This window comes from Oncorhynchus gorbuscha, linkage group LG07 (assembly GCF_021184085.1).
Source record: "Oncorhynchus gorbuscha isolate QuinsamMale2020 ecotype Even-year linkage group LG07, OgorEven_v1.0, whole genome shotgun sequence".
NCBI lineage: Eukaryota > Metazoa > Chordata > Actinopteri > Salmoniformes > Salmonidae > Oncorhynchus > Oncorhynchus gorbuscha.
In genome coordinates, this window is record NC_060179.1 from 75553762 (window position 1) to 75697214 (window position 143453).

At 41.4% G+C, this 143453-nt stretch overlaps 8 protein-coding genes and 1 long non-coding RNA gene across 21 annotated transcripts; 4 read left to right on the forward strand and 5 right to left on the reverse strand.

Annotated features, from left to right (window-relative positions):
• The first annotated feature begins 3384 nt into the window (after positions 1-3384).
• elovl5 (ELOVL fatty acid elongase 5) lies at positions 3385-15942 on the forward strand. The gene is made up of 8 exons (XM_046357484.1): positions 3385-3543; positions 5144-5208; positions 5902-6089; positions 8437-8514; positions 9525-9696; positions 12490-12614; positions 13080-13214; positions 13354-15942. Exons 2-8 carry the CDS (start codon positions 5151-5153, stop codon positions 13483-13485), a joined length of 888 nt encoding a protein of 295 aa, XP_046213440.1. The 5' UTR covers positions 3385-3543; positions 5144-5150; the 3' UTR covers positions 13486-15942.
• Positions 15943-16985: 1043 nt separating this feature from the next.
• LOC124040356 (F-box only protein 9-like) lies at positions 16986-22972 on the reverse strand. Of its 2 annotated transcripts, none has more exons than XM_046357483.1 (13): positions 22808-22972; positions 21880-21960; positions 20873-21007; positions 20712-20769; positions 20073-20160; positions 19796-19923; positions 18999-19113; positions 18695-18813; positions 18412-18502; positions 18222-18317; positions 18001-18094; positions 17568-17725; positions 16986-17449 (listed from the first exon to the last, which is right to left on the reverse strand). In XM_046357483.1, exons 1-13 carry the CDS (start codon positions 22808-22810, stop codon positions 17341-17343), a joined length of 1275 nt encoding a protein of 424 aa, XP_046213439.1. In that variant the 5' UTR covers positions 22811-22972; the 3' UTR covers positions 16986-17340. The 2 variants fall into 2 exon arrangements, with proteins under 2 accessions (XP_046213439.1, XP_046213438.1); XM_046357482.1 differs by having other exon boundaries at positions 17568-17728; positions 22808-22971.
• A 2995-nt stretch (positions 22973-25967) lies between these two features.
• On the forward strand, positions 25968-36279 carry LOC124040358 (serine/threonine-protein kinase ICK-like). Of its 9 annotated transcripts, none has more exons than XM_046357487.1 (14): positions 25968-26110; positions 26627-26935; positions 27606-27660; positions 28683-28804; positions 28933-29012; positions 29098-29230; positions 30694-30865; positions 31117-31287; positions 31545-31922; positions 32104-32306; positions 32784-32944; positions 34605-34712; positions 34882-34989; positions 35330-36279. In XM_046357487.1, the coding sequence occupies exons 2-14, from the start codon at positions 26835-26837 to the stop codon at positions 35482-35484; spliced, it is 1947 nt and encodes a 648-aa protein (XP_046213443.1). In that variant the 5' UTR covers positions 25968-26110; positions 26627-26834; the 3' UTR covers positions 35485-36279. The 9 variants fall into 9 exon arrangements, 8 of the variants coding, with proteins under 8 accessions (XP_046213443.1, XP_046213442.1, XP_046213444.1 ...); XM_046357486.1 differs by having other exon boundaries at positions 25974-26110; positions 26784-26935; XM_046357488.1 differs by having other exon boundaries at positions 25975-26119.
• Positions 36280-39454: 3175 nt separating this feature from the next.
• Positions 39455-42123, forward strand: LOC124040360 (glutathione S-transferase 3-like). The gene is made up of 7 exons (XM_046357493.1): positions 39455-39559; positions 39820-39923; positions 40071-40122; positions 40213-40345; positions 40488-40629; positions 40882-41007; positions 41490-42123. Exons 2-7 carry the CDS (start codon positions 39837-39839, stop codon positions 41616-41618), a joined length of 669 nt encoding a protein of 222 aa, XP_046213449.1. The 5' UTR covers positions 39455-39559; positions 39820-39836; the 3' UTR covers positions 41619-42123.
• A 2287-nt stretch (positions 42124-44410) lies between these two features.
• Positions 44411-47108, reverse strand: LOC124039362 (transmembrane protein 14A-like). Its single transcript, XM_046355323.1, has 5 exons — positions 46904-47108; positions 46648-46730; positions 45397-45498; positions 45202-45289; positions 44411-44996 (listed from the first exon to the last, which is right to left on the reverse strand). The coding sequence occupies exons 1-5, from the start codon at positions 46981-46983 to the stop codon at positions 44948-44950; spliced, it is 402 nt and encodes a 133-aa protein (XP_046211279.1). The 5' UTR covers positions 46984-47108; the 3' UTR covers positions 44411-44947.
• A 1969-nt stretch (positions 47109-49077) lies between these two features.
• On the reverse strand, positions 49078-61483 carry LOC124040361 (1-acyl-sn-glycerol-3-phosphate acyltransferase epsilon-like). Its single transcript, XM_046357494.1, has 8 exons — positions 60719-61483; positions 59573-59642; positions 59295-59410; positions 56853-56942; positions 56083-56173; positions 53875-54036; positions 51604-51727; positions 49078-51098 (listed from the first exon to the last, which is right to left on the reverse strand). Exons 1-8 carry the CDS (start codon positions 60935-60937, stop codon positions 50873-50875), a joined length of 1098 nt encoding a protein of 365 aa, XP_046213450.1. The 5' UTR covers positions 60938-61483; the 3' UTR covers positions 49078-50872.
• A 7183-nt stretch (positions 61484-68666) lies between these two features.
• On the forward strand, positions 68667-84245 carry LOC124040363 (angiopoietin-2-like). The gene is made up of 9 exons (XM_046357499.1): positions 68667-69239; positions 73553-73708; positions 77238-77359; positions 77719-77951; positions 78077-78204; positions 80259-80360; positions 80492-80658; positions 81980-82110; positions 82856-84245. Exons 1-9 carry the CDS (start codon positions 68940-68942, stop codon positions 83014-83016), a joined length of 1500 nt encoding a protein of 499 aa, XP_046213455.1. The 5' UTR covers positions 68667-68939; the 3' UTR covers positions 83017-84245.
• Positions 84246-88529: 4284 nt separating this feature from the next.
• LOC124040364 lies at positions 88530-89419 on the reverse strand. The gene is made up of 2 exons (XR_006839706.1): positions 88965-89419; positions 88530-88820 (listed from the first exon to the last, which is right to left on the reverse strand). It is a non-coding gene; the product is annotated as an uncharacterized LOC124040364 (long non-coding RNA).
• A 295-nt stretch (positions 89420-89714) lies between these two features.
• Positions 89715-95904, reverse strand: LOC124040362 (microcephalin-like). 4 transcript variants are annotated; one of them, XM_046357498.1, is made up of 10 exons: positions 95710-95904; positions 95643-95661; positions 94269-94336; positions 94056-94147; positions 93055-93173; positions 91836-91917; positions 91486-91585; positions 91244-91372; positions 91042-91128; positions 89715-90948 (listed from the first exon to the last, which is right to left on the reverse strand). In XM_046357498.1, exons 3-10 carry the CDS (start codon positions 94309-94311, stop codon positions 89864-89866), a joined length of 1737 nt encoding a protein of 578 aa, XP_046213454.1. In that variant the 5' UTR covers positions 94312-94336; positions 95643-95661; positions 95710-95904; the 3' UTR covers positions 89715-89863. The 4 variants fall into 4 exon arrangements, with proteins under 4 accessions (XP_046213454.1, XP_046213453.1, XP_046213451.1 ...); XM_046357497.1 differs by having other exon boundaries at positions 91833-91917; XM_046357495.1 differs by having other exon boundaries at positions 91244-91375; positions 91833-91917; positions 95710-95903.
• Between the last annotated feature and the right edge of the window lie 47549 nt (positions 95905-143453).

Consider the following 143453-nt stretch of genomic DNA (forward strand, 5'->3'; position numbering starts at 1 on the left):
TGTCATTTACAAAATAGCCTCCAACACTCTACTCAGGAAACTGGATGTTGTCTATCACAGTGCCATCCATTTTGCCACCAAAGCCCCATATACTACCCACCACAGTGACCTGTATGCTCTCATTGACTGGCCCTCACTACATATTCGTCGCCAAACCCACTGGCTCCAGGTCATCAATAAGTCTTTGCTAGGTAAAGCCCTGCCTTATCTCAACCCACTGGTCACCATAGCAACACCCACCCGTAGCACGCGCTCCAGTAGGTATATTTCACTGGTCACCCCCAAAGCCAACACTTCCTTTGGCTGCCAATGACTAGAACGAATGGCAAAAATCACTGAAGCTGGAGTCATATCTCACTCTCTAAGCATCAGCTGTCAGAGCAGCTTACATATCACTGTACTTGTACGCAGCCAATCTGTAAATAGTACACCCAACTACCTCATCCCCATATTGTTATTTATCTTCTTGCTCTTTTGCACCCCAGTATCTCGACTTGCACATCATCTGCACATCTATCACTCCAGTGTTAATGCTACATTTGAATTATTTTGCCTCTGGCATATTTATTGCCTTTACCTCACTACTCTTCTACATTTGCACACACACTACATAGATTTGTCTATTGTGTTATTGACTGTACATTTGTTTGTGTAACTCTGTGTTGCATTACCTTGCTTTATCTTGGCCAGGTCGCAGTTGTAAATGAGAACTTGTTCTCAACTGGTCTACCTGGTTAAATAAAGGTGAAAAAAATTAAATAATCTCTGGATAATATGCTCAATGTGGAGTGAGACCTTTAGTCCACTACAGGCTGCTGGTGACATATACATAATGTACATGACTGTAATGTGGCCAAATGGACAATATGGGAAAGGAAAGTTGGACAGTTGTACAACTGAATGCCTTCAACTGATATGTGTCTTCCGCATTTAACCCAACCCCTCTGAATCAGAGAGGTGTGGGGATCGACTTATTAATCAACATCCACGTCTTTGGCGCACGGGGAACAGTGAGTTAACTGTCTTGCTCTGGGGCAAAACGACAGATTTTTACCTTGTCAGCTTGGGAATTCGATCCAGCAACCTTTCGGTTACTGGCCCAACGCTCTAACCACCTGCTGCCCCATTATGGAGATGTGTTCATGTGGAGCTTTATGGCAATCTTTTCAACGTAAACCTCTTTGATGATAGCTTAACATATTAAGGATGGATGCATTAACAATAGAGTCCATTTACACCAGGGTTGGAAAACACATTCCATGGAGGGCCTAGTGTCTGCGGGTTTTCCTTTTTCCTTTCAACCTGGTGGGGGCAGTTCCTTACTAATTAGTGACCATCAATTCAAATCAAGTACAAGAGTGGAGCATGAACCTGCAGACACTCGGCCCTCCATGGAATACATTTGACAGCTGGTGATTTACATAGTACCTCCAAGGGAACCTCACGTACATGACAAATCAGTGCGAATGTAAAGAACGGATGGTGTTCCAAGCTCTAAAAATGTAGGCCTACACTTGGCTAGTGTCAAAAATGCCAACCTATTAATTGGATTAGTCTTGTTCACCAAGTCATCCTAGCAAAGTGCCAATGTTCAACTTTATCACCATCTGACCAAGGCCATATTTTTCCTTGCCAAAATGTTCAAAGATGCTGACATGTATTGTAAGGCAAGCAGTTCAAACTGTTTTCAGGCATTGAAGTCTCCACCGAGTAGGCTAGCTAGGCTATGGTTTGTTGCAGCAATTGGACAGTTGTACATTTGATGTGTATAAGCCATATATATAAAACATGCAGTTTGAAAAGAAAAATGTATTTCTGTTTAGTTGCCTACATAGAGTTTTACATTCTGCCTCACTATAAGACAACACATACCGTGATGTGGTGATACTGATGGATTGCTGAGACTGGATGTCTGTTTACATAGTAGGTTAGGAGAATTAACATGGCAGGTTAAGATAATTAACGTAGCAGGTTAGGAGAATGAGGTTAAAGGTTAGCAAAAGGGTTAGGGTTAGGCCTAGCTAAAATGCCATGTTGTCAACAACTATTATCCCCGAAGCGACAACTAGATGGCGCTGTACTTAGTATCCACAACCGTACAGACCATCCGTCTCAAAAATCCATCAGTATCATAACACAGGTTACTGAGCTCTGCTCTGTGTAGCCATCTGAGTGATGCAGTGATTTGATTGGTCTCCACTGACGAGAAATGAATGGGGTGACATCGGCTTGCTAACTGATTTATTAACTGGTTGTGAGTAATGCACTGATTTGATTGGTCTCTCCACTGATGCGAAATGAATGGGGTGACATCCGCTTGCTTACGGACATGCTATCTGGGACGCGTTCAGCAGGGTTGAAGGTTTTGGAACGTTCAGATAGAAATAGGCTAAACTATAGCTCAAACATGCCTCTCGGGCGTATATAAGGAATCACATCGGCTCTAGTCATGGCATTTCTATCTGCAACGTTCGAGAACGTTTGGCAACTGAACATGGCCTAGGTTGAAGTTATACACGTGCCGCGTTCAAGCAGTTAGCAAGTCAGAAATTCCCGTGAACGCAGCATTGGGGCATAGGCCATTGGGCACGTTTTCTTGTCACTTTTTCTAAATCCAGCATGTCACCTATACTATAGGCTACGAATAAAACCTCACGAGTAACATTGTCTCGACTACAATGTACATCCCGGGTGTCTGTAGCCCAGGCAAAATGTAAAAGAGCGCACATTGGCTAAAAGAGAATAGCTCTTTGGCATATGTAAATGCGCAGTTGTGCTTTTAAAACTTGCCTCTACAACCAAGATTTTCACTACTCAGCAAACCATGCAGTTTATTATGCTACAGATGAAATAATGCTAAACTTTACAGGGTGGAGACACTGCACGGTGATGAGTTTGATGCTCTTTCCAATAAATGATGATCAATGCTTGACCGCTCTATAATAATCTCATCATACAGCTACCCGCACAGTTTACCAGCACTGTATCTACACGCTGTTGGCTAGAGCTCACATGACAAGACCAGAGTAGGCACATTTGCTATTTAATGCAACAGTTTTGTCACAAAACAATCGGTAGAGTTCAAAATGCCATAAACACATTGAATTTAAGAGAAACGGTACATGTTGTGTGCACTATGTCATCACGCACTGATTTTTATTTGCAACAAGTCGGTTTGGTGGAAAAACAATTGGTAGGAAAATGCCCATATTTTGTTTATGCCAGTTGTAAAATATTCACATGAAAATCTGTCGCCAATTGAATGGAAACCTATTTTAAGTGGGACGCCAACAACAGCAAACGGTCAAATCACATTCTGGATGATGATCACTGCCAATGAGGTAGGCCATTCGGGTGGCTGATAGCCAATTATCTACCATCTGAAGATGATAGCCTAATAGCTAGATCTCGTCACTTATGACGCTCAGGACAATTTGCCATATAGACAGAGTTTATGTGTTTCTCCCGCTGTTTCCACTGACCGACGAAGCTGCACGTTTGTGCTTTGGGACCTGGGCAGGCAAGATTACGCATCCTCCAGAGGTACGTTTTATGAGCTAGAATGTGGTTGGAAATAAGATAGTCTTAGTTTTTTTTGTGGAAATGCTATAACAGTATTTAGCATACATAATTTATATACTTAATACTTTTAGCAGCGATTTCATACGAGTTCATGTCTCGCTAGCTAGATCATGTATGTAGGCTATGTAAAACAATTGATCCTGAATCGGTGACCTCTGTGACGCGAACGATTGCGATTGTTGTTTGCAATGTGTGTGCGATAAGAGTTGGGCTAATGATTTAGACATTTTACTTTTCGCTAAAGACGTAATTATAATATAGGATTTGTCTACAAGACTAAACTTGGACAGTAGCCTAGTGTCGTAGCCTGCATCCTGATCCAGCACAGCAGCCATGAGCTATCTAACTTTCCTGCTATATATAATAAATTGTAGCGCTATTTGGCTATGATGCTCTCTCTCTTTTTTTTGCATTGTTTTTATTAGAAAACTTTAACGACATGTGTATGTGCTGGTTAGATCTGATCAAATGACACTATTTTGAGACAAGTCAGTTATAACTACAAGTCATCACTCACAATAAAGAGAAGTAATGGACCTCTATTGACCCAGAAATGATCTGGGTCAATAGAATAATGTAAATGTTTATGTTTGTATTTCTGTGCGTTTGGGACTGCTGAGCAGATACTTCATCTACTTAATAATTATAAAAGAAATATCTGAATAATAAAAACATATCAGCGTTCTTAACAGAGTTGGGGTCAATTCAATTTCAATTCAGGAAGTACACTGAAATTCTAATTCAAATTCTCTTCAATGCTTTTCCATAAGGAAAATTTGGAATTAGAAATTTGATTACATTCATAATTAACTGGAATGAACTATTGCATTGGGCCAATAGTCAGGATTATAGCTCAAGCCTTAACCTTCTGAATGAACTTTATAGCCTGCCTAAGCTGTAACAAGACCGGCATCCTTGCATGTTCCTTCAGTCCGAAAGTTGTTTTATTGTGAAGTCATCGTGACAATGATTGTACCTCTGCTACAATGAACCAAGCTTTGATTTCCCTTCAGCTGCTTTATGGAATTAAACAGACGTACATATTTTGTCAACACAGTTAAGCTGATTTGCGCCGTCATTCAACAACAGTGCTGCTTGAATATGGTATTTTTTAAAATATCTAAATCAGGGTTCCCCAGCAGGCCGATTTTGGGCCGCAGGTGATTTTATTTAGCCTCCCAAGTTTCTGAGCAAAGAAAAGATATAGATATTGTGAGTGATGACTTGTAATAATATATAAATTATTTTATTGTTGGACATAAAAGACTGTAAAAACACCAGCAAATCAGCTCCAAGTGATTTTAATTTTGGAAATATTATATCCGTTAGGGCTCCTTGCGGTCAATATGCTATTGACAAATTATTTGCAATTATGTTTTCTGACCCCCTGTCCATCCGCTCAAGAACAAATCGTCCCCCGGCTGAATCTAGTTGATGACCCCTTACCTAAGTGTTAGTAGTTTACCATACATTTCAGTCTATCAGAGTGTGTAATGTAACTATGGCTCTGGTGATAAGCTGCAATGTGTGACTGTATGTACTCTCTCATCTGTCTATTCAGGTTAGAAATGGAGGCTTTTAATCATAAACTAAACACGTACATAGACTCATGGATGGGTCCCAGAGGTAAGTGTTATTACTGTTGCATTACTGTAGATTAAATTACAGTATAATAATTATCATATGAATAAATGCTTAGTTATGGACTATTGATATAGAATGATTTATCACCATATATTTCCTCACAAAATGTTTGCCTTATGTGTTAATACATGGTCCTCCAGTGGAATGCACCAGGTCTTTTTGCATCTCCATGATTCTAGCATAACCTTTCCAGGAGTTAAACAAACATGCTTCGGTAGTCACTGCCAATTCTCACTCAAACTGTGTTGTGTTCTCTTGCCCTCTCCAAGCAATATGCCTGCCCTGCAGTGTAGCTACAGATGTAGGATCTTAATTTGATCACTTGTCTGTTGCAGATGAGCTTTGTGATTTACAGAATTTCACTGAAAACCCACACTAACACACGGTTATATAAACACTATTGTACTTTTCATGTAGCCTACTTATGGCCGGCTAATAGCCTAACCACCGATCAAGCAACATTATATACTAAATCTTGAAATCCTGTTAATGCAGGATTATTTTGCTGTGAACAACGTAGGTCAAATTAAGATCCTACCTATGTGCCCCTCTCTACGCTCAGTGCTATCGCACTGGTTCAGGGGATACAGTAAATATGGGAATAAGGTTCAGAAAAAAAGGGAACATTCTACTGTATGTTGTAATACCAGGCTGTTGTCTGTCTATGTATTTCAGATGAACGGGTACAGGGATGGCTGCTGCTAGACAACTACCCTCCAACCTTTGCACTAACACTCGTGTACTTGCTGATCGTATGGCTGGGGCCCAAGTACATGAGACACAGACAGCCGGTGTCTTGCCAGGGCCTCCTGGTGCTCTACAATCTGGCCCTCACTCTATTATCATTCTATATGTTCTATGAGGTAGGCAGGCTGCACCTGAAGGTGGTGTTGGTATCATTGCAGTGCAACACTGCTGGCAGATGAGGGGAAGTGAGAGGATCGGGTGACTGGTAGAAGTGGCTAAAGGACTCTGTGAGGATGAGGGAAACTGATCTTTGATTCGGATTAGACACAAATGGCGTCTTGCACTGATGCCACCCCGGGACACAGTGCTGTGGGGGAGTGAGTGGGGCACAGCTGGTCTCTGACAGGATCGTTGTTAAAACAAACAAATCTCTCACCCAACCTCAACACAACCCTCAATTGTTTTCTGAAAACCTGCTACTATTATTAGAATGTTTGAAGTTGCAACGTGTAATTCTGAAACTGTTGACAGTATATACTGATGAACTGTCTGTATCCTCAGTGGATATCTAGGCTAGTAGTTGATAGCATTATCCCTAATTATTGTATAGCGTAATGAGACTGGAGAGAGAGTGTGAGCTGCCAATGCTTTCTGTAGTGTAATCAGTTGTGGTAGTAAATATGTCAACATAGTGTAATATATATATACATATAGTGTAATATGACATTATCTAAATGTCATGAGCTAGTTATGCGGATCCCGAGGGACAAAGTCTTCTCCACGCACCTGTAAGTCTAAAGTCTTTTCTGTTCTCACCACCCTGGCCAAATGGGCTCAATTCGGTCTGCATTGCATAACCCCTCAAAAGATTGGCTGTGCCCATGCTGTGTAAATCATTAAACTCGCCCGTTCTGACTCTACCCTTGCTTTAGGGAGAACTTTTAGTCCTCATAAATCAATGCCACACGATTCCAATTCAAGTACAAAGCAGTTGCTTGCTGTTATCCCACACGGCACGTATATAAATTGTATATAAATTGCATTTTAAAAATGTCATTGGTGTGACATGTGTTTTAAATAGCCATACGGAAGAACAAAATAACCAAGGGCATAGGCCTGGGGTTTGTAGGTTCCTTAAGTTACTGTGGGATGCAAGCTGGCCACAATAAAGGCTTTAGGTTTAGAAACAGATCCTGAGCTCATTCTGCCTTTTAGATAGGCAATATCGATTGGAATGCGCTGGATCTTAAGCTAATTAAAACAGGTTTTTTTCTGCAGGAAACTGCATCTTCACTAATATCACGAATCAGCCCTGTTCCGCCCAAATCTATATGGACATTTGGATCTTGTGACACTTTGTTTTGAGTTACATAATATGAATAAAGACGATTTAGTAGTAGTGTATTAGTAATAAATAGTGTATTATAACTTAAGGGACATAGCCTAGCCTGCAGCATATTGTTGTTAATAATCGTGCTGTTAAAACACAGTAAAAATGTCAATGCAGCAGCACATTTAAAACAACCAAAGGCATGACAATGACAGTAGTATTGCTGAATGATTAGACACTCTCTCTGTAAGAGACTTTTGGGTTGTTTTTCAATGAGTCCTCTGCATGTTTCGGGATTACCCAGTTTAGTGGCACACAACATCTGCCAATCCCAGGCCTGTCCTTGTTCTGCTTTCATCCCCATGGGCACATGCAGGGCAGTCACTCTCCTGGTGCCACAATCATCGGATAATGACACTGTATGTCTCGAAGTCATCAACGTAATTAGATCCCTGCTTTGCACTGGTTTTTTACCATCCTGTTCTGGAATGGGTCCTGTCTCGAGCGAAATGCACTAAAATCATGTGGGAAAGCTTAATATTCCTCAGAATCATGTTTTCTTCAGTAGAACATAACCAGGGGGGCAATTCTGACCATGGGTTCTGCTCTGAGTTTGATGTCATATTGAGCACAAAACACTTGAAGCTGAACCTGAATCTTGTTATGTCTTTAGATGCTTTACATTTAACTCGTTGTTTTTGTCAGTTATTCAAGGCAGTGGTGGATAATGGCAGAGCTATTTCCATAGCTATCCCAAATTAGATGAAACGTGTGAACAAGGGCTCTATTTAAAACGGTGACATCACTGGCCTGCTCAATAACAAACAAATACAGGGACCCAATGTTGCAGTGGCAACAAAAATAATAATGATCTTATCGCTGGTTAAGGAGACTAAATGGAGAGGACAGACTCTGGGATATAATATTGTCCACTACTTCCACTCCTGCAGCAAGTATGTGAAGCTAGCATCCTAAATGCCAATGTAAACAGTTTTACAATCAGCTTTTGGGTGGGAGAAAGCAAATTGATGTTGCAGGTGATTTAAAATGTGGATCTTGTGACACTTGCAGTACAATAATGATATACATTTGATATTACAAAGGTAGTGCAGTATTTGGGTGATTCAAGTTGTTTGAAGATGTCAAAGACATGGCAGTCTGTGTTTCTACATCACCTTGCGGTCTGTCTCCAGATGGTGTCTGCTGTGTGGCAAGGGGGTTATAACTTCTACTGCCAAGACACACACAGTGCGGGAGAAACAGATACCAAGGTAAGACGGTCTTACTCAATATGTCACCCCTCTGTTCACTTATATAGAATTTTATATAAAACAATCTGTGTTAGGTTCAAAATATGGACTGTATATGGGGTAACAAATGCATCGTCACCAGACACCAGCTGGACTTCACCCTGTCACTCATTCCCTTTATGATATTTACAGATCAATATATACTTTGTTCTCTCCAGCTATTTTTGTCATGGTGGCTACCAATTCTATTGGTACAATTTATGTCAGACAGTACCTGCAAATCCTAACAGATAAGCCACAGAGTCAGACAGCCAGTCTATTTAATCTGTACTGCTGTGTCATCAGTAGTTACTCTCTGTAATGTCCCTTGGGAACATTGAACACTGAGAGGAAACTTGTTCTCACTGAAATGTGCGATTGGATTGCAGTTCTGCGCTGATTAAAACATGTATAAGAGTCCCTGCTGTTACAGAAGTGAATTAACTTATTTTTCACTTTATCCTTAATAGATATTTCATAGGCCTGTGTGTGCAGATTATTATCTTTGTCCTTAATAGATATTTCATAGGCCTGTATGTGCAGATGATCATCTTTGTCCTTAATAGATATTTCATAGGCCTGTATGTGCAGATGATCATCTTTGTCCTTAATAGATATTTCATAGGCCTGTATGTGCAGATGATCATCTTTGTCCTTAATATATATTTCATAGGCCTGTATGTGCAGATGATCATCTTTGTCCTTAATAGATATTTCATAGGCCTGTATGTGCAGATGATCATCTTTGTCCTTAATATATATTTCATATGCCTGTATGTGCAGATGATCATCTTTGTCTCTCAAAACATGTAACCTTTTTGGTCAAATTATTTGCACTGGCCAGTCCTCATTAGGTAAAATACAAATCTGTCGATGTATGCCTCTCAGGGGGAACATTGAGTATGTCCTTGCAGGAAAGGGAACTACTAGAAAATACATTGTATTGCTTGAAAGCTTGACTCTTCTTCTTATATTTTTTTCTCTCGTCTCAGATCATAAATGTGCTGTGGTGGTACTACTTCTCCAAGGTCATAGAGTTTATGGACACCTTCTTCTTCATCCTACGGAAGAACAACCACCAGATCACGTTTCTGCACATCTACCACCACGCTAGCATGCTCAACATCTGGTGGTTCGTCATGAACTGGGTGCCCTGTGGTCACTGTGAGTGTTTTAACTCAAAATTCCCTTTCTATCCTCAACACTGTGGTCACTGAGTGTTTTCAAATCAAATCAAATTTCATTGGTTACATACACATGTTTTTTTTTTACCTTTATTTTACTAGGCAAGTCAGTTAAGAACAAATTCTTATTTTCAATGACGGCCTAGGAACAGTGGGTTAACTGCCTGTTCAGGGGCAGAACGACAGATTTGTACGTTGTCAGCTCGGGGATTTGAACTTGCAACCTTCCGGTTACTAGTCCAACGCTCTAACCACTAGGCTACCCTGGTTAGCAGATGTTAATGCGAGTGTAGCGAAATGCTTGTGCTTCTAGTTGCGGCAGTGCAGTAATATCTAACAAGTAATCTAACAAATTTACAAGGACTACCTTATACACACAAATGTAAAGGGATGAATAAGAATATGTACATATAAATATATGGATGAGCAATGGCCGTGTGGCATAGGCAAGATGCAGTAGATGGTATAGAATATAGTATATACAGTTGAAGTCAGAAGTACACTTAGGTGGGAGTCATTAAAACTCATTTTTTCAACCACTCCACAAATTCCTTGTTAACAAACTACAGTTTTGGCAAGTCGGTTAAGACATCTACTTTGTGCATGACACAAGTCATTTTTCAGACAATTGTTTGCAGACACAGAGATTTATAAGTGAAATAATCTATCACAATTCCAGTGGGTCAGAAGTTTACATACACTAAGTTGACTGTGCCTTTAAACAGCTTGGAAAATTACAGAAAATGATGTCATGGCCTTAGAAGCTTCTGATAAGCTAATTGACGTAATTTGAGTCAATTGGAGGTGTACCTGTGGATGTATTTCAAGGCCTACCTTCAAACTCAGTGCCTCTTTGCTTGACATCGTGGGAAAGTCAAAAGAAATCAGCCAAGACCTCAGAAAAAATTGTAGGCCTTCCACAAGTCTGGTTCATCCTTGGGACAAACAATAGTACGCGAGTATAAACACCATGGGACCACGCAGCCGTCATACCGCTCAGGAAGGAGGCACGTTCTGTCTCCTAGAGATGAAGGTACTTTTGTGCGAAAAGTGCAAATCAATCCCAGAACAACAGCAAAGGACCTTGTGAAGATGCTGGAGGAAACAGGTACAAAGTATCTACAGTGGGGAGAACAAGTATTTGATACACTGCCGATTTTGCAGGTTTTCCTACTTACAAAGCATGTAGAGGTCTGTAATTTTTATCATAGGTACACTTCAACTGTGAGAGACGGAATCTAAAACAAAAATCCAGAAAATCACATTGTATGATTTTTAAGTAATTAAACAAAGGAGATGATCGTGGACTTCAGGAAACAGTGTCTCTTTGCTTGACATCGTGGGAAAGTCAAACGAAATCAGCCAAGACCTCAGAAAAAATTGTAGACCTCCACAAGTCTGGTTCATCCTTGGGACAAACAATAGTACGCGAGTATAAACACCATGGGACCACGCAGCCATCATATTTCCTGAGGTCTTGGCTGATTTCTTTTGACTTTCCCACGATGTCAAGCAAAGAGACACTGTTTCCTGAAGTCCACGATCATCTCCTCATTGACACCAGGCCCACCACAGGAGTTGCTGGTGCTTAATGAGACAAGGATATCCCTACTGTCCAAACCCAACGCGAGGCCAATTGTGCGTCGCCCCATGGACCTACCGGTCTAGGCCCGGCCGCGACAGAGCCTGGGCGCGAGCCCAGAGTCTCTGGTGGCACAGCTGGCGCTGCAACGCAGTGCCCTAGACCACTGCGCCACCCCGGAGGCCCTCCTTTGTTTTGTTGACGTTGCATGAGAGGTTATATTCCTGACACCACACCCCGAGGGCCCTCACCTCCTGCCTGTAGGCTGTCTCGTCGTGGTTGGTAATAAGGACTACCGCTATAGTGTCATCTGCAAACTTGATGATTGATTTGGAGGCTTGCATGGCCACACGGTCATGGGTGAACAGGGAGTACAGGAGGGGGCTGCGCCGAATACAACAGGCATTTCACCTTACTGTGAAATGCTTACTTACAAGCCCTTAACCAACAATGCAGTTGAATAAATATACTTTTATTTACTAAATAAACTAAAGTTTACAAAAAAAATCTAATCAAATCAAGAAGTAACACAAGAAAATGACATAACAATAACGAGGCTATATACAGGTGGTACCGGTACTGAGCCACAGAACCCTCTGGACAAGTTTTTCATGCAACCCAAAAGGGTTTTTACCTGGAACCAATAAGGGCTCTTCAAATGATTATCCTATGGGGACAGCCAAATAACCCTTTTAGGTTCTAGAAAGCACCTTTTTTCCCCCCCGAAGAGTGTACTGTATGTTATCTTTTTAAGTAGCTATACAGGTGTTATAGATGACATGTTTGTCTTGAATTGATTCTGTGACTGAGATACTTTCAAATCAATTTGATCCGTTGTTAAATGGTAAAGAAATGAAGTGTGAATTGAACCTACTGCTATTTCAGGACTGCACAGCATGCATTTTTTCGGTGATATACCATACACTCACCTCCTAATTGCTTTACACTGACAGTGTGGCACACTGTGTCCTAGAACAGGACACTGACCTATGTCTTACAGCTCGCTGTGTTTTACAGTGGACTCTCTGAGAATGAACACCTCAGCTGCTTTCCACTGTATGCCATTGACGTGGCTATTTCTTACTATTATAAAACAGCAAGAATTGTAATTTTGTATTTCACTGATGTCTCTGACCCTGCTACGGTACTCTAGATGATTCATCCACCCCCTCTCTCCTGTCTCTTCCTCAGCCTACTTTGGTGCCTCCCTCAACAGCTTCATCCATGTCCTGATGTACTCTTACTATGGGCTCTCTGCTGTCCCGGCCATACGGCCCTATCTATGGTGGAAGAGATATATCACACAAGGCCAGCTGGTGAGCCTGCATGTCCCTGTTTCAAACCTCAGAGATGTCATTTCACATCCATAGTTATTCACCATAGTGGAGGCTGCCGAGGGGAGAATGGCTCATAATGTCCGGAACGGAGCAAATGGAATGGCAAACACCTGGTAACCCTGTATTTGATACCATTCCACTCTGGTCATTCCCACAAGCCTGTTCTCCCCAATTAAGGTGCCACCAACCTCCTGTGTCATCCAGTGTATAGCTCAGCCAATCTCAGGGTTTTAGTGAATGTGACAAAGGCCCAATGAGATGAAACAAAAACATGAACCATTGGTATAGATTGAAAGTGCAATATTTCCCCCATCCATTTAAAGTATTCTGTAGGCCATGGATCAATGGTATTTATTTATGCATACTGTGTGTGCGTGCACGTGTGCATTGATGTTCACTTAGTTTACAAACAATTAATGACATTTTTGTCTCATTCCTCTGTAGATTCAATTCTTTTTGACCATGTCCCAGACCATCTGTGCAGTCATTTGGCCATGTGGTTTCCCCAGAAGCTGGCTGTTTTTCCAAATATTCTATATGGCCTCGCTTATTGCCCTTTTCTCAAACTTCTACATTCAGGTGAGCAAATATAAAACTCTTGCATTAATTAGACAGTATTTCAATTCATTATGGTGTTAAGTATTTTACACTGGTGGTGACGGGGTTAAATAAAACCGTGCATTGTCTACAGTAGTGACTTCTTCCCTCTGTTTTTTAGACTTACAAGAAACACCGTGTTTCACAAAAGAAGGCGTATCACCAGAATGGCTCTGTTGATTCGCTGAATGGCCATGCGAATGGGGTGACACCCACGGAAACCATTACACACAGGAAAGTGCGGGCGGACTGAAGCTTGAATAACCTCTCAATCCTAACTTTTGTGCATATCTACTATGTATGTAATATTGCTAGGAGCGATGTAGGATTTCTTATGAAAAAATACATTAGAAGAGCATAGCTAGTTTATTCACAATATAAGAAAAGCCATGTTAATCTGAAAGGGATTCCTAACGTTTTGCACACCGCTGTCTGTTACTATTCATATTGAATCTAAGTTATTTACAGTTAAGTAACAAGGATAGCAGAGGAAGCACAGTACAGAACAGCCCCAGATACCCACTTCCTTTTAATGCTGCACAAGATTTTCAACAATGTCTGGTGGGACATCGCTTTATTAAGCAACCTTGACCCATACAGAAATAACAATGTTTTTCCATGTTTTAATTCACAACATATGCACTTGTCTACATGCTAGATTGTGTCCTAATTGGACAAATCAGGACATCTATTTTGGGGTTTCCCTTGCATAGAGACAAGGCTGTCGGAGTCAAATGTGTCCACTGAGTAACTTTAGAGAGGTTCACCTTCATTGCTTGCATTGTAAAGTTTAGTTTAAAACCAGTTGCAATAATAGATTTGTCTATTGTCTGTATCAGTCAAACAGGTTTGAAAAGCATTTGTCCGTCAAATGGCACTGATCAGAACGATATTTTATGTGAACAAGAAATACTATAAATTCAGTTTTATTTTAGTTCTTGCTTTAGATAATGCTGTTGTTGTAGCAATAGTTTACATACAAGGACATTTTATGAGAGCCCTAATCTCTTGTGGACAGATGCAGGTAACATAAATCGAGCATCTGACGCAATTGTGCAATTTTAGTTCTGGGTGTCCGTGACTATTCCTCTACAGTAGCAATTTAGTTTCTATCTAATCTTTTCCCAGTTGGAATATTTATTTCCTACTTTATTGCAACACATTATACAACAAAGAGCTAAAATCACACTGATAGTGTCATGGATTGTGTTAAAAATAGATGAAGTGTGTTGAAATAGTTAAATGTGTCTACTCAACCCTCAGAATTCAGCCCCATATGATATTAATGTATGCATACATGACTGTAAATCACTTTGTATAACAGCGTCTGCTAAATGTCTTATTATTCTATGACATATATTCTCATTATCTCTCTGAACCCAAAGTCACCATTTTACTGTTATATGTGCTGAGAATGTCAACCTCATCTCCATGGAATGCAGAAAACAATTAATACAATTATAAACCAAACTTAAAACTCTGTATCATATTTAATATAGTTTACATATATGTGCTGTGTTTTAAACCCATTCCTCCCTCTTACACTAGTGTTTCCCTCATTAGATTGAATCAGGATAAAAGTTACATCAAGCCATGATGTGACTATTGTGTTTTCTCCAAAGCGTTGCCTTAATAGATGTTGCTACCTATATGTTTAACTTGTTCCCTTCGTTATGGAATTGTATTATAGTCCATGTATGCCTTAATTATGAAATACAGGGGCCAAATCGCCAACTTCTGTTGTAGAAATGTGTCTCCTTTGAAAGCCATTTAAAGCGCTTATCTATGGCTGGGTTTACACATACAGTCCAATGCAGATTTTTGTTCTTCACTAATTGGTCTTTTGACCAATCAGATCAGCTCAGAAGTAGATCTGATGTGAAAAGATCTGATATGATTGGTAAAAAGACCAATTAGTGAACAAACATATCAGAATTGGGTTGCCTGTTTAAACGCAACCTAAATCAGCTGAAGGATGTAATCTACTGTTGAAATATGGTGAGATGAATGGTGTAATAAACTGTTGTAAATGTGGCTGGATGAATGATGTAATCAACTTTTGAAATGTGGCTGGATGAATGATGTAGTTCTGGGTGTCCTTTGAAATGTGGTCAGATGAATGATGTCATCAACTGTTGAAATGTGGTCAGATGAATGATGTCATCAACTGTTGAAATGTGGTCAGATGAATGATGTAATCAACTGTTGAAATGTGGTCAGATGAATGATGTCATCAACTGTTGAAATGTGGTCAGATGAATGATGTAATCAACTGTTGAAATGTGGTCAGATGAATGATGTAGTTCTGGGTGTCCTTTGAAATGTGGTCAGATGAATGATGCCATCAACTGTTGAAATGTGGTCAGATGAATGATGTAAGCAACTGTTGAAATGTGGTCAGATGAATGATGTCATCAACTGTTGAAATGTGGTCAGATGAATGCCGTTTTGAGAGAGAAACAGCAGGACACCACATTATTATGTCCTCACAATCTGTGAATAGACTGCAAAATCAGATTTGTATCCACAGTAATCTGTAGAAATGTACTCCGCTTTCTAACAATGCAAGTGAAGCCAGCCTCGAAGCTGTTGCATTTGTAATGTCACTGAGATTGGAATTAATAAAAGCATTCATGCTTCATCTAGATCTCCCATGGTGTATTTCAGGCATCATTCTAGAATCTAGATGGAGCACTCTGATCAAGCCACAGCCATTACTGCTTCCTCATTAGCATCATCACCCTCAGGGCACATTGCAATTATCACTTAACCGGATATTCCCTAGCTACAATATCTCTCGCTTCTTATTATTAAGCCAGCTATTTTACAGTAAGCTTATTTATATTATAGATATAATTGTAAAGTGTGTGTTCAGTTATGCACCCCATAAGTAATCATTTCAAGCTTGTGGGGATTGTTATTTCACCAATCTCTCTGATGATTTCTTCCTCTGTTGTATGTTCATTTTCCCTGGTTGGTGAACAAAAGTATCACATGGGGAATACTCTGTTTTCAATCCAGACTTTGATCCATAGGTTATAATCATGACATTGAAGAGCATGAAAACATGACAGTATGACAGTGCTTATGAGGACACACCCTAACATGACACCTAGACAACTATCAAAGGTCATGTGAAAGATCAGATTTCACCATTATGAGAGGAAAGCTAATTTTAAATAGCATTTTTGCATTCAATTTCATTTAGATAAATTTTGCTAAATAGAACCTTTAATACGATAAGGTAGTGATGCAACGCAGCAAGCTTTCAATCATCATATTTTGTAATCCGATACAAATTGAATGTAGATCAAATATTTTTCTAATCCGTTTCATCTTTTCAGCCCTGGGTTCCTAGAATATGTAATAGGTGGATTATGTGTGCCTGGGATTTTTTTCTTGTGTTGGGTATGGGGCAGTGTTGTATTATGATTGGGGTTGTGTAAGAACTCTATCAGAGTTGTGTTTTGGTTGTTGGTGTGTGTGCATGCTTTATAGTCACAGATGACAGCAAGGTTTACATTTCAGTTTGCTGCACGGATTCCATTTCCTGGATTGTAAAAGCTAGTGAACTAATGTACCAAAGTAGGCCACATGTTTTCACTGCACCAGGCAGCTACAGCCACCGAAAAATGTAATTTAATTCAAAACTTAAATTTAGTGTAATATATTAGCCCAGATGCTTTGACCAGTCAAATGCAATGCTTTGTACACTACTCCCCTCTCATCCGAAATCTGACAAGAAAAACTACGTAGTTCCCACATGTGTTTATTCCAGTTGATCTCCCAGATGGGAGAAAATAGCTTACTACAGAATTAACAAAAGTGTGAAAACGTTAATTTTTGGGAACAGGTGAAAAACATCCTACTAATGCCATTTTATGTCATCATTCTGGACATCGATCCAGTCTTTAAAAGAAGGAATGATTTTTGTTTTCTGTGACAGCCAAAAACATAATGGCTGTGAGACCCACTCACACCATAAGATTAGAAGCAGATGCAGTTGATTTGTATACATACACTCATTAAAAAACATTTCAGCCACAAACCAACAGGAAGAGAGTTATGCATTTAGTCTAGGTGATGTGTAAACTCTGTCTCGGCTGCCCTACAATGGGCGTTCAGAAAATGCTGTGTAGCTCTTCACGCGTGCAAAGTAAAAGGATGCGTACATCTGGTCCAAGTCGAAGGCAGTGACAACTGTCTCGCCGGTGGATCTGCAGGAAAAAGTCTACATTAACATAACATTTTATGTCCCCAATAATTTCTCTTTTGCAATGACATTCATAGACTGAATGCTGTCAAAATCAAAACCCTGGATAACCAGTGTATTACCTGTAGGTGATGTGGCAGGAATGGTGGATCCAATTCAGCTTGTTGAAGCTCTGGCGCCCCCCGGAGGACAACTGCAGTCCCACATGAAAGCTGTGTTCTGTCTCGGGCGCCGCTGGGTTCCGCCGGCAGAACCGAGAGATTCTCTGGTACTCTGCCACCTTCTGTCAAGAGAACACACACAGGGAGTCAGAACTGGACAGCCAAATCACTTTTCAATCATCTGTGGACGATGACACGGGTCTAAGAAGTCTGAAGTGTTAACAATTTGGTCATTTGTAATTTTCTCCTTGTATTATGTGTCCTGCACTGCACCAGTTGACCCAGTTAATGTGTGAGGAAACTGCCTATCTTGTTGGGTTTAAGTTATAACAGGAATGGAAAATATGCTAATAACTTTCCACATCAAGTTATCCCTGTCCAATGCTGTTATCACCTCTTCTTTTCTCTTGGAGACAACAACAAAGACTTTGGTTTGATTGTCTGTGTCCTGCGACAGACGATAATGACCACACATAATGGACTCCACCCTGTGTAAAGGGAAAATTAAAGCCATTAATGTTACAAATCAAATCGTTTTGACAAAAAACAAACTATTATTGCCCTGAAATGTTACACTGTCGTCCAAGCCTGGAGTGTATGTTGTGTTCTAAAGACCTGGTGTTCCTGCTACGTAGACGGGGAACAGTGACCAGTGGGTCCTCAGGTGTGGTCAGCATCATGACTTGGCCATCAGGGAAGAAACGCAGATATCTGGGGACAAACAGTACACCTAGTCTTATCTGACTGCATGATAGATCATTAGCATATCACAACAAGGAAACTAGTGACTGACTGAGGGCCCTACCTGTAGTACTCCACTTGGTGCCAAGCCCTATAGAATCCATCAAGGGACTCCTCTCCCTGACGGATGTATGCCGTCTTGCTGATGTAAACACCTTCAAAATCAACATTGAAAACAACAGATAGATTGAATTTACCAAATAAAACAATTTTAGCTATGCAACTTATGCTAGACATGCCAACTGTGCATTGGTATTGAGGAAATAGACAAGTCTATGAAACAATCCCACATAAGGGATTTTCTTTCTCGAAGAAAGATAAATAACTAATGTTCCTTAAATGTTTACCATCAAAGCGCACACGTGGCCTCTCAAGAAACATCTCCCTCCAGGAGTTGAAGGGCACCAGTTTGGTACAGCTCCGGCCCCACGCTCTCAGACAGGCCGAACGCCAAATCTCTGGGTCCCTGAGGAAATATCAACACAGAGGGGAAATAATAATCTCTGTTCCATTTAAAAAACCAATATGTCATTTAGGAGCCTGTTTTGATCCAGTGTAAGGAAAAGTCATTCACAGCACTGGCATGAATTAAAATGAATCCAAACCATGTTCATTGAAAATATGATGGATTTGTATTGTCTATGGTCTGACCTAGCACAAATGTAGAAGCCTCTACAGACTAAGGAGAGCTGCTCCAGGGCACGCAGGTCCAGATCACGGGACACAACCCAACGGAAGATGTACATCAAGACCTCTGGGGGCAGGGCTGGGGACAGAAACCAGACTGTAAATACAGTATAATAATAGAGTAGTGCCAATCTAATATGCTTCCAGACAACGGTTTATTGAGACGTTTCCATCCTGACCCAAGATCCCAGTGGGATTGAAACACTGAAGACTTACCCGTGTGTCTTAATAAACCACTGTGGAAGCATATTATGGGAGTTGCCAACATGACTTTTTACGTTATTCATGTCTTCTGTCTAGGACCTGAATTGTGGTGGTCTTTGTAGCTCAGTTGGTAGAGCATGGCACTTGTAATGCCAGGGTAGTGGGTTCGATTCCCAGTACCATCCATTTGTAAAATGTATGCACGCATGACTAAGTTGCTTTGGATAAAGTCATCTGCTAAATGGCACATACAGTGCCTTGCGAAAGTATTCAGCCCCCTTGAACTGTGACCTTTTGCCACATTTCAGGCTTCAAACATAAAGATATAAAACTTAATTTTGCACGCCCAATTTTTCAGTTTTTGATTTGTTAAGTTTGAAATATCCAATAAATGTCGTTCCACTTCATGATTGTGTCCCACTTGTTGTTGATTCTTCACAAAAAAATACAGTTTTATATCTTTATGTTTGAAGCCTGAAATGTGGCAAAAGGTCGCAAAGTTCAAGGGGGCCGAATACTTTGGCAAGGCACTGTATTATTGCCTGAGCTCTCCCTACCTGAGATGTGCATCTGAGCCATATCCACCTCAGGAACACATATCTTCAGAGAGTTGTCTTGCAGAGTGAGCTGCTGATGGAAGTAGGCCAATAGATCCTCTATTTCACCATCCATGTCATTCTCATTGCTTAGGAAACAGATATGCAGTATCACACATGGTAGGACTTGTATGGAACAGAGGAGTGACAAGGAGTTCAGATGGCGCACACTTTCAATGTGTACGTTATTCAATGTAGTGTTACAAATTGCCAAAAGTATTAAGATAAAAAGACTTACCCGCCATCTGGATCAGGGGTACGACTGTAGTTGATTTTGAACTCAATGTCAGGCACAATCTGCATTGCCCTGCGATAGTACTTAATTGCTGTAAATTAGGGCAGGAAAAGGGTTTAGCTGTGCTTTTATGTAAAAATATTATTCCCAATCCCAACTACAGTCACACAAGAATCCCATTCAAGTCATGGTACTGATATTAGTATTTTTGCCGCATCATTTTATAAATCATCAATAAAATACTTTGTTGAGCTTCACAATCCATTTTAGATACATACTATGATCATTAGCACATCACATAGAAACCAGTGAGTGACTGAGGCCCCTACCTGTAGTCAAGCCCTATAGAATCAATCAAGGGACTCCTTTAGACATGACACACAAAAAAACGATATCAGTTCCATGACTTGAATGAGTTTTGCCACAAATGCAAAAACATTACTAAACTAAACCAAAGCATGGATTGCTGTCATACCTTGTCTATAGACTGTTTAGAGGGCAAGGAAACCAATGTGTCACTTTGTAATTGGGTGAACCATCCCTTTAAAAGGTCCATAATTTTAACCATACTGAGACAAAATACTAATTTTCAAAAGTGAGTGCTATTTTGCTTTTCCCAACTTGTCTCACAGACATGCATACCTTCATAAACAGCTCCATTCTCTTCTTCCTCAACAGCTTTAAGGAACAACTCTCTGGCCTAAGAGAAAGAAACAAAATATGGTAACGATAGTGAAGACAACTATTAGCATGCAGTCAAAAACTGCAAAACTACTGTAAAACTACTATTCTAAATGGCTGACTTTTTCCTCCCGGGCCAGTTCCTGTTTTCTTTTCAAGTCTGCAGCTCTCGACGACAGTCCTCGGTTCCCCCCATTGGACGCAGAGTTGGGCTTCAGTTCAGACATCCACTGGGCCCTGAACACATTGAGCTCCACCTAGACATATGGAGACATATGGACAATGATGTACAAGTGACTGACATGAAGCGTTTTCTCATTGCCTGGGTCAAGTAGTGAGTAGTCTAGTAAATGTAGCCTGCTCTGAGGTTACCACAGTGGGCAGGTGAAAACAAGAAAGCATTCCAGTGGCCTAAAACAGATCTTTCTAGTTCCTCCCCATTGTTTAAATAAAATACTGACAATTGATGGAAATCCGGCAAGTTAAGACCTGCTTTTTTTAAATACTGAGGCCAACCAAAACACAAAGAAATCCAGTACTGATCTTTCTGATTCCTCCCCTATGTGTAGGTGAATAGCAGCCAATATAATATAGTACTTCTGCATGTAAAAAGCTTGTAAAATTTCTCAGGGCAAGTGATCATAATCTTCAGCCAACCCCCAAAAAATACACCTGGTGCCTTTAAGACTTTAATGTGTACACACACAAAATGACAAAGCATGAGCTACAACACTCCATTGTGTCAGCTCTGTTAATCATAACTGAGTGCATGGCTGCTATCATGAAAAAAAAGAAAAGAAAAGGTCTATATGGATTTCTACATTTAAAGACATCATTATCATGCAATCCTGAGACGTAACAATAACTGTGTAGACTTTGTATTGTGGGGTTCCAAAGTGGCGCTGCAGTCTAGGGCACTGCATCTCAGCAGTGCCCAACCTGGTTCAATTCCGGTCTGTATCACAACCGGCCGTGGGAGTCCCATAGTGCAGCGCACAAATGGCCCAACATCATCCGGGTTAGGGTTTGGCCGGGGTAGCTCGTCATTGTAAATAATAAGTTGTTCTTAACTGACTTGCCTAGTTAAATAATGGCTAAATAAATAACAATTCAAAGTAAGTAATCTTACGTGGAGGTTTGCATCATCAGTACTTCCATTCTCTCCATCTTGATCTTCTACAATGCCAAGAGAGTTGATAACGCTTTCAGCCTGGGCAGAAAAAAAATGTTTTGTTAAAATAACTCGGCCTAAACATGGCAGAGAATCACAAACAAATGTCTAACAAATAGGGTTGAAATAAATCAGCAAATATTTAAGTCATTAACCAAATGCAAGCTTTGTTTATGGGAGTAATGTGGTTGGACAGAAAGACAAGCACAACAAATATTCAAGGAGGATGGGATCACGGTTAAAGTTTACTTTGAGGTGTAGCATGCACGATGTGCACACGTTAAGTAGAACACGTAGCTAACTGGAGACGAACTGCATTGGCTTTTGCCTCTGCCCGGCAAGGCACTAATTTAACGTTACCGAAACATGTGACAAACAGGAAGCAAGCATGGTTTAGCACGCCACATTGCCTGAATGTACTTTTCAGACAGTTAACTTGTCTATTCATCTTTAATGTATCAATACATTAACTACCAGTAGCTACCTAGTTAGCAAACGTTAACTAGTTCGTATCATTGTGGGACTCCCGAGTGGCGCAGCGGTCTAATGCACTGCATCTCAGTGCTCGAGGAGTCACTACAGACCCTGGTTAGATTCCAGGCTGTATCACAACCGGCCGTGATTGGGAGTCCTATTGGGCAGCGCACAATTGGCCCATCATCGTCCGTATTAGGCCGTCATTTTAAATAAGAAGTTGTTCTTAACGGACTTGCCTAGTTAAAAAGTGACATGTTTTACATGCATGTTTACGACTACGGGACACGTCATGCAACCACCAGCAGTAGGCGTGAGTGACCATACTTCCTAGCTAACGTTAGCTAGCTAGCTCGACAAACAAGTAGCCGTGTGCAAGGATTAGCCTAAAAAACAAACGACATTGAGCTACCATTATGGCTTATCTGTAAGCTCTTCTGTTGTCCGTAAACGTTTTCAGGAAAGGGTCTACAGATCACGGTCAGAAAAACGGACAACACAACGTGGAAATTTGAGGGATCGCAGAAATGCAGCCATTTCGACGACGTGCTGACGACTGTGTGTAGCGAGAAAGTCACTTACAACGGTGTGTGGGCGTGACGTCAATACACCACGTGACTAACTATTATGCACTATATCAGCACTCTTATCACAGAAGTTTTTACCTTTCTGCTTGTTGTAGGCTAATACATGTAGGCGAGTACATGGGCCACACAAACAAGTATCATCCTTCCTTGATTAGCATCTTTTGCTAAAATCGTTCAATCCTAGAGTGATCCTGATTCCCGACTGTACCATGTAGGGGGTGTTATTGTTATGAAAGAGAAAGTTAGGGTACATCTCAATATAGTCTGAATTGGCATCTTCTCTTCTCACAACTTGGAAAAACAGGACTGGTTAAAGCAATATGGTTAGGAATTAGCTTTACCTGTTCAGTGCAGATGAAGAAGCCACTTTATGCTATTTTTTAAACCTTTATTTAACCAGGCAAGTCAGTTAAGAACAAATTCTTATTTTCAATGACAGCCTAGGAACAGTGGATTAACTGCCTGTTCAGGGGCAGAACGACAGATTTATACTTTGTCAGCTCGGGGGTTTGAACTTGCAACCTTCCGGTTACTAGTCCAATGCTCTAATCACTAGGCTACCCTGCAAGATGTACCCAAATGTTTTGTTTGATTAAACTTCATAACATAAAAAAAAGTGGTACCCTCACCTCTGTCCCACCCTAAAAGCAGCCAATCACACACTCCCAGCATACAGCACAAGTCAAAAGTTTGGATACACATACTCATTCAAGGGTTTTTATTTAATTTGACTATTTTCTACATTAATAGAATAGTAGTGACGAAATCAAAACTACGAAATAACACATATGGAATCATGAAGTAACCAAAAAAGTATTAAACCAATCAAAATATATTTATATTTTAGATTCTTCCAAGTAGCTACCCTTTGCCTTGATGACAGCTTTGCACACTCTTGGCATTATCTCAACCAGCTTCACCTGGAATGCTTTTCTAACAGTCTTGAGGGACTGAGCACTTGTTAGCTGCTTTTCCTTCACTCTGCGGTCCAACTCATCCTAAACCATCTCAATTGGGTTGAGGTCGGTGGATTGTGGAAGCCAGGTCTTCTGATGCAGCACACCATCACTCTCGTTCTTGGTCAAATCGTCCCTTACACTACCTGAGGGTGTGTTGGGTCGTTGTCCTGTTGATAAACAAATTATAATCCCACTGAGCCCAAACCAGATGGGATGGCGTGTCGCTGCAGAATGCTGTGGTAGCCATGCTGGTTCAGTGTCCCTTGAATTGTAAATAAATCACTGACAGTGTCACCAGCAAAGCACTCCCACACCTTCTCATTCATGCTTCCTGGTGGGAACCATACATGCAGAGATCATCCTTTCACCTACTCTGCATCTCACAAAGACACGGAGGTTGAACAAAAAATCTCAAATTTGGACTCATCAGACCAAAGGATAGATTTCCACCAGTCTAATGTCCATTGTTCATGTCTCTTGGTCCAAGCAAGTCTCTTCATATTATTGGTGTCCTTTAGTAGTGGTTTCTTTGCAGAAATTCAACCATCAAGGCCTGATTCACGCAGTCTCCTCTGAACAGTTGATGTTGAGATGTGTCTGTTACCTGAACTCTGTGAAGCATTTATTTGGGCTGCAATTCCTGAGGCTTGTAACTCTAATGAACTTATCCTCTGCAGCAGAGGTAACTCTGAGTCTTCCTTTCCTGTGGCGGTCCTTTTGAGAGCCAGTTTCATCATAGTGCTTGATGGGTTTTTGCAACTGCACTTGAAGAGACTTTAAAAGTTCTTGAAATGTTCCGTATTGACTGACCGTCATGTCTTAAAGTAATGATGGATTGTAATTTCTCTTTGCTTATTTGAGCTGTTCTTGCAATAATATGGACTTGGTCTTTTACCAGATAGGGCTATCTTCTGTATACCCCCTACCTTTTCACAACACAACTGATTGGCTCAAACGCATTAAGATGGAAAGAAATTCCACAAATAAACTTTTAACAAGGCACACCTATTAATTGAAATGCATTTCAGCTGGTTGAGAAAATGACTGCCAAGAGTGTGCAAAGCTGTCATCAAGGCAAAGGGTGACTACTTTGAAGAATCTCAAATATAAAATATATTTTGATTAGTTTAGGGGGAGGGGGTAGAAAAAGGAAAGGTCACCTGGACCCAAGCAGGGAGGGTGGGTTGGCAGCTACAAAAGCTTGGTGAAGCTTGCTAACTGTGAAGCTGCTGAAGAGGCTAACGTTAGTCATCTCCAACTGACGCAACATAACAATATGACATGGCAATATGTGTTGAAGATTGGGTTGGTATCAGGTCAAATGATTTATGTATACACTAGATTGCACCCAGAGGGCACTGTTCTGAAGCCTCCACACCTCCATCTTGGCACTCCGTCACGGTGTAAAAAATATTTTGGAAGCTATATAAATGCATTTATTAATGTCTACATTTGTTTTTGCCACCTTGATTCTATTTCAGACACCTTAATGCATACTTTTAAAATATATTATGTGAAATAAACAGACAAATAAAAGATTGAAAAGTATATAAAACATTTTCTTTAAAGTATAGTTTTTTGAAAGTTCTGTTACTGTCCCCACTACAAGAAAATGTATCTTAAATATGTGTAATTTTGTTCTTGAAACATTTAATGAAATACCGTAGAATTCCATTTATTGCTATGGAGGACTGTTCCTTCTGGGGAGTGCCAAAATGGCCGAACAGTGGCTGGAATTCCAACTCGGGACTCTTTCTAGAGCTCCGGCTTTCAAACCACTGACGTCATGAATTGGCCATATATTTTTCCTAGTTCCCAGTTCTTTTGAACATGGCATAAACCCAGGTTTGCATATGCTATTGTCACGTTCAGATCGATTTCGCAGGCGTATTTTTCCCAGTTCCCAGTTGTTTTGAACGCACTGAAGTAGGACATTTCCCAGTTCCGAGTTCTTTTGAACGCGGCATTATATAAATCATTGGTCAAAGCAGAGATGATACACTTTGTACGCAGGCTTGGTCAGATGTGGTAAGAACACCAAGTCCAGTAGATGGCAGTAATGTGACATAACATTGGTTGCCAACCTCCGTCAAACACCACTGATGTAGAATACGCAAATCTGCGACGCCCTTGGTCGCGCAGCTGTGATTTATTGTGATGGGCCTGGAGGTAATGTGAGTGAGTGTGCTCGACTCTATACAAGTAGTTTATTGGTGTTGTCTTCAAATGTCCGTTATTCGAGTTGAAACGGATTGGGTGGGTGTCTTTTTAACTATTTTGACTTTGCTTTTTGTCATTATTATCAGCAGAAGTCAAAGATTGATCGTGTGTCTAGCTAACGTTAACCTTAGCTCGACTGCAACATCTGTTTCTCGTTGCAGCAGTAACCATAACATGACATTCTGGTCAGAAATCTTACCAGACAGTTTTTACTCTTAAAATCGTATGCATGCCTGCCCTGTAGGTAACGTTTGCTAGGTAGCTAGTAATGAAATAGGCTAAAACAGTCTGACTACTGTCTGTTGAAGGTCTAGTCAGAAGATCATTTGCATGAAATTAGAAACCATCTGTCTCAGATTCCTTGTATTGTCTGGAAACGGAAAAATAAGTGTATATTTCTCCCCTGTGATTGGTTCTATGGCTTCCTCTAATGACACCCCACCCCTTCCCATCCCTTTTCCTCAGGAGGAGGCAAGAAGCCCATGACAACATGAGTCCTCCAGCTGTGCCTGTGGTCCACTGTTGTTGTCACAGGAACATCTGGTTACACTCAACTGCTGCAGGAGGCTGCCAGCCTACCACCTCTGTTCCTTCAACCTACCACCTCTCTGTGTTCCTTCAGCACGTATTGATCTGATCTGCTCCTGGGCGATGGTGAGGAGAGGGCAGCACCATGAATAGATACACCACGCTCAGGCAACTCGGGGATGGCACCTACGGCTCAGTCATCCTCGGCCGCAGCCTGGAATCAGGAGAACTGGTCGCAATTAAGAAGTGAGTGGAGGTCACATTGTCATAGCATTGTTAGTATGAAAAAAAAGAAGGCTGTGATCTCTGTGGGCAATTGCAGTCCCACCTTTCGAAGGGTTGGTGTATAGTGTAGGTTACATATTATCCTCTGGTACCTAAATTGGAATGGCTTCAACTTACAAGTTGTTGTAGCTGCTAAGCCGTGTAGTAAAATTAGCTGCCAGTGCCTGTGGGATTCGCTAGGAATGGCATTAGCCGGTGGCCAATCCCACGCGTGGTTAAGCTGACAGCTGTCTAGGCAGATGTCGATGAATGAAAGTGCACGGATGACTGACAGGCCCACCTATTTGGCTGATTTGAAAAAAAGGCATCTGTTGGTGAGTACCTTTGGGCAGGATCATAAAAACGTCTGGCTTCTAGTTATAACTTTGACAGGAAGTATGTGGGGGGTTCGGCAGCCACAGACTAGTTGCATAAATGTATGATGTTGGTGGTGTCGCTCTCTTGAGATTGAAATGGACAGGGCCTCTGCCTGTTATAAACCTGCTCTTTTCAATCATACATTTTATACGTATTCATCAAACTTCTTATATCAATGAAAAGAGTCCCGATATGTTTTACAATAAAAAGTATGATCTATGATATGTTGGTCCTTTAATTCAGTTACGCTGAAATGATTACATATTTGTTTCAGAATGAAGAGAAAATTCTACTCATGGGAGGAATGCATGAATCTTCGTGAGGTCATAGTAAGTTCTCCTTAACAGATATGATGCTTGTGTGTAAAATGCTCCACCTAGTGCAGTGTTTCCCCTAGGATTTTGTCCAGCAGTGGTGGAAAGGGAGGCACTGCACCACACCGGTATAGGGCAGCCTAAAGAATACAGCCTATGCTTTCAGTTGTTCAGTTGTCTACTGTTTCACCTCTACTCAGAACCACAGAAACCAACACAAAGAATCTAGAAGGTGACTCTTGTGTGTACTGTCTTTGGATTTTAACTCTCTAGTTCCTCACTCAGAACCAGACATTCATTCTTTGCCGAGAGCTTGAATCCAAAGGAGTGTAGCAGCATTCTAGAAGAAAACCAGCCCTCCAGGGATCTTGGTTGGAATGTCAGCTGTAAATAGCATGTGCCACCACCAAGACCCATAACGACTTTCCCCTCTACTCAAAACTATGGCATGGTGCCTCCATTTACCTCCATCCTTTTCAGTGCATGGGAAAACTTCACCTGCATTTACTATGATCTGCTCTAGTTTTCTTTATTACACCTGAGTTATAAAGCATAAAGAAATCCCTAAAGGCTGCACCTTAAGAAATACCAGTTGTTCCCCACACTGTACCCAAGATGATATACAGTTTATTCATGCTTTGATTGTCAATCAATGTTTTTATTTTGAACTAAAGCGTATTTGTTGTATGCCGGTTTTAAGGGTCAGATCTTCTGTCTTACCTTTTTATGTTTCTAAGTCTGGAGGCCGACAGCAGCTTAATTGGGGAGAATGGGCTCGTGGTAATGGCTGGAGCGGAATTATTGGAATGGTATCAAATACATCAAACAAATGGTTTCCAGGTGGTTGATGCCATTCCATTTGCACCGTTTCAGCCATTGTTATGAGCTGTCCTCAGCTCAGCAGCATCCTGTGGTATCTAAGTCTGGCCATGATGGAGTGTTGCAGAGCTGTTTTTGATGATTTACAGATTGAGGTTATTTCCCTCATGCTTTGTCTTGATTGCTAAGGTACCATCTAATTTATTCACTCCTTTCAGTCCTTGAAGAAACTCAACCACGCGAATGTGGTCAAACTCAAGGAGGTTATACGGGAAAATGACCACTTGTACTTTGTGTTTGAATACATGAAGGAGAACTTGTATCAACTAATGAAAGACAGGTAAATATAGCTTTTTTTGATTCACATAGCCTAAATATAGGCTATTTGAAATGGGTTTAGTGCTTTGGGGATAATTGTCAGTAGGTCAAAATCATAGCTCATATATTGTTATCTGTATCATGTTACAGGTCTCGGCTGTTCCCTGAATCTGCCGTGCGAAATATTATGTTCCAGATACTGCAGGGATTAGCATTTATTCATAAGCATGGTATGATTAGAATGATACACTAGCACTTTTTGCTAATGCTTTTTACTTGTTACTTTGTATGCTCACTGTATGATTTTCCCCCTAGGATTCTTTCACAGGGATATGAAACCTGAGAATCTTCTGTGCATGGGACCAGAGCTTGTGAAAATAGCTGACTTTGGGCTTGCCCGTGAGATAAGATCTCGGCCGCCATACACAGATTATGTTTCAACGAGATGGTTAGTTTTGTTACCTCCATATGATGGGTTTATGTGTCACTAACCACATTTCTATCCACAGCTTTTATACGAGTGAAGTCATACCGTATATAAAAAATAAATTGCGCGATTTAAATGCTTACAGATCATTTGTTAATTCGACATGGTGGGATATATTTGTGTCGGTAAAGTTAATAATGCGAGAAATGGTGTTGGAAACACCTTTATGCACAAATATTGATATAATAACCATCATATGTCGTGGAATTTCAGTACTGAGAGAGACTTAGTCAGTTCTTCAAACAATCATCTTATTGCAATAATGAAACTGTCAACTCAACAGTCTTGACTGTTAGGCTGAGAACCTACCCTTTACAGACCATGCTGTTCCTTATATACCTCGTACCAAGATTGCTTAGTCATAGCTGGTTCAACCCACCCCCCCATATAGATAAGCCACTTTGGGTTCATCCTATGGTCATCTGCCTCTGGTGCTGTCTCCCAGATGCCAGGAAGATTGGGACTACTGAGGCCTTTGCTCTGTTCCTCCAGGCTCTCTCGATCTCGGTGACACCCACCGCATCTTTTATCTATGGAATGCCATCTGTAGGTTTTTACTTAGCCATCACTTAATCAGTTGCCAGCCCCAGCTTCAAAACACTCCTCTCAGTTCACTCAGGATGAAGGAAATATCTTACTACAATATTAGTTAAGTAAATCATTTTAAACTATTAATCTCATACAAATAAGGTGAAAACATAATTTTTCCCTCACACATATCAAAGTAAACTTTGAGTCACTCGATGATATGGTGTTTGGCGCTCCCACTACGACTTTGGAAACCATGCAGTTTATAAGGCTACAGATGAAATCAGTTATGTTGATCTTCACAGGGTGGTGAAAGTGCAGAGTGATGAGCTTGATGCTGCTTTCCAATAAATATTGAGGGTCTTATTCTGGTGACATGATGATCGATGCTTGAATGCCATTTGACAATTTATTTATTTTTTCTCACTCTTATCCATAATCTCATCATACACAGTAGGCCAGCCTACCCGTACTGTATCCGTGAGCTGTTGGCTAGAGCGCATGTGCCAAGCCCAGGGTAGACACATTTGCTATTTAATGTAACACTTTTTGTGACAAAACTATTCATAGAGTCGAAAGTCCGATGGCAACACTTTGGACTTTAGATTTTGATCCGGTACATAAAAACATAAGCATTGTGTGTGCACTACGCCATCACATACGTCTGTTTGGTGGAAACACCACTGGTGGAAAAATGTGCATATTTTCAATGCGAATTTTAGAATCTTCGCCAATTGGATGGAAACCTAACTACTGACACCATATTTAGTTATCTGAATTTATTTTTCTGATTTTCTGTCAATTTGTGACATTAAACCTCTTGTAGTATTTCTCTTATCATGGGGAGCATCAACCAGACTATAAATACCTTCTCCCTTCCCTGTGGTGTCTTCCAGGTACAGAGCTCCAGAGGTGTTGCTGAGGTCCACCTCGTACAGCTCTCCCATAGACCAGTGGGCTGTGGGCTGCATCATGGCAGAGCTTTACACCCTCAGGCCTCTGTTCCCTGGCTCCAGTGAAGTGGACACCATCTTCAAAATCTGCCAAGTCCTGGGAACTCCAATGAAGGTAGCCTTGTTCTCCGGGGCTGTTAGATCCAGAATGTCAGCCAAAAGCAAGCTATACTGTCCTCACATCATCATGTAAAATGTCTTGTGGTGGTGTTAAATAGAGAAATCACACCTCACTGAAGATGTGATCAGTCTTGTGTAATGTGCTTTTGAAATGACATTGTCATAACATCTAAAAAATGGTTACATCTATTTTATATGGTAAAATAAGCAGGTCAATAATCATTGTGTTGGATCCACTTCTTCTAGAATGACTGGCTGGAGGGCTTCCAGTTGTCAGCAGCCATGAATTTCCGCTGGCCCCAGTGTGTCCCCAGTAATCTGAGCAGTCTGATCCCCAACGCCAGTACTGAGGCCATTCAACTGATGAGAGACTTACTCCAGTGGGACCCTAAGAAGAGGCCAGCCTCTGCCCATGTAGCAAACCTTGGCTTGGGCATATCTCTGTTATAATCTATGCTAAAATAAATGTTTAGAATGGATCCTTAGAATAGTTATTTTACCATCCACTGATAGAATGGTGAATACTGAAATAATTATCAGATTTAAAGCTATGTTAGCTTGTACATTGCTAAACAGGTTAGATATTCTAACATTTTAATGGCATGTCAATTGATTAATATGTCCTGCTTTGGGATCCTTCAAAGCCAATCAAGTATTTTATTCTCCATTTGCAGGCCCTCAGGTACTCCTACTTCTACGTGGGTCAGGCGTTGGGCACTCCTCAGCAGATCCTGGAGCAGGGCAGGCCTCAGCCAGGTCCCCTACCTCCACAGCCACCACAACCATTACAGCAGCCCCTGCAACAACCACTGCTGCTGCTCAAGCCAGTGCCCCCTCCCCAGCCAGCGCCCCCAAATCAGCATTTCACCTCGTCCAGGCCCCTGCAACAGATCCATCCAGCCCCAGTCTCAGCCCCCACCCCAGTTCCATCGTACCAGAGGCACTCAAAGCTGTTGCGAGAGCAGCCCAACCGCATGGTGAAGCAGGAGGAGACTGAGATGGTCCCACAGACCCGCTTAACTTATGTTGTTGACAAGAGCTTGCAGAGCCAGGTGAGTTTTCAGTCACCAACCAGGGCTACTTGAGCACGGCAAGCATTCATCAGTGGAATGTCATTAAATAAATACAAAATTAAATGGAAAGTTGATGAATTCTTCATAAATGTAATTGAACTGTTTTTCTTCTTTCTCCCTCCATAGAGATTGTTAATACACCATTTCCTTTTTTTAACAGTTGACCCAGGAGGCTGAGAATGCCAACTTCTTAAGCTATCAGACGAAACCTAAGGGTGGAGGACGCCGGCGATGGGGCCATGGCACAGGCCTCCTAAAGGGTGACGAGTGGGATGACTTTGAGGACACTGAGCTGACCTCACTAAGTTTTCTGGGCAAAACAAACTTTCCTACAGAAAAGCGAAGAGAGGAGACGTTGAGCAGGTGAGATTGTCTGCCTGCGTTATCCCAGTGACCTGAGTAAACCTGCGTTATCCCAGTGACCTGAGTAAACCTGCGTTATCCCAGTGACCTGCTTTAACCTGCGTTATCCCAGTGACCTGAGTAAACCTGCGTTATCCCAGTGACCTGAGTAAACCTGCGTTATCCCAGTGACCTGCTTTAACCTGCGTTATCCCAGTGACCTGCTTTAACCTGCGTTTTCCCAGTGACCTGCTTTAACCTGCGTTATCCCAGTGACCTGCTTTAACCTGCGTTATCCCAGTGACCTGCTTTAACCTGCGTTATCCCAGTGACCTGCTTTAACCTGCGTTATCCCAGTGACCTGCTTTAACCTGCGTTATCCCAGTGACCTGCTTTAACCTGCGTTATCCCAGTGACCTGCATTATCCCAGTGACCTGTGCATTATCAGTCTGATCTTTTCAGATAAGGGCTTTATGTATTTCTGTTATGCCTTTCAGGTACGGAAATGTTTTGGATTTTAGCAGCCCCAAAGTTAAGGGGCAGGTGACGACAGGTGAGGATGCACCTTTGAATCTGAACAAGGCCATGTCCTACCAGGAGCCTTCAAGGACAGCCTCTGCCAAACAGTATTACTTGAAGCAGTCAAGATATCTACCAGGTAGAAAATACAAAAACCTTACCTTTCTTCCAAGTGGATATTTTTAACAAGGCACTTTCAGTTATTGCCAATGTACACTACTGTTCAAAGGTTTGGGGTCACTTAGAAATGTTCTTGTTTTTGAAAGAAGACACATTTTCTGTCCATTTAAAATAACATCAACTTGTATCTGGAGCATCAGCATTTGTGGATTCGATTACAGGCTCAAAATGGCCAGAAACAAAGACATTTCTTCTGAAACTAATCAGTCTATTTTTGTTCTGAGAAATGAAAGCTATTTCATGTGAGAAATTGCCAATAAAGAAGATCTCGTACAACGCTGTGTACTACTCCCTTCACAGAACAGCGTAAACGGTCTCTAACCAGAATAGAAAGAGTGGGAGGCCCCGGTGCACAACTGAGCAAGAGGACAAGTACATTAGATGGTCTAGTTTGAGAAACAGATGCCTCACAAGTCATCAACTGGCAGCTTCATTAAATAGTACTCGCAAAACACCAGTCTCAACGTCAACAGTGAAGAGGCGACTCCGGGATGCTGGCCTTCTAGGCAGAGTGGCAAAGAAACAGCCATATCCCAGACTGGCCAATAAAAATAAAAGATTAAGATGAGCAAAAGAACAGACTGGGAGATTGGAAAACAGTGTTATGGACAGATTCATTTAAATTTGAGGTTCACAAAGAAGAACATTCGTGAGACGCAAATGCTGGAGGAGTGCTTGACATCATCTGTCAAGCATGGTGGAGGCAATATGATGGTCTGGGGGTGCTTTGGTGGTGGTAAAGTGGGAGATTTGTACAGGGTAAAAGGGATCTTGAAGAGGAAAGGCTATCACTCCATTTTGCAATGCCATGCCATACCCTGTGGACGGTGCTTAATTGGAGACAATTTCCTCTTACAACAGAACAATGATCCAATGCACAGCTCCAAACTATGCAAGAACTATTTAGGGAAGAAGCCGTCAGCTGGTATTCTGTCTATAATGGAGTGGCCAGCACAGTCACCAGATCTCAACCCAATTAAGCTGTTGTGGGAGCAGCTTGACCGTATGGTAAGTGCCCATAAGGCCAAGCCAATCCAACTTGTTGGAGGTGCTTCAGGAAGCATGGAGTGAAATCTATTCAGATTACCTCAATGAATTGACAACTAGAATGCCAAAGATCTGCAAGGCTGTAATTGCTGCAAATGGAGGATTCTTTGACGAAAGCTGTTTGAAGGACACTATTAGTATTTCAATTAAGAATCATTATTTATAACCTTGTCAACATCCTGACTATATTTCTTATTCATTTTGCAACACATTTCATGTATGTTTCCATGGAAAACAAGGACATTTCTAAGTGACCCCAAACGTTCATAAAATGAGGTCACTAATCGGCATTGAGCCTTCTTTTTCAGTAAACTTTGAACTTGATGTAACTGCCATTTTTCTACCAAATCAGAGCCATAAGCATATGTACATGCTCTGATATAGAATGCCTAATGGTTTTCAAACCTGGATGAAACCACATTCTTTTCAGCACCTGATTATCAATGATCATCATCTCAGTGGCTATGTTGCTGAGTCATGATGTAGTCTTGTTGAACCACAAGGTGCAGCTTGTTGCAATGGAAATGACATATCAAACTCTATTTCCTAATCTATCCCATCTAACCCTGCAGGTTTAAGTACTAAAAAGAATATGGCAATAAATTCCAACTACAGTGAAAGCAACCTCTGGGGCAGCAAAATTCCTGTTGGAGGAACACTTCCTAACCGAGGCACTCATGGTAATGATTTGTGTTGGGACCAATGTCCTGCATGTTTATCACCTGTCATCCTACTACACTAGTGAGAGGGCTGTGTGGTATAAGCTAGGGTGATGTCTTATCTGTGGTGTGTGCTAACAGTATTACATGTAAGGTACATTTCCTGTTATCTTTGATGGCCCAATCACAGGTTCAAATACTCTTCCAAGCGGATATGTACCGAACTATTACAAAAAAGAGGTTGGCTCTGCTGGCCAAAGAGTGCAACTCGCACCTATAGGGGACTCGACAGCATCAAGTGAGTGATCTATAGGGGACTCGACAGCATCAAGTGAGTGATCTATAGGGGACTCGACAGCATCAAGTGAGTGATCTATAGGGGACTGGACAGGTCCCTCACTTGATGCTATCGGGGACTGGACAGCATCAAGTGAGGGACCTATAGGGGACTGGACAGCATCAAGTGAAGGACCTATAGGGGACTGGACAGCATCAAGTGAGGGACCTATAGGGGACTGGACAGCATCAAGTGAGGGATCTTTGTAGTCTCGATGCACAGTTGTCAATCCAGGCTAGGTGCTGTGTAGTAATGTAATTCTATTGTAAGGTAATAATGTGGCTTGTCTCTGCTGTCACAGATTATGCAACCTGGAGGTCGTCTAGCAGAAGTCAGATGGGTGCCTCGTCCTATGTGCCGTCGCCCACCAAGACTACGCCTGGCCTACGGTCTCGCCCCCCAGCACAGGCCATCCATGGGCGCACAGACTGGTCTGCCAAATATGGACACCGCTAGTGGCCTCTTTGGGACACTTGTGTTATTTCAGTACTTCAGATTTGTCTTTTCCTTATAAAAGGAAAAATGTATGTTTTCATATCAAAGTATGTACATGTTATACAGCAATAACCTTGGTTTTGTATTAATCTGTGTCTATTGTTCAATGTACAACTTTTTCAGTGTGTGTGTGTGTGTGTGTGTGTGTGTGTGTGTGCATTATATGGATAAATGACCTCTGCAAAATGTTGGTGTTGTCACATTTTGTTCAGTGACAAATTCCATACCATTTTTTTTTTTATTGCGTAGCATAACTTTCTCAACCCCTTCTTAAAATGTTTGTTCCATAGATTTTGTAAAACGGCCCCATGAAGTCCCCACGACCCAGTCTTTATGCATTTTATATTGCAAATATCACTGTGATATTTTGGCCAACACTGTTTTTCTGTTGCCAATTTGTCTTTATTTATTTTTTTACATGTTTTTCTTGGTGCTTTCTTTCATGAGACATTCTGGAATACAGGAAACACTTGTATCTTGATCATTTTTATATTTTATTCATTGTTTTTTTTCTCTAACTCAATAACTCTGTGCTTTATTTTAATCAGAATTGATGACAGAATTGGCTTTAGTCTTTCTTTGTAATGAATTGTGTGGCTCTCAAAAAAATGTATTGAGAGATTGTACGTTGACTTGGTTTATCTGCTGGGCCAAATTGTAAAAACATGTAATGCCATTGCTAACATTTTATGTGGTATTGTAATGACCATTTCATTAACAACAGTTAATAAACTCATTGGTGTGTATATCGTCTGATTTAGTAGTTAAGAAAAAAATCTTATTTACTGGGTTCTGGGTTAGCTGCCCAGGAGAAGAACAATAGATTTTTTTACATTTACATTACATTTAAGTCATTTAGCAGACGCTCTTATCCAGAGCGACTTACAAATTGGTGCATTCACCTTATGACATCCAGTGGGACAGTCACTTAACAATAGTGCATCTAAAACTTAGGGGGGGTGGGGTGAGAGGGATTACTTAACCTATCCTAGGTATTCCTTAAAGAGGTGGGGTTTCAGGTGTCTCCGGAAGGTGGTGATTGACTCCGCTGTCCTGGCGTCGTGAGGGAGTTTGTTCCACCATTGGGGGGCCAGGGCAGCGAACAGTTTTGACTGGGCTGAGCGGGAGCTGTACTTCCTCAGTGGTAGGGAGGCGAGCAGGCCAGAGGTGGATGAACGCAGTGCCCTTGTTTGGGTGTAGGGCCTGATCAGAGCCTGGAGGTACTGAGGTGCCGTTCCCCTCACAGCTCCGTAGGCAAGCACCATGGTCTTGTAGCGGATGCGAGCTTCAACTGGAAGCCAGTGGAGAGAACGGAGGAGCGGGGTGACGTGAGAGAACTTGGGAAGGTTGAACACCAGACGGGCTGCGGCGTTCTGGATGAGTTGAAGGGGTTTAATGGCACAGGCAGGGAGCCCAGCCAACAGCGAGTTGCAGTAATCCAGACGGGAGATGACAAGTGCCTGGATTAGGACCTGCGCCGCTTCCTGTGTGAGGCAGGGTCGTACTCTGCGGATGTTGTAGAGCATGAACCTACAGGAACGGGCCACCGCCTTGATGTTAGTTGAGAACGACAGGGTGTTGTCCAGGATCACGCCAAGGTTCTTGGCGCTCTGGGAGGAGGACACAATGGAGTTGTCAACCGTGATGGCGAGATCATGGAACGGGCAGTCCTTCCCCGGGAGGAAGAGCAGCTCCGTCTTGCCGAGGTTCAGCTTGAGGTGGTGATCCGTCATCCACACTGATATGTCTGCCAGACATGCAGAGATGCGATTCGCCACCTGGTCATCAGAAGGGGGAAAGGAGAAGATTAATTGTGTGTCGTCTGCATAGCAATGATAAGAGAGACCATGTGAGGTTATGACAGAGCCAAGTGACTTGGTGTATAGCGAGAATAGGAGAGGGCCAAGAACAGAGCCCTGGGGGACACCAGTGGTGAGAGCGCGTGGTGAGGAGACAGATTCTCGCCACGCCACCTGGTAGGAGCGACCTGTCAGGTAGGACGCAATCCAAGCGTGGGCCGCGCCGGAGATGCCCAACTCGGAGAGGGTGGAGAGGAGGATCTGATGGTTCACAGTATCGAAGGCAGCCGATAGATCTAGAAGGATGAGAGCAGAGGAGAGAGAGTTAGCTTTAGCAGTGCGGAGCGCCTCCGTGATACAGAGGAGAGCAGTCTCAGTTGAATGACTAGTCTTGAAACCTGACTGATTTGGATCAAGAAGGTCATTCTGAGAGAGATAGCGGGAGAGCTGGCCAAGGACGGCACGTTCAAGAGTTTTGGAGAGAAAAGAAAGAAGGGATACTGGTCTGTAATTGTTGACATCGGAGGGATCGAGTGTAGGTTTTTTCAGAAGGGGTGCAACTCTCGCTCTCTTGAAGACGGAAGGGACGTAGCCAACGGTCAGGGATGAGTTGATGAGCGAGGTGAGGTAAGGGAGAAGGTCTCCGGAAATGGTCTGGAGAAGAGAGGAGGGGATAGGGTCAAGCGGGCAGATTGTTGGGCGGCCGGCCGTCACAAGACGCGGGATTTCATCTGGAGAGAGAGGGGAGAAAGAGGTCAGAGCACAGGGTAGGGCAGTGTGAGCAGAACCAGCGGTGTCGTTTGACTTAGCAAACGAGGATCGGATGTCGTCGACCTTCTTTTCAAAATGGTTGACGAAGTCATCTGCAGAGAGGGAGGAGGGGGGAGGGGGCGGAGGATTCAGGAGGGAGGAGAAGGTGGCAAAGAGCTTCCTAGGGTTAGAGGCAGATGCTTGGAATTTAGTGTGGTAGAAAGTGGCTTTAGCAGCAGAGACAGAGGAGGAAAATGTAGAGAGGAGGGAGTGAAAGGATGCCAGGTCCGCAGGGAGGCGAGTTTTCCTCCATTTCCGCTCGGCTGCCCGGAGCCCTGTTCTGTGAGCTCGCAATGAGTCATCGAGCCACGGAGCGGGAGGGGAGGACCGAGCCGGCCTGGAGGATAGGGGACATAGAGAGTCAAGGGATGCAGAGAGGGAGGAGAGGAGGGTTGAGGAGGCAGAATCAGGAGATAGGTGGGAGAAGGTTTGAGCGGAGGGAAGAGATGATAGGATGGAAGAGGAGAGAGTAGCGGGGGAGAGAGAGCGAAGGTTGGGACGGCGCGATACCATCCGAGTAGGGGCAGTGTGGGAGGTGTTGGATGAGAGCGAGAGGGAAAAGGATACAAGGCAGTGGTCGGAGACTTGGAGGGGAGTTGCAATGAGGTTAGTGGAAGAACAGCATCTAGTAAAGATGAGGTCGAGCGTATTGCCTGCCTTGTGAGTAGGGGGGGAAGGTGAGAGGGTTTTGATCGGGTCCTTGGGTCCTTGGGTTTTGATGAGGTCCTTGGGTTTTGATTGGGTTTTGATCCAGAGCTGACAACTGCTGAAGTTACTGTTTTCAAAGTTTAAAAAAAATAATAATTCAAAAGAAGGCAGACTGCCACGTGCAGTGCCTCATTTGGATGTGTCTGAAGTCTTGGAGCTTGACTTCCCTACGTTTCTCCTACAAATGGGCCTTGAGCTTGTTTGGAGGTTCTAGCAGGGAGTGCAGCTACGCGTATACCAACGATGCTCGTCCGGGAAACTCGTCCTCTTCCACCGAGCGCGGGGCTTCGGGAGGGACGCACATGGAGCGGTGAGGGAGGAAGGGGACACCCGCCTAGCCAGCCAGATCAGCCGAATCAACCCTAGCGATCAATGGGGTGACAGATGTCGCAGCCAGATCGCCCTCACATCCGCAGTAAAGGATTGGCTCGTCGGTTTATATATCAAGAAAGAGTCATACGATTTGCAATTACGGTTTGTATTATTTTTGTGGGTCGTGTTTTAAAATACTGTTGTCTGTTATGACATCTTCTGTAAGAGGGAGTCGAAGAATATGTGATTTGCCTTCTAATATGTTTGTTTCACAATGCATTTGTTATTTTACCCATGATGCCTTGCAGACATGCAAATCTCCAACTCCACTCTCATGTCGGTCACACGACACAGTGCTTGAGGTTCACTTCTTCGTTAGAAGCGTTTCGTAACACTCGATATATAAGGTCAGTATTACTTCTTAGACTTATCTAGAAATTATTGGTTGATAATTACAGAGACAACCGCATGTTTTGTATGCTTTTGTTTTTCAGCTTTATTTTCGTGTATGTTTCAGTGTTCTAGTTTCAGAGTAGTCTGTTCACAATGTACAGTAATGTATTTGACAGACATGCATGCACCAAATCTATTGCAATGCATCTAGCGCAACAATGCTGAATTTGCACACGTGAAAGCGTAATGGAATGTGGTTATTTCTTTCCTACAGTAAACTTCAATTTCACCATGTCTGGAAAAGTGGTGTTGACTTATTTCAATGGGAGGGGGAGAATGGAGTCAATTCGATGGCTTTTAGCAGTTGCTGGAGTTGAGGTACGTAGGCTGAGCAAATAAAACACAATTTTACTGTAGGGCGTTTACATGAGTTGAAATAGTGGCTAGACAAACATGTGATGCCCACAGATAGATCACTGAACTGGATGTTCTGTCATAATTAACATGTACATTTTATGTCCACAGTTTGAAGAAGTGAATATAACAAAGCGTCAGGAATATGTAAAACTGTTGAGTGGTAAGTTTTGGTCACAATGGTAAATAGAAATATGATAACATGCTCATTGTTTTGAAGGGTGTTTCATTATTTAACCTTCTTTTTTTAAAGATGGAGCACTCATGTTTGAGCAGGTTCCCTTGGTGGAAATGGATGGAATGAAGCTGGTTCAAACCAAGGCTATCCTGAACTACATAGCAGGGAAATACAATCTCTATGGGAAAGACTTAAAAGAACGAGTCATGTATGACATTTTTTTATGATTGAATTCTAACATTTATTTACTTGTTTGGTTGTATTGCAGAGACATAAGTGAAGCTGTTTGTATAAATAAATGAGGGAAATCTGCTATGGTTTCAAAGGGTTTGGTTTTCATTTACTTTTAGGATTGACATGTATGCTGAGGGCGCGCAGGACTTGATGCAAATGATGATGGCGTTGCCCTTCATGCCGCCTGACACCAAGGAAACTAAACTGGAGGAGATAGAGAGGAAAGCAACAAGCCGTTACCTCCCTGTGTTCGAGAAGGTACTGTATCATTTGGGCCTTGGCCAGATGGGAAGAGTAGAGTTCACTAAGGGGAGGAAATCTAATCTAAGCTATTATATTAGCATAACAATTGCAACATACATTTACATTTACATTTAAGTCATTTAGCAGACGCTCTTATCCAGAGCGACTTACAAACATACCATGTTTGCTAAGGCAACAGAAAAGAAGGTTGGCACGTTTGTACAAGTTGTATTGTATAAAGAGGCTGTGCTTGTGATTTTCTCACAGGCGCTAATTGGCTCCCAGTACCTGGTGGGTTTTCAGTTGAGCTGTGCTGATGTCCAGCTACTTGAAACCACCTTGATGTTGGAGGAGAAATTTCCAACAATTCTTTCCAAATTCCCTGCTGTTACGGTAAAGTTGATTGCAAATGTATTTTGTTCTTGACAAAATAATCATTAGTCAAATCATCTTGTTTCATTTGAGTCTCATCCAAACATGTTAGAGGTTGACATAAACCCCAGTAGCATATGAATATCACATACCAGCTCCACAGCACATTTGTTAGATATCAGTATACAATATGACTGGCCATACTGGTTCAAATGTACTGCTACAAAACCCTGGGTGTGTTCCAATAATCTCTTCTCTCTCATGACGTCTACACTCTTTCAGTACTTTCCACAAATCTCAAATCATTGGATTAGTGGAGGCATATTTATTTTACCAGTAATTGCCTTTCAAATCAGTGAAGGGGAGAAAAACAAGTGCACACCCTGGGAGGAAGGATAGATGATTAGGACATATTACACAGCAGATTTAAAAGAAGGGTAAAAAGATCCATGGATACTTCAGTTGATTCATTCTTGATTGGGTGTGAATGGTTTTCTTTTCAGGCTTTTCAAGGGAAGATGAAAAGCCTACCAGCCATTCACAAGTTCCTGCAGCCAGGCAGCAAGAGGAAGCCTCAACCAGATGACGTATATGTAAAGACTGTGTGTGAGGTGTTAGACTTCAAGCTCTGATTCTCGTCTAAACATCAAGTAAAATTGACTTTAAAGAGTTGAAGCTAATAAATTACCTATACATTGTTCCATATTGTTATTCCAAGTCATAATTTCTTGTAAAATGCTGTGGAGAAATTATGACATAAGCTTATGAATTGTTTAACCCTGGCAATATGAGTGTGGTGTATTGTTTGCAAAATAGTTTTAGAACTAGTTCCCTTTGTGCTCACAAGAAGTTTCCGGCAATACCCAAGAGAGAACCTTGATTTACTTGGGTGAATGCCCAGAAATAGCCTCTGAGAATTTTATCAGGAGCAGGTGTCTTGTTACACATTCTCTTTTGTACCCAAAACTCCTCGTGCTGAGGATGAATCGTGTCTGTGTGAGTTGTGTGTATCCTAGTATAAAAGGTGCCCGGGGACAGTCCCCTCGTAGAGCTTCTGACCAACCTGTACTGAGTGTGCAGAGTTTGTTGTAACCTTTCAACTGGCGTGACTCTTAATAAAGTTAATTTACTAATTGACTTGAGTCCTTCATGGTAATTTCTATTACAATGTGTAAGGACAATTGTTTAACGAGCACAAGTATTTAATGTTTTCCAATAATGTGCACAAAGAAAAAGGCTGTTGAACAAACAAAATATTTGCTGTAACTAAACCCTCTGTCTGTTGTGAGTTTTCCATCATTAATAGAGGCTATTTACTGTCATGCAACTGAATATGATTATGTAAAACTACTGAAAGGTTAGTAGTCAAACCTGCAATGCTATAAAATGTATTTTGTACGAGTAGTAAATGTCATTGTATTTCTGTTCCCATATCCATTGAACAAATCATAGCCTGTGTGCTTATAACCAGTAGTAAATTTAATTGTTCAACAAAAAGTGTTCCTTTGTTCTTACAATGACTGAGTGAATAGTTATTGTAAGACTGTACTTCATTCAACTTAAACAATTTCCGATGAGACAACATAACTATTCAAGGAAGTACAGTGGCCTGCGAAAGTATTCATCCCCTTGGCATGTTTCCTATTTTGTTGCCTTACAACCTGGAATTCAAATGGACTTTTGGGGGGGGTTTGTATCATTTGATTTACACAATATGCCTACCACTTTGAAGATGCACCATTGTTTTTGTGAAACAAAACTTGAGCGTGCATAACTGTTCACCCCCCAAGTCAATACTTTGTATAGACACCTTTTGCAGCAATTACAGCTGCAAGTCTCTTGGGGTATGTCTCTATAAGCTTAGCACATCTAGCCACTGGGATTTTTGCCCAGTCTTCAAGGCAAAACTGCTCCAGCTCCTTCAAGTTGGATGGGTTCTGCTAGTGTACAGCAATCTGTCATGCAGGTGAAAGAGGACCCAAAAGCGACTTAACAGAAACAGAGTTTATTCAAGTCCAAACAGAAAACGACAAATCCTGAATCCTTAACAGGAAATGTCCAAACAGGGAATAACAGAAATCCTCTAGTCTGTAGAGGGGGAATAACAGGAGAAGCGGCCACAGACTGCCGGTCGCTTCGGGTAGGCGCAGGCCGTAGCTGACAGAGACACCTGCTCACACGCAGCATCTGATGAAGGCAAAAACACGACAGGACAGGGCGATACACAATCACAGCACGGTGAATTCTAAACAAGGAACCGACAGGACAGGAACGGAACACAAAGGAAGAAATAGGGACTCTAATCAGGGGAAAGGATCGGGAACAGGTGTGGGAAGACTAAATGATGATTAGGGGAATAGGAACAGCTGGGAGCAGGAACGGAACGATAGAGAGAAGAGAGAGCGAGAGAGTGAGAGAGGGAGGGGGAGAGAGAGGGGACAGAAAGAGGGAAAGAACCTAATAAGACCAGCAGAGGGAAACGAATAGAATGGGGAGCACAGGGACAAGACATGATAATAAATGACAAACATGACACAATCATTAAGTCATAGCACAGATTCTCAATTGGATTGAGGTCTGGGCTTTCCAAGACGTTTAAATGTTTCCCCTTAAACCACTCAAGTGTTGCTTTACCAGTATGCTTAGGGTCATTGTCCTGCTGGAAGGTGAACCTCCATCCCAGTCTAGTCTCTGGAAGACAAACAGGTTTCCCTCAATAATTTCCCTGTATTTAGAGCCATCCATCATTCCTTCAATTCTGACCAGTTTCCCCAGGCCCTGCTGATGAAAAACATCCCCACAGCACGATGCTGCCACCACCATGCTTCACTGTGAGGATGGTGTTCTCGGGGGTAATGAGAGGTGTTGGGTTTGCACCAGAGATAGCATTTTCCTTGATGGCCAAAAAGCTCAATTTTTAGTCTCATCTGACCAGAGTACCTTCTTCCATATGTTTGGGGAGTCTCCCAGATGCCTTTTGGCAAACACCAAACCTGTTTGCTTTTTTTCCCTTCTTTAAGCAATGGCTTTTTTTCTGTCCATTCTTTGGTAAAGCCCAGCTATGTGGAGTGTACCGCTTAAAGTGGTCCTATGGACAGATACTCCAATCTCCGCTGTGGAGCTTTGCAGCTCCTTCAGGGTTATCTTTGGTCTCTTTGTTGCCTCTCTGATTAATGCCCTCCTTGCCTGGTCTGTGAGTTTTGGTGGGCGGCCCTCTCTTGGCAGGTTTGTCATATTCTTTCTGATATTCTTTTATAACTCAACCCTGATCTGTACTTCTCCACAACTTTGTCCCTGACCTGTTTGTAGAGCTCAATGGTCTTCATGGTGCCCCTTGCTTAGTGGTGTTCCAGACTGGGGCCTTTCAGAACATGTTTATATATACTGAGATCATGTGACACTTAGATTGCACACAGGTGGAATTTATTTAACAAATGATATGACTTCTGAAGGTAATTGGTTGCACCAGATCTTATTTAGGGGCTGCATAGCAAAGGGGTGAATACATATGCATGCACCACTTTTCCATTTGTATTTTTTTTTAAACAAGTACCTTGTAAAATTTCACTTCATACAATTTGGACTATTTTATATATGTCCATTACATGAAATCCAAATAGAAATCTATTTAAATTAAAGGTTGTAATGCAACAAAATGGGGAAAGCGCCAAGGGGGATGAATACTTTTGCAAGGCACTGTAACACCCTTTTTACTCAACATTCACATAGCATTTAGTCATTGTGTATGTGCACTCACTGCCCCAGTGCTGCATACTTTAGGAATGACATAAAAGCAGCAATATGATCATAGGTTGCAGGATCAAGTTCTTTAAAGAATGTACAAACATTAAGGATGATTACAATAATACATATAGGCAAGCACAAACAATTTGTAAATGCAAATTCATCCCTTGTGATGACATTTTCCATCTTGCTTTAGTTGGTTGTTGTATTGTTGAAATCACATTACAATCACACTCATGAAGAGAAGTCGTAGGACCATCAGCACACTGAGTAAAGAAAACAGATATGATAACTTCATATTGATTGTGCACATTAAATATTTAATTAGAAACATTCCAATACAGGGTCAATTGTAACGGACATCAAAATACAATGAAAATCAGCAAAGAGTTTCATGAACACATTCACCTAACCTCCATATATTTCAAAACCATGCAATAATGGTTATAGTGGACTTTTGATGATTCTCACCTTAGTCCTGCCATGATACCACCTGGAATTATTTTTCCAGATTTCTTGAATCTCATTCCCATTACTATTGTCAGCGCTCCTGAGGCAACTGAGAGAAGAAAAAAAAGATGTATGAAATTCTATATCAAGACATGTCAAGACCTAAAATATACACATCCCAACACGTATACATTCCAGCATAGCAGACATACTAACCGAGAGAGTAGAAAGTCTTGGTTGGGTCATTTGAAATCATGAAGGCCCCATAGGCGGCTATGCTGCCAAACAATAGCCCAGCTATCAGTGACATGACACTACCTGTAGTAAAAATAAAAAAAATCTGTTACTTGCTATCAGCTTGTTAACAGGGTCAAAGTCAGTAAGACCAAGGAGCTGATTATACTGATTATATACTACAGGAACGGGGTCCAAAAACACGTGTGCAGTCGTAAAGAAGGCGCGACAGCGTCTCTTCTCCCTCAGGAGGTTGAAAAAGTTAGTCAAATCTTCAAAAAGTTCTACAGCGGTACCATTGAGAGCATTTTGACTGGCTGCATCACTGCCAGGTATGACAATAGCACCGCCCTCGATCGCATGGCGCTACAGAGGATGTTGCGGACAGCCCACCACATCACTGGGGCAGAGCTCCCTGCCATCCTGGACATCTATATCAGGCAGTGTGGAAGGAAGGCCCTGAAAATCGTTAGACTCCAACCCCTCAAGCCATAGACTATTTTGTCTGCTTCCGTACGGCAAGCGGTACCGGTGCATCAAGTCTGACACCAACAGGCTCTTGAACAGCTTCTATCTCCAAGCAATAAGACTGATAAAAAGCTAACAAAGTAGCTACACGGATTATCTTTATTTACCTTTTAGTTTTGCACAGGGCCCTTCACACACACACACACACACACACACACACACACACACACACACACACACACACACACACACACACACACACACACACACACACACACACACACACACACACACACACACACACACACACACACACACACACACACACACACACACACACACTCCATCATCTGCTCACTCACATTATATGCACATACATTTACACTGACTCTATGCACACTCACATACAAGCTGCTGCTGTCACTGTTTATCTTGTATCCTGTTGCCTAGTCACCTTAACCCTATACATATCTACCTCCTACCACTCCAGTATCCCTGCACATTGTTAATGTGGTATTGGAACTGACCATGTACACAGTATAATTACTTAGTTATTGTGTTCTTCATATTTATTCTTCTTTCTGGTGTTTTTTCTAGTATTACACTGTTATTGATTATTGCATTGTTGGGTTTTGAGTTTGCAAGAAAGGTATTTCACTGTACTTATGCAAGTGACATTCAAAACTTGAAACTTGAATGAAACTGTGATTATGACAAATGAATGTAGCTTTGTGCATTTTGAACTGCTTGACTAGAAACTCCTACCTTTTTTCTTGTATCCCATGAATCCCCCAAGGACTATGGCTGCAGCGTAGCCAAATCCAAGCCAGTCAATTGCCATTGCAGTGCTGTGGAGCAGGAGTATGGGTAAAGACCAATTCATCTTAGACTACATAGCTAAATGTTACAAGATACTGTAGCTAGATACAATTATGTAGCGAACGGAAACGGACACTTGACAAACACTGACCACTTGAAATATATGCATATAACTCAGATAGGAATATAATGAATTATTTACCTGGTATTTGCTAATTTAAACGTAAAATAAATGAGTAAAAATGTACGCCTGTTGTCCCAATGGGTTTGTTCGTTTTGCATGCCCCGGTGTCCAGGATGAGTGGAGGTAGTACATCTGCGACCATTCCATTGGTGCTTAGGTTACATTTTCATCCACCCGGGTACCGGTCCATGCAAAACGAACTCGCCCAGTGGCACTAGGAAGTGTTATGTGAAAGTGCGCATGCGCGTACAAATTACGCGCTCACAACTGCATCACTTCCCTTTCAACCTGTCTTCAATAACCCACTAAAAAAATATATAAAAAATAAATTAATGAACAAAAAGAAACCAACAAAGAAAATACCAAACGCTTTTGATTGTCATTCCGTTATTACAAGTCTCAAAAACACAAATGAACACAAGCATAATTTAATAATTGAACAAGTTTATGGTGTCAGATCAGGTTAAAATGTGGTATAGGGCAAGGTGAGTGGGTCAAAGTACATTAATGACTAAGGCACTTTTTCTGCACTGCATTAACAACTATTAAAGGATATGCATAAGAGCAGCACAATCTTCTGAACTTTCTTAGCAGTACATTAGATAATTTGAGAGGAATATTTAGGAAATGAACAAATACAAAATCAAATGTATTTCTTCAATCAACAAAGTAACATTTTCATTCTATATTCATAAGATTTTTTTGTATCTCTTAAGTGCTGCTGCATTTCAGGAAAGGCATGCACAACTGTTCAAGTAAAGTACAGGATGTCAACAAAACAGTCTGTCCATGTACATATACGACACCACCAGAAGTATGTGGACACCTGCTCGTCGAACATCTCATTTCAATTCATGGACATTAATATGGATTTGGACCCCCTTTTGCTGCTATAACAGCCTCCACTCTTCTGGGAAGGATTTCCACTGCGGGGATTTGCTTCCATTCAGCCACAAGCGTTAGTGAGATCGGGCACTGATGTTGGGCGATAAGGCCTGGCTCTCAGTCAGCATTCCAATTCATCCCAAAGGTGTTCGATGGTGTTGAGGTCAGGGATCTGTGTTCTTCCACACCGATCTCGACAAACCATTTCTGTATGGACCTCACTTTGTGCACGAGGTCCTTCCCCAAACTGTTCCCACAAAGTTGGAAGCTCAGAATCACCTAGAATGTCATTGTATGCTGTAGCGTTAAGATTTCCCTTCATTGGGCCTAGCCTGAACCATGAAAAATAGCCCCAGACCATTATTCCTCCCCCACCAAACGTTATAGTTCTCACTATGAAATTGGGTAGTTAACGTTCTCCTGGCATCCACCAAACCCAGATTAGTCCTTCGGACTGCCAGATGGTGAAGCGTGATTCGTCACACCAGAGAACCGTTTCCACTACTCCGGAGTCCAGTGGCGGCAAACTTTACTCCACTCCAGCCGACGCTTGGCATTGCGCATGGTGATAGGCTGCTTGGCCATGGAAGCTCCCGACGAAAAGTTATTGTGCTGATGTTGCTTCCAGAGGTAGTTTGGAACTCAGTGAGTGTTGGAACCGAGGACACAAGATTATTTTACACGCTACAGCACTCGGCGGTCCCGTTCTGTGAGCTTGCGTTACCTACCACCTCGCGGCTGAGCCGTTGTTGCTCGTAGACATTTCCACTTCACAATAACAGCACTTACAGTTGACTAGAGCAGCTCAAGCAGAGCTGAAATTTGACAAACTGACTTGATGGAAAGGTGGTGTCCTATGACGGTGCCACGTTGAAAGTCACTGAGCTCTTCAGTATGGGCCAATTCTACTTCCAATGTATGTCTATGGAGATTGGCTGTGTGCTTGATTTTATACACCTGTCAGCAATGGTGTGGCTGAAATAGCCAAATCCACTCATTTGAAGGGGCATCCACATACTTTTGTAGAGGTGTATGATAAAACAACTTCAAAGGAAACTGAATTTAAAAGTATACTTGAAACAAACTCCAAAGTGAATAATAAAATCCCTTTGGAACACAGTGGAATAGAAACATCTGTGATTATGAACATTTTATACCATGACATTGGGTAAACATTTTGCACTGTATATGGGTGTGTTTGGTAGCCACAATGTATTTTGACCAGTGACACAAAAGCATTACACATAATAACAGAATAAAAAGACTTGTAAGCATTGAGCCAGAGTATGAAAAAGACATGGACAATAAACTCTTACTTGATGAAACACCAAGAGGTACTTTATTTACAAAAGGAAATAACTAAAACATTACTTTTGTTTCTCAAAATCAAAAAAACAATATTCAACCACATACTACTGACACCAAAAGCTCATAACTGAAGACAATTACACCAATAAACTAAGCTGTGCAAAGCAGTTCCAGTGCTGTCCAGTAGATGGAGTCCCAGTGCAGTCCTCTGGGTGGAAGCTGAGGACTAACTCCTCTGGTAGAAGGCACACATTTCTGGGTTCAATTGGCACAATAGTGTCTACCAGAATTGTTTGATTATTTACAATCAGTTTTTTAAATCAAGTTGACAGAATTAAACAAAATAAATTGAATGAATGAAAGTTCTTAAACTATTGCCATTCCACATTGTTATTAAAGGAAGGATATGTAAATGAGACCTTGGTATGGCAGGTGTAATTACCATGGGCTAATTTAATCCATATTGGAAGACCACTTTAATTATTCAATAAAATAAGAATACCAACAAGTGACAACAGTTGAAAAAGTTGTTTTCATTATGAAAAATTATGGACATACAGTATATAACTGTTTTTAGAATAGTTTACGCATATTATACAGTTGACTTTGTAAACAAAGGAATATGAATTCTATATTGTGATACACTACAATTGGCCTTCTCAATATATAGCTATCTCTACCTTTTGTGTAATCTGTAACATGGCAAAGGCAGCATATACAAAAATGACTCTGTAACAAGCTCTTTAGGTCAATTAAAAAATACAATATTGGTTCCTCAGGTACAGCTTACCTGATTATAGATACATTCCTCCAACTAAAACACTTGTTTGATACCCCTGCACTTGTATAGAGTTTGGCAACAATTTGTGGAACTTTTGCAAAAACTCAAACGAAGCACATATACAGCAGATACGTTGTAACTGGGCAATAAAAAGGAGAACTTTAAACACATGGCTAAGTAACCATCACTTAGACCTAAACACTCCATCAACCTCAATTATGTATTCATTGGACAATTGAATAAACACTAATCACTCTTTTTTGCATTGAGTACTTTGTAATTAGTACTGAAAATGAAATCTGCTCTCTAATGCTGGGTTCACATGCTCCTCGGAATAAGAAACATTAAAGTATGTTACTGGAAAGATCAGAGGACGATGCATGTTATCTCCCCTCTCCTATTTCCTACTTGAATGTTCATAAATAACTTTTTGGACATTGTCAACTCAGAGTTATGAACATTCTGAGAGTTTCTCAGTCCCGAGTTGTTAATAATTCCAAGAGCACATGAACACAGCATATCATCTCAAACAGAGAGCTGAACCCTAACTCTGGTAAACTAATGTTGAAAAGGGATGCTGGACACTGGATATGCAAAAGCACAGAATTTAATTATGTAATAGGCTAAATGGTATAGGGAATAAAATCTGTCTATTCATACTTTATGGCTGAGATAAAAAGGGGAAATTCAAGGAAAGAAATACATACAATATCCCCATTTAAATTTCTCACCTTATCTGGTTGCAAGTTGATGCACACAACCATAGAGCAATGAAGCAGCAGCACAAGAAACAAAACCGCTTCTCTATCCATCTCCCTATCTCTCTTCTTACAGCTGTTAGGTAGGCAATGAGCAATGAGCAATCCATTTGGACAGAATTCTAGAAGAACCAAACCTTAACAGCAACAAGTGCTTTGTTTCGAAAAACATACGCCCCCTGCCTGATGGGTGAGTGAAAGGGAAAGGTCTTTCCATAGCCATAGCAGACGGCATTGATGACCACCATGAGCATCCTATGGACTAACATTCACCCAGAGCCATCCCAACAGAGTCCCATACACCCAGGTTCGGACATAGAGTTTCCTGCCAGACTCCGTCAACAGCATTGGCAGTGTTAGCCCGCCCAAAAACAGCAGCGATGGCAACGTCTTCGTAATGCTCAGATGGGACCTTTGACCTTCTCCCGGGAATCTGCCTTTTTTGTCTGGATCCTCAGACTCATAGAAAGTAGTCAACATCCTGTGGCAAAAAAAAAGAGAAGGATCCCTTTAGAGTTAAAGCATATCCCGAGCTCATGTCTAATCAGCCAATCATGAGAATTTATAACTGTGATTGTTAGTAAGTTGTAGGGTTGCAAAATTCCAGTAACCTTACCCAAAATTCCCAGGTTTTCCAGTAATTCTGGTGGAAAGATTCCCGTAATTAAGTGAGAATAACCACGAAATCCGGAATCCTCCAACCAGGATTTCTGGAATTATGTAACCCTAGTCAGTGCACACTTCATGTGCAGTGGGGGCATCAACACATTATTACATTAGTTATCAAAGCAGACTAGCTCCAGCATCCTTAAACCTGATATTGCAGTCCACCATCTGAGTAGTTGAAGTGCTGCCGGAATTTCAGATTAATTTCAGATACATTTTCTTAACATGAACTCAACCTTGGCCTAAATGTGGAATTGGTGCATCGGTCTGTGGCGTAATGTCAGACAGGGTTAGAAAGAGGGTGGTAAGAGGACACTCACTGGTCCTTGATCTCAAATCGCTCGTGCAGCCACCTGCGGAAAAACACAGACTCCGGGGGAATTTCCTTCACATCCACACGTTCAAAGTGGATGTGAACTTTGGGACATTCCTTACACAGGAATTCTGTCAAACAGAGAAAACATGAATGAGAGACAAAACAACATCAGGAAGACCATAGCAGCCAAAGACCACGTAGCAATCAAATTGTGTTTGTGAATGAGGCACTACGTAGGTCCAGATACAGTATCTTATGGATCTGAACTTCCGTCCTCTAACTCCAAAAACAGGAATTAAGTGACTACAGCTTCCACATAGGTCTGTTTACAAAACACTGTACAATCTGAGCAGGATTTGAATGACCAGCTTTAAAAACTATAGTTTAATCAAAAGCCCTGCCTGCTCTGTTTTTCTTACAGGCCCTCAGATTAGCCTATAGGCCTATTCTTAATCATAGTACCCATTTGGCATTTTCATATGACTCATCCAATCAGCCAGATCTACAAGGGTAAAGCAGTGATTAAAATCATTATCCCTCACACTACACTCGTGAGGGCAATTTGTAGAAATGGAGAAACAGCTGGATAGTTTGACAAAAGCTTCCTGAGATATAAGAAAGCCCAAAGACCGCATGTCACGTCACTTGAGCCTCCCCAGAGGGAGAGTACTTATGACAGAAGTCAGCCTTTCCTGTGACCCATTGGAAAACATCCATTACATGGTTGATTTACACTAACTCCTGCCTTGTAAAGAAGGCCAAGATGGCACAGTGATTCTAAAGCGTAGAGCTATTATCTCATGATAGACAAACGCATTACACACCAGCTCTGATTCATATGTCAAATTTCTCGAGAATTGATTTGACAAGAATGAATGCTCGGATAGTCTTCAATTCCTTGAGCCATTTTGTTCGAAAGTCATGGCGTCATCTGATAAATAGTAGAGGTCCTAACCACAGGTGACAGTTTAAAACCACTATATCAAACATCACTGACATGTTCTGATGCCATGATAATTCCATCAATGCAAGAGGGGTATTAGTCTTGAGGACTGGCAGCATTTTAAATCCTGCCACATGAAGGTTGAAAGCCAAGATAAGAGAAAAGTGGAATCCCTGCGCATGTTGTACATAACAAAACAATAACTCTGGTCAGACAGCTTAGCTGAAAGCTCCCATGGAAACATTGACGTTAAAAGTAAGCAAACAGCTGAATCTGGGGCCGTGCATCGAAACATTCCCATGGAATAATTTAAACCAAACCCCCATAACCACTGCATCAGTCATTCAATGGATATTACACTTTATTTCAGTTAATATCAACATGGGTTCACATGATACCTAGGTCAAAAATATGCAGGTTAAGACAAGGAACTGATCAATGTGGATCATTCGAAAAGAAACACATTCATTGGACCAGCGCTGTTGCGGATTTATTGAAAACGTGACCAGCATTGGCTGTAGATCATTTGAAAAACATTTAAATGAAGAGACAGTAAAACAGGTATGCTATCTGTTTGCTGAGTAGTTAGCTGAAATTCACTAAGACTGTGTTTATTTTCCACTTCGATGGCAAACTTTCTGTAGTGCAAACATTCACCTCCAGTCATTTTTGCTCTAAGACTGGTCCAATGAATTTGTTTATTTTCAAACGCTTCTGCATGGAATTATAACATTGTCTTAACCTTTTATTTCAACCTAGCTTGAAACCAGGAATAGCCTGGACACCAGCCAATCAGAGCAAATGCTTTTGTGTTTTATCAATGAAAGATTATGGGTGACAATATTTGCTTTCCAAATTATTTGATACCCATTGAGTTTGGTTGCAAAAAGGTTAACCGTTTCAGTGCGGAAAACATTCCTGGTTTCAGTTCAAACACGGTCCAATCATTTCTTCCCTCAATACAGTCATCTCAATAACATGTGAAATACTGGGAAATTAACAGGAGGTGTACTTAGACAAACATGCTTTTCTATTCTTCCCATGCTGTTTACTACCAGTACATCACTGTTTATTCCTGAAAGCAACAGGATGTTTTCACACCAAAGCTTTTCAAAAACACTTTGGGAACACAGAGGAATCAAAAACACCACAACATAACACGCACTGTTTACAGGAAGCCAACTTATTTTCTGTTTCAATTAGGAGAACAATGTTATACTGATAATGAACTGAGTAACTCCAGTTGCGTGTGGGAATAAAGAGGATTATTGCATGCATCAAAATCCCCCCTTAATACCTGACAAAACGAAATTATCTGGAACAACCTCATACCTGGCATTGATGGGGCAGGATGTCTTTCATTGCTTGTGCCCAGTGTTCCCTCATACACCACGGTGACATCATACACAGCATCCAGGTGCTCCCTCATGGTTTCTATGGCAACGTGCGAGGCTTTCATTCTTGGGGTCAGAACGTGGTCCAAGACAGCCAGTCCTGAAGGAAATTAATAGGAGAGCATTTGTTCATGTTTTTACATTTACATCTTATCCAAAGACACTTAGAGGAGCAATTAGGGTTCAGTGCCTTGCTCAAGGGCACAGACAGATTTTTCACAGAGTCAGCTCGGGATTCAAAACAGGGACCTTTCAGTTACTGGAGTTTGGTTGCAATGCTCTTAACCACTAGGCTACCTGCCGCTGTTAAATCTCTTGGTTGTGCCAAGTGACATGCAATGTTAATTATAGCAAGTTTCCAATAGCAGTGCTAAACAAGACACTGTTTCTAGTACCAGCATTTCACTTGGATCTTTCAATGAATGCCAAGAAAAAGTATAGTGTCTGGGGAATAAAGACCTCCATTCAAATGATCAGGTCACATAACCTTGACTTGTTCACATAACTGAATGGTAGACAACAGGGGGCAAATTGAATTAGCAACGGTCAAACTATCTCATAATGACGTCTTCCAAATGTCACCGGGTTGTTGTAATCGCTGATCAGAAAGATTGTTGGCTGCATTTGAGACCAGCAATTATCTAAAACCATATATACACGCAATTAATAGGTCATTTAAAAGGCCTGTTATTCTCCCCTGATTTAATCTTGATTGTACTCTGTCCAAAGTCCACAGGTTTTTCTTTGGGACCAACTACTACTGCATAACAAATGTGTTGTCCCATCCTGTTGTTGGTAGAATATACGTGGCACCATCACTAGGCGGCTTCCACCCAGTTACGTAACCCTGCACCTTCGAGGCTGCTGCCCTATATACATAGACTTGAAATCACTGGCCACTTTAATAATGTTTACATATTTTTGCTTTACATATATACACTGTATTCTTTTCTACTGTATTTTAGTCTATGCCACTCCGACATTGTTCATCCTAATATTTATATATTCCTTAATTCCATTCTTTTACTTTTAGGTTGTGTGTATTGTTGTGAATTGTTAGATATTACTGCACTGTTGGTGCTTGAAACACAAGCATTTCACTACACCTGCAATAACATCTGCTAAACATGTATATGACCAATAAAATTAGATTTGGTTCTCTTTTCTCTACTATACCCCCCACCTTACGGCGAGCAGATCATATAGTCATGTGCCAAGCCCAAATCCCTAGAGCGGTTTACTAGGACTTAGAGGGGCAGGTGATATTTCACATTTTGATTTCAGTGACAGATTTTTCAAGTTAAATCTGTAGCTACGCACGCAAAGGACTGCAGTTTTTCAAGTACCACACTGTGTATATGTTACGCTCCATAACATGGTAATATAGCTGTGAGGGCCAAAGCAATTCATTGGGAAATCTGAAATCTGATGGACAAATGTTATAAGTTCAGACAAGGAATTATTCATTTTTATTAATATTCCACTTTAAATATAAAAAAAGAAGTATCTTATAGTAAACTATAAGTCTGCTGCCAAACTAATAAATCCTACTTTATTAAACAAAGTGTCTGCCACCAAACTAATATATTCTAATTATTAAAACAAAATGTCATATGCACCAGCTTTTAAACCATTAAAATGTGCCCTTGCGAATTAGGTCTAGCAACATTATAAATCACTTATCAGCCAGCAGTAAAATACTTTTGTAATCACAAGTTAATCTTTTGCCCAATTTTTAAGCTACAGGCTCTGGGATATTTCATTAAAGCAGATCACTGGTTGGAGCTGCCAAGCTCTTGGCGCTGTACCAGCAATCCACTGACGATGAGAAAAATATAGAAACCAGCCAGGCGGCTTTTCATTTTGTCTAAGCTTCCACTCTAATGCAGTCAACAAATATTTGGGTCTTGACATTTTTACATAGATGGCAAAAAGTTAGTTGTGGGTAGAATGTATCTGCTGTTATAGTAAATGGATTTTGCTTTCATGCTGCGAATTGTATTAAAAACCTTTGTAGAAGCTGAAGTACCTGTTGCAATGCATTAACATACATACCCCTCATTCATTCTTCATCCCCAAAGCTTTGCTATTAGTCATGAAAGACTACACTCGCTCTAAATCAATAATACTACATTTGAAAGAGTACCTTCTTTAGCAGAAAAAGCCTGACTGTCGCTGATCATCTTCTTGAGTTCAGGATTGTATCGGGTTCCTTCTGGGAAGATGACAAGATACATCTGCACAGAAAACAAAACAAACAGGGATGGAGTTAGGATAAGAAGTCTTACAGGGCAGATCAGCACATCATTGCTCTTAAGATTAGTATACGAGTACAGTTTTACAACAAGTTTACTAGACATCAAGGTACTGACTGGTACCCCTTTCATACATCCCTGTCTATACTCTACATACCCATGGTTACACATCTGAAAACTCTGAAACTTGGGTGTCATGTAGACTAGACAAGTCATAAAAGCATGCCAAAACATTAGCCCAGAGACCAAACAACAAGCCGTGGATCTTAGTGTCCTGGGAAAAAGTTATTTGGCAACAGCTGTCCTTCCTGATATAGACTAGACACAGAAACATTTAGAAGGGACATGTCAGTGACCAAAAAGGCCATTATAAATATTTCAGTTGGTTTCATGTATTTTGTATCTTTTAGAATACCAATGCTCTTTAAAAAAAAGACAATTTGGATAATGTAAGAGCATGAACTGACAGCCCATCAATAGAATCCATTTGAATGAAGTGACAGTATTAAACATTTGTTTTGTTGGCAGCCATGTAAAAAGTTATAGGCTGCAATGCAAAAAAAACATGCAAATATAATTATTATATATATTTTTTTTTCAATGGTTTTTGGAAGGAAATAACATTCACAGACAGTTGTCAGTGTGCTCCATAAATACTTACTGGTGTTCCCAACACTGTCTGTGAAGAGAGCTTCTTTTTCATTGCCTTCTCGTCAAACTTTGCACTTCGCTTCACGTAGACACCTCCATGCTAAAAAAAAAGAATAAAAAAAATGCACACATAACAGGCTTAAATGAATCATACCAATAAGCACAGCACACATAACATATCTTTGACAGTGCAAAAATCATTCAGATATTTTGTGACCAAAGTGTAATAATTTATTGTTGTTGTTGGGAGGGGGTCGTTACAGGTATAGTATTTAAATTGATTTTATTTGATTTATTTAACCAGGTAGGCTAGTTGAGAACAAGTTCTCATTTACAATTACGACCTGGCCAAGATAAAGCAAAGCAGTTCGACACATACAACAACACACATGGAGTAAAACAAACAGGAATTGGCTTCGGGGGTGACCAGAGAGATATACCTGCTGGAGCGCATACTACAGATGGGTGCTGTTAGGGTGACCAGCGAGCTGAGATAAGGGGGGACTTTACCTAGCAGAGTCTTGTAGATGACCTGGAGCCAGTGGGTTTGGCGACGAGTATGAAGCGAGGGCCAGCCAACGAGAGTGTACAGGTCGCAGTGGTAGGTAGTGTATGGGACTTTGTTTGCAAAATGCATGGCACTGTGATAGACTGCATCCAATTTATTGAGTAGGGTATTGGAAGCTATTTTGTAAATGACATCGGCGAAGTCGAGGATCGGTAGGATGGTCAGTTTTACGAGGTTATGTTTGGCAGCACGAGTGAAGGATGCTTTGTTTGCGAATTAGGAAGCCATTCTAGATTTAACTTTGGATTGGAGATGTTTGATGTGAGTCTGGAAGGAGAATTTACAGTCTAACCAGACACCTAGGTATTTGTAGTTGTCCACATATTCTAAGTCAGAATCGTTCAGAGTAGTGATGCTGAAAGGTTGGGCAGGTGCAGGCAGCGATCGGTTGAAGAGCATGCATTTGGTTTTACTTGTATTTAAGAGCAGTTGGAGGCCACAGAAGGAGAGTTGTATGGCATTGACGCTCGTCTGGAGGGTTGTTAACACAGTGTCCAAAGAATGGCCAGAAGTATACAGAATGGTGTCGTCTGAGTAGAGGTGGATCAGAGACTCACCAGCAGCAAAAGCGACATCATTGATGCATACAGAGAAGAGAGTCAGCCCAAGAATTGAACCTTGTGGCACCCCCATGGAGACTTCCAGAGGCCCGGACAACAGGCCCTCTGATTTGACACACTGAACTCTATCAGAGAAGTAGTTGGTGAACCAGGCGAGGCAATCATTTGAGAAACCAAGGCTGTCGAGTCTGCCGATGAGGATGTGGTGATTGACAGAGTGGAAAGCCTTGGCCAGGTCAATGAATAAAGCTGCACAGTATTGTTTCTTATCGATGGCGGTTAAGATATTGTTTAGGACCTTGAGCGTGGCTGAGGTGCACCCATGACCAGCTCTGAAACCAGATTGGATAGCGGAGAAGGTGCGGTGGGATTCAAAATGGTCGGTAATCTGTTTGTTGACTTGGCTTTTGAAGACCTTAGAAATGCAGGGTAGGATATATATGTCTGCAGTTTGGGTCAAGAGTGTCCCCCCCTTCGAAGAGGGGGATGACCGCAGCTGCTTTCCAATCTTTGGGAATCTCAGACAACACGAAAGAGAGATTGAACAGACTAGTAATAGGGGTTGCAACAATTTCGGCAGATAATTTTAGAAAAAAAGGGTCCAGATTGTATAGCCCGGCTGATTTGTAGGGGTCCAGATTTTACAGCTCTTTCAGAACATCAGCTGACTGGATTTGGGAGAAGGAGAAATGGGGAAGGCATGGGCGAGTTGCTGTTTGGGGGGGGGGGGTGCAGTGCTGTTGACCGGGGTAGGGGTAGCCAGGTGGAAAAAAGGTTATTGAAATTCTCAATTATAGTGGATTTATCGGTGGTGACAGAGTTTCCTATCCTCCGTACAATGGGCAGCTGGGAGGAGGTGTTCTTATTCTCCATGGACTTTACAGTGTCCCAGAACTTTTCTGAGTTTGTGTTGCAGGAAGCAAATTTCTGCTTGAAAAAGCCTGCCTTGGCTTTTCTAACTGCCTGTGTATATTGGTTTCTAACCTCCCTGAAAAGTTGCATATCACGGGGGCTGTTCGATGAATCTAATTTCATATTCAGTTAATTTATTTTTCATTCATTATTTCACACACACACACACACACACACACACACACACACACACACACACACACACACACACACACACACACACACACACACACACACACACACACACACACACACACACACACACACACACACTACCTGGGGGCTGCCACTCAGATGAAGAGAAAAAAAAACATTAAAAAAGGTACATAACTAAAGTATTCATAAGAAGTAATAAATTCAGTACGTATAGAAAAAAAGACAAAGGCCTACAAATTTTACATAAATATATTACCTGAGAGAAATACCATCCGTACAATGGGAGCCACTTCAGACCATCTTTCAGGACATATCTCACATGGCCAAGTGCCTTCTGCCTAATGGCTAACATGTCAGCAATGATCCAGTCCGCTGTATGACAAGACAATAGAAAATAAGGGTTTTAGTCCAACTGCAGTGCAAACCGCAGCGTTCTGATGAAATCCTCCAATTTCACCACATCATATGCCACTTTTATCTCAAAATGAAGAGAGATGAGTTAGTATAACATCTTGTTGAATAGGAAAAGCTCACCTGTGCATTGATGGTTGGAAAGGTAGACCACATTCTCTTTATTCTTTGGTATGTTTCCATAAATAACAATCTAAAGGAGGAAGAATGAGCACTATTTTAGGCCTAAAAGACACCTTAATGGCATAATGAGGAACATCAGAAACAAAATGGAAGAAATTTGGGTGGTTGCCAAACTGATAGAATTTGTGCCAACCTTTGTAATTAGACTTTCACCCAGGATTTTGTCGTGGAAAATCCACTTGGCGCTGAGAAATCCAATGGCACACCAGCCATGTCTCAGTTTTTTTGTTCATAAACTGTTCTGATCATCTTAATAGCCTTATACAAGCTGTTAATAATGAATCAAGGGGGTGTCTAAAAACTTTGTCACCTGTTCAAACACCTGAGGCATTGCTGTGCTTCATAAGGTAACATGTTTGTAACAGTACAGGACTCCAGGTCTTCAATGGGTCTACTGGTATTCCTACTGTAGGCATATGTGCAATTATATCATTTTGAGAGCCATATTCAAGAACACCCACAATAAATCACCACCAGACTAGGCTCAAATAGAAAACACCAAGATGAACGACAAAAGGGTGGCTGTGAAGTTACCTATTTGACTGATCAGACAAACACTGATAAACCGAGTGGCGCAGTGGTCTAAGGCACTGCATCTCAGTGCTAGAGGCATCACTACATCTGGTCCGATTCCAGGCTGTATCACAACCGGCTGTGATTGGGAGTCCCATAGGGTGGTACACAATTGGCCCAGCGTCGTCCTGGTTAGGCCGGAGTAGGCCGTCATTGTAAATAAGAATTGGTTCTTAACTGACTTTCCCAGTTAAATTAAAACATTTTAAACTGATGAAAAAAAACAGCATACCACAGGTAAAACTGGATGCCTTATACAATGTTCCAGACTCGTATAGGCCTAATATATGCATACAGACCACATTCATTTCTCAGCTTTAAATTAGCCATTATTTTGAGCTCTAGAACTGGCCAAGTAGCCTGGCACTAATGACAACCACACTTACTACATACCATTAGACCTAATACGATCTTTCTCTGGTGACATCATGTAATAACATGTCACCATACAAGATACTTCACAAGCTGTAAGTCAGTGTATCCTTAAACTAAGTGAAATGTATGCCTACTCACCTCCACCCCGGTATAGTTTTCAAAGAAAAAGAGGACGAGGCTCTGGTAGATGTTATAGAGGTGGTCGTCCATCCTGCGGAATATTCTTGATGGTAGGAATGCCGAAATCAAGCGACAAGCACCCCATGACAGTATATAAGCCGGAGCTGTGCCTATCATAACCGCTGCAGGAAACCAGTACCGCAACGAGTACGTGTGCACAACAAGGGAGAGCAGCATTCTGTACTGCGTAATAGCTTGTTCAAGTAGCGATAACTAACGTTACAAGATATCGGATACCACTTTCACTTCTTCTCTGTTGACCGTTATTTGTACACTGTCAAAGCAAGAGATAGCTAACGCGGTTAGCGGAAGCTTGACAGCCACCCCAAATTATCGCAGTGAGAAGTTGCAAATGTAGAAAAAAAGCATAACGTTATAGTAATACCACATGTCAATGTTATGCATATCGCAAAAGTTCAACGTAACAACAACTAGCAAACGACCTCGAATCTCCAATAGCCACCTAACTTTACCTAGCTAAACGGCTAACGGTAGCTTACGCCACGGCTAGCTACAAGCTTCCGCTAAACACTGCTCAACGGGTCCATGAACCATATATATTAAACGCTGTCTTATAAAATAACGGTTTAAACTACATTGGTAAATCACAACATGCTCAGAATCTAAGTTCTCCTTGGCCCACAGTTAAGTTAACTTCGATTCAAAAACTGCCTCTACCATGGACTCCATGGTGGAATGGGGCGGAACTCGTAAGCCACTTACCAACATCTTGCAAGCTGATTGGTTTAAAGAAGAGTTCTGAAGTGGTGGTTGCTAAGAGTGGACAGTTGCTAACTTGCTGGTGTCAGTCTGAGGTATTAAACAGCAGTGCCAGGTGCTCGCTGCAGTAAAGCAAGGTCTGCTTAAAATGCTCTGAGTTTGCAAGCTATTTTTTGTAGTAGTGTGTGTCTGATATGTGATCTGCAATATATCTTGAAGGTAAATGACTGAGTGAATGTCAAATGAATGAAAGCACTCGTCAGGTCCCTGTATCAGTTTGTTGTTTAATTAACCATCTTTGATGCACAGCAAACTCCAAGTCCAACCTCATATTACTGGGATTTCCATACCAAGAAATATGGAAGTTGCTTTAGGTGTGAGATACAATCGAAAGGAAAAAGGAAGTAAAGTAATGCAGTTGTTTAAAAAGCATAATGAGACTTAGAGTAAAAACTTCACATTTCCCATAAATATTCTAAACCAAAGCTAAACGTTAATACCACACTGTCAAATACAAATCGTATCAAATATACTGTCAGTGGTGGGAAAAGTACCAAATTGTCATACTTGAGTAAAAGTAAAATACTATTTGAATAAAAGTCAAAGTATTTGGTTTTAAATATACTTAAGTATCAAATGTAACGAGTACTTTTGGGTGGTAGGGAAAATGTATGGAGTAAAAAGTACATTATTTTCTTTAGGAATGTAGTGAAGTAAAAGTAAAAGTTGTCAAAAATAAAAATAGTAAAGTACAGATACCCCAAAAATACTTCATAAGTAGTACTTTAAAGTATTTTTACCTAAGTACTTTACACCACTGTATACTGTATAGATGTATCTATTACAGCAGCACGAATCACAAGGATAAACTATGAATGTAACTTTTTCTTAACTTTTTATACTCAGGGGAATTACCCTATATGGACAGGGAGGGGTATGTTTAAATGTTTCTAACAGAAAAAAAATATGAGACGCATACAGTATGCATAACCATGGTAGCAATTGAAAAGGGAACAATTTTGAGATAATGGGGAAATTATCAGAACAAGTGTGAGGACAACAGTTCATCTGACAAGGCCAAATCCTAACACTACACTCTTGATTTTATGTGCATTCCACTTGTAGTCTACATGAGTTCTCGAACAGAAATGGGAAATTCACATTTTTACTCACAGGTGTGTGTCGTTTGCTTGTATGACATCACATCCTGCTTTTGATTTACAGCCCTCACCTTGACAACAGCACAATATGCAAAGGTAACCCATTTTGCGGGAAGGACGGGGGCAAATTGTTGCAGGTGCTACACCTGCTTAGAATGTCTGTCAGTTGAATCCCGCCGTAAAGCAGAGACCCAGAGCCCGCTCTCACATAATGTATAGTATGTTAGTGTTCAGCCACTGTGTTTCCATTGAAGCACTTACCAGTGACCAAATATGCCATTTTCAACCTGTATACGTGATGCAGTGTTAAGGGCTACATATTAATTAACACTAGGCTGACATCTTACCCAGCACTCACTGCTCAGAGAGAATCCTGCTCCCATCTGGTCTCTTGCCTTTGTACTTCCCCATGCAGAGGCCTGCCAGCCGGACCGTTTTGAAGACTGTGCCCCCAAACAGCTCGATAAGCTCCACCAGGCTGTGGTTTGGGGGCTGGGCGTCCCGGGCGTCCCGGGAGACAAACATTGCAGGCTGACCCAGGAACAGGTCCTGCTGGCACTCCCCTCAGACAGGAGCTGCTTCAGTTTACAGATTTGGGAGGAGAGACATGACAGGGTCTAAGGTGGTATGTAATTTCCCGGAAGGGAGAGTTGTTTGCAGCAAGTTCTTTTTTAAAGAGCCCTTAATATAGCTAAAAGAGTAGTTATTCAGCAATGTACATTTTGTATATGTATTGTGTGTTTGGCTGACCATTAGTTGTCACAACCAGTGTGTTGCAGTGTTCTCTTTTCACAAGGAGAGGGCAGAAAAACACCTTGAATTTGTAAACAAGTCTTCCTTTAGCCTATATAGGGATAACCACATTTCATACAAACAGAGCTGCTGTCATCACCTGTATAATCAAATACCCTCCAAAAGGCTTGACCCCGATCTGACCCCAAATCTCACCCAGTCTAGTATTTCTCCCCTTGAACAATCTACTAACTTGGTATCTTGACAAATGTTGAATTTAAATAAAACATATGTGAAATACAACACGATATGTGAAAGGGATTTGAGGTTTGAATTGAAAATGAACATCTGCCTGCCAGAGTGAACCATAAAACCTCTTAGCAGTAAAATAATGTTATAACAGGAGTCATGATGAATGATGATTACATGTGGTTTTTGTAATCTGGGGCCATGCTTATTGACTTGTAATGATTGAAAATATGAACAAGCTAACCACACAGGAAAAAAATATATCCACTCATTTTGTTTACTGCTTTCCATTGTGTCATTTGAACAATGGATTTAATGTCTTAGGTTTATAACGATGCACATTTTGGGGGTCCGACAAGGGGTAGAACAGGGTACATACATTAAGCGTATTCTAAAAGGTGATCCCCTACTCAGATCTGGTAGACATTTATATTTCACTATGAGGACACGTTGGTCACCCTGGACTCCAGTCCACATCTCTGTGTAAGCAACAGCCCTTATCCACAGCCTCTAGGGGTGGACAAATAGCCCTTCTCCACAGCCTCTAGGGGTGGATGACATTGGCTGACACAGCTCATAGCTTGCAGTTGCGCCGAGTAATACATCAAAGATTCAATAAAATGCCATTCTCTGCACCTGGTTTGACTTCCTTGGGCTGCTGTCCAGGCTGTCCATCGTCATTGCCCGAGAGCACTGAATGAAAACATACAGGCAGTCTTCGCTGACATTGTGCTCCGTCTTAAGACTACAGAGTAGGGTTCTAAGCTACAGAGGATGTTTGGAGTGCTGCTCCAATCTGCTGCTTTATGGATGAGTGCCAGAACAGGCTTTACCTTGAATTAGACCTATTGGAAGTTTTTTTTGGTAGGCCATTCTCAGACTTTAAAGCATGTTGGTCCTCCTCTCTACATAGCAGGAGCCTTTTTATCACTAATACCATATAATAACATTTTGGTCAAATCGTTCAAAGGGTGAGTGAACGGAGCATTAAAGCACATTGTTCACTTCATGGGGCGTGATACTTGGGGTGGATTAATAATGAAGACATGCGGATTATCAGTGAAAACTGTCTTTCATCAGGGAACACTGATTTGAATCAAGTGAAGCATTGATTCTCAAGAGATTTGTGACAAGAGACTTAGGCTACATCTCAAAAGGAGCATTGCAATTGGTTGAATATCAATCAGGAGACATCTCATATTATTTGAAGTAGGCTAACTGTGGCATATACAGCTGGCAAAAATTGACACTCAATATAACTTTAAACTCATTAGTCACGCCACAATATTTAGCATAAACCTCCACCCTAAACAAAGTCTGTCTGTGTAAAGTTATTACTCTGAACTAATGTATTGTCTTTACAGATTTAGGATCTTAGTTGTTTCACCCTGTTGTTGCAGGAAATCTCCTGAAAAGCAGAAAATGCTAACTTGTAGTGGATTCAAGGTTCAAAAGGGCTTCTAAAGTTTGTAATTTCCTATTGCTGTAGGGTTGTTTTTTTTATTTGAGAAACGGGTCAAATTAAGATGCTATATATATATATGTATCAATCTATATTGGAAAATATGGTGTGTGTTAGGGTGGGGGGGTTGGATTTCTTTCAAATTATGTTCCTTTGGAAATGTAATTCATCTTTACACTCTCCTTTTATGACATTTTAAGTTATTCCGTGGCTGTCAAAATTTTGGTTGTTGTTAACAAAAATTCAGAAAATGAAACACATCGAGTTTGTGGTTTTTCTAAAATTGGGTTCCAATCTAAAACAGCTGCTTGGCAGATTCTGCGTAGTCAAACGGGTCACAAAAAAAGGTGACGGTTGGGTTTACTTTATGAGAAGGTTAAGCTACAACAGCTGATCAAAATCACTGGTTTGCAGTAACTAGACATAAAATTACAGTTTTTTAAATCTCATGAGTCAAATAAATGAATGATTATTGAGAGACCAAGAATAATCTTAACAAGTTTAAGGTCTCTTCTTTCGTCAGCTGGGTCCAACAGAAATTCGAGTTACGATTGTCCCAACCCCTCCGAAAGACACACATACAGGTTGGAGAGGTTTATTTTTGATTTATTTGACCTTTATTTAACTAGGGAAGTCAGTTAAGAACAAATTCTTATTTTCAATGACGGCCTAGGAACAGTTCGTCAGCTCGGGGGTTTGAACTTGCAACCTTCCGGTTACCAGTCCAACGCTCTAACCACTAGGCTACCCTGCCGCCACAGGTGCAGGGGGCTGCCACACTGAGCGCCCGTGGAGCAGTTATGTGCGTCTTAAGTAAGTTCTCTTTAATTATCTTAAAATGTGTCCTAAGAACAAACTCCTATTTCATAAACAATAAAAACCTCTACATTATACACAACTACTATTGGTAGCCTATTGTGTTAATATAGCCTGTTAGCATCCACAAAGGAGCATGAGCGAATTGGGCTTTGGATCACAATTCCGGCATAAAATAGGCTAGGTCATTGTGTGAGTCACTTCCTTCCCCCTGATGAGCTTCCTCCAGACATGAAACGACTGACAGACAATCAGACGGCCACACATCTAATGACTTAGCGATTCAACTGGAACCCATGAACCAACTCCAGTTTTTCTGAAAACGGCCTTCCTCTGTGGTCATCTGCCTAAAACGTGCTGCATTTCCTTCACATCACTTCACTTCCTGTAATTCCGCTCCTTGTGTGTGCTGGGACTTGAGTATGAGTAGAATACAAATGCAATGCATTGTAACAGAAACTGATGCTTAAAAATACACACAGAATATACCTAAAAAGGTTATATGACCTTTGGAATATTTGTAAAACAGTTGTCTCAAAGTTTTAAAAAACTGTTAGTCAAATAGAGAGACTAGCTGTTTCACCCAGAGGTGAAATATGTAGAGCTTCAGTGTTAAGGGAAATGAAGAATGAAGCTAGTGGAGCAATAGGAAGATGACCATGATGGAGAAACATCCCTGGGGTTTAAGACAAAACATCCTCCAAGCGGATTCACTTCCTTTGTAGACCACCTGCATCGCCCCGTGTGTGATATCAGCGGTTTAATATAGCTCACATCATTAGAATAGACAGTGACTTGTAAAACATTTTTACTATACTTAACAGGCTGGCTCATCTTGAAAATAATAAACACAATACACCATAAGCCATGTTTAAATATTGCTAAATTATTTAAAAGTAATTATCAGCCTTGTGTATAAGCAAATCAGCCTCGCTATTAGTATTTTATGTTTTATGTCTGTCGTCAATAGAAGAGCTCAACTACTGAACTGAACTGCATAGAACTGAGAGGGGCTCTTGTCAGGTTTGTTAATGTGTGACCCTCACTTTGCACCGACCCAACTTGATCTCTCATCCATTCAAACCAAAGGTTAATGTAAACCAGCTATGTTTGCCATGTGTTTCAGTATATGCATGAACAGCATACATGTCAAACCACAGGACTTATTTATACATCTAGAACTCCTAAAATGTATCAAGCATGCAAATAGATGTAGCTGTCGAGATGTCAAAATGGTCATGGTTTTTATAGCGCTTATGCACCTCCCTTCATCATGCAGCATGTCGCGCTCTACTTTACCTGAAAGCCTTGAATAGCAGACCATGTAAGATCTCCCGAGGGTGACTGTACACACACACAACCAAAAATCAACCACTAAGTTAAAACAAAGCACACATTCCAGAGCTCATTGGCACCTTTGAAAATGAGCCAGCATAAAAACAAAAAAAATCCTTGTCCCTCCTTGGAAGACAGTTTTCCCGACAACATTTATTGTCTATGTCCCATCCCTATGGATAAATGCGTATCAAACCATGCTCCTGAATAAATCACAATATTTTATCAGTATGGACAACGTTTGTATTTTAATACTATTTGAACCTGTCTGGTTTCAACTGCCTAGGCTACTTGGGACCGTTTTCTCGTCATGATACTCCATGCCAGTCTAAGAAAGGCTTGAGACAGGATGCAGGGATCACAGCCGCCCTGATCTGAAACGCATCCTCTCAAATCAAAGGTGGGAAAATCAAGAGGAGAACGTGGTCTGGCGACAGCCAGGCACCTCTGAGGATTCTATGTTAACGACAGTACAATAAGCTAATAGTCAGGTAAATTACATTGACTTCAGACATCGCTACTGTGTAGTACTGTATATTATGGTAGTTTCCCAGCTGCCTGTCAACAGCAGCCAAGATCAGAGGTGATAAAGAAAAAAGAAGCGCCTTGAAAAAGGACTAGATGAAGAACCTTGACTACTTCATTCCCACACAGGAAAAACCCTGAGCCCTGTGAAGCCAAGATCAGTTTATTTTAAGTCACATTAATAGAGATTTAGCATCTTATTAAGATGACATGAAGTGGATGGATGAGCTTTATTAATGTCCCCAGAACTTCAGCCAGATACTCTTCTCCCTCTGTAAACATACTGGATCTCACCCCTTCATATGTAACCAAGACCCTGATACAGCCCAGAGTTGGAGAATGACAGGAAATAAGAGCCAATGTTTCTTAAGACGGAGCAAAGAGCTCGGAATGGGATGAGTGACGACAGAGAAATAGTCTCTCTTTCCCGCAACATTCTCATACTTAGACAAATGCTTTGTGCTTTTGTCGTCAACAGGGGAAAACATATTTACAGTGGGTAGGGATGGATATTGCAATTGCAGACTTTGCTGGAAGAAGGCAGCTGCATCCAGAATAGATGATCGGCCATCGTCTTGTGAGAACACGCAAATATAGTAATTACTTTATACTATCTGCCCATCTGTCTCCCTGACCTGTTCATAAAGCTCTCGATCTCATGCAAACAAGAGGATACGGCGGGAAGTGTTTAATTAGTGCATCTGCTCCTGTGTGTGTGTGTGTGTGTGTGTGTGTGTGTGTGTGTGTGTGTGTGTGTGTGTGTGTGTGTGTGTGTGTGTGTGTGTGTGTGTGTAAGAACGAGTCTCCACATTGCTGCTTCCAGCCCAGCGGCTCTTCACAGTGACTGGCCACAGGGATGTAGTGGGAGGGGCCTTGCTTTCACTCCAATATCTAGCTAATCAGAGGGCCAACTGCAGCTGAAACCAAGAGGCTGAGGACTTAATGAAAAAAGGGGAAGCGTGCAGTCTAGGACTGGGAACCTGCAGGAATGACACCATCTACCCGGTATACCCGCTGACCGTATCCCCTCCTGCCTATAAAAGAACCTGAAGAATTGAAAGAGGACTGTGTGCATTTGGATATTCCAGAGGAAAGAATTACAACAATATTTCCCTTCTAAAAACAAATCCATTGAAAGGCAGTGAGTGACCCAAAAGGAGAATTTTGGATAACAATACAAATGTTTGTTTTAATTCTTAAAATGTTTTATGTTGGCTTACTGGTCTTGAGTGGCTGCTTGGCCCTGGGGGCCGGCTACAGGAAAACTACAGACACGACAGCTGTTAAGAGACAATACCAGATCCAGAATGGCCCGTGCAGTTACACCTTTCTGCTGCCTGAGCAGGACAACTGCAGGACCCCTAGCAGCACCTACACCAACCTGGTCCAGAAGGACGATCCGGCAGAGTATGACGAGTCTGCCCAGAGGCTGGAGCAGCTGGAGAACATCATGGAGAACAACACGCAGTGGCTCCTCAAGGTACAGTGTTCTGCTTGACGTCACACAGCTTCTCTACTGGTAGTGCAGGTGTGTGTGTGTTCAACACAGTATCACACCCATTCGCATGATATACGTTTTTTTTATTCTGTCCCTCTATATCTTATGATCTGTTTCATCTCTCCAATTCATTTATGTTACAAATAGTTCCACAAAAAATATATGTTATTTGCACTCTTTGGATGAGTGCCCATATTTAAAACATAAGGGACTTGGTTCCGGATACCCCTTTGGGTGCTATGAGCCGTTTAGTGATTAAGCAGTAAATGAATGGTTCTGCTGCTCTGCCACTATGTTTAGGGCTGGCACAATTACCGTATAACTGACGGTCATGGATGAAGAGTCATGAAAATAACCATCATAACCATAACATGTTTAAATCAGCTGATTGAAGTTGGGACCGCTGAGCATTCCTGAGTCCATTTCAGCTGTACCCTTAACACGAAACTGTCATTCAAATTCTTTTAATGGATGTGGGTCATGCAATGGAATGTATTTGTTATGATATCGAGTTGAATCAACAAATCACAGCATATCATTTTACTTCCTGTTTGCGCCTATGGGTACATTCGCAATGGTCGCCAGTCCACCCATTATGCCATCGTTGACATGAAAAGGGACGCCCGTTATATTCAGTCTATTTCTATGGCAGGAAATGCATAGAAATAAAAAAATATTGCTATTCAAATGGCTATTACGGAGACTGCGGTCATTTGGCTGGCCAATTACAATCATCCAAAATTCCTTGATCGTCACAGCCCTAATTATGTTGTTACATAAATGTAAGATGATAAAGTTAAGAGACAGTAAGCTTTAGCAGCCTTCGGCATTGACCTCATTATGTATCTTACTGTGCAGAGGTGATGTTATGTAGTATCATGGACTCATTTCACCTCAGGGAAATATTCATATAGGCCAGCTACAGGTTCTGGTTTCCCACTCCGCTCAATATGGCTTACAACAGGGCTCTCCAAACCGGTTCCTGGAGAGCTACCCCTGTATAAGTTTTCAATTCAACCCTAGTTGCAACTAACCCAATTCAGCTTATCAACCAGCTAATTAATAGAATCCGGTGCCCTAGATTAGGGTTGGAGCGAAAACCTACAGGACAGTTGCGCTCCAGGAACAAGGTTGGAGAGCACCGTTTTACAAGTTACTTTCTATAGGACGGGTTCATTTCCCCCCGTGAGAGAATACAAGAGTATACACTAGGACCAGGACTATATCAGTATCATGATTCTCGTTAGTATCGTGGCAGGAAACTAAACACAAAGCCGATTTGACTTCTTTAGGAAAACAGCCCTAATGTTGGAAACAAACATTATATTGTCATCCAGAGTCACATTTATATTCCAAGCTATAGCACACAATATTTTACATATAGCAGGTTTTTAAAAGGAACAAATCATTTCGGCCCCCGAAAGATACCAGTATCTTCACAGCCCTAGTGTACACACCAACTTTTCAGTGATGTGCAGGCGCGTTGTACTCCAGTCACTTCCCTTACTGCCAAGATGGCTTTGAAAGACTTCCATTCAGATGCAAAGAATTCTCTGATTCTGATTGCGAGGACTGAACTTGACCTTGTAAAGATGTAGGCAAGTGAATTGTGACATTGTCCTACTATTCGAAGGGGGCATCTTGACATGGATTCAGTCTTGAGCAGTAAGAAATTGAATGTGAGCCGAAGTAGGAAGAAAGTATCCTGAAAGGCCATAAAACAAAGAAGCGTCCCAGAACAGAAGCAGGGCTGTGGTGGCTCTGTGAGTGGGTGAGAAGGGCCCGAGAAGTGACAAAGCCTCGACACAGGTGCCCAGATGAAGGGTGTGCGCATCCCTTTCAGCACTGCTGAGCCATCACTTGTGAAAGAAACAGAGTGCCTCTGCTTGGGCTGCCTCCATTCTTTCTTCTCTATAGAGTTTGATTAATGATGAGGTCTATAGAGCTCTGACAAGACAAGCACAACTTCAAAGTCTTATCACACAGCTCACACCTCTCCAAGGAAACAGAGCCTGACCTGAATCACTCCGCCAGCTAGGTCAGCTGCTGCGAAGCGTTAGGGTCCCCAGACCTTTTGTCATTGCCGTTACATCAGAGCCACTGCTTAAGAACACCTCAATTAGAAAAATGTAGTCTTTAAAGGATGATGTTTTGAATAGGGCACTCAACATAGCTTAAAAATACATTAAGGACAGTGATTGATCTGAAATGTCAGCTCTCACTCCACTAGAGTTTAAAAGCCTCGAAATGAAGCCATTACAATAGTGAATCTGTAGTCTTTAGACTCCGTGATAATGTGTCATTCAATTCATTAAGCATTCACTGCCTCACAGAATTCTATCCTCGAAGGACAGATTTGTTATGCGCAAACATGCATGTAACTCTGCTAAAATCTCCAATCCAATTGACATGCATGATTTATGCTACACAATAGTCAGAGTTATGTGTGTTCAAGGTTAGGATTTGGCCTAAAGTGACTACTCTGGATGGAAAGGATTAATAACATTGTCATTAATGTCTGTCATGGAAAGGAAGTCCAGTCTTTAACTGAAATGCAACACATTGGATATAAAACAAACAAGTGAGCGGAACTAATCTATGGGAAATCTGCAAAGGTTAAGAGACACCTGGTAAAAGTGAGGTCAGCTCAATGCGTCCAGAATTCTAGAGCTATTTTAAAGGAAAAAGTAGACTATGTAATAGGGTCATTTGAAGAGAATTACTAACACGTAAGAACAAAGCCTTATGCAAAATGTAAGTATCCATTTCCCAAATACATTACTAATAAAATTAAATGTAATTTTTCCTGACACGTCAATTTCACACACTACAGCTTGTGGGAATATTGGCATGATCTGTAATAACAGAGGAAAGGCTCTTCCTCTGTACTGCACCATGTAAGACCCTGAGTCAAGGACAAAGGAAATCACTGTACATCAACTGATGAAATGAACATTTATTGTGAGAGCAGAGGTAATACCTCAAATTATTGCACTGTCCCACTCTGGCGGAAGAAATAGGGAGTCCAGCAGATGGACATAAAAGATGTGTCAGTTTGCGGTCACGCTTTTCATGTTAGCGGGGAGGAACAACACGTAAACAGCTGATTAGATTGCCGTCATTGGGAACTTCCTGCTTGCAGTTCCGATGGCACACTCTTCCAGCCTCCACGTGTCTGTGTCCAAGAACACAGCCAATATGGAAGTGGAGAAAGGAAGACCAATTCAAAAATTAGCACTGACTGCTGCACTGTCATTCATTAACATGGGGAAAGGCTAAATATGCCTCCCAGTTTAAACTTGGTCACAATAGTTTAGCTTCTTGGTAGATGGGTATACAACCTAATTGTTTACGCAAACAAAGACCAGAAAAACTAGGTCTACAAGTGCCATGATATCATCTTGCAGTGGAAGACGCTGTGTCGTAGAGGATGCAACTCATCACTCATCATTTCCATCCTGTTTACAAGACTTTCAGGCCTAATTCCCACTCAGGAACTTGATGTAGAAAAGAGCTTTAGGATTGGGTTTGTTCTAAATCTGACAGGTGGATACTGAATAGGGGACATAACGCCCATCTAAAGCTTTTATTTTCTCTGAAGACAATGATACCATGTGGGATAGACACTAGAGAGGACAGCTTATTTAGAACTTTTCCACTAGTAGACATTTTACAATGTATTAGTTGTCGCCACGATGACTGAACCTAATTCATGAAAAGGCTCATTCAGAAGTACAATTTTACAAAAAGAACCTTAGCGGTTGAATATAGCATGTTGACAGGGAATTACAGTGCAGTCCTGATTGATTGTGATACAATTTGATGTAACCAAAAACAACCATATAAAAAATGTGTAGATTTTCAGTTATTAATCTCTAGTATAGTTCAAGTGATGGCATTAATATGAACCAGAAGGGATGCTGGGAAAATATTCTCAGTCTTCCATTTTTGACCCCAACAGAAGCAAGTGAACTTCCTGCAGCAATTTAAGGCTTCAATATAATGTAAATCTAAACATTAGTCAAACTACCTGGCCTGTCTCTGGATAATTGTCTACATCTACCTCTCAGTCAGACAAGGGGAAAGGCCATGAACTCTATGACAAGGCTGTACTGCTTAAAAGGAGTCATTCTAAAAGAGAAATAGGCTACACATTCACTGTGACATCCATATGGTAAACCACAGTATCATACCCAATTCATTTGACACCATCACAGTGAACCAATAATACTGATATATCACTTAAACCATCTCACTAACCTGCCTTTGTCAACTCTTATTGATCCTTACTGCAGCTGGAGAACTATATCCAGGAAAGCATGAAGCAGGAGATGGCCCAGATCCAGCAGAATGCTGTCCACAACCACACCGCAGCCATGATAGAGATTGGGGCTAACTTGCTGAGTCAGACCACTGAGCAAACACGGAAACTGACCAACGTAGAGGCGCAGGTGAGGACCTTTTACTTAACAATATTGGTTTTGTGTGTGTGATATATATACATACTGTATACAGGGCTGTGAAATTTATTTGCCGCCTTTCTAATTCTCTACTTCACAGCCCTTCAAACAAAACCTAATATTAGATAACTGGATCCTGAATTAACAAATAATACAATAATTGCATACTTATCTCATTTATTTCATTAAAAAAAAAAGTTGTCACACCCAATTTTTTATTTGATTTTACTTGGCAAGTCAGTTAAGAACAAATTCTTATTTTTAATGGCGTCCTAGGAACAGTGGGTTAACTGCCTTGTTCAGGGGCAGAACGACAGATTTTTTTTTACCTTGTCAGCTCGGGGATTCTATCTTACAACCTTTTGGTTACTAGTCCAACGCTCTAACCACTAGGCTACCTGCCGCCCAAATGCCCCCGTGTGAATGTCCCCTTACACTCAATCACTAGTTGTGCCTGCAATGACTCCAACCAAACGCTTCCTGTAGTTGTTGATCAGTCTCGCATCGCTAGAATTCATGATTCCTTCTATTAAGGCATGTCGTCCAAGTCCCGAGGCAGCAAAGCATCCCTAAAGTATACATTTTTGTTATTTGTAAAGTCATGTTCCCTTTATCTAATATTAGGTTTTGGTTGAAGATCTGATAACATTCAGTATAAAAAAATATATATGCAAAAATAGAGAAAATCAGAAATGGTGCAAATACTTTTTCACGGCACTGTATGCTAAATGACTCAACATTCATAACCCAGTAGCCTACATCAAACAATTCAGTGTTTCCCCTATATTCATTTAGCAGCAGCGGGGATAGCTAAATGTTTTCAGTGTAAACTTAAACGACTAAAACCAGACAAAGTATGTAGAAAAGATCATGGAGCTCTATATCACTAAAATAAAATCACCAAAACAATCACCAAAATAAATAAAAACTGGACAGTCAGGGAGAATGTACAATTCCAAAAATGTCATGGCATTGATTTTCTTATGTTTGAGACACTCCGATAGCATAAGAAAACTGCATAAGCCATGGAAAAGTGTAGAACTGCAGGAAATTAGCTTTAAAACTGCCATTTTTCATCTGCCCCATGGTTAAAATGTGTAGAAATGCAGGAAATTAGCTCTGTGGCCAAGAGGGGGCCTCTAAAATGTTTGGTCAGAGACACTGCCGTTAGCCCCCCCATGCTAACTTTGCTACCACAGCAGAAACAAATCCTAGGGGAAACACTGCAATTAATGACAAAAGTAATCAAATTGCCAATGTAGATATATATAGTTTTTAAATTGAATGCTGTCCAACAGGGCCAGGATTATGATTTGCTTTAGAAGGCCATTGACCTTTTGTGAACGAACTACACAGCATTTCCTGTTACTAACGTCATTGTATTCCCACAAGAAAGGGTCTATCAATTTGTCACAATCAGGCATCCGTGTGTTCAAAGTCTCCAACACCAGCTCCAATGGTAGACAGACACATACCCAACATTCATGTAAACAACAAATTGGCCCAGCTTTTTGCGGAGTTCAGTTCCTCAAACTGGAAAATCAGATGGGGTTTTCTGGACCTAGGATTTCAAAACGCCTAAAGAAATTAATTACATTATACAGCCACTCTTTCACAGTAGCCTCTACACCCACTGCCCCCTTTCCAATATATTTGTCCTTTATTGGAATTCGATTGTTCAGTTTTTTCCTGTTACGAAACAGATTTCCACAGCCATCTACACCCATGCTAATTGTGCTCTAAGAACGTGAAGCGAACCACAAAGGGTTTGCACTTGAAGTGAGATAGGACTGTTACAAATTGAGTTTGCACTCCTAGAATTTTTATCAAGTAAAGTGCTACATTTACAAAATACAAATGTCTTGAGGGTGCTGTATTGTAAATGTTTTCAGTCTACTGTGAGTGTGGATAAAAACTAAACTCATGGCAGGGTGTGCACAATTTATTTTCAACTGTAGCTGTTCCAAAAGAATTGCAGTGAACTATGGAGCCGTTTATGAAACAGACTACTCTAGAGAATACAGGGAGATATCAGAATCCATTACATATGACTCATTTGAGATATTTTTCTAGCCAGGAAAAGACCAATGTTTCATTTAGTCATACCACATCCCCAATTGAGAGATTGCCACTTTAAAGTAATCAGTAGTTGAAACAATAACGAGTCCTCACCATTGTTTCGGTAAAAAGCTAAGGGATGGGGGTGGAGAATTGGAACCACTCAAATTCAGAGATCGACTATCCATGATTTCAAAATTTGTTATATCGAGGGTTTTTGAATATACAGTGTTTGTTTACATTGACTTTGTTTACACCTTTGTAGTAAACACAAGCTTATATTTTGGGCTCTGATGAGGAATTTACAAGTTCAGTTCTTCAAGAATCAATGGGTACATTTCATTAATGTATAAGTCCAAAAATGTATCTACAGTGAAAAGTATTTGCCCCTTTTGTCATTCTCTATTTTGCACATAACTGACACTGAATGTTATCAGATCTTCAACCAAAACCTAATATTGATGTGATCAAATAACAGATACTTTCGAGTATCACATGCTTGTTTCAGATCCTGCCACAACATCTCAAATTGGGTTTAGGTCTCGTCTTTGACTAGGCCATTCCAGAACTTTAAATTTGTTGCTTTTCATCCATTCTGATGCAGACTGACTTGTGTGTTTTGGATCATTGTCTTGCTCCATGACCCAGCTGTGCTCCAGCTTCAGCTCATGGATGTATGGCCTGACATGGATGTATGGCCTTTAGAACTATTTGATACAGAGGAGAATTCATGGTTCCTTCAAGGAAGGCAAGTCATCCAGGTCCTGAGGCAGCAAAGCATCCCCAAACTATTACACCACTCGATTGAGAGGTTGTGGCAGGACCTGAAAATAGCAGTTCATGCTCAAAACCCCACTAATGTTGCCAAGTTACAGCAGTTCTGGATGGAAGAGTGGGCCAAAATGTATCCACAGGGATGGGAAAGACTGCAAGAAGCATTTGGTTTCAGTCATTGCAGCTAAAGGTGGCACAACCAGTCATTGCAGCTAAAGGTGGCACAACCAGTCATTGAGTGTAAGGGGACTATTACTTTTTCACACAGGGACATTGGGTGTGGCATAACTTTGTTAATTAAATAAGTATCAACATTGTAATTTGTTCACTCAGGTATATTTGATATAATATTAGGTCAAGGTTGAAGATCTGATAACATTCAGTGTCCGAAATATTTGTCAAAAATAGAGAAAATCAGAAAGGGGGCAACTACTTTTTCATGGCAAGTTAGCAACTGCTGATTGCCCCTTTAAGGGCAGATTCTGAAAATACAAAACTAAAATTATTTGCGGGAAAACAAAAGCAAATCCCTCAAGATCCTGTGTTCTTAATTTGATTCTTGCCAAATATCTGACATAATGACAACAAGATGATGTTTACTTAATTTAATCTGTAAAGGGCTTGCAGCAATTAATAGCGCAATCTCATCTAACATTTTCTGTGGGAAGTAATTGTCTCTCATCTTTAGGTAATAAATAATACAACTCGGCTAGAACGTCAGCTTCTTGAGAACTTTCTGTCAACGAATAAGTTGGAAAAACAGCTCATTTTCCAAATAAATGAAATAAGCAAGCTGAATGACAAAAACAGGTAAGGATGTTTTGTTGTTTGTAGTAAACTGCACAGTCATGCAGGTGCCCAATCTCTAAATCATGCTTTAACTAAAAAGGCTACAAACACCAGATAGTAAATATTTAGTAAATATTTAGTCTAATGTTTCCTATATTCTGTGTGAAACAGTTTTGTAAAACAAACTTCTTGATTAGATAGCTAGTTGCTTGGATTGGAAACCAGGGAAGTTGAGTTGCCATATGTATTGTACAACAGTCCACAACAGTAATAATTGATGGGACAACACCAACATACTAAGTAGTGCTATAAGACCAGTAATGCCCTGCCAGCTCTGTTGCAAGTTGCTGAGCGTGTACCCTGCCCTTCCTCCTCCCCAGCTACCTGGAGAAGAGGGTGGGGGAGATGGAGGTGCAGATGCAGGTGGAGCTGGAGCAGCTGAAGGAGAAGAAGGAGCAGCTCTCTACACTTGTACTGAGACAGACTGCAGTCATTGAGGAGCTGGAGAAACAGCTTCTCCGGGCCACCACCAACAGCTCTGCCCTGCAGCGGCAGCAACAGGAGCTACTGGAGACCGTCAACAACCTAATCTACACCATCTCCGTCCCCGCAGGTGGAGGAGGGTGACAGACTCGGGGGAGGGGGAGATCAAAACCACTGTTGAAAAGTAAATATATATTTTTATGGAAAAGTAAACTTGATGCAGTATAAATTTGATGTGCTCTCAACTTTCTGCAGTGAACAAGCCTACCATGATGCAGGATACACCGACCACATACCCAGACTGTGCTGCACTCTACAAGTCGGGGAACACAGACAGTGGAGTCTACTCACTGGCCCTTCCCAACACTACACATGAGATTAAGGTACAATTAAACTCTTATGTGAATATCCATTTGTCCTATGCAATTTATAAGCTGCCTACATTCAGAATAAATGTACAATTACAGTTGAGGTCAGAAGTTGACATACACCTTAAGCCAAATACATTTAAACTCAGTTTCACAATTCCTGACATTTAATCCTAGTAAAAATTCCCTGTCTTATGTTAGTTAGGATCACCACTTTATTTTAAGAATGTGAAATGTCAGAATAATAGTAGAGAGAATTATTCATTTCAGCTTTCATTTCTTTCATCCCATTCCCAGTGGGTTAGAAGTTTACATACACTCAATTAGTATTTGATAGCATTGCCTTTAAATTGTTTAACTTGGGTCAAACATTTCAGATAGCCTTCCACAAGCTTCCCACAAAAAGTTGGGTGAATTCTGGCCCATTCCTCCTGACAGAGTTGGTGTAACTGAGTCAGGTTTGTAGGCCTCCTTGCTCGCACACACTTTTTCAGTTCTGCCCGCAACTTTACTATAGGATTGAGGTCAGGGCTTTGTGATGGCCACTCCAATACCTTGACTTTGTTGTCCTTAAGCCATTTTGCCACAACTTTGGAAGTATGCTTGGAGTCATTGTCCATTTGGAAGAACCATTTGCAACCAAGCTTTTAACTTCCTGACTGATGTCTTGAGATGTTGCTTGAATATATACACAATATTCCTGCCTCATGATGCCATCTATTTTGTGAAGTGCACCAATCCCTCCTGCAGCAAAGTACCCCCACAACATGATGCTGCAACCCCCATGCGTCACGGTTGAGATGGCGTTCTTCGGCTTGCAAGCCTCACCCTTTTTCCTCCAAACATAACGATGGTCATTATGGCCAAACAGTTTCATCAGACCTGAGGACATTTCTCCAAAAAGTACAATCTTTGTCCCTGTGTGCAGTTGCAAACCGTAGTCTGGCCTGTTTATGGCGGATTTGGAGCAGTGGCTTCCTCCTTGCTGAGCGACCTTTCAGGTTATGTCGATATAGGACTCGTTTTACTTTTATAGATACTTTTGTACCGGTTTCCTCCAGCATCTTCGCAAGGTCCTTTGCTGTTGTTCTGGGATTGATTTGGACTTTTCGCACCAAAGTAAATTCATCTCTAGGAGACAGAACACGTCTCCTTCCTGAGCGGTATGGCAGCTGCGTGGTCCCATGGTGTTTATACTTGTGTACTATTGTTTGTACAGATGAACGTGGTACCTTCAGGCGTTTGGAAATTGCCTCCAGGGATGAACCAGACTTGAGGAGGTCTAAACATTTTTTTCTGAGGTCTTGGATGATTTCTTTTGATTTCCCCATGATGTCAACCAAGGAGGCACCGAGTTTGAAGGTAGGCCTTGATATACATCCACAGGTACACCTCCAATTGACTCAAATGATGATGATGTCAATTAGCTTATCAGAAGCTTCTAAGGCCATGACATCATTTTCTGGAATTTTCCAAGCTGTTTAAAAAGGCACAGTCAACTTCGTGTATGTAAACTTCTGACCCACTGGGAATTGTGATAGTGAAATAATCTGCCTGTAAACAATTGTTGGAAAAATGACTTGTGTCATGCAAAGTAGATGTCTTAAAACACTATAGTTTATGCCAACACTATAGTTTGTTAACAAGAAATTGGTGGAGTGGTTGAAAAACGAGTTAATGACTCCAACCTAAGTGTACGTAAACTTTCGACCTCAACTGTACAATAACACCACCACAGCCAATTGTCTTGCAAGTCGGGAATCAAATGTAGCCAATGACGGCACAGCTTTCCTTTAATTCAGAGTCAGTTAAAATGGTCTCGGCCTTTGGTTTGTTTTGTGCATGCCTAAACTTGAGTAGGGGTTCTCCTTAGATACTTTTCATTGGTGAGTTACAACCTGGTAATTACACATCGCTTGTGCTCACAAAACTACCATTGCTTTTAAACTACTGATATGGAACTGTTTTTATTGTTATGTTTGTTGCTGCAGTCTAAACTCCCTCACTGTACTGAAACATCTGAACTTAATATCATTGATACCTGGAGAAAATGGTTGTTTTGTTTGAAGGCTTACTGTGACATGGAGATGGAGGGGGGTGGATGGACAGTACTACAAAAACGATTTGATGGTCATGTTGACTTTCACCGTACGTGGAAAGAGTACAAAATGGTGAGCGCTAGAGGAAATGATCCCAGTCCCACAGCACAAAGCTTAGACAACGCTGGCCAGTAGCAAAAAACAGAACAAACATTATGATCATATTAAAAGTCAAATAATTATGTTGTTATATTCCTTCAAAGGGCTTTGGAAAGCCTTCAGGTGAATACTGGTTGGGAAATGAATTTGTTTCGATACTGACCAATCAGCAACCATACGTCTTGAGAATACAGATGATGGATTGGGAGGATAACTCAGGATTCTCACTATATGACCAGTTCTCTCTCGGCAGTGAAGCAGAAAACTACAGGTATGCCTATATTTCCCAGGTGTGGTGTTCCAATGCTAGGCTACTTATGTGACGGAAACTATGTTGGGGGAGTCTGTGTGTGGAGGACCTTTAAATATAGGTGATCACTTTTAGTACTTTGCGATGCGGACTGAAACACATTATCATAACTTTTTGACAGAGACAGATTTAGTCTGTTACTCAAGATGTTTTGATGTAGTAATGTTAAAGTAAGCTCTAACAAAATGGTGCATACAAAATGTTCTTTAAAATCAACAAATGACAAACAAAATATTTACCTTGTCTGAAAATATAAATATGTTGGGTGGGCGGTGGGAGGATCAAACACTTGTCACCAGTCCAAAATAAATATTTTGTCATCTGGAAAATGGTCAGGATCTGTGAAACAGAAGACTAAAATGCTTCTGTCTTCTAAACATTCATTCTGCACCCCTAGACATCACCAGTACCTGCCATTTTCTTTGCTGAACATAAGCTGATTTTAAGGAGACAACTGATACTTCCTCTCTGTTTGAGCATTAGACCTCTACTCAAGCACACTCCTATTAATTCCTTAAGTCTCAAAGTATGACCCTTGACTATTCTAGAACCAGAAATATAAATGATTCCATGTAACTTATCTTCATACTGAAATTCAAAGGCCACAAAACAACAGAGGTTAGCAATGACATCAATACCTCATCACCAGCATTGACATTTTCGACAGAATGAATGGGCGGAAGGTAGGCCTAGCGGTTAGAGCATTGAACCAGGAACCGAAATATCACTGGTTCAAATCCCAGAGCCAACTAGGTGTAAAATCTGTCAATGTGCCCTTGAGCAAGGCACTTAACACTAATTGCTCCTGTAAGTCACTCTGGAAAAGAGCATCTGCTAAATGACTAAAATGTCAAATGTAATGAACAACCAAACCATAACAGGGCCCTTCTGTCAGCAAACCCTACTGCAGCTGTCATGCTTCACTTAACTTGCAAATGACTAGTGTGTAGACATAGCCTATAGTAGGGTTAAACTCTTACCCTACAAGGTACAGAGCCTGCTGGTTCTGTTCTATCTGATAGTTCATTGCACACTAAATCAGTCCCTCATTAGAAGGGACCAATGAAAAAATGCAGTGGCACTGGTTTCGTGGTCCATAGTTGAGTTTGGGTGCCGATAGCTTGTCATGGAGCACAAGAAAGGTTCAGAAGTAGTCACGGAAAACCAAGGGATATTCAAACACAGCATCTTGTAAGTTAGTGCTAGCAGAGTAAGGAATCCTTGGCGAATGGCAATCATGTACTTCCTCCTCACATTGTATTCCTCTGTTTTCTTTACACAGGATACACCTTAAAGGCTACAGTGGAACAGCAGGCAAAATTAGTAGCCTTGGTCAACCAGGAAGTGATTTCAGCACAAAAGATGCCGACAATGACAGATGTGTTTGCAAATGCTCACAACTGACAACAGGAGGTAAGGAACAGGTTAATATGCCAATCTCCTCGACTTTTCCAGCAGCCTTCATTAAGATCAATTATTTCCTCCATTTTCACATTAACCCCACCCCCCAAGAAGCGTTTGGCACTACCCCCAGAAAAAAAAGTTAAAAGACATCTTGCCTTTTCTTTCTGTCGTGGGGTCAAGGCTCTCAAGCAAAATTAGATATGAGCTGATCAGTGATTAACTCAGTTGGGAATTCAGCCCCTGCAACAGCTGACATTAATAGTCTGGGAACTACGGATTTCCCCCTCCCCCTCTCTCTGAGCTCAGAAGAGAGGTCCTCCTCCATGCCTCTGATTTGTAGACTGCTTTGGGCGCTAGACTTGGAATTGTTCCGTGTATCGGGGTCTGCCTACTCTACATGTAAGCTGCTCTCCAAATGATTTCCCCTCCCGAGGTCTCGCATAGAGGAATCCCTATACCTCAGGGAATTGTTGGGGATAACCAGCTGCATATGAACAAAAATAGGACTAAGATGACAGACACAGGGGGAATGAGCTGCACAACTTGCAGTCCATGTGATATAGCAATCCAGACTTTCCCCTTGGAACTCAACGAAACTGAGGGTATAAAACTGTGGGAGTTAATCGTAATATGATAATACAACACTTCAGTGTTAGAAGGAGAAGCACAACTCCTCATTGGGCTCGTTGTCTTATAGACCATGTACATCATGAAAAACCTCAGACTGACAATCTCTTGTTTTCTGCTTTTCAAGGCTGGTGGTTTGACGCATGCGGCCCCTCTAACTTGAACGGAATATTTTTCCAGCACGGCCAGAACTCTAATCGATTCAATGGAATCAAATGGTACTACTGGAAGGGCTCAGGCTACTCACTGAAGTCTACCACAATGATGATCAGACCAGTAGACTTCTGAGGCTGTCCCAGAGACATGCCTCTCACAGATGGACATAGAAAGGAGAGCATTGTCACTCTGGGAAACTACAGACAAGACAGACTGAACTGCTCCATAACAGCAACCTCACCACTTCCAAGCATTCCACAAGGAAGGGAACAAATTAACTCCCTCCAACATGTCAGCAAAGAGTTTACTGTTTTGTACAAAATTGACAGGTGAAAACGAGCAGAAGTCTATGAACTGTGTATTTTTAGAAACATATGGGCTTTGGACTGCATAACCAACCAGGACAAGGCAGTCAAAGGATGAAATAGGTATTTATAGCTAACTGGAACTGTGGTAGAGATAACAGTATTGTTTTCTATAACAAGCAATACCAGGGGAAATGTTAGTGTGTGACACAATGCAAGGTTGACAAAGTACATTCTGTAATAACAATATTTCACCCCATTACATTTGATACAATGATACAATTTGAAAATGGTTACATTTTATTTTATATTAAAATTTAAAAATAGGCCTAATACTAAAAGCAAAGAAAACTAAAGTACAAATACAAGATCAAATATGAACATAACGCGCTACAGTCATCAGTAATGAATCTACTGGTTTGCTTTCTTAGAGCTTGTACATACTTACATGATTTAATTTAAAATGTATAGAAGGTTCACAAAATGTATTAAAATCAGATGTGCTAACTTTGATTGGGATGTTACTCAAAACATGTAATCAATGTCAATTAACCTAGTTATGCACTTGTGTGAATCTATTGCAAGTGTTCAACTTTTTCCAGGATTACACAATTGACTGAGTAATTAAACTTCCACATCCTTTGCCTGACTTAGACTACGTACTCTGTCGTGATTCTAATCTGTATCCAAGGTATCCAGAGAAAGTGGAGCATATCTGCATATATTTATCAATCTAATTTAATTGTTGTACTGTAGAAATGTGATTTATGGTGATAATAATTTATGTAATACATTTTACCCATGCTTCTGTGAACATTTGGGACCAAAACTTTTTCACTTAATTATTCTAAGCGACTGGCGCTATGATTAGGATTAGTGTATTTAGGAATTTCTGTGTGGAGTACAATGTCTTGTCAGATTCTGTCACTCCTACGTGACGCTCGTCCCTCAACCGACAGCTGTCGCTCAATCTGATGTGAAACAATGATGTCGACTATGGATAATGGTTGTCAGAAAGGCAAAGAAATAGATTTCAGAACATCATTCAAATTAAAATTTAAATTCAAGCTACAGTTCTTATGTCTTCATTCTGCTTTAACACAAAACATAAAAAAATGTGTTTTAATGTCTGATGTGTCATGCCTATGATGTTTAAAAAATGCCTTCAACTTTCAATTCAGTTAGATTCTTGGACAACGTCAGGCTTTTGCAGGAAGCTATTTACCTCAGCACTACCCACTACTGCACAAGACAGAAATCAGCACAGATTGAGCGTGTCAGGTAAAAATGCTGAAGGCCCCATTCAAATCAAATGACCTGGCTCATCAAGAGCCTTCAGGGAGTGTGGAGATTGTTTTGGCCACCACAACAGAACTGTGTGCGATTTCAAAAGGAAATGTGATGAGACAGTATTCTATAGAAAAACACCCCTTCCCCTTCACAGATGCAGGCCAAAGATTAATGAATGGAGGAGGACAGGAAGAAGCAACATCCACATCTGACACAGGATGCTGGAGTGAAAAAAACACTTTGAAAATTAATTAATGGCAATAAAAGTAGGTGTCCTACCCACTTCCTACTGTTTGGAATTCCAGCTCTTAGAGACAGTTGCATCATATGATAGTAAACTGACCAGGCAATTTCATTATAAAAGCATAGACTTTTATAAAACCAATATGACCCCAAGGGCTATGTTTGAATAAGAACAGTATACAATATTAGTAGAATATTCAGTTATTTACAGGTGCTGCTGAAAACTGATCTGAAAGTTCACATGGTTCTTCTGGAATTGTCTTGGTTCCAAACACCACAAAACCTGTTTAGGGGAATATTACCAGCAGTCACAGGCGATGCCCAGGAGAATGTTGAGGGTCCGCAGTGGCCCACCGACACCACGTGGGTTGTGTTCTCACACACCTGGTCCACCACTGGGAACCCACCCAGAGTTTGGACCACCTGGGTCAATATGTGCTGCTTTCTGAGGGGCCAGAGGTGTAAAGAAGAAAACCTTTCTAAATATCGAGGTTAGTAGGTTGAGAAGGCAAAGTATCGCCAAGAAGTTCAACAAGACATAATCAAATGTTAATCTGTCTAAGATCCTAAATGTTGCTGTAACAAATATGTTTTGAAATCTACTTACTCTGTGGGCATGCTTGTCATAACTAATGTCCTTAGAGAGTCTGGATTGAAAAATTAACAAATGATATGCACTTTAGAGTACATTCGCACACAGTGAGTTCAATACACCTAAATAATGACTAAGGGGTAATAGCAGCCATAAAGTCTCAGTTTCAATAGTTTGCATATTGCTTTCCTTTGTTGATATTGAGCGGCAACACAGTGGTACAGCTCTGGATAGGTAAACAGTGAACACCACATGCCAGATATCTGCAGAATTTGATGTGTGAAGAGGAAATCAACATCCCAAGGCCATGAAACAATTAAAAACAGGTTGGAGCGCACCGCCGGTATTATTATTCTGGATCATCCATCTCATATACAGACACCGTAGTACCACCGCCCCCTCACGGGCAATCAACACTGAACACCTGAGCGACAGTTAGTGACAGGGCGAACAGGCTCTTTCCCGTCAGGAACCGCTCTCCAGTCCCCCAGTCGGAAGTCTGGGGTGAAAGCGTCCTGAGCAGAGGGCATCCACCAGTACATGGCCCCATACATGACTGCTTTACATGCATAACAGGGCGTCCGTGACATAAATGTGGCCCAGGTGTGATAAAAAGGTTGCTCGTTGCATATTAGTAATGCCGGGTTTGGAAACAGTCAGCATACAGCAAAGATTGAGAAAAGTTTAACAGGCCTTTTGTTGAGAAGGTAGCCCAGTATATCGACTGAGCTGAGGATTGCTTGACATTTCATCTGAGGGCTGTTGTGACAAAGTGCGTTAGCAATCGACAATAATTCAACAATTCACCCTGTCCAACCACACTTTAGACATGATCTTGTTTTTCATTTTAAGGTTTTACAACACCTAGATCCTCCGTGACAACAGAACCCTTTTAAATCTGCCATACTCAAAAGAAAACACACCCAAAACCCCTATACAAATGGACATGAAAGGATTCATTGATAAAAAAAAGTTTAAAAAGGTTTCAGCTTTCTTTAGTAAAGCGTGGCATGGTTTGGTCATCCTTCATCGCAAAGGATTGTCCTTAGCGCAGTGCTGAAATAAGTTCCACAATGAACTTTAAGATGGACATCAACCATCATCACTATGATGGAAGCTTAATATGGGATGGAAATAAATGCTGCCGTTGATATTACCAAAGAAATGTGTTCATTAGGGAGGCAACAATGTTTTCAGTAGCAATGCAAGAGACTGGCTGCCCATTGCTGACACTGATCTGGGAATGTTTTTCTGACATCAAACAAGCCAGCTAGGAGGATTTTCTGTTCGAGGGTAAAAAGCCTAAAGAGCTATTATTCATTTTTCACTGCTTTGCCAAGAAACAAAACGAGGAATTTCAACAACTACGTTTTTTGGAGGTTCCTCAAAGGGGATTTTTGGCTTCACTTATGCAATGTTCTGGCAGCAGCACAAGAGGGCAGGCGTTGAACAAAGAGTCTGCACTAAATAAACCTAAGACAGAGTTGGTGTGAACTGTTGCACCAGGCTCCATTTCAATGTGCCTCTCACAAATGAAGGAAATTATTTTGGGTATGACGAGGTCCCGTTGATGGCTGGTCTATGAAACCCGAAATGACTCAGGCTCGATCCATACAGTCAACTTCCATTGGCCCTCGTTCTAATCTATCTGGGGTCAGGGGGGCTGGAATGGCCAATTTTAACTGAAAAGCACACAAGGGTACAAAGATCTGATTACCGATTGAACATGTGCAACAGCCGTGCATAGAAAACATCAACAATCACAGTTAGGCTGCATGAAGCAAAAAAAGTGGTTACGGCATCATGTTTCCTGAAGTTCTTTAAGAGCACATGCACAATGGCATCTTATAAAGCCAAGTACTCAAGATAAAAATCAACTTCTACATTAGGGGGTCATACAAATAAATGCTCAATGATACACATACAGGACAACTCCCCTTACTGCTAAGGGTACAAAAATCACATCAGATGTCATGCTTCATCAAAACATTTTATTCATACTCTACAAAATCATAGATGACCTAACTTTGATAATGCTGATAGTGTCAGAAGAACAAAGAGGATAAGTGGTTTATGTCATGACTTGTACATGACTTCATTCCACTCTTGGTGAATGGTAAGACTACCTTTGTCAAGATGCGGAGGGGATTGAAGCCAAATCCAAACACTTCACTCCATATCTTATGAGTGCTCCCAGGACTTTTGGACAAGACCCTCCTTTGGAGCTTTTTGCATTTTTTAAACACCTGTAACTGCCAGTTCCTGCAACATATCACAAAAAAATGGCCTTATATGAAAAAAAGAAAGGAAAAACGTTTCTTCTGTAGCTCAGTTGGTAGAGCATGGCGCTTGTAACGCCAGGGTAGTGGGTTCGATTCCCGGGACCACCCATACGTAGAATGTATGCACACATGACTGTAAGTCGCTTTGGATAAAAGCGTCTGCTAAATGGCATATATTATTATTATTATATATATATTTTTTTAAATGAACACATTCCATGAAGTGGCGAAGCACCTCTTACAAGCTTACAAGCTTACATTAATTGGGGAGAACCCTCGCTCCTATTACACTGGCTCTTCTGTGAAGGTTGAAATCTCTTCCACAGTTGTAAATAAAGGGGCTAGTTCTCCTGATATGTACCCAGATTCTTTATTTCCTCCATCAGATTTTGGGGTGGAAGTTACATGACACATTCTATTCAAATCACTCTATTAAATGTAAACTAAAATATAGATGAACTAGCTCATGTAAATGATGAAAATAATGTGTATTCTGCGATACAGTTCACATGGGAATTCAAACAAGATCTCTCCATAGTGTTAAGCGCTGAAGTTGTTCAGGTTGAGCGAACACAGAAGAGTGTCAGGTACATGTTCACAGGAGAGGATGTTATCCTACCAACATGCAGGTATCACACAGAGAGCCCCTGTGGACACAGCTTCAAAGACCATCACTACTACTCATTCACCCACTGCAGTTTGAGCAGCTGTGTTCAAAAGGAATGGAATACAAAAGGCAAACCATATGCCACTGTTCCTCCACAGGTTGGCTTTACCAAGAGATCATAGAGAACAAGTAGACCAACTCTAGGTGTCGGGCCTAAGTCGTATTCAAGTCACAAACTGTCAGGTTAAATAAATATCTAAGAAAATCAAAACCATGACAGTTTAAAATGATTGGCTATAAAAAAAATAAGAGTCCTACACGATATAGAAGCTTCAGGTAATTTATTGGGTAAACCAATGCTGGGCTATAACAATTACAGCCACCACCACAGAAGCAACTTAGATGATCAATTTGGTTACCTTTATATTTTTGTTCGTGCTCTTGCCCAACACATTGACTTGTCTTTTCCGTTTGCTTAAATTTAAATGGTCAAAAATTGTGTCCGTGTCACCAGCTGCTGCAGCATAGGCAGTTCCTCTGCATACAACTGCTGAATGCTTATTCGCTTGTTTTTGTGTGATGGTATCAAGCAAACACAAATTGTCAGTAAGGTTCTTCTAGAAAGAAAGGTTAACATTTGTTTATTAGAAAACTTATCACCCCATCAGTAAATACATTAATTTAATATTGTTTTTCCATCATTTCAGGGGAATCCTCAATAGGCTATATTAAAACCTCAAATCACAAAATGATAAACTTACATGGGCCATAGTGTTTTTCAGCCTTTGCATCACTGGAATACTGATCATGGTAGTATGATATGGTTAATTAATGCCATTCTGCTGCTGTAAAATGGTATCACATTTGGGACACTGGCAGAGAAAAGATTGCAAACATTCATGTGGATAATGAAACTCAACCACTGTGCCAAATCTACAGCATACCTGAGAGGCAAAAGTGTTTGATGTTGATCAGTTACATTTAAATATAGCAAACATTGAGAATACTTTCCTAATATTGTGTTGCACACCCCCCCCTTTTGCCCTCAGAACAGCCTCAATTCATTGGGTCATGGACTCAACTAGGTATCGAAAGCGTTCCAGAGATGCTGGCCCATGTTGACGCCAATGCTTCCCACAGTTGTGTCAAGTTGGCTGTATGTCCTTTGGGTGGTGGACCATTATTGATATAAAACCCAGCAGTGTTGCAGTTTTTGGCACAAACCGGTATGCCTGGCACCTACTATTATACCCTGTTCAAAGGCACTTAAATATTTTGCCTTGCCAATTCACCCACTAAATGGCACACATACACAAATCCATGTCTCAATTGTCTATAGGCTTAAATCCTTTTTCAAACAATCTCCTCCCCTTCAGCTAAACTGATTGAAGTGGATTTAACAGGTGACATAGCTTTCACCTGGATTCACCTCGTCAGTCTGTCATGCAAAGAGCAGGTGTTCTTACTGTTTTGTATTCTCCATGTATATTGATTAGTAAAACATGCTAATGTCTTGAATACCATTGCATTTATTATATTCATGACATGGTAACATCCCAACACTTAGTATATTTGGTTTGGAATTCACATACTTTTGAAATGTCGGCTACTTTTTACTTGTTTGTCCTCGTGTCGAGTTAAGAGAATCAAACTTTTTTGCTTATCTAGTGCTTTTATTTGCTGCTGCCAAACTTGGTTTTGAAAGGTGTGTGGGATCTGTTGAAGCGCTCTGCTGGTCAGGGGCACTAGTCAGCTCATCAGTGAAGTCTTTAGACACTCTAGAGAATGGAAATGCGCTACGCCTACTTTTTCTAGTCAGAGTTTGTTTTGTATCATTGTCCTCGGAGGATGGACATCCCTTTGTATCCTGGTGTGGATGCGCATGTTGATCCAACATGCTGTTTACACTGCTGGTTTCTCTTACACTGGGCACCCCATGTGTTCTCTTTTTGGCACTGGCCGACTCAGACCCTGTGGTTTCACTCTTGCCCCTCTTCCTCTTCCCAGGGCTAGGCTGAGGCTCCAGTTGAAAGGGGATCTGAACCTTGGACTCTAAGGGAAAGCTGGGTAAAAGGCAGCTTCGCTGTCTCCTAGGGTTGTTAGCTGGAGAGAAGAAGTCCACAAATACCCCATCATCATCGTCTGCACAGGAGGAGGCACGGAAGCCATTTGAGACAGTGCAAGATCTTTCTAAAGCAGGAAGCGAGGATTTTCTACATTCGCTTACTTTTGATTTCGGTGTGGTAATCTTTCGGGACATTCGATGAGGCACACTGGGTTTTTCGGGTAAAAATCTTGAAGAACGGCGACCAGAAATCTCCAGATTAGTAGATGGCTTACTTTCCGGAAGGGACTGTGGTGTTCTGCTTTTCCTGACAGGTGGTGTGACTTTTGCCATATTACTTCTGCTGGATACAAAACTGTTAAACGTAAACACTGATTGCACACTCTTGCTACCCTCCGGGCAGTCATCCAGACAGGGACTCTCTAAGGAGATGTGCTTTTTGATGATATTACATTTAATTGAGGTCCTCTTAGGATTTGCGTCTTGTTTACTCTCTTTAGCCGGTGAAATGGGCAAAGGACTTTGAACCAATGCATTTTGTCTGGGCAAATCACTGCACGTTGACTTCCAAGGTTTCTGAAAGTCTTTGTGCTGTGGTTCACAGGTGGCTTCATGTTGCTCCTCTCCATCAGTTTTATTTGAGCAAGAATATGCATTAAAATCCTGATCAAATTCTTCTTCTGCAGGAGAAAGATATGCCATTATGAGAAGAAAATATACTGATAAACTTCTAGCATGGTAAAATTGACAGTCAACACATTTTATGTACTTACCCAGGTTTTTCAAGAAAGAGTGGGATGGTGTATTCCCAAGAGAAGGCTTAAACTCAGGTGATAATCTAGATTGTCCCACCTGTGAAGCTGAGAAAAAGCATTAACTAGAGTCAGCAAATATTTCTCAACTCAATCGTTTAACACCCCAGCCCATGTTTTGCAGATTCTACACATAAAACCATTGGCCAGTCACAAAAGATACCTGCGGGGGATAGATTTTCCCTAGCTTCTCTCATCTCCTTCAGCCTCTGTGCCATGAAGTCACACCGTTTCATAGAAGGACTGTAAACTATTCCTTTCTCTTCGTCGATAATGTAAGGGGACACATCTGCTACTACACGGAAATATATTTACATATTAAACCACAACCACACAAAAAAACATTTATTTATATTAAATAATATATTCTGAATATGATGTATGACATGAGGAGAGATTCTTTACTAAAAGGTGATTTTGGTACTAGGTCTTCGATCATCTTGTCCAGTTTCTTCTTCATGCGCCTGTCATTCTCAGGGGTGTCTCTCGGCTGCATACAACGATGCTGTATAAAAAACAACTCATTTGGATAAGAACACTTCAATAGACCCTTTCAATAAAAAACAATCCCCAATGCCTAATAATTTAAAGAAATGAGGTAAATATGCAGCAATGGATGAATTGCAGAAAGCTAAGTAGTTAATGACACTGATTAATTATTGCCCACTGGTATATGTTTTCTTGATAGTGAAACCCAAGAGAAGTTATGCACTGAGAATCATTAAACCTAACTGAGAATTAAATTTGCCTACCACCTTTTTCTTGAGTGCTGAATTGACGTCATCATTTAATGCCGGATACAACTCCTCATCAACATGTACACCATCATCTTTACATCTGCATTAATAAAACAAACAATATGAGTGATAGGGTAACAGGGGCAGAAGGTAGCCTACGGTTAAGAGCGTTGGGCCCTGAGCTGACTGGCACTTAACACACATTTTTGTTTTCACTGTTGCTACTCACTGTTGTCTATAGTCACTGTACCCCTACCTACATGTACAAATTACCTCGACTAACCTGTACACCCGCACATTGACTCTGTACCACCTGTATATAGCCTCAATATTGTTATTTTATTGAGTGACTTTAAATCTCTTTATATTTGTTTTGTTTTTTCAATCTTAAAAGTGCATGGTTTTGTAAGGGCTTGTAAGTAAGCATTTCCTGGTAAAGTCTACACCTGCTCTATTCTGCACATGTGAAAAATAATGTAAGTCACTCTGGATAAGTGTGTGTGCTAAATGACTAAAATATAAACACAACATGTAAAGCGTTGGTCCCTGAGCTTAAAATATCCCTGATATTTTCCATACGCACAAAAAGCTTATTTAGCTAAAATGTTATGCACAAATTTGTTCCTGTGGAAACATCTGAGACCAACCACCCAGACAGCTGATGAATATTTATGTCATCAATAAAGCCTGTGTGTGGAAAAACTGATTGGCTGGGCCTGACTACCAAGTGGGTGGGCCCCTGCCCTCCCAGGCCCAGCTATGGTTGGGCCTCTGCACGGCCATGTGAAATCCATAGATTAGGGCCTAATTCATTTATTTCAATTGATTGATTTCATTATATGAACTGTAATTCAGTAAAATCATTGAAATGTTCACGTTTATATTTTGTTCAGTATAAATAACAGAGCTCACAGCTATTTTATTTGTCAGTCAGTGACACCTTGTGGTTGATGAAAGAATTGCAAAAACAACAAAATGGTTACCGACTTGTCATCACGCAATAGATATTGACGACTCATCGTTGTCATTGCTATGATATTGCACTTTAAGGCCGAAAAGCGTTTACACTGTAGTCCTGTGTAGCTCAGTTGGTAAAGCATGGCACTTGCAACACCAGGGTAGTGGGTTCAATTCCCACTGGGGACCAGTATATAAATGTATGCACTCACTACTGCAAGTCGCTCTAAATAAGAGCGTCTGCTAAATTATGAAAATGGAAATGAAGCTTGAGGCTTACCTGGCCACCCAGAGGACAGACACAAGTCTCACACCAGTCTTCTTGGCTTTATTCCAGGTTGCTTGATGGCCATTTTTAAAGACTATGTGGGTGACTTGTTTATTGAAGGTTTTAGATACCTGGAATGATACAGGTAAATATCACAATGTGAAATGTGTACATATTAATAACCTTCCAAACTGCTTAAAGGAAAATACCACTCAAAAACAATGTTAGTGTTTTGATACAGTCCCCAAAATGGTTTGCATGTCAGTCACATTTTCAAGAGATAGAAAATATAAAATAAAAAGCTGTCACAGTATGATGCGTTTTGCATAATACCAAAAGATAGCGGATTTGAGTGGATTTTTCCCTTTAATAATGGTAGTTTTAAGAACCCCACAGGATGTCATTAAAAACAAATGTAGTTAGCCAATAGCTCTCGAAAAACCTTCTCCGTACATAGGGTTTTCAGCAGTTCCATTCACCCACGGTTGGCTCCATGTGAACTACAATTCCAACACTGTTTTACCGTTTAGACACATCAATAATCACTTTCAAACTGTTTTTTCCCCCCAAACATATGCTCCTTATCTTTCATAAGAGCAAGAATGAATCTTCCAAATAAAAAAAGATACTTACTGTAGCAGTTTGGCACAGATCCACAAGCTGTGTGTCCCCTCCAGTTGACAAACTTTCTCTCTAGTTACGCTTACATACAGGAGTTAGGAGCATGCTAGATAGGTGGCCAGCTGTGCTAATTAGCTATGTCTAAACATGAGCTGTAACATGGAAATATATGGCCATGTGGGAACACTAACCCCATAAGATGTAATTGACCCTTTTTCCCCTCCTCCTCGCCAATATGAAAGATACGTTCCTTGTGTTTCCAAAAACGTTCAGAAAAAGAGTCTGGGATCTTAACAGAACTCCCCCAACCAGAATACACTATAGTTAATAGGCGCTAATGTAGTTAGCATCTATGAAAGGGTTAGTTATCCATGTACAAAAGGGTAACTCACCACACCTCCCATATCCTGCAGCTGCTGGATGAACGGTTTCGAGTAATTCTCTGTTTTACTTGATGACCACACGTCAACGTAGGCAACAACATCTAGAGAAATGATCAAACACCACCCCCCATCCTTTATTCAAAGACAAATGAGAAAATACAAGAAAAAGCTGTAGCTAGTTAGGCAAGCTATCCAAAACATGATGTTAGTTTACACATTTACCTTTCAGAATAGAAGCAGATTTAGGTGTACTGGTTGTGGTCATTTGAGTCTCTTACTGAAGGATTTCCCTAAAAAAATTGTAGAAAGAAGTAACCAAGTTCAATTTGAGGAAGGAAAGTGCAGGCAGTGTGCTAGTACAATGGGGAAGCATGTTTGATGACATGTTACAGATACATTTGTATTTGTCACATGCACCAAATACAACGGGTGTAGAATTTACAGTGAAATGTTTGCTTACGAGCCCTTCTCAATAATGCAAAGTTTAAAAATAAAATAGTAACATAAGTGGAATAAAACAAAACACAACAATGGAGCACCAACCAGTACCATATCAAAGTGCAGAAGTAAGAGGTAGATATTTACATGATGGCAGGGTAAAATGACTAGGCAGCAGGTTCGAAAATATTAAGAGTAAAATAAAGAACAGAGCACCAGCAGCAAATGATGCGTAAAAGTGTGTGTGTGCATGAAATTGAATTGTTGTATCGGTCTGCGTGTATATGAAGCGTAAGTGAATGTGTGGTAGTGTATGTGCAGATATTTTGGGTACCATTAATAAGCTGCAATGTGTAGCTTTTTGGGGGACATGACCAAATTCACATCGAGGTGGTATAGATCTGTCATTCTCATTTAAAAAGTATAAGAAGCAGTAGATCTGTTCTATGTGCATTATTTATATGCTTACATTTCTTAAGTTATTTTTTCGCCTTTTACTTTCGGTTTTGTACACCAACTTAAGACAGCTGAAAATAAAATATTTTTGGTTATGTAAAATATATTGCACAGCTGTATAGATGGCACATTGTCTACACTATATAACCAGTTGCTTGTTTTGTCACAAACTAAAAATAGGCGAACAAATAACGTTAGAATTCTAGCAACCAGGAAATGGCGGAGAGATTTCTGCATAGCGCATCTTTAACTGACTATTTAAGTCTGGCTTGGGGGTAAAGAAGCTCTCGGGGCCTGTTGGTCCGAGAGCCGATGCTCCGGTACCGTTTACCGAACGGTAACTACACCCACTTGCAAACTCGTAACCATCTAGTTTAGCTAGGCAGCTAACTAGAACTACAAAAGTGTATGTATACTACAAGCAAATTCACAAAACATTGGTTCTGAAGACATCTAGAAAAGTAGCTAACTTATGAATGCAAATCGTACACGCTTTAATTTTACTGCAAACTGTGACCATGACTACTTGCCATTGAGTAAGGAGTGCTAACTTTAGCTAGCTAGAACATTTCGTCTGAATTAAGACCATTTCAAACAGTAGGTACTGTCATTTTGCTACTAATTGTATAAAGTGCGTAATCTGTTGACTAAACTGTGTGGTTAAAAAAATAAGGTTTTATATACACATTTTTCGCTACTTACAGTCGCGCGCTGGACAAATCCTTTCCAAAATCTTGACTTTCCGCGCGTGTATTTTTTTTAGGACAAGGCTTGCTGGGAAGTAGATGACGTGTAAAGTGTCGTTGGTTGGTGAGTGTTGCCATGTTGTAGTTTTCCTGGTAATTGGCCTATTTGAAAACGACCTCGCGGAAGAAAATGACACACAGACAGGATGCCGCGCGGTGAAACACCGCTTCACATTCATTTCAATCGGAGGGGCGGTGCGAAGGTGGTATAGGACGCGGTGAAAAATATAAACTTACCCAACTTTATGCAAATCACCAGTGGCGACGGTTGGGTGATGACCAATCATATCGAGTGGTTCCTATGACGAATATGACGCTATGCGACCCGAGGCTGGAGACTTTCTTCAACAAAGATGGCTGACAAGAAAGCTAGGATGGAAGCACATGTAAGTGATTATAACGTCATAACGAATCACGCAAGAAATGTACAGTTGACATGAATATGTTAATTAATGTAGAGACAAACGATTATCCATATATATTTCTTTATCATAAAGTTAATTTACGAAAATCGCGATGTTGCCAGCTAGCTGACTAGCAAACATTAGCCAGCTAGCTGGCTAGCTTTATGGGTGATGTGACATGAGTATGACATTGTAATGTTTTAGGGACTCCTGAAACAACCAGCAAACTAGGCTGTCGTCTTGTAAAACAGTGGCTTTAAATAATCTAGCTAGCTAATGCATTTACTGCAAATTGAATATACAATTATGTAAGCTTGTCTTGCTGATATTTGCCATGCAATGCAGATAGGTTAAATAACGTAGCTAGCTATGTTCTTTCTTATTGTGCAGTGGAGAATAAAAACACCTGTATGTCTATGGATGTGTAGCTAGCTATGTAGCCGATCTGTGCATGGACCCAAACGTTTGGTATACATATTAGTTCAGAACCTAGCTTTGAACCTCAGCAATCATAGCCAGTTGTATCAACTTCAAAACCGTCTGAATGACATTAATGAAACCTGCGGATTGAGTAGAATATAATATAACTTTTGTGTCAAGAATGCAAGTCGTGTATACATGTAGTTATTACCATGCTTGAGATCCCCACATTGTAGCCTGTACATATCATGTACTCTACCTTGTCAAATAAAGGTGCAGTTCAGGTATGAATGTCTTTGAGATTATTTTTGTCATATCCAATACCAAGAGTATCACATTCCAGTCTTTGTATGATGCTGTGTCTGCATGTATGTATTACAATTGTACGCTTTAACAGTGTTTACCAATCTTGGTCCTGGGAGATCAATGGTTACACACTGTAACTAATAGACTACAAACAGGATTTAACTCGTGAAAGGCTGATTTGTAATTCATATATAGATCATTTAATATATAGAATTTAAAAAAACAGTACACTACACTTCCTATGCATCATGTACAGTTGAAGTCGGAAGTTTACATACACTTAGGTTGGAGTCATTGAAACTCGTTTTTCAACCACTCTTCTTGTCAACAAACTAGTTTTGGCAAGTCGGTTAGGACATCTACTTTGTGCATGACACAAGTAATTTTTCCAACAATTGTTTACAGACAGATTATTTCATTTATAATTCACTGTATCACAATTCCAGTGGGTCAGACGTTTACATACACTAAGTTGACTGTTCCTTTAAACAGCTTGGAAAATTCCAGAGAATGATGTCATGGCTTTAGAAGCTTCTGATAGGTTAATTGACATAATTTGAGTCAATTGGAGGTGTACCTGTGGATGTATTTCAAGGCCTACCTTCAAACTCACTGCCTCTTTGCTTGACATCATGGGAAAATCAAAAGAAAACAGCCAAGACCTCAGAAAAAAAATTGTAGACCTCCACAAGTCTGGTTAATCCTTGGGAGCAATTTCCAAACACCTAAAGATACCACGTTCATCTGTGCAAACAATAGTACGCAAGTATAAACATCATGGGACCACGCAGCTGTCATACTGCTCAGGAAGGAGACGCGTTCTGTCTCCTAGAGATGAAGATACTTTGGTGCGAGAAGTGCAAATCCTTCCCAGAAGAACAGCAAAAGACCTTGTGAAGATGCTGGAGGAAATAGATACAAATGATCTATATCCACAGTAAAACAAGTCCTATATCGACATAACCTGAAAGGCCGCTCCGCAAGGAAGAAGCCACTGCTCCAAAACCGCAATAAAAAGCCAGACTACAGTTTGCAACTGCACATGAGGACAAATATCAAATGTCCTCTGGTCTGATGCAACAAAAATAGAAATGTTTGGCCATAATGACCATTTCTCAGTTTGGAGGAAAAAGGGGGAGGCTTGCAAGCCGAAGAACACCATCCCAACCGTGAAGCACGGGGGAGGCAGCATCATGTTGTGGGGGTCCTTTGCTGCAGGAGGGACTGGTGAACTTCACAAAATAGGTGGCATATTGAGGAAGGGAAATGATGTGGCTATATTGAAGCAACATCTCAAGACATCAGTCAGGAAGTTAAAGCTTTGTCGCAAATGGGCCTTCCAAATGGGCAATGGACAAGCATACTTCCAAAGTTGTGGCAAAATGGCTTAAGGACAACAAAGTCAAGCTATTGGAGTGACCATCACAAAGCCCTGACCTCAATCCGATAGAAAATGTGTGTGCAGAACTGAAAAAGCTTGTGTGAGCAAGGAGGCCTACAAACATGACTCAGTTACACCAGCTCTGTCAGGACGAATGGACCAAAATTCACCCAACTTACTGTGGGAAGCTTGTGGAAGGCTACCCGACACGTTTGACCCAAGTTTAACAATTTAAAGACAATGCTACCAAATACTAATTGAGTGTATGTAAACTTCTGACCCACTGGGAATGGGATGAAAGCTGAAATAAATAATTCTCTCTACTATTATTTTGACATTTCACATTCTTAAAATAAAGTGGTGATCCTAACTGACCTAAACAGGGAATTCTTACTTGGATTAAATGTCAGGAATTGTGAAAAACTGAGTTTAAATGTATTTAAACTTCTGACTTCAACTGTAAATACTCTAAAACTGGTTAATCTCAATATCTAATGCTCTTCATCTGCATTGATCTGATAAACAGGATAGGTGTAGTATTTCAACAAAGAGACTTAATTTCAACCAGTGGAAAATGCAAAACACTTTATTGAAATCATTTAATTATCCAAGAGTTTTCAATACAAGCATTATAAATGTTATAATTGTAATATTATAAATACAAGTTCAATCTGTACTTCAATGCACATCTGTTGTGCATTATAAAAACAGAGGAAGAAAGAGGAGGTGGCGAGAGAGGTGTAAAATACAGACAGAAAGGGAAAGAGGTAAGAACATAGGAGCAGGGAAGGCAGCATATGATTAATGAATCCTAGTGCAACCCAAATATTCTCTCAGTTCATCACAATTACATAAGTGTCTAGTTGGCCCGAAGGTTATCTTAGAAGCGGGTGAGGTGGCGATGATGGCACTGGGGGTTGGCACATCAAAACATATCTGCAGATGAGAGACAGATAGCATGTTTAATCCTTTTTTTTATTCTAGCATTGTTAGTCATCATAATAATCAGGAGGTGAAATGCAAAACTGACCTTGGATCATAAACTCTGGGACTACTGCATCTCTATCTGTATTTCAACGTAAAGCATCTCTTTATAATACTTCCGGTTGACCTGACCAGCCCACCTCTCACCTCTGAACATATTTTGGCCTCTATGTAACCAGTTCAAAAGCGGGAAGGGTTCACAGACACAGCTGATATAACCTAGAGGATTTAGGGAGAAGAGAGTGGGATCGAGTGAAGGAGAGACTTATTGAGAAAATAAGGTAGTTAAACAGACAGTGTTCAACAGGAATCTGTATGCGTGGTGTCCACACTACACAAAGTAGCTTCAGAGTACTTTATGCTGAAAAACAATAAACGAACACATGAGGACAAACAATATAGCGTAGTTATAGAAAGAGTGATGTGTCTTGCTATTCTCCATGGTTGGCCCTCTTGCCTATTCTTTGAAGGTGGAAGGAGCCACAGTTATACACCTGAGCCTGCTTACTGCACAACACAATCCATCAATCAGATTGTTACATGAGTGTGTGGGTTATAGGGTGTGTAATTGTTCTACATTTTTTCAATATGGGTGATTTAAAATAGCCTGTCTTTTGTTTTTTACCTAAACAGCCTGAGAAGTAGAAATCAAAGGGAGATAAATTGGGAATTGAATAACTGCAGTTGACATAGCTAAGTTAATGGAAGAATACTCTTATTGCAATGTGAATGGCTCTTTAAAGAGCCTTTGGTTGTGCATAGTGTAGTCTATGGTGTTGCCAGGGAACAGCACCCTCTTCGAAGAAGTAGGAGGTGAAGATCTCCCGCACACGGATTTCCTGTCTTGCTGCGTTGTTGGACCCCATCCTGGAAACATCCTGCAGAGCAGCAGACTACGACTCTGGCACACGGCAGTGAGCTGCACATCCCCTCCTGCTCCTCGTGTCCATCCTCATGAAGTTATGCAGGACACAGGTAGCCTTCACACACCTGAATTCCTCCAGGAGGCAGTCCCAGATGGACCTTGTCACCCAACCTTGCAGTGCCCTACAAGTTATCCGTAAGCAATCGTTATGAAGGAATTTCCAGTTACAAGGTATCTGTAGGAATATGGAAGACAATGCGATTAGACTTTTACATCACCAGGTCATTGTGGATTACTAAAGTATAATATCCCTGATAACAAATCATGATAACATTGGATTGATATATGCATGGGCACACATATGTGCATGTCTAGCATGTGACAATAACAGGATCCTAACAAGGATAGCATCACAAGGTATACCACCCTGCATACCACTGCTGGCTTGCTTCTGAAGCTAAGCAGGGTTTGTCCTGGTCAGTTCCTGGATGGGAGACCAGATGCTGCTGGAAGTGGTGTTGGAGGGCCAGTAGGAGGCACTCTTTCCTCTGGTATAAAAAATATCCCAATTCCCCAGGGTGCCGTCTTTCAGATGGGACGTTAAACGGGTGTCCTGACTCTCTGAGGTCATTAAAGATCCCATGGCACTTATCGTAAGAGTAGGGGTGTTAACCCCGGTGTCCTGGTTAAATTCCCAATCTGGCCCTCAAACCATCATGGTCACCTAATAATCCCTAGTTTACAATTGGCTCATTAATCCCCCTCCTCTCCCCTGTAACTATTCCCCAGGTTGTTGCTGCAAATGAGAACATGTTCTCAGTCAACTTACCTGGTAAAATAACGGATAAATAAAAATAAATAAAACAAATTAATACATAGTTACCACTTGAAGCTTGACAATGAGTTGATCATTTGAAACAGCTCTGCAGCGCTAAGGAAAAAAAACAAAATGTGCACCTCTTTGAGTTCCCAAGACCAGGACTGAGAACGCAGGACCAGGACTGAGAACCACTGCTCTTCATTGGGACCTCTTCATATGTAGACATGCTTTCGGAGCACAGAAAACATCACAAGAAACATACTTCATTATAGTCAAAGTACACCGCACTGGATATTATGTTACTATTATCTCCATCCTCGCTTCTAGGGACAGGAACTACACAAAAGTACCTGCCCTATCCAGAATAGCTTACTCTCTTACTGACAGTTGGGGCTACTATCCTTTCACCATCCTCCATGGCTGTTAGCTAGCTACCTACAAATGCATTTAGAGTTTGTTTTTTACAGTGATAAAAAACATCAAGACAGCTAGCTAATATGAAGTTAAGCAGATGGTGATTTTTCATTCACTTAGCTATCTATACAGTATGTGAAGTTGGCTAGCTAGTTGGCAGCTCAGTACATCGTTTTTTTTTTTACATTTTTGAAATGTAAACTCGGCAACAAAAAAAAAAATCATTTTTCCGGATCCTGTCTTTCAAAGATAATTCGAAAAAATCAAAATAACTTCACAGATCTTCATTGTAAAGGGTTTAAACACTGTTTCCCATGCTTGTTCAATGAACCATAAACAATTAATGAACATGCAGCTGTGAAACGGTCGTTAAGACACACAGCTTACAGACGGCAGGCAATTAAGGTCACAGTTATGAAAACTTAGGACACTAAAGAGGCCTTTCTACGGACTCTGAAAAACACCAAAAGAAAGATGCCCAGGGTCCCTGCTCATCTGCGCGAACGTGCTTAGGCATGCTGCAAGGAAACATGAGGACGGCAGATGTGGCCAGGGCAATAAATTACATGTCCGTACTGTGAGACGCCTAAGACAGCGCTACAGGGAGAGAGGACAGACAGTTGATCGTCCTCGCAGTGGCAGACCATGTGTAACAACACCTGCACAGGATCGGTACATCTGAATGTCACACCTGCAGGATAGGTACAGGATGGCAACAACAACTGCCCGAGTTACACCAGCAATGCACAATCCCTCCATCAGTGCTCAGACTGTACGCAATAGGCTGAGAGAGGCTGTATTTAGGGCTTGTAGACCTGTTGTAAGGCGGGTCCTCACCAGACATCACCAGCAACAATGTCACCAATAGGCACAAACCCACCGTCGCTGGACCAGACAGGACTAGCAAAAAGTGCTCTTCGCTGACGAGTTGCGGTTTTGTCTCACCAGGGGTGATGGTCGGGTTCACATTTATCGTCAAAGCATTGAGCGTTACACCGAGGCATTTACTCTGGAGCGGGATCGATTTGGAGGTGGAGGGTCCGTCATGGTCTGGGGCGGTGTGTCACAGCATAATCGGCCTGAGCTTGTTGTCATTGCAGGCAATCTCAAAGCTGTGCGTTACAGGGAAGACATCCTCCTCCCTCATGTGGTACCCTTCCTGCAGGCTCATCCTGACATTACCCTCCAGCATGACAATGCCACCAACCATACTGCTCGTTCTGTGTGTGATTTCCTGCAAGATGGGAATGTCAGTGTTCTGCCATGGCCAGCTAAGAGCCCGGATCTCAATCCCATTGAGCACATCTGGGACCTGTTGGATCGGAGGGTGAGGGCTAGGGCCACCCCCCCCCCAGAAATGTCCGGGAACTTGCAGGTGCCTTGGTGAGAGAGTGGGGTAACCTCTCACAGCAAGAACTGGCACATCTGGTGCAGTCCATGAGGAGGAGATACACTGTAGTACTTATTGCAGCTGGTGGTCACACCAGATGCTGACTGTTACTTTTGATTTTGTTCAGGGATACATTATTCCATTTCTGTTTGTCACATGTCTGTGGAACTTATAACTTGTGCAATTTATGTCTCAGTTGTTGAATCATGTTATATTCATACAAATATTTACACGTTAAGTTTGCTGAAAATAAACGCAGTTGACAGTGAGAGGACGTTTCTTTTTTTGCTGAGTTTATTTACTTTACTTTCTCCCAGGCATGTGGACAATTGGAAACAGGGCAGCAATGTTTGTATGTCACCAGAGCTTTTTAGAGGATATTCCTATTGAACTATGTACCCATTTAATAACCAGAACTTCATACAAACTTGTTATGCTGAATTCTTGACGCACAATTGAACATGCTGCCATATGCTGCCAGCATACCCACAAGCGACTCACAATGGGCGGCCTAAGCAGCACACTGCAATTTACTGCTATTTAGTGTACATTCACCGTGACTTAGCTTATAACTGTACTGCTCTCAACACACAGTCACACACACCCTCCCACCAATCAATCACTGAGCAACAGCCTGCCTCACTACCTGACAGTCAGCAGCAGGTCACAGTGAAATATATTTGAAAGAAAAATGCCATGGTGGACGCCATTTCTCTTCAAAATATATAGAGGAGAGAGAGCAGGTTGTGACATTATATTTCACTGTGACCTGCTGCTTTCCAAACCTTTTTCCGTAACACATTAATGTGCTAGAACTGATGCACATCAAGAAATAGTGCAGACAAAGCACTGGAAAAAGACTTTGGGCGCACGAGAGCGCATTACACAAATCCGCTAGGAGGTGGTTTAAACTACATTCTAATGTTGACTGCTTAAAGAAAATGGTTATCACGCCAAGTGCTTTATGCATGCTCAGTTCTTGAGTCTCAGGGGCTGCCCTTGTGGAAATTTGAAATTGAAGTGGAAGTTATGGAACCTAGCATGGTTCTTTCTATGGGGAAAAGTCCTCAATGAAGCTGACGTTAGGCTAAATGTGGAGAATTATACATTTGCCTCTGTTGGTCGTCAAGTAGCCTATTTAATGTCTATGCCACTGTAGGCTACTATTTGATACCATACATATGTTGAAATAACGATATCACTGGAGTCATTGCAAATCAATTTGTGTCACTTGCGTAGCCTATAGGAGCTGGAAAACCAATTGATTAAATAGCCTATAACTTCAGTTTATTGTTGTTGTAGCCTTGTGTTATTATGAACTCATTAGACTGACAGTAACAGTAGTCCGATTAGGCTACAGGTAAAACAAATTATAAAAAATAAACACGGGCTGTTGTTGACAAGCATATTCAGTTCATGTACATATTATTAATATTTTATTCAGTGATTGAAATTATGACCACATCCTCAGTAGCCTATTCCAGCAGGCTCCTGGGAAACACAAGCACTTCTTATTGCGAAATCGCCTCGCTATTCATGTTGAAAAAATTATTCTGTTCATTTGAACTAAGCGTGAGATGTAGGCCTATCAGGGGCTATAGGCTACCTGCCTTTATTTAAGCAAACTATGGCAAAAATGTAATTACAAACATAAACACAGATTTTAGTCTGTAGCCTATATCTATTGAAATGCAAAATCAAAATCAATTGCATATGGGCCATTTATAACAGTTTGTAGTCTTGACATCTGGTACATAATAACAGGGGGAGGCAGGTAGCCTAGTGGTTAGAGTGATGGACTTGTAACCGAAAGGTTGCAAGATCGAATCCCTGAGCTGACACGGTAATCTTTGTCGCTCTGCCCCTGAACAAGGCAGTTAACCCACTGTTCCTAGGCCGTCATTGAATATAAGAATTTGTTCTTAACTGACTTGCCTACTTAAATAAAGGTTAAAAAACCAGCACAACATTAGTATTTTTTAATGTACATCCAAGCATTTCTTGCTCAGAGAAACTCTCCTGTCAGATTTATCTATAGTTATGCACAAAGGGGATTTATTTACAATTATATACCGAGGGTCCCCAGTCCAGTCCAGGGCCCGCTACGAGGGTCCCCAGTCCGGGGACGGCGGCGAGGGTCCCCGCACCAGAGGCGCCTCCAAAGTGGGGGGAGCCAGAGGCGGAGGGGGGTCTACGTCCCGCACCAGAGCCGCCGCCATAAAGGAAGCCCACCCGGACCCTCCCCTTTAGAGTCAGGTTTTTTTGCGGCCGGGGTGTACTGTCACGCCCTGGCCATAGAGAGGCTTTTATTCTCTATTTTGGTTAAGCCAGGGTGTGATCAGGGTGGGCATTCTAGTTTCTTTATTTCTATGTTTTCTATTTCTTTGTGTTTGGCCGGGTGTGGTTCTCAATCAGAGGCAGCTGTCTATCGTTGTTTCTGATTGAGAATCATACATAGGTAGCCTTTTTCCCCACCTGGGTTTGTGGGTAGTTGTAGAGATCGGTTGAATAGCATGCATTTAGTTTTGATGCGGAAAATGCTTTTGACCTCGTTGAGTGGGACTACCTAACAGTGGCCCTTTATAGATTTGGCTTTGGCCCCAAATTCAATGCGTGGATAAAGATTCTTTATTTTTCTCCTATGTCTTCGGTACGGACTAATAACTTGTCCTCTGACTATTTTCCCCTGCACTACAGATCCAGACAGGGTTGTCCATTGTCCCCCTTGTTGTTTGCTTTGGCAATCGAGTCCCTCGCCATCGCACTAGGCTCTAATGAGGCCATTCAAGGTATAATCAGGACGGGCTTAGAGCAGAAAGTCTTGCTGTATGCTGACGACCTCATTCTGTTTATCTCCAACTCTGATACCTCATTGCCATGCGCCTTATCTGTTCTTAAAAAGTTTGGATCAGTCTCAGGGTACAAGTTGAATCTAGGCAAGAGTGAGCTTTTTCCTGTAAATAAGGCTGCTTTAAAGTGTTATTTTACAAGTTTTCAGTTTAGGATTGTCCGGGATCAATTCACCTACTTGGGAGTTACAAGGAAATATTCAAATTTGTTTCAGGAAAACATTGTTGCTCTAGCAGACAGTTTTTGGAATTTGCTACCTCTTTCTCCTATTGGAAGGATTAATGTCATTAAAATGAATGTGTTGCCCAAATGTTTATATTTATTTCAATGTTTATCCATTTTTATTTCAAAATCTTTTTTAAATTCACTGGATCGAACATTAATGTATTTTATTTCGGATGGCATAGCTTGGTAGAAAACATTTACAGAAGCCTAAGGCATTAGCTCTACCAAATTTTCAGACATACTATTGGGCTGCAAATTTCAGAGCCCTTTTGTACTGGCTGTAGACTGATCCTACTGGCCCTAGACCACTCAGGGTCCAGATGGAGTCTGAATCGTGTAAACATGATGCACTTTCTGTGTTGTGCTCGTCTCTCCCAGTGTCCCTAGGCAAAAGGTGTGTCAACCCAATTGTAAAGCAGTCTCTTAAAATGTGAAATCAGTTCCGTTTATCATTTAGCCTCCATGGCTTTTCTCTATCAGGCCCAATCAATCAGAACATTTGATTTCCTCCATCTTTAAATGATGGGGCTTTTGGCATCTGGCACTCACTAGGCCGCTCCTCACGAGCCCAATTATTCTTTGTTGATACATTTGCCTCTTTTGCTCAGCTACAGGAAAAGTTCAACCTCCCCCAATCCCACTTTGTCAGAGCTAACACACCTGAATTTCCACATAGGCCTGTGAATACAGCTATAGAGAGCATATTTGAGCTGGACAAGCTTCCTCGGGGTGCAATTTCAGATGAATATGCAATCATTAAGGACTTACAGAACCCTTCTTTGGTATCTTTAAAGACTCGATGGGAAAGGGATTTAGGGTAGGAACTTGGGGAAGACGCCTGGGAATCTGTGCTGCACAGGCTGCATTCGTCCTCTTTTAGCACTAGACACAGCCTCATTCAAGGTGGTTCACCGTATCCACTGGTCCAGGGCCAAACTTAGAAGAATATTCTCTGATTTTGATCCTGCCTGTGTCCGATGTAAAACAGAACCAGCCACACTGTATCATATGTTTTGGGACTGTCACAAACTGTTAGGTTTGTGGGAATTAATATTTAAATGTTTCTCTGATATATATGACACTGTTATAGATCCGTCTCCCCTTACAGCCCTTTTTGGAGTACTGTCCATAGATACCTCCCTGTCAAGAATTTAATTGGACACTGTTGCTTATACAACTCTTTTAGCTAGACGGCTAATATTACAGAACTGGAAGATGGCAGTTCCCCCATCTTATAAGGGTGTTGGAGGGGTGTGGGCGGACTGCTCCTGGAGAAGATGTTTAGGCACGCACCGAACAGTGTGTTGGAAGCAGTGTTAGGGTTGTATAATAAGGTGTGGAGGACTGGGGTGATACCTGCTGGGTGGAAATGTGCGGTGGTGTTGCCGTTCGTAAAACCTGGGAAAGATCCCGCTACGGCGGGCAGTTATAGGCCTATCGCACTGACATCCAACATGAAAGTTGATGGAATAGATGTTAGTGAGTAGGATGATGTATTTCTTGGAAGTTAGGGGTTTAATGAGCATAGCACAGAGTGGGTTCAGGAGAAGGTCTGCTATGGATGCCCTGGTGACAGTAAGTACAGAGACAGCCAAGGCCCTGACAATAAAATATGTGATGAGTGTTGTGTATTTTGACATTGAGAAAGTTTACAATAACATGTGGAGGGAAGTTGTTGATCAAGTTGAGTGCATTGGGCATTGGGGGACGTGTTTTTAACTGGATCATTGACTTCCTGTTCAATCGAGTCATACGGGTGAGGATGGGGTCAGAATTGTCAATGTGGTTTGAAGTGGAGAATGGTACTCCTCAGGGAAGTGTGGTTAGTCCGGTGTTGTTCACCCTGATGATAGATTACATATTTAAGGAGGTAGGACATGGAGTGGGTGTGGCCTTGTATGCTGATGATGTATGCAAGAGAGGTGGGAATGTAAAATATGTGATAAGGAAGCTGTGGCAGTTGTGAAAGATTGGTCTCTAACATAGGGATTTAGGATGTCTGGCAGGTCCTGCTTCATGGTGTTTTCTAGGAGGAAGGTTAAAGATGTCAGACTGCAAATATACGGTCAGGATATAGGTAGGGTGGCTGAGTTTAAGTAGTTATGTATGTGGTTTGATGAGAGGCTTACGTAGAGGAGACATGTTGAGTATATTGAAATGAAGTGTAGGAAGGTGATGAACCTCATGAGGCGGTGGCAGGATATGATTGGGAGTCAGATAGACAAACACTGTTGATCATTGATCAGGTCATCCTTGGATTATGGGTGCTTTGTATATGGAAGCCAAAATGGTACTCCAGCACCTGGGTAGGATACAGTCAAGGGTCCTGAGATTGTGTGTGGGTGCCTTCAGGATGACACCTACTTCAGGTGGATAGTGGGGAACTGCCACTGAGGATAAGGCGGGACAAAATTGCATTAGCGTACTGGGCAAGGTTGAAAGGGGAGTTCAGAAGAACATCCTGCGGTCACAGCAACTGAGGAATGTTGGGAGCAAGGAGTGGGTAAGCAGAGGGCGTACGGATGGACGATTGGGCAGAAAGCGGTAGAATATGGACTGGGTGAGAGAGATAGGGCCGACAAATTCATTGTGGAACGTTCCTCCGTGATTGTTTCCAAAACCAAGTGTAGATATGGAAGTGATTGAGGGCAGGAGAGAATGGGGTGATGACATGAGACTGGGTGTGGAGCGATATATAGATAATCGGTTTTATTGTTTTTTAAGGATATATAGAGATGGTTCAAATGATCCAGTGAGAGGTAGGGTGGGGGTAGGGGTGTATATCCCAGATTTCAATGTTAGAGTATGTTAGCGGTTAACTGATTATGTGTCAGTGTATGCGGCCGAGTTGATGGCCATGATTATAGGTGGAGGTGAGTTGAAACCACTCAGAGTGGTGATCTGCTCTGATTCGGCTGCAGTGTTGAGTAGCGTGAAGACGGGCATGTCTGATAGGGGAGACTTGTTTGTGGAGATGATGGTGCTGTTAATGGGATTGGAGAGGATGGGATTGATGGTAAGCTTTGGCTGGGTTCCCGCCCATGTGGGTGTGGAGGATAATGAAAAGGCTGATGTGGTGGCTAAGAGTGCTGTGAGGAGAGAGGGGGTAGATATTCAGGTCTCGCTGGGCTGCAGGGAAGTCAAGTCCTTGATCCGGGCCAAAGGACTTGATCTTTGGCAATGGGAGTCGGATGCTAGTAGTAGGGGGAGGCAATTATATTGCGTGCACCGGTCCGTAAAGGAAGAGGTGTGCAGTAGACTACGATTTGAGAACAGGTCTCCCTATCATGCACGCACGCACACAGACAGAAATCAGTACCAAGGACAGCCACATGATATTTAGCAACATTGATTGAACTAAATAGTTATTTGGTATCTTTAAGTTTGCTTTCAGTGTACTACACTAAGCATAATGTAGATTGTAATATGGCGTTTTTTACTGGCTTGGTTTGGCTTCCTCAGTGATTTTTACCCACACACCGCTATTGACTGCACTTTTGGTGAAATCTTCATCAGTTCCGACTGACCATATATTGAGTAGAACGTTCATTCTGGTTTCTGTCCTCAAGTGAACGCTCAAACCAATATTGTGACGAAACGTGTAACCTATGTATTTGTGGCCAAAGCATACATTGGAGAAAAGAACCCTTTAAAAACCCCACCACAAACATGCTTGCTATTTCCTCATAGAGGATGATCTCATCCTTCTGAAGAGGATGAGCTGGCCAATCAGTGATCTACTCGCATTAATATTTTTAATGGCTGTTATACACTGACACCATTCTGTTGTTGGGTTACGTTCACACCAATCCAACATAGAAAAGCTGCTCTTTAGCATACTTAATAAAACACATTTGTAAGGAAAGCTATTTTACTCATATTGTAACTAATGATAGGTCATATTTCATTGAAATCTGGAAAAACTGGACAGTTACTTTCAGGTAAAAAATGTGCAAGGGACACAACCATCAGAGGTTGACTGGTAACCCAACAATCGTTATAACATTTTAATTTCCATACAACAACAAAAAAGTTGCGCTAAGGGCCATAGAAAAAAGTTTCAGAAAAAGAGACAAATGCATTAACTCAGATTGGTTGATCATTTAGATGTGCAATTCAATCCCAGGTGCATGGCACTGAGAAGCTTTCCAACTCATTAGCAGGGGTAATGCTGAATTGATTTTTAACTACTCTGTTGGATTCATAGACCCTGACATAGATTGGAAAACAGCAAGACAGTACATACAAAAAAACTTAACTAGAACAGCTATAACATACAACTATTTTATTTTATACAGTTCTATGATTCTTTTTTTATTAATATATTTTTAATGCTTTTTTAAGGCCCTTCAATATGACGGTTGACAAACCTAATGCTGTACTGCAACCTCTTGCCAGTAGAGGTCACTATGTCTCCAGCTTACCTCAACTTTCTGCAGTTGAATGCTTTCTGTGTATGTATTTTTATCCTCTGTGTTCATTCTATTTAGCAGTTAATTAAGGTGATACCATACATTGTAAGGGCACCGAAGACACATACTGTTTCTCATAAATATAGAATAAAAACAATAGCGTAACTGCTAAACAACATGAATTGTTCAAAGACTTTTAAGGTCTCCTTGATTTAGCTCTTGCACTTTAGGGACTATTCTATTAGTTCCAGAATACCAGGCAAATTCAATCAGAAGCACGTTAAGTATTTGAAAGTGTAACGTATTTGACCCACGTCTGGAGTCTTTTTTGAGTAGAAATAATAATAATTTATTTAACTTGCATAGTACTTTTCATTACAGAAAAGAATCTCAAAGTGCATAAAAAGCAAAACAAACAAATAACACATTTAAATTGAGATGGAAATTGAATGTCTCTATTTGGCTTGAGATGAAAAGCTCGGAGTGGAGGCAGTTTGGATTGGAAAGGCAGTGTAGCTTCAGTGGAGGGAGGGGGCATTAATGGTACAGCCAGGGAGAAACAAAGACGGTCTGATGAACAGGCCCGGAGCGTTTCATCAGTGCACCAAATCTGCTTCTCTGACGGTCCATAGGACCCACTCCTCCGTAGGTATTGGATTCTCCATTGTCGGACATGTAGCACCCACCCGGGTTATAAGTGCATGAACAGCAACCACACCTTGGCAGTCGTTAAGACCATACACCATCTGAAATACACTCTGGTATTGTGCTTAGGCCAACATCTACCTGTTCCCTGGAGAGAGGAATGACATTATTTAAGTAAACATCTAAAATTGGCAGTGTATAAAAGAGAGGGTTGGCTCCTGTTTGGCTGGATGTGCTACCACCACAAGCGTGCTGTGCCCTGCTCATGCACAATTCACCTTGACATGGTGAAAACACAACCCATTTTTAAATCAAATAGTAGGTATGATGTAAATATTTTGAGCCATTTGAGAATTAAATCTAATTGACATACCCCATAGTGTGTGGTAAAGATTTGCCACATGTCAGGCTTGCAATCTGCAAGGGGAAATTTATTTTCAGCACCCGTCTGTCTGTTGGTCTATCTGTCTCAAAAATAGTTATCTACCTTTATAAACAGCCTGGTCTCATATACCAGATGTAACATAGTAAACGTAAATCTGGGACACTCAAATTAGCATTATATATTATGTTCAGTATGGTTACATAAGACAGATGGTTACTTGGATGGGTGGGCGAGTTTGAATCTCATTACGGACAATTGTAGCTAATTAGCAACTTTTCAACTACTTACTATATTTTAGCTACTTGGCAAATATTTAGCATGTTAGCTAGCCCTTCCCCTAACCCCAACCTTAACCCTTTTAGTTAACCGTTCCCCTAACCCTAACTCCAAAACTTAACCTTAACCCCTAGCCTAGCTAACGTTAGCCAGCTAGCTAAAATTTGTAACATATCATACGTTTAGCAAATTCCTAACATATTGTACATTTTACAAATGTGTAACATAAACTCAGCAAAAAAAGAAACGTCCTCTCACTGTCAACTTATTTTTAGCAGACTTAACATGTGTAAATATGAACACGAACATAATAAGATTAAACAACTGAGACATAAAGTGAACAAGTTCCACAGACATGTGACTAACAGAAAAGGAATAATGTGTCCCTGAACAAAGGGGGGGTCAAAATCAAAAGTTACAGTCAGTATCTTGCGTGGCCACCAGCTGCACTAAGTACTGCAGTGCATCTTCCCCTCATGGACTGCACCAGATTTGCCGGTTCTTGCAGTGAGATGTTACCCCACTCTTCCATCAAGGCACCTGCAAGTTCCCGGACATTTCTGGGGGGAGTTACCCTAGCCCCCACCCTCCGATCCAACAGGTCCCAGATGTGCTCAATGGGAGATTGCGTGCAATGAAAACAAGCTCAGTCCGATGATGCTGTGACACACCGCCCCAGACCATGACGGACCCTCCAAATAAATCCCGCTCCAAAGTACAGGCCTCGGTGTAACGCTCGTTCCTTCGACAATAAACACGAATCCAACTCGTCAGTGAAGGGCACTTTTTGCCAGTCCTGTCTGTCCAGCGACGGTGGGTTTGTGCCCATAGTCGACGTTGTTGTCAGTGATGTCTTGTGAAGCCCTCAGTCCAGCCTCTCTGTCTATTGTGGACAGCCTGAGCACTGATGGAGGGATTGTGCGTTCCTGGTGTAACTCGGGCAGTTGTTGCCAACCTGTACCTGTCCCGCAGGTGTGATGTCCAGATGTACCGATCCTGTGCAAGTGTTGCTACACGTGATCTGTCACTGCGAGGACGATCAGCTTTCGTCCTGTCTCACTGTAGTGCTGTCTCAGGTGTCTCACAGTACGGACATTGCAATTTATTGCCCTGGCCACATCTGCAGTCCTCATGCCTCCTTGCAGCATGAGCAGGGACCCTGGGCATCTTTCTTTTTAGTGTTTTTCAGTCTGTAGAAAGGCCTCTTTAGTGTCCTAAGGTTTCCTAACTGTGACCTTAATTGCCTACCGTCTGTAAGCTGTTTGTGTCTTAACGACCGTTCAACAAGAGCATGTTCATGAATTGTTTATGGTTCATTGAACAAGCATGGGAAACAGTGTTTAAACCCTATACAATGAAGATCTGTGAAGTTATTTAGAATTTTACAAATTATCTTTGAAAGACAGCTCCTGAAAAAGGGACGTTTCTTTTTTTGCTGAGTTTATAATATGAATTGTAATTCGTAACATATCATCCGAAATGGGTGATGGACATCCACAAATTAATACATACCGTATGAAAAGTCAAATAACATACTAAATGAAGTGTCTCTGATTTACTTACAGAATAATACGAAATGCTCTGAGACCAGGTTGTTATAAACAATGTATCACACAGCAGATCTCACCTATTGCCAGGAAAGATGGAGCAGTTAATAACTGAACACAGATATCCGGCTCACAGTTACATGTATCGAGAAATCAAGCATTGTTTTCCACGTCGTTGTCCATCATCAGACCTGTGATTATTTTGTATTGTGGTTACAATACTTTGATTTCTAGCACCTTTGATTAAGCTCCGAAGCTAGAATTCTCAAAAGAGATGGCAGCTGCTTTCCGGTCCATGTCAGTGTGTATTGGCATCTACCTTTATTCCAATTAATTCTAGGGAGAGGTGGAGCTCCACCACCAGAGAGTAGATGCAATGGGCTCAGCTGCTCTGAGACAGCTCGACACTGTGATACTTAGGTTGTACCCTTGTGTCTCAGTCGGTAGAGCATGGCACTTGCCATGCCAGTGTCGTGGGTTTGATTCCCACAGGGAACAATATGAAAAAGTACAACAAACGTGAGCATTTGCTATTGTGAGTCTCCCTGGATAAGAGCTTCTGCTGTAATGTAAAATGTGGATGGCACCAGGGCTAACAAAAGGAGGAACGTGACCAAAAGGAGGAACGTGACCACCTCTTTTTTCCAGTCCACCACATAGTTGGCAAAGCAGACGTAGAGAGGGGGAAAACTCAGCAGACCTGATTGAACAGTGAACTAAGCAACAAGAGAAAGCTCTTGCCATCTGCCAAAAGCTCTCCTGCACAGCTGTACTCCCACCAGCATCAGACACATTTTGAACAAGTGGATTCTAAAGTGGGTATCACTCATGCTTATCCAAAGAGGGTATCATTCATGCTTCTCTAAAGAGGTTCTCATTCATGCTTATCCAAAGAGGGTATCATTCATGATTCTCTGAAGAGGGTATCATTCATGCTTCTCTAAAGAGGGTCTCATTCATGCTTCTCCAAAGAGGCACTGGGAGAATGGGAGCAAAAGGAGAACAGATCTGAAATGGAACCTTGGACAAAATTATGCATGTGTCCCAGAGCTATCTGGCAAGCTAGTGGAAACATGGTTCAGCTGGTAAACCATAGCTTGACCTAGCTGGTGGAACTTGGAAGTAGCCTAATGATTGAGCTGGTAGACCAGTTTGGTCAAGCTAGTGGAAATATGCTTGAGCTGACCAGCTTGGTCAAGATGGTAATATAATTGTTTGAGCTGATATTGACATTGGCATTGATGTTCATTTAAAAAAAAAAGAAAACTCAGCTGTCTGTGACCAGGCGAAAAAACCTTTCCATGCCAAACCTTCATATCAGAACCGCTAACCGCTACACACAGCCTACATCGTTGTCATTAGTAAACCCACTACAATCATGCAGTACAGTGAGCAAGCTTACCTTGACTTGGAAGAGTTCGAAGAGCCATAGCCAGCTAGCTAACATAGCATGTTTGACCCGGTGTTTAAATAGGCTAAACTAACTAAGTAGGTGAACGTTTTTTTTAAACAACTTAGTTTTGAAGAAATATATTTGTTCAAAACTGTTCAACTATTGTTTTTCTCTCTCTTTGAGTCAATTACTCACCACATGTTAAGCACTGCAGTGATGGCTAGCTGTAACTTATGCTTTCAGTACTAGATTCATTCTCTGATCCTTTGATTGGTTGGACAAAATCTCAGTTCATGCTGCAAGAGCTCTAATAGGTTGGAGGACGTCCTCCAGAAGTTGTCATAATTACTGTGTAAGTCTATGGAAGGTGGTGAAAACCATGAGCCTCCTAGGTTTTGTATTGAAGTCAATGTACCCAGAGGAGGATGGAAAGTAGCTGTCCTCCGGCTACACCATGGGGCTACCCTACAGAGTTGTGTTGAGGCTACTATTATAGTTTATCTAGAAAATGTAACTTTTTTAATGATTTACTATTTTAATGAAATTCCCAGAGGAGGATGTTCCTCCCCTTCCTCCTCTGAGAAGCCTCCACTGCTGTGTTGCTAGTTAGCTAGCTTTATGAGGATTATAGTGATGTTGCTCTGGATTTCTCTTGCCAACCTGTGATAAAGATCTATGTTGGAAGTGGGATGATGTGACAGTGTAATAATGGCGCTGTTAAGATCAGTGATTAGTCTCCTGAGTATACACCTTAGTTCGAGGTGTACATACCTACGGTTGAAGTTGGAAGTTTACATACACTTAGGTTGGAGTCATTAAAACTCGTTTTTCAACCACCCCACAAATTTCTTGTTAACAAACTATAGTTTTGGCAGTGGTGGGCCGTCAGGGCCAGCAAGGCCTTCTCTGCTGGCCTAAACATCATCAGAATATAATTTACAAATGTATATATTTTCCCACAAATATGTATTCAATTATTCCCCAGAGTAAGAGTTGTACTCTTCATTTCATAGCTTTCCTCTTGGTTGCACTGCTTCCAGCCCCAGGTTGAGATTTGGAGGGCTGGTCTTTATGTTAGATCTTTTATCCAATCATATTCAGCCATCATGAAAAAATCTGCCCTCAGGCCTTCAGAATCATCAGTGCAGGCGATTGTAGATTGAAGTGAATGGAAAGGAACATTTAGTGTCAACCTATCAGCTTTAGAGTTGGCTATTGTACGCCTGCTGGCTGGCTCCAGTGCGTGCACGTCTTTGATTGGATTACCAATATTGAGAGGCAGGTCCATGCAGAACCTCAGAACTAGGAAACTGAATTTGATAAACAAATTCATTTGCGTACTACTAAGCTGTTTTTTCAACCCACAATGGCGGAAGGAGGAGAAGATATCGATTTGGTCAAGGATATAATTTAACGCCATTCTCAAGACGACCTTTACAAGAAAAGTTAGACATTGTAAGGAGAGGTCGCCCGACGCCGACGCTACAAAGCCTGTCACAGGTGGGAAAGGGGTTTGTTCGCCACTTTCAAAGTTCCAACTACTAGCGCTATCAATGGCTCACAGGCTCCGAGAAGCACTGCAAATTGTACTGCTGGGAATGCCTATTATTTGCAAGTGATGGATTTCGTGTTTTGAGCCACACTGGCTTTGCAAACTTGAGTTTGCACACATGGATTTTGCCACGTCACTACAGATGCCAACACATCTTGACCACCAAAGTCCATTTGATGTCACAAAGCTTTCCAATACTTTGAAAATATCCTCTCATGTTGGCCTGGTTTCCAGTGGTTTGCAGAAGAGGATGTCTTCCTTAATTGACCTCCCATAAATGTAACGAACATATACCAGGAGCTGTGCCAGGCCCGTCACTTCTGTTGATGCTTCCAGCTGTATTGTATATAATTCACTGGCTTGCATGCAAAGCAGTAATTGTTTCAAAACATCTCCTGTCATGTTACTGTTGCATCGTGAAACAGTGTTGTTTGAGGAAGGCATTGTCTTTTTGGAGTTTTCCCTCAGCATTGTCCTAGCCTTAATGGAGGCAGCAGGAAGAATAAAGTTCTCAGGAAGAATAAAGTTCTCCACGATAGTATGGGGCTTGCCTGTCCTAGCCACCCAGTAGCTCACCAAAGGCCTCTAGCCCCTTCTTATTAATGGTATCTGTTGCTTTTATACATGTCTTACTAGTCGAAAGTTGTTTTTCTCGCTCAAAAAACTCCTGTGGCTTATTTTTCAAATGGTCTTTTTTTATGTCTATGCAAGAGTGAAGATTTCCCGTGAGAGGGTAATGGTTAATGTGATTTCTTATGAATTATTTGAATAGGCTACCTTTATTTGACATTGTGTTGTTATTTCGCTGAATACTAGATGGTTTAATTTGATTTTTGGCAGTGAAACAAGGCTTCTCAGGTGAGAAAAAAAAACTCACTCAAATTAATAGCCCCGTTGGAAAATATAAATGTACTGTTTGAAAATGTGAATCACATTTTTCTTTGGCGTACCCTTTGAAGGCATTGCGCGTACCCCAGTTTGGGAATACCTGTTCTAGAGGAATCGGGTCACGGGGTCCAGAGCTCAACCTGTGGTGTGCTTTGCTCTCCAGAGCCGCTAAAAGGGGTGATAAGTGGGGTAGCATTGAGTGTAGAGGTGGATCAAATGAAAAGGAATATTCCCAGTGTTTGTGACACCTGCCGTTTGGTGAGACATGGACCCGGTGGCAATAGCGAAACCGAGACTGTTTGTCTTGTTGAGCACTGACACAGAGTTTCTACCTGATAAGGTCAGATTAGGTTTTATTTGCTATTCTGTAAAGGTCTATGTTCAGGACCCAATTCAATGCTTTAGTTGCCAAGAATTAAGATATGTTGCAGCAGAGTGTAGAAGGGAGATCCCACAATGTGAGAAATGTGCAGGAGGTAGTGCAGGAGGTAGTGGCGTACTGTGAGGTTCTTCTAGGCCTTCAGAGAAGTTTTAAGGATTTATATATTTTTAAATATATTTTTAAAATTAAATGTCATTTTAATTTCTATTTCATCTTTACAATAATTCTAATGATCTTCTGATTTCATCTCTTCAGTTTGTGTTGGAAAGATAAGGTTTAATTCTGAAGAGAAAAAAATATCCAATCAGGATTTTCTTTGGTGGTCTCTGGGTAGAAAGATCTAGCTAGCTCAGCCACCCATTGGCTAGGCCTTCAGAAGCTGGACATAAGGCCTCCGCCATTCAACTCTATTAGAGCAGAATTTTGGAGTGACAGTGGAATGAACCAATCACATTTTGACTTACAATAGTCCCAGTTGGTATTTGATAGAATGTCATGTCCCTGCCCACCTGTGGGAAAATAACCCGTGGTTACATAGGTTACTTTATTGGCTCACAACATAAACTTGACCTTTTCAAACACAATTTTCTTGTGGTCTGTTTGTTTTAGTCAATTACAAAACAACATTTAAGAAATGTACAACATGTCTAAAGATTACTTTTCAACATTGCCTGCTCCGAATGTTCTCACAACATAGAAAAATGTGATTTGATTTGACATCCCGAGTTGGGTAAAGCCGCAGGGTACTCCTGTTACTCCATGTAATTAGCCTAACTTTGGCGGCATCCTAAGCAAGCTAACTCTTTTGTTTTTGTAGTTTCAATTAACATTTTCAGCAACCTCACATTATTATTAACATACTTGGCTGTCACAACAACAAATGATTTGTATGAATCTTATTCTGCCAGTCTAATTTGTTACCTGACCTGCTAACACTGACAGTAAAGTGAGTAAAGCTGTCACATTATACTTACATCACTATTTGTTTACCCCTTTTTCACTGGTTAGCTGGCTGACTACAGAGAAGTTCATTTCAATCTAATTCGCTAATTTTAGATGTGTCACGTAACTCCTTTGAGTCTTTGCCTGCCCTTGAACGGTTTAGGTATTTTGAAAAGTTCATTTCTTGTTGGCTTGCCTATATGTCCTTTCAACTTGCCCGGAGACCAGCTGTGGAGCCAACCCTACCAAATGGCCCAAAGTAGCCTATGGCGATATCTACACCTACTTGGTGGAATATCCAGGTTTGCATAAAAATCCAATTTGTGGAAGAATATTATAGCAGTAATTTGGACGAATATAGCTCACTAGTCCTTCACTACAAGCTAACTAGCAAGCTTTATGCAATACACATAGCTAGTTAAAAACAAACAAGTGTTCGCAACTTACCGGTAATTAAGTTCTTCAATCACACATAAATGTATCGAGTAACCAGAGCCCACAGCTTTCCATCATCATCGCAGCGTAATAGCCTGAAACCATGAGGTTTGTCTAGCCTGGTCTTTGGGCAGTTGATTAAATTTACATTTACATTTACATTTAAGTCATTTAGCAGACGCTCTTATCCAGAGCGACTTACAAATTGGTGCATTCACCTTATGACATCCAGTGGAACAGTCACTTTACAATAGTGCATCTAAATCTTAAAGGGGGGTGTGAGAGGGATTACTTATCCTATCCTAGGTATTCCTTAAAGAGGTGGGGTTTCAGGTGTCTCCGGAAGGTGGTGATTGACTCCGCTGTCCTGGCGTCGTGAGGGAGTATGTTCCACCATTGGGGGGCCAGAGCAGCGAACAGTTTTGACTGGGCTGAGCGGGAGCTGTACTTCCTCAGTGGTAGGGAGGCGAGCAGGCCAGAGGTGGATGAACGCAGTGCCCTTGTTTGGGTGTAGGGCCTGATCAGAGCCTGGAGGTACTGAGGTGCCGTTCCCCTCACAGCTCCGTAGGCAAGCACCATGGTCTTGTAGCGGATGCGAGCTTCAACTGGAAGCCAGTGGAGAGAACGGAGGAGCGGGGTGACGTGAGAGAACTTGGGAAGGTTGAACACCAGACGGGCTGCGGCGTTCTGGATGAGTTGAAGGGGTTTAATGGCACAGGCAGGGAGCCCAGCCAGCAGCGAGTTGCAGTAATCCAGACGGGAGATGACAAGTGCCTGGATTAGGACCTGCGCCGCTTCCTGTGTGAGGCAGTGTCGTACTCTGCGGATGTTGTAGAGCATGAACCTACAGGAACGGGCCACCGCCTTGATGTTGGTTGAGAACGACAGGGTGTTGTCCAGGATCACGCCAAGGTTCTTAGCGCTCTGGGAGGAGGACACAATGGAGTTGTCAACCGTGATGGCGAGATCATGGAACGGGCAGTCCTTCCCCGGGAGGAAGAGCAGCTCCGTCTTGCCGAGGTTCAGCTTGAGGTGGTGATCCGTCATCCACACTGATATGTCTGCCAGACATGCAGAGATGCGATTCGCCACCTGGTCATCAGAAGGGGGAATTACATTTGGTGGTCATTTAATTTGAGGGCGCTGTACTCCAATTTTTTTAATTAAACAAAATGAGACATTGATAAGATTGAAATAATGCTATTTATTTGTTAACTGCCGTTTTCATCAGCATGCTAGGCTAACTAATGCTAAAGCAACCCATTGGTGTCGACAACACATCCGGTAGCTACTCACCCCAATGCTAGGCATTGTATTTTCATGGAATCCAATAGGCTGCTGTAGCATTAGCTAGCCTAGAATGCTGACGAAAACTACAGTGTAATTAAAAACGACCATAAGTTGCCTACAATGTTGTTTTAGAGAATTTGGCAGAATTTTGCATCCACAAGAACATAAACAAAACATGCGTCTTTTTCATACTTCAGGCCTTCAGGTATGAGAATGGGGATTTTGTTGCCGTTGAGTAGGATCCAGTTAGGCTATCGTTCTTGCATCCGGTGTGGCCTAGCCGTAATTTCAATGCACATTATGTGTGTTTCGTGTCACTGTGTCTCTGTCATCCATCCTGTTTAACAGTCTGATGGCCTTGAGATAGAAGCTGTTTTTCAGTCTCTCGGTCCCAGCTTTGATGCACCTGTACTGACCTCGCCTTCTGGATGATAGCGGGGTGAACAGGCAGTGGTTCGGGTGGTTGATGTCCTTGATGATCTTTATGGCCTTCCTGTAACATCGGGTGGTGTAGGTGTCCTGGAGGGCAGGTAGTTTGCCCCCGGTGATGCGTTGTGCAGACCTCACTACCCTCTGGAGAGCCTTACGGTTGAGGGCGGAGCAGTTGCTGTACCAGGCGGTGATACAGCCCGCCAGGATGCTCTCGATTGTGCATCTGTAGAAGTTTGAGTGCTTTTGGTGACAAGCCGAATTTCTTCAGCCTCCTGAGGTTGAAGAGGCGCTGCTGCGCCTTCTTCACGACGCTGTCAGTGTGAGTGGACCAATTCAGTTTGTCTGTGATGTGTATGCCGAGGAACTGAAAACTTGCTACCCTCTCCACTACTGTTCCATCGATGTGGATAGGGGGGTGTTCCCTCTGCTGTTTCCTGAAGTCCACAATCATCTCCTTAGTTTTGTTGACGTTGAGTGTGAGGTTATTTTCCTGACACCACACTCCGAGGGCCCTCACCTCCTCCCTGTAGGCCGTCTCGTCGCTGTTGGTAATCAAGCCTACCACTGTTGTGTCGTCCGCAAACTTGATGATTGAGTTGGAGGCGTGCGTGGCCACGCAGTCGTGGGTGAACAGGGAGTACAGGAGAGGGCTCAGAACGCACCCTTGTGGGTCCCCCGTGTTGAGGATCAGCGGGGAGGAGATGTTGTTGCCTACCCTCACCACCTGGGGGCGGCCCGTCAGGAAGTCCAGTACCCGGTTGCACAGGGCGGGGTCGAGACCCAGGGTCTCGAGCTTGATGACGAGCTTGGAGGTTACTATGGTGTTGAATGCCGAGCTGTAGTCGATGAACAGCATTCTCACATAGGTATTCCTCTTGTCCAGGTGGGTTAGGGCAGTGTGCAGTGTGGTTGAGATTGCATCGTCTGTGGACCTATTTGGGCGGTAAGCAAATTGGAGTGGGTCTAGGGTGTCAGGTAGGGTGGAGGTGATATGGTCCTTGACTAGTCTCTCAAAGCACTTCATGATGACGGAAGTGAGTGCTACGGGGCGGTAGTCGTTTAGTTCAGTTACCTTAGCTCTCTTGGGAACAGGAACAATGGTGGCCCTCTTGAAGCATGTGGGAACAGCAGACTGGTATAGGGATTGATTGAATATGTCCGTAAACACACCGGCCAGCTGGTCTGCGCATGCTCTGAGGGCGCGGCTGGGGATGCCGTCTGGGCCTGCAGCCTTGCGAGGGTTAACACGTTTAAATGTCTTACTCACCTCGGCTGCAGTGAAGGAGAGACCGCATGTTTTCGTTGCAGGCCGTGTCAGTGGCACTGTATTGTCCTCAAAGCGGGCAAAAAAAGTTATTTAGTCTGCCTGGGGGCAAGACATCCTGGTCCGTGACTGGGCTGGGTTTCTTGTTGTAGTCCGTGATTGACTGTAGACCCTGCCACATGCCTCTTGTGTCTGAGCCATTGAATTGAGATTCCACTTTGTCTCTGTACTGACGCTTAGCTTGTTTAATAGCCTTGCGGAGGGAATAGCTGCATTGTTTATATTCGGACATGTTACCAGACACCTTGCCCTGATTAAAAGCAGTGGTTCGCGCTTTCAGTTTCACGCGAATGCTGCCATCAATCCACGGTTTCTGGTTTGGGAATGTTTTTATCGTTGCTATGGGAACGACATCTTCGACGCACGTTCTAATGAACTCGCACACCGAATCAGCGTATTCGTCAATATACGAATACGGAATTAATTTGGAATTAGAGTACTTAGAGAACAATATACAGTGTACAGTATACAGCAGTGGAGGCTCCTCAGAGGAGGAAGAGGAGGACCATCCTCATCAGTGAATTTCATAAAAATAAAAATGGTAAAACATTGAAAAAGTTATCCTTTTTAGATAAAATTATACTAAATATTTTCACGTCACATAATAATAGATTAAAACACTGTTTTGCAATAGTCTACAGTAGCCTAAACAGCACTCTGTAGGGTAACAACATAGTGTAGCCAGAGGACAGTTAGCCTTCCGCTTGGTACATTGACTTGAAATACAAAATGTAGGAGGCTCTTGGTTCTCACCCCCTTACATAGACTTACACAATAATTTAACTACTTCCGAAGGACATCCTCCAACCTATCAGAGATCTTGCAGCATGTTGTCCACCAATCAAAGGATCAGAGAACTAATCTAGTACTGAAAGCGTAAGCTATAGCTAGCTAGCACTGCAGTGCATAAAATGTGGTGAGTAGTTGACTCAAAGAGAGAAAAAGACAATAGTTGAACAGTTTTGAACAAATACATTAAAAAATGAAGAAGTGAGAGAGTGTCATTTTTTTCAGTTTCAGTTACTTAGCTAGCAAATTCAACTGGCTAGTTAAGTTACTCAAACACCAGGCTCAAACAGAGGGACGCTATGTTAGTTAGCTGGCTATGACTATCCAACACAACACTGGAATTCTTCAGTCAAGGTAATCTTTTGGTTTTATTAATTTATTTCCACAGGAGCCCGCTGGTGTAACTGTTTACTGACTATACACTGTAACATTACTGCGTGATTGTAGCGGGTTAACTAACGCATTAGTTCTATTAGCTATGTTGACTAGGACATTACTTTAGCTAATATAGCGATGTAGGCTGTGTGTAGTGGTTATGACTTGATTTGACTTGGAAAGTTTTTTATGCTTGGTCACATTCAGCTGATGTTTTGTTCATTGAAGTCCACAAACAAAGGGAAAAGGTAAGATGAGGGGAGTGCATAGAGGCAAGAAGGAATACAACGTGGATGCTATGAAAGTGAACTGTGTTCATGTGGGATCATGGGTGTATTCATCCCACCAATTCTGTTGAAAAACATTTCTTAAATGGAAGCAAATACAACGGGGATAAAAATACCTGAATTTGTCCAATGGAAACTCTTGTTTGCAAAGGTTGGTCTAATGATTACACCCTAGATAAGCTAGGTGCAGGAAAGAGTGTGCAAAACGGTATTGAATGCGTCAGTGTCTGTCCATGTGTCACTGTCTGTCATCTCAAACATTTCTCACAACCTGTGTGCACCTGCGTTGTAAACTTTCCTTCATAGGCTAGGTTGTTGCAACCTCATGATGGATATAGGGAAAATTTGAGTATCGTAGTAGCCTAAAGCTATCAATGTTACATTGAACTGGGTGAATGGAATATGAATGACAGTCATCCAACATGCTGTAGTAGAAATAAGACAATGGTCATGAAAAATAAATATTGTCCTCCCTCATCATAAACGGCACTTACTGCCACTGGGGTATACAGTGCATTCGGAAATTATTCAGATCCTGTCACACCCTGATCTGTTTCACCTGTCTTTGTGCTTGTCTCCACCCCCCTCCAGGTGTCACCCATCTTCCCCCTTATCCCCAGTGTATTTATACCTGTGTTCTCTGTTTGTCTGTTGCCAGTTCATTTTGTTTCGTCAAGCCTACCAGCATTTTCCCCGTGCTCCTGTCTTTCTCTCGTTCATGTTTTCTAATTTTCCTGTTTTTTAATCATTCTGCCTGCCCTGACCGTGAGCCTGCCTGCCGCTCTGTACCTTTCGGATTACTGACCTCTGCCTGCCCTTGACCTGCCATTTGCCTGCCCCTCTGTTCTTGTAATACAATTTTGTTACTACGAAACTGTCTGCATCTGGGTCTTCTCCTGAGTCTTGACAAGATCCCTTCCCTTTTTCCACATTCTGTTACGTTACAACCTTATTCTAAAATGTATTAAATTACATTTGTTCCTCGTCAGTCTACACACCTTACCCTATAACGACAAAATCAAAACAGGTTTTTAGCATTTTTAGTAAATGTATTAAAAATAAAAAACAGAAATACCTTATTCACATAAGTATTCAGACCCTTTACTATAAGACTCGAAATTGAGCTCAGGTGCATCCTGTTTCCATTTATCATCCTTGAGATGTTTCTACAACTTGAGTCCACTTGTGGTAAATTCAATTGATTTGGAAAGGCACACACCTGTCTATACAAGGTCCCACAGTTGCATGTCAGAGCAAAAACCAAGCAATGAGGTCAAATGAATTGTCCATAGAGTTCCAAGACAGGATTGTGTCGAGGCACAGATCTGGGGAAAGTGTACAAAAATAATTCTGCAGCATTGAATATCCCCAAGAACACAGTGGCCTCCATCATTATAAATTGAAGACGTTTGGAACCACCAAGACTCTTCCTAGAGCTGGCCGCCCGGCCGGCCCGGCCACTTTGGCCTGAATGCCAAGTGTCACATCTGGAGGAAACCTGGCACCACTCCTATGGTGGTGGCAGCATCATGCTGTGGGGAATGTTTTTCAGTGGCAGGGACTGGGAGACTAGTCACGATCGAGGGAAATATAAAGGGAGCAAAGTAAAGAGTTCCTTGATGAAAACCTGTACCAGAGCTAATCAGGACCTCAGACTGGGGCAAAGGTTCAACCTTCCAACAGGACAACAACCCTAAGTACACAGCTAAGACCATGCTAAGACATCCTTCTGGATGGAAAATGGCGCCGGAGGAGATGGCTCCTCCGGACCTGCAGAAGGCAACTAGGAAAGCTACAGGAACTCAAATCCTTCTGTTCACCTGATTTAGAATTCCTCACAATCAAATGTAGACCTCATTATCTTCCAAGAGAATTCTCTTCGATTATAATCACAGCCGTATATATATCCCCCCCCAAGCAGACACATCGATGGCTCTGAACGAACTTTATTTAACTCTTTGCAAACTGGAAACCATTTATCCGGAGGCTGCATTCATTGTAGCTGGGGATTTTAACAAAGCTAATCTGAAAACAAGACTCCCTAAATTTTATCAGCATATCGATTGCGCAACCAGGGGTGGTAAAACCTTGGATCATTGTTACTCTAACTTCCGCGACGCATATAAGGCCCCGCCCCCCTTTCGGAAAAGCTGACCACGACTCCATTTTGTTGATCCCTGCCTACAGGCAGAAACTAAAACAAGAGGCTCCCACGCTGAGGTCTGTCCAACGCTGGTCCGACCAAGCGGACTCCACACACCAAGACTGCTTCCATCACGTGGACTGGGACATGTTTCGTATTGCGTCAGATAAAAATATTGACGAATACGCTGATTCGGTGTGCGAGTTCATTAGAATGTGCGTTGAAGATGTCGTTCCCATAGCAACGATAAAAACATTCCCTAACCAGAAACCGTGGATTGATGGCAGCATTCGCGTGAAACTGAAAGCACGAACCACTGCTTTTAATCAGGGCAAGGTGTCTGGCAACATGACCGAATACAAACAGTGCAGCTATTCCCTCCGCAAGGCTATTAAACAAGCTAAGCGTCAGTACAGAGACAAAGTAGAATCTCAATTCAACGGCTCAGACACAAGAGGCATGTGGCAGGGTCTACAGTCAATCACGGACTACAAGAAGAAACCCAGCCCAGTCACGGACCGGGATGTCTTGCTCCCAGGCAAACTAAACAACTTTTTTGCCCGCTTTGAGGACAATACAGTGCCACTGACACGGCCTGCAACGAAAACATGCGGTCTCTCCTTCACTGCAGCCGAGGTGAGTAAGACATTTAAACGTGTTAACCCTCGCAAGGCTGCAGGCCCAGATGGCATCCCCAGCCGCGCCCTCAGAGCGTGCGCAGACCAGCTGGCCGGTGTGTTTACGGACATATTCAATCAATCCCTATACCAGTCTGCTGTTCCCACATGTTTCAAGAGGGCCACCATTGTTCCTGTTCCCAAGAAAGCTAAGGTAACTGAACTAAACGACTACCGCCCCGTAGCACTCACTTCCGTCATCATGAAGTGCTTTGAGAGACTAGTCAAGGACCATATCACCTCCACCCTACCTGACACCCTAGACCCACTCCAATTTGCTTACCGCCCAAATAGGTCCACAGACGATGCAATCTCAACCACACTGCACACTGCCCTAACCCACCTGGACAAGAGGAATACCTATGTGAGAAAGCTGTTCATCGACTACAGCTCGGCATTCAACACCATAGTACCCTCCAAGCTCGTCATCAAGCTCGAGACCCTGGGTCTCGACCCCGCCCTGTGCAACTGGGTACTGGACTTCCTGACGGGCCGCCCCAGGTGGTGAGGGTAGGCAACAACATCTCCCCGCTGATCCTCAACACGGGGCCCCACAAGGGTGCGTTCTGAGCCCTCTCCTGTACTCCCTGTTCACCCACGACTGCGTGGCCACGCACGCCTCCAACTCAATCATCAAGTTTGCGGACGACACAACAGTGGTAGGCTTGATTACCAACAACGACGAGACGGCCTACAGGGAGGAGGTGAGGGCCCTCGGAGTGTGGTGTCAGGAAAATAACCTCACACTCAACGTCAACAAAACTAAGGAGATGATTGTGGACTTCAGGAAACAGCAGAGGGAACACCCCCCTATCCACATCGATGGAACAGTAGTGGAGAGGGTAGCAAGTTTTAAGTTCCTCGGCATACACATCACAGACAAACTGAATTGGTCCACTCACACTGACAGCGTCGTGAAGAAGGCGCAGCAGTGCCTCTTCAACCTCAGGAGGCTGAAGAAATTCGGCTTGTCACCAAAAGCACTCACAAACTTCTACAGATGCACAATCGAGAGCATCCTGGCGGGCTGTATCACCGCCTGGTACGGCAACTGCTCCGCCCTCAACCGTAAGGCTCTCCAGAGGGTAGTGAGGTCTGCACAACGCATCACCGGGGGCAAACTACCTGCCCTCCAGGACACCTACACCACCCGATGTTACAGGAAGGCCATAAAGATCAACAAGGACATCAACCACCCGAGCCACTGCCTGTTCACCCCACTATCATCCAGAAGGCGAGGTCAGTACAGGTGCATCAAAGCTGGGACCGAGAGACTGAAAAACAGCTTCTATCTCAAGGCCATCAGACTGTTAAACAGCCACCACTAACATTGAGTGGCTGCTGCCAACACACTGTCATTGACACTGACCCAACTCCAGCCACTCTAATAATGGGAATTGATGGGAAATGATGTAAATATATCACTAGCCACTTTAAACAATGCTACCTTATATAATGTTACTTACCCTACATTATTCATCTCATATGCATACGTATATACTGTACTCTACATCATCGACTGCATCCTTATGTAATACATGTATCACTAGCCACTTTAACTATGCCACTTTGTTTACTTTGTCTACACACTCATCTCATATGTATATACTGTACTCGATACCATCTACTGTATGCTGCTCTGTACCATCACTCATTCATATATCCTTATGTACATATTCTTTATCCCCTTACACTGTGTATAAGACAGTAGTTTTGGAATTGTTAGTTAGATTACTTGTTGGTTATCACTGCATTGTCGGAACTAGAAGCACAAGGATTTCGCTACACTCGCATTAACATCTGCTAACCATGTGTATGTGACAAATACAATTTGATTTGATTTGAGGGTAGTGCGTACGGCCCAGGCCATCACTGGGGCAAAGCTGCCTGCCATCCAGGACCTCCACACAGGTGGTGTCAGAGGAAGGCCCTGAAAATTGTCAAAGACCCCAGCCACACCAGTCATAGACTGTTCTCTCTTCTACCACATGGCAAGCGGTACCGGAGTGCCAAGTCTAGGATAAAAAGGCTTCTCAACAATTCTTACCCCCAAGCCATAAGACTCCTGATCAGGTAACCAAATGGTTACCCGGACTATTTGCATTGTGTTCCCCCCAAACCCTAACGCTGCTGCTACTCTCTGTTTATCTTATATGCATAGTCACTTTAACTATACATTCATGTACATACTACCTCAATTGGCCCGACCAAGCAGTGCTCCCGCACATTGGCTAACCGAACTATCTGCATTGTGTCCCACCAGCCGCCAACCCCTCTTTTTACGCTACTGCTACTCTCTGTTCATCATATATGCATAGTCACTTTAACCATACCCACATGTACATACTACCTCAATAAGCCTGACTAACCGGTGTCTGTATATAGCCTTGCTACTCTTATTTTCAAGTGTCTTTTTACTGTTGTTTTATTTCTTTACTTACCTACACACACACACACACACACTTTTTTCCCTACGCACTATTGTTTAGAGCCTGTAAGTAAGCATTTCACTGATTTTGACGCACGTGACCAATAACCTTTGATTTGATTTGATCGGGACACATTTCTGAATGTCCTTGAGTGGCCCAATGGCCTGAATATTTTCTGAAGGCACTTTACAGTGCCTTCAGAAACTATTCAAGCCCCTTGAATTTTTCCATAGTGTTCTGTGTTACAAAAGAGGTTTAAAAATGGATTTAATTGTCATTTTTGTTCAGCAATCTACAAAAAATACGATGTGTTCAATACCATTCCATTTATTCTGTTCTAGTCAATAGTATGAGCCCGTCTTCCCCAATTAAGGTGCCACTGGCCGCCTGTGGCATTGACCCCCCCCCCTGAGACAAAACATGGTAGAAACACCTTTGGCAGCAATTACAGATGAGAGTTGTTTTTAATTGTACAATATATGCCCATTATTCTTTTTTAAATTATTTAACCTCTATCAAGTTGGTTGTTCATCATTGCCAGAAAGCCGGTGCTTAGCTGTTTTCCTTTTCTTTTTATCCTAAAAAACTCTCTTGTCATTGCTGATGACAAGCATACCCATAACATGATGCAGCCACCACCATGCTTAAAAATATGAAGTGGTACTCAGTGATGTGTTGTGTTAGATTTGCCCCATATATAATGCTTTGTAATCATGACAAAAAGTAAATTTGTATGCCGTGTTACTTAAGTGCCTAGTTGCAAACAGGTTGCATGTTTTGGAATATTTTTATTCTGTACAGCCTTCCTTCTTTTCACTCTGTCATTTATCTTAGTATTGTGGAGTACCTCAACTATAATGTTGTTGATCCGCCCTCAGTTCTCATACCACAATCATTAAACTCTGTAACTGTTTTAAAATCACCATTGGCCTCATGGTGAAATCCCTGAGCAGTTCCCATCCTCTCTGGAAACTCTCTGGAAAAAGTTAGGAAGTATTCTTGTATCTTTATAGTGACTAGGTGTATTGATACACCATCCAATGTTGAATGAATAACTTCATCATGCTCAAAGGGATATTCAATGTCTGTTTTTTTACATGTCTACCAATCAGTGCCCTTCTTTGTGGCATTGAAAAACCTCCCTGGTCTTTGTGGTTGAATCTGTGCTTGAAATTCACTACTCGATTGAAGGACCTCACAGATAATTGTATGTGTGGGGCACAGAGATGGGGTAGCCAACCAAAAATCATGTTAACCATTATTATTGAACACAGAATGAGTCCATGCAACTTATTATGTGATTTGTTAAGCACAGTCTTACTCCTGAACTTATTTAGGTTTGCTATAACAAAGGGGTTGAATACATATTGACTCAAGACATTTTTTATTAATATGGAAGAATGTCTACAAACAAAAATTAACTTTGAAATGATGTGGTATTGTGTGTAGATCAGTGACATCTCAATTTAATCACAACACAATGTGAATACTTTCTGAATGCACAGTAGCTAGAGAACACTGAACAGAACAAGGCTATGTCAATAACTATATTTTGACAAAAATGCAGATAGAACCTTATAGTCCCAAGCTCTCGACATTTCGAAAGAGCAAGAGAGGAGGCAATACTCGATCTCTTACTGTGCAGATGAATTTTCTTCAGTGGGCCTCTGTCTGGATGTTCCTCACAGCTGTCCATAATTCCTCCACTAATTATGCATGCCAATGATTAATTATTGATATGCCAGACCACTGACTGTCCAAGCTGTCTGACTTAATGAGAGAGACAGGAAAAAACATCCTATTTTGGTTCAGTTCCAAAAGGTGCTCTTTGGGGTCTCCTCTCCATGCGTCACAACACATCTCATCACCTAAATTCCTCTTGACATAGGATAGGCACATTAACATTTTCTTTTTAGATAATGGCTTAAACTCTTGGTCACCACAACCATTTAGACGTGTCCACGTTTTACCTCTCTTACCGTTGAATTGATTGACGCAAAAAAATAATTCAATTGTGGCATTGCTATTGTCAAAAGCACTTTTGTTTCTAGCTATATGCCACCGCTATCTAGGGCTGATAATTAACACAGATAGCTCCAGTTGATCTAGATCCCAGTGCTCTACAAGCTACACACCTTGCTTCTTTCTAACCCAGATATGTCATAAAAAGTAAGCAAGAAATCGACTTCTATCGATCAAATGGAGTCTTGACATGGTTCACTAGTTTATGTTGTGTAGGGTCCACATTATTAGCGATTACAGGTTGGACAAGCTGACTAAGCTGAAATCGTTGTCAGAGTGGAAAATGAGACCGTCAATACAGGGTTCAATAGTGTTCTGTGAAATTGTGTAATTATGTTCAACTTGACTTCGTTTGGGGCAGTTCCCATACCGTATTTTGAGCTATGCATGTATAATTTGGACTTTTCCCTAAACTAGGCATTGAAGTTTAATGAGTAGTCTAACTTGTGTAAAAATCGAATGACACAGATTTCAAGTTTACATTAGTTCAAAATGCAACTTGATACAGCCACCTGTAGCCTGACCAGGATGACTACATCCCTTAGACCAGGGTAGAAGAACACGACTCTAAAGTAACCAACCACAGATCATGCTGAGTAGCAGCTCTGCAGAGTGAGATCTTCACTTGTTGATACACAGCAGTGCTTACTGATGGTTAACCAACTTCTGGAGAGCAGCACTGACTCACGGTTAGCCTGACTCCTAGAGAACGTCTGGAGGGTAATGCTCTCACTGTTTGCCTTACACCTAGAGGACTTCTGGAGAGCAACGCTGTCAGCAACACGCTGTCATACATGCCAATCCAGAGCATCCTAAACATGCTCAATGGGTGACATGTCTGATGAGAATGCAGGCCATGGACGAACTGGGACATTTTCAACTTCCTTAAATTGTGTGCAGATCCTTGCGACATGGGGCCATGCATTATCATGATGGAACATGAGGTGATGGCGAAGGATGAATGGCACAACAATTGGCCTCAGGATCTCATCACGGTATCTATATGCATTCAAATTTCCATCAATAAAATGCAACTGGAGAATACCCTATGTACCTTAGGCCTGCCTGCCTGCCCGTACCATAACCACACCGCCACAATGGGGAACACGTTGACATCAGCAAACCTCTTCTTCGGTTATGCAAAACCAGTTTCACCAGCTGTCCTAGGTGGCTGGTCTCAGATGATCCCACAGGTGAAGAAACCGGATGTGGAGATCCTGGGCTGGTGTCGTTACACGTGGTCTGAGGTTGTGAGGTCTGTTGGACGTACTGCCAAATTCTCTAAAACGAAGTTGGAGGCGGCTTATGGTAGAAAAATTCATATTAAATTCTCTGGAATTCCTGCAGTCAGTATACCAATTTCACACTCCTCAAAACGTACATACAGTTGAAGTCGGAAGTTCACATACACCTTAGCCAAATACATTTCAATTCAGTTTTTCACAATTCCTGACATTTAAATCCTATTAAAAAGTCCCTGTCTTAGGTCAGTTAGGATCACCACTTTATTTTAAGAATGTGAAATGTCAGAATAATAGCAGAGAGAATTATTTATTTCAGCTTTCATTTCTTTCATCACGTTACCAGTGGGTCAGAAGTTTACATACACTCAATTAGTATTTGGTAGCATTGCCTTTAAATTGTTTACCTCAGGTCAAACGTTTCGGGTAGCCTTCCACAAGCTTCCCACAATAAGTTGGGTGAATTTTGGCCCATTCCTCCTGACAGAGCTGGTGTAACTGAGTCAGGTTTGTAGGCCTCCTTGCTCACACACGCAAATGTTTGACCACAAATGACCACAAATGTTCTATAGAATTGAGGTCAGGGCTTTGTGATGGCCACTCAAATACCTTGACTTCGTTGTCATTAAGCCATTTTGCCACAACTTTGGAAGTATGCTTGGGGTCATTGTCCATTGAAAGACCCATTGCTTCATGGTTGGAATGGTGTTCTTCGGCTTGCAAGCCTTCCCCATTTTCCTCCAAACATAACGATGGTCATTATGGCCAAACAGTTTCATCAGACCTGAGGACATTTCTCCAAAAAGTATGACCTTTGTCCCCATGTGCAGTTGCACACCGTAGTCTGGCTTTTTTGATAGCGGTTTTGGAGCAGTGGTTTCTTCCTTGCAGAGCGGACTTTCAGTTTATGTCGATATTGGACACGTTTTACTGTGGATATAGATACTTTTGTACTTGTTTCCTCCAGCATCTTCACAAGGTCCTTTGCTGTTGTTCTGGGAATGATTTGCACTTTTCGCACCAATGTGTGTTAATCTCTAGGAGACAGAATGCGTCTCCTTCCTGATCGATATGATGGCTGCGTGGTTCCATAGTGTTTATACTTGTGTACTATTGTTTGTGCAGATGAAGGTGGTACCTTCAAGCATTTGGAAATTGCCTCCAGGGATGAATCAGACTTGTGGAGGTCTAAACATTTTTCCTGTGGTCTTGGATGATTGCTTTTGATTTCCCCATGATGTCAAGCAAAAAGGCTCTGCGTTTGAAGTTAGGCCTTGAAATACATCCACAAGTACACCTCCAATTGACTCAAATTATGTCAATTAGCCTATTGGAAGCTTCTAAAGCCATGACATAATTTCTGGAAGTTTGTCTGTAAACAAATGTGTGCACAAAATTTGCGAGAAAAAAGCTTTTTGTGCGTATATAACATTTCTGGGATATTTTAGTTTCAGCTCATGAGACATGGGACCAACACATTACATGTTGCGTTTATATTTTACTTCAGTATGTTATGTTACTTTGATATTAACATCCCCCATTTTAAGTAGCTATCCATTGGGCAAACACTGGTTGTATCAGTATTGTTTCCATGTCATTTCAGTTAAATGACATTGAACCAAAGTGGAGTAGACATTGAATTGACGTGTGTGCCCTGTGTGTACCTATTTTTGAAGCAACATTTAGGTATTGAGATGGGGAAAAAACTAGGGAAGATAATTCTGGACTTTTCTGTATTTTAAATACTTCCATAACTCCATGTTGTAGCCTATAAAATAAATGTAACAACGAATGAATATGATGTGATATTTTGACTTCCTGCCACAGATGCTTCCAGAGAGTTGTTTCCTCACACAACCATATAAAGTCCACATAAAGTGAAATTAACAGAAATAATCCCAAACAGAATGTCTGCTCTCCTCTCTATCTTTGTGTAGCCTATGTCCAGGGATAATTAATTGTTTACCGTCTCCGCGTAGTTCCTGACTCCTAATTTTTTGAATGTTTTGATCCCTCATTTACCATGGTGCTGCTGTGTCACCAGGAAGGAGTCATGAAGGAGTCACCATGTGTCATCTATTCACCTCTCTTCTTCTTCTATGCACCATCGGAGTTTCTCTTCAAGGAGTCTGGTAATGGAGTGCCAATTGTCCTTGAAAGAGTAACATTCCAAAATGGCTGCTCATAGCGCCATGACTACATGGAACTCTATTCCACATCATGTAACTCAGTCGAACAGTAAAGTCTGAATTATAAAACATAAAACTATGGAACACCACAGACTGTGAAGAGACATACACAAAGGCACACACACGGCATTCGCAAACACATGCCAACACACACACTCTACACACACATACATTTTAATATTGCTATTTTGTTGTATTATTATTTTGAATTGTACATACTGTATGTTATGGTAGAGCAGTGTGTAATAATGTGCTGTGTTATGTATTGTTTTATTGAGTTTATGGTACGTTGGCAGCAGCTAATAGGGATCCGGAATAAAAAATTAAAACAATTACAAAAAAATATATATATTTTTTTTTTAATACAAAAAACAATACAGATATAGTTCCATTCAGACCAATAGCATGCTGCATTTGTAAATAATGCTGCTGTAAGTCAGCTGTTTTTTTCTTTATATTTTCCTCTTATATGTTTAATATGCTTCGGATGAAATCTTATTGCCATTTTTGTGTCAGTGGCCAGAATAATAATCGAGCTGTGAAGTTAGACTGTAAAACTGTGTTTCATTTCAGTACCCATTGTGGTCTTTGAGCATGTACTGTATGTATGTTTGCATGTGTGTAGTCACATGTGGATATATCCAGGACGCATTGGTCATTAGAAAGAGGAAAAACGTTTTAATATTTCTTTGAAAGTTTGAAGATCAATGAACTGTTGGAAAATGCAATAGCATACTGTGCTACTCCTGGATGTTTTATTTATTTAGCTTTTACGTTTTTATGAGAAATGTTTGAAGCTTTGAATGCCACACTACACTGGAGATTCTGGTCCTCATGTCTCATCCTTCGCTTCATGTCTGCACAACAGAATGATAAAACAAGAGAATTCCAGGGAGGTAAACCAACAGAGGTGAAATCAGGGGGAAATATTTAAAGTCTCTTTACTTGTCCAGTCATGTAGAAACACAGGAAGCTGGCTCTTAATCCACAAACAGCTGGACTCCATATCTCTTTTCATCTAGATGCAGCCAGCTGAGTAAAGTTATTCAAAGAAGATGCATCTCAGACTTATCAAGGTATGGGGGAAAATGCTATGCATGTTCTTTTCTCAAGCAGAGAATGTGAAATACCAATAATGTGAAACAACAATACCATTAGATACTGTGTGAACCATCAACATTCAGTAACAATTGTATGGAAAAATGTGGGTGTAAGATTTACCTATGTTAAACTTGAAGGGGCGGTTTCTCAGACACAGATTAAGCCTAATCCTTAACAACAACAAAAATATTTTAAATGTGTTATCCATTGAGTTAGCTTTTCAGTCCAGGAATCCACCCCAACACATGTGTATTGATACTGCTTTGCTTTACCATGCAGGTTTTGTCATGCCAGATTGACTCATACTTCTCTACCTGAAGAGTGACTTACTTAGAGTATCTTTTTATAGGTTTGTTCCTCTGAGAACTTGTCAATAAATATTACTGTGGCTTCATAGGATTTGTTTAAAGCAACAGGACTTTTTTTTAACCTCTTATGATAGAGCTGAAGCATCTGACATTTTGTTTAAAAACAAATCTACTGAAACATAATATTGACCAGACTTTCTTTCAAATATAGACATCCCGACCCAGTAGCACAAAAGTGATCTAAAGTACATTATATTATTACAGCGCCCAGTTAATTCAAAGGCGCAATTGAGTTATAGATATAATTTCATTGAAACAACCCTGCAATGTCAGAATGGTTGTCAATGCCATTCACTTCATTGGGCAACATCTTGCCATATGTTAATACTGTGCTGTCTTTCAGCCACCAGATGGATCATACATTATGCCGAACGGAGAACCTATCAAGAAGCATGGCGCCACCTGCGGGTTCATTTTTGTTGACTACTTTTCATTACTTTATTAAATCCATGAATCTAAATATATCTTCTGGGAGCAGTTGAAGAATATTTGTGGGATTCGAGAAACCCATTTATCAGTTTTCATAAAATAAGGCCTGTGATTTTTGAAGAGCCTGTCTAGACTGGTTCCCTTGGAACCATGAGACTATAAATGTAATGTCATGTAACGCAAACTTTCAAAGTCGATTTTTAAGAGCAAGTTGAACCAAAGTGTTTATACAGTCCTCAACACTGGAAGAATATCTATTTTAAGTTTCTTTTAACTCTCTAAAGTGGGATGTTAGCAGTGTGTACAATATTTTATTGAATCCAAAGGACATGACCCGTACCATCTGATCTACCTGAAATCCAATACAAAACGTCTGCAACTTACAGCCAAATCACATCGCAGGAACTTATTAGTTAATAGCCTTAAGGACAGAGCCCACCCCTTCTCAAGGTTACTGGTGAATAAAAACAAGGTAATTAAACATAACCTAATTTCCTCTCCCCTCTCTCCTGTTTGAAAGCAGGATAATCACGTTCAGTCCAGCACATTGTAGATCTCATAATGCAATCTTCTCTTCTGCTTGTTATAAATATTTCCTTGGGGCTTCCAGATTTGCATTTAGCCATTCAAAGTCGCAAAGCTGGGTTAAAGACCCGGGAGTGTTTTCGGGGTAGGACTGACCCTAAAGTGCTGGAGATGTGCTGCAGCAACAGGGTGTTTTTCATAATGCACCGAAAGATTTTTGCTTTGACTCCCTTCTGTCCTGAAATGCTAAACAGACACGTCTATCTCAACAAAAATCTTTTATTGTCACATACAAAAAGGCTAGGTGCAGTGAAATGTGTTTATTTACAGGGTCAGTCATAGTAAAATCTTAGAAAAAAAGGTTCCGTGGCTGTCCCCATAGGAGCACCTTTTTGGTTCCAGGTAGACCCCTCTGTGGAAAGGGTTCTAGGAGAACCCTTTGAAGAACTCCTTTTGGTTCCATGTAGAACCCTTTTGTGATTCTACATGGAACCAAAAAGAGTTCTACCTGGAACCAAAATAAGTTATTCAAAGGGTTATCCTGTGGTGCAGCCAAATGACCCTTTTTGGTTCTAGATAGCACCTTTTTTATCTAAGAGCACATTAGACTTTCTGCATCGACAGACTTGTCACCTTTTCATCTGGGATATTTGAACCAAAAACCTTTTAATTATGGATTCAACACTCTAACCGTAAGGCTACCTGTGGCCCCTCACCTCAACCCACTGGTAATGCCATCCATCAACATCTCATATGTTGCTTTGTTTCTTATCCTGGGGAGTTGGGTTGTTTTTGCCCAGCCCCATTGTTGAAGGGATCAATAAAATAACACGTTTATCACCCATCTCTAAGCTGTGAAACACATTCTATGTTTTCTAAGACATAGCACCACCATAGGCTTAACTTTGGAAATAACTCAAATGATGTGTTGATCGACCCATATTGTCTGGAGGAGTGTGGTTGTTCTCAAAATCTTTTCAGATGAATGATTTCTTTAATTTACCTATGTGTATGTTTTGACTGTTTTCCACAGACATGGCAGTAAGGGAATTAGATTTTAGATTTAGATTTAATTTGTGTCCTCTACCTTTTCTTGTAATTTTCATGAGAGATTTGCCTGCCGTTTTACTTATTCATGTGTTCCTTTCCAGACAGGAGCAGAGACACTAATTTTGAAATCTGTTATCCTGAAGATCGTCTATCACACCAACCCATTCACCTCTCTTTTGTCTTTTGCAAATAACATCATTCTTCTCTGAATATTTGCATGTTTGAATGTTTGGACATTGTTCACTTTCAGGAGATCCACTAAAGGGGGATTAACCAGGTCAGAAACTTGGCTCCTCCCCAAGTTCCTTTTTTCTCTTTTTTCCTTCCTTCAATTCATACTCTGAGAACTACATTGAAATGGCTTGTGGTGATAAGAAGTCACCTACTCTGAGTTAAATGAATCATATTTCCTCATACTTGTGTTCTCCCTTGAAATGTAATGTGTTGTTATGCAAATAGACAGGCATCCCTCCCTCAATCTGGTTAAACACCAGTACAGTATGAGGAGGGTGAAGAAAAGCATGTTTGCCACACACAACAGTTTACTTTCCTCCAGTGTCCCCATACCAGGTTCAAACCAGTGATCCTTGACCTTCAGACACGCTTGACTGTCCTCCTTGACATCATACCAACCTGTTGAGCTATCAAATTTGATTGCTCCATCAGCAACATTTCAAGTTAGCTGTGGAGTAAATTTACTGTTCATTGTCAACTCTGTTAAACATGCAATGGTTTATAACACAAAGGGCAGGCCTAGGCTAACTCCATTGGCTGTGCTGTACCCAATCTCTCTAGATTATGAGGCACAGTGTAGTTAAAAACAAATATGTCTCCGTTGCTGAAAACCCATTCCGTCTTTAGCGTGCAAGGTTTTCATAATTCACAGTACAGATATGAAAAAAGTTGTTCCTTGTCCATCTGTCGGTGTTTCTTTTATTATCTTCTTTGATTGTTCCCAATATGCAAAGTGGTTAAGGAGGCATGAACACGTAGAGAATGGAAAATAGAGTTTATTTTTAATCCTTTTGAATTAAAAGCAAAAACAAGTCTAAACAAAAGTAATACCCACTAACAATATTTTGGAGATGGTGTCTGTTGAATCAATATGTTTGTTTTGTTCTTTTCTAAAAATAGTTTGTTTACAATCAAAAAAATGAAAGAAAGCCTGCTGTTATTGACAGCCAAATGTGAGCCTGTGCATTTTGATAGGAACATTATCATGGTTCTATTGTGCTCTATCAGAGGTACATAACATCAAGATCACTATGACAAATTGTTCAGAGTTGAAAAACATAAAAAATAATCATAGCGTCAACAAGATCGAGTGCATGAATAGGCAGGTTGCTCGAAATTGTAATAATCATTTAATCAGTAAACAAAGGGACTGGGATGGCAAAAATATACAGATACGCAGACAGAAATTGAGCAGGATTTTCAAATTCCCAAGGGATATAATTAAAGATCACTTCCTTATGCTCTCCTTATGAAAGATTACATACAACGACGAGTATAGAGAGCAAGAGCTGTGGAATGGATAACTATCTAGAGGAAGCCTTGTGGAATTACATTCATTTTGTGGTGGGCAGCAAAACTCAAATGCCTCTTGAAGAAGATTGACTGGAAAATGTAACTATGCAGTTTGTCTCTTTTTACAGTCACATACATGTGTGGATACTGGTTAGACAAAGATTTATGCAAAGTGAAAAGTAGGAGGCCATTAGCCAGACAATTCACATTAAATTCTTCCGCTGCTCTGCCGTTTACTAGATACGTTATTCTGAGACTGCCGTCATTGAAGTCGTTTTTGGTGACGAGGGGCACGAGGGGCCTTGTACAAAACAAAGTCATCTGCGATCGGATCGTCTCTAACCAATCAAAGCCAATGAAGCATTTTCTAACCTCCGCTTTACCCATGTGTGTTCTGGCTCTGGCCCAAACCATCGTTTTCTGGTGCAATCAGACATCCCAGAATGTGCTCGCATTCGGTTATCTGTCAGGTAGGTACTCAGATCTAGACTCATTGTGGAGAAGAAACCAACGTCCGTGGGCGTGGCGTAACATTTGGCCGGAGCAAGGAGTCTGGGTAGCCAGGCAAGTAGGCTATTGCTGTGTTATAGCTGTGTTATAGCTGTGTCAGCCATATTCAACATTTAATTGAGGGAGACTATTGGTCAAATGTCCAAAGTGGCCATTAAAATGGAAAACAGTAAACATACTGCAATGATAAAAGAAATGGTGATTTGAAAATGGCACTGACATTTCTAAAGCCATATAAGTTGAAAGAAATATATATAAAACTACCTAGCCGTCTAGAAATGCCAATGGAGCAGAATTAAAGGAGTTCTTTCTTGATGGCTCACTTCATTGCAAAGATGGGCCCACCATTTTCTCCACCATAACTGTCAATGCATTATTACCGAGGAGCCTTAACAGATTATTTGTGGCTAACACATAGCCTATATAATGCGTCAGACAGAAAATGAAAGGTATTTGAGCTGCTAGTAGCTTGAAGAAGATGTTGAGAGCATTGAGGACAAAGTAGAGTTTGTTGAGGGTGACACAGAGAACTGCATTTCAAACATATTGTCAAGTTGAACCAGTACGACCCTTGACTGAGTTGATTTGTATCGGTAACCAAGATGACATACAGTGCAGTCTGACATAATCTCTGTGAAAACAAAACGCTGCTAGCACTATTATGAAATCTATTTCTATGAGTAATTAGGGAGGGAGGGGAGGAGAGAGAGAGAGAGAGAGAGAGAGAGAGAGAGAGAGAGAGAGAGAGAGAGAGAGAGAGAGAGAGAGAGAGAGAGAGAGAGAGAGAGAGAGAGAGAGAGAGAGAGAGAGAGAGAGAGAGAGAGAGAGAGAGAGAGAGAGAGAGAGAGAGAGAGAGAGAGAGATGGAGAGAGAGAGAGAGAGAGAGAGAGAGAGAGAGAGAGAGAGAGAGAGAGAAGCAGGTTCAGTCTATACTCTGTAGTATAACTTTAATTACTTGTCTTATCTGGGTGGGATGATTGTGCTAAATTACTGCCCTGTCAATCAGTTTGGCTGTGCTTGGGAACTCTGAAATGTTTATGCATTGGCCCATAGAGGTGCTTAACATCTTAAATATAGAAGAACAATGGAAGTTCATTCCTACGAGAAGGTGCTTAGAGAGGGCATCCATTTATAGCACTTAGAGAGGCAGTTATAGAGGACTTTATTACTGTAAAAAGGCTAAGTTGGGAGAAACACTTTTTAGGATCAGATGGTCTGCAATGAACTCTACTTCATATTAAATCAAAACCAGCCTGTTCCTTTTCCAGATGCAAAATAATAGTGATTGTTTTGTCCCAAAATGCAACAACTGTGTGTCAAAACAGATTATAAACTGGGTAGTTTGAGCCCTGAATGCTGATTGGCTGACAGCCTTGGTATATCAGACCGTTTACCACGGGTATGACAAATCACGTTGGTAACCAGTATAAAACAGCAATAAGGCACCTCAGGGTTTGTGGTATATGGCCAATATACCACGGCTAAGGGCTGTGTCCAGGCATTCCTTAGTGCGTCGTGCATAAGAATATCACTTAGCTGTGGTATATTGGCCATATCCCACATGCTTTATTTCTTATTTGGACCCAATGATACCATGATGGTGATTGTTTTGTCCCAAAATGTAACCACTGTGGTTCAAAACAGATTAGAGCCAATGATACCATGATGTATAGTTTATTCGATAAGTTTGATTACTTTAAATTACTCTAATGTCGGACAACCCCCTTGAGATGCCATTGTGGGACATGAACATTGTGACTAACTGCAGATGCTGTCCCAATGAGCGCTATAAACATTGCTCTTTCAAGTAGTGACTTCTCTTGCCTAAGGGACAAACAATGTAATGACATTAAAATCATGTTTATGCTAGACGTGGATAACCAATGAAATTAATTTTCTATAATCCACTTTAATCCTAGCTTTAGGGGCATTGGCACATGTGAGAGGCAGGTCAGGTTACTGCCATAGAAATGTTTGAAGTTTGTCACAGTTAAGTTTGGGGAAAAGTCAACACGTCCACATTCGTCACAAAAGGCCTTTTATAAAGTTCTGAAGGCAGCGTTTATTATGTAACTGAATGTAAAACAGTAAAAAGCAAGGCTGCACATTGTCCCTGTTAGTGTATGTTTACGTGGTCTGAAGGACAGCTCCACTAAACATGCCATGTGTATATTAGTCCCCATCCTCTAGTTTCTGTCAGAGCACTGCACACTTTTCATGCTCTGTTAAGCTTGTCACTTTAAACTGACACCTACGTTCCTAAATGAAACACACGCAAAACCCTAAATAACTCTTCATTAGGGGTGTTTTAGCTAAATCTGCACCATTCAACTGTCACGTCCTGACCTTAGTTCCTTTTTTATGTCTCTATTTTAGTTTGGTCGGGGCGTGAGTTGGGGTGTTTTGTTTTATGTTCTATGTCTTCTATTTCTATGTGTTTGGCCTGGTGTGGTTCCCAATCAGAGGCAGCTGGCAATCGATGTCTCTGATTGAGAACCATACTTATGCATCCTGTTTTCCCACTATGGGTTGTGGGTAGTTATTTTTTGTTTAGTGTTTTTGTTGCACCTTACAGAACTGTTCGTTTGTCGGTTTGTTGTTTTTGTTCAGTATTCATCTTTATTAAAATGATTATGAATACGTACCACGCTGCACTTTGGTCCTCTTCTTCCGACGACAATCGTTACATCAACATTTCCATTCATATCAATCCCACTGAAGTGACTTACACCAGCTTGTGATTTTGATGGCACTGCACTTTTTTGCTAAACTTGTTGTAGAAACATGTAGGCTACACAGAGGCTGCATAATGTACTAAAAGTACAGCTCCGATCGTTGACCGCTGCAGTATTTTGAACTGTGTTACTGCTTTCAATCCAGATAAGATTATTGGACACAACACAGAGTTTCCTCCAAAGAAACATTGGATTGTCTGCCATAAGAACAGCAGGGGCATTTGGCCTACTCCTGCCCCCCCCTCCCCCTAGGTGAACACAAAGTAGAGAACCAGTTGTGTTTGCTTGATGGTGATTCTTGTCAGATACCATTGAGACAACAACCAACATTTGCATAGATACTGTATGTGAGGGATGCAATACAAAGCAGAACTACTTTATCCATGAGGATGTACAAATACACTGCTCACCGCTGCATGAGCGGGCTCCCGAATGGCGCAGGGGTCTAAGGCACTGCATCTCAGTGCTAGAAGCATCATTACAGACCCTGGTTCAATTCCAGGCTGTATCACAATTGGCCATGATTGGGAGTCCCATAAGGTGGTGCACAATTGACCCAGAGTCATCCAGGTTTGGCCGGTGTAGGCCATCATTGTAAATAAGAATTTGTTCTTAACTGATTTGTCTAGTTAAATACAAATAAATAAACAGAGGGAGAGTGGTTTGAAAGGATGTATGGTGAGCCTGTACATGGAATTTGTCAGAACAAACCTTATGGTAGCATTTACTTGAACAATAGTTTACTATGACTGGTTCACATCGGTTTTTATTTTGCGTATGCAGTACCCAGTAAGTTATACTTTATTTTAACCGTCATTGTAAATAAGAATTTGTTCTCAACTGACTCGCCAAGTTAAATAACATTTAAATCAAAATAAATGCTTTTATTTTATTACATAAAGAAGCAACACCAGGCAACAAATACATGTACCAACATTGCAGAGGATTATATACACAAAAACACAAGATACATGTTTCCACTGTGGTCCTCTATTGCTAAGCAAGTGGCTGCAGGGCAAAAGAAGTGACACTGTGCCATACATTTGATCATACACAATGCCCACATATTTACACAATATATACACATCTAACAAATCAGTCCACTAGCGCAGAACAGTTGAACACTTGGCTAGGAGGCCATCTCAACATTAACCAAGCCTTGCAGGAGTGTTAGAACCTAAGACTGGCAGAAACAGTTTTTATCTCAGCCGGGAGATGTTCCACTCTACCTCTGCCGTATATAAAAATGTGTTCTGGCCAGTACAGCTCTTGAATCAACATTGCACAAAATAGTAGTAAAATAGCTTTTTAGATACTGTGGAACTGTACAGTACCATACACAATTTTATGGACCAATCTCAGCTTCAGTTTAGTGAACCTTTTATTAACGGATAGCAACTGTCGTTCC

Excerpts from the sequence above, each read along its gene's own strand:
- LOC124040358 (XM_046357487.1), top strand. The coding sequence starts at position 26,835 with ATGAATAGATACACCACGCTCAGGCAACTCGGGGATGGCACCTACGGC. Across the intron at positions 29,013-29,097 it reads AGCATTTATTCATAAGCATG|GATTCTTTCACAGGGATATG; the intron begins GTATGATTAGAA and ends TTTTCCCCCTAG. Across the intron at positions 32,307-32,783 it reads AGAGAGGAGACGTTGAGCAG|GTACGGAAATGTTTTGGATT; the intron begins GTGAGATTGTCT and ends TATGCCTTTCAG.
- elovl5 (XM_046357484.1), top strand. The coding sequence starts at position 5,151 with ATGGAGGCTTTTAATCATAAACTAAACACGTACATAGACTCATGGATG. Across the intron at positions 8,515-9,524 it reads CGGGAGAAACAGATACCAAG|ATCATAAATGTGCTGTGGTG; the intron begins GTAAGACGGTCT and ends CTCTCGTCTCAG. Across the intron at positions 9,697-12,489 it reads CTGGGTGCCCTGTGGTCACT|CCTACTTTGGTGCCTCCCTC; the intron begins GTGAGTGTTTTA and ends TCTCTTCCTCAG.
- LOC124040360 (XM_046357493.1), top strand. The coding sequence starts at position 39,837 with ATGTCTGGAAAAGTGGTGTTGACTTATTTCAATGGGAGGGGGAGAATG. Across the intron at positions 39,924-40,070 it reads TAGCAGTTGCTGGAGTTGAG|TTTGAAGAAGTGAATATAAC; the intron begins GTACGTAGGCTG and ends TTATGTCCACAG. Across the intron at positions 40,630-40,881 it reads ACCTCCCTGTGTTCGAGAAG|GCGCTAATTGGCTCCCAGTA; the intron begins GTACTGTATCAT and ends ATTTTCTCACAG.
- LOC124040356 (XM_046357482.1), bottom strand. Across the intron at positions 20,770-20,872 it reads AACTGGCCCGGGAGGAAAAA|GCCAGAGAGTTGTTCCTTAA; the intron begins GTCAGCCATTTA and ends TCTTTCTCTTAG. Across the intron at positions 20,161-20,711 it reads GAATGGAGCTGTTTATGAAG|CAATTAAGTACTATCGCAGG; the intron begins GTATGCATGTCT and ends CCTAATTTACAG.
- LOC124040363 (XM_046357499.1), top strand. The coding sequence starts at position 68,940 with ATGTTTGTTTTAATTCTTAAAATGTTTTATGTTGGCTTACTGGTCTTG. Across the intron at positions 80,361-80,491 it reads CGTGGAAAGAGTACAAAATG|GGCTTTGGAAAGCCTTCAGG; the intron begins GTGAGCGCTAGA and ends ATTCCTTCAAAG. Across the intron at positions 82,111-82,855 it reads CTCACAACTGACAACAGGAG|GCTGGTGGTTTGACGCATGC; the intron begins GTAAGGAACAGG and ends CTGCTTTTCAAG.
- LOC124039362 (XM_046355323.1), bottom strand. The coding sequence starts at position 46,983 with ATGCAAAACGAACAAACCCATTGGGACAACAGGCGTACATTTTTACTC. Across the intron at positions 46,731-46,903 it reads TTTAAATTAGCAAATACCAG|CACTGCAATGGCAATTGACT; the intron begins GTAAATAATTCA and ends CCTGCTCCACAG. Across the intron at positions 45,499-46,647 it reads CATGGGATACAAGAAAAAAG|GTAGTGTCATGTCACTGATA; the intron begins GTAGGAGTTTCT and ends TTTTTACTACAG.
- LOC124040361 (XM_046357494.1), bottom strand. The coding sequence starts at position 60,937 with ATGCTGCTCTCCCTTGTTGTGCACACGTACTCGTTGCGGTACTGGTTT. Across the intron at positions 56,174-56,852 it reads AGACAGTGTTGGGAACACCA|ATGTATCTTGTCATCTTCCC; the intron begins GTAAGTATTTAT and ends TTTTCTGTGCAG. Across the intron at positions 51,099-51,603 it reads CGATTTGAGATCAAGGACCA|GATGTTGACTACTTTCTATG; the intron begins GTGAGTGTCCTC and ends TTTTTGCCACAG.
- LOC124040362 (XM_046357495.1), bottom strand. The coding sequence starts at position 94,311 with ATGACCACAACCAGTACACCTAAATCTGCTTCTATTCTGAAAG. Across the intron at positions 94,148-94,268 it reads ATCTGCTTCTATTCTGAAAG|ATGTTGTTGCCTACGTTGAC; the intron begins GTAAATGTGTAA and ends TCATTTCTCTAG. Across the intron at positions 91,376-91,485 it reads AGTACCAAAATCACCTTTTA|TAGCAGATGTGTCCCCTTAC; the intron begins GTAAAGAATCTC and ends ATTTCCGTGTAG.